Raw genomic sequence first — 127,450 nt, forward strand, 5'->3', positions numbered from 1 at the left:
AGGTTCTATCCAAAAAAGGTGCCGGAACTCCGTTCTGAGCGTTCTATGAGAAAAAAAGCCCTGTATCTATCTATCTATCTATCTATCTATCTATCTATCTATCTATCTATCTATCTATCTATCCATCCATATCTATCTATCTATCTATCTATCTATCTATCTATCTATCTATCTATCTATCTATCTATCTATCTATCTATCCAGTGCTTTTTTTGTAAAAGGTGCCAGAACTCACACACGTCATACAACCCGCCTTGCCTACCCTACAAGGTTCTATCCAAAAAAGGTGCCGGAACTCCGTTCTGAGCGTTCTATGAGAAAAAAAGCCCTGTATCTATCTATCTATCTATCTATCTATCTATCTATCTATCTATCTATCTATCTATCTATCTATCTATCTATCAATCCATATCTATCTATCTATCTATCTATCTATCTATCTATCTATCTATCTATCTATCTATCCAGTGCTTTTTTTGTAAAAGGTGCCAGAACTCACACACGTCATACAACCCGCCTTGCCTACCCTACAAGGTTCTATCCAAAAAAGGTGCCGGAAACTCCGTTCTGAGCGTTCTATGAGAAAAAAAGCCCTGTATCTATCTATCTATCTATCTATCTATCTATCTATCTATCTATCTATCTATCTATCTATCTATCCATCCATATCTATCTATCTATCTATCTATCTATCTATCTATCTATCTATCTATCTATCTATCTATCTATCCAGTGCTTTTTTTGTAAAAGGTGCCAGAACTCACACACGTCATACAACCCGCCTTGCCTACCCTACAAGGTTCTATCCAAAAAAGGTGCCGGAACCTCGTTCTGAGCGTTCTATGAGAAAAAAAAGCCCTGTATCTATCTATCTATCTATCTATCTATCTATCTATCTATCTATCTATCTATCTATCTATCTATCCATCCATATCTATCTATCTATCTATCTATCTATCTATCTATCTATCTATCTATCTATCTATCTATCTATCTATCTATCCAGTGCTTTTTTTGTAAAAGGTGCCAGAACTCACACACGTCATACAACCCGCCTTGCCTACCCTACAAGGTTCTATCCAAAAAAGGTGCCGGAACTCCGTTCTGAGCGTTCTATGAGAAAAAAAGCCCTTGGCTGAAAGGAAAGGTGTCCAAACCTGGCAACTTTAAAAGACTTGCGGACTTCTTTTAATGCTCCGAATTTTTCTGGCTGAAGAATTCTGGGAGTTGAAGTCCACAGGTCTTAAAGTTGCCAAGGTTAGACACCCCTGGACCAGAGTTTTCAAAATTCCAGCCAGCAGTTTTGGGAATTCTGGAGGGGCCCAGACTAGGCAACTAGTCTACCAACTATTAAATGCTGCCATTATTACCTCCCCAAAAATCTAGGGCAGTTTGGTATTTCCTGCATGATAATTTTAAGCACTTATAAATTCTAAGTGCCATTCTGACTCTATGTAGACTGAGGGAAAATAGCAGCAACTAATCACATCACAGCAACCCAGAACATTCTACATTGAAGTATTTGGGTCGAATGGTCTTTTCAAATACTATGTTCTATTTTTATTCAGATTTCCCATTTTGGATTATAATTCATACTGTGGCCTCTGATGTGCTTCACATCTGCAAATACATACAATTTCCCAGCAAAAGTTTTGCTCTAGTTTTCTCTCTCTCTCTCTCTCTCTCTCTCTCTCTCTCTCTCTCTCTCTCTCTCTCTCTCTCTCTCTCTCTCTCTCTCTCTCTCTCTGAGACGATGAGTTCTAGTACTGCCTTAGGCATGAAAGCTGACTGGGTGATTTTGGGCCATTCCCCCTCTCTCAGTCCAACCCACCTCACAGGGTTGTTGTGTGGAAAATAGGAGGAAGGAGTATTAAGTATGCTTGCCACTTTTGAATTATCTATAATGAATAATAAAAGTGGGATAAAAGAAATCTGATTTTTTTTACCTCAGTTCTTTAAGTAGCTGACTCCTATTGAGAAATCAGATTATTTTTAATGTTCTTGAAAGTTTATGCATTTTATTTAATAAATTTATATGCTCTCCTCATCTCATGCACATGGCTCTGGGTGGCTGACAATTAAAAACAGAATAAATACACCTACCAAAATGATAAACAGAACTAACATAAAATAGCAGACGAGGACCCTCAAGTGTATCCCACAATCAATATATGCAAGAAATCGATTCGCTCACACTATGAGGACCCCAGGCTTGATGCAAGACCAGGTTTTAAATGTCTTGTGAAAGTAGGATCAGGGCAAATCTGATGGGGAGGCGGGGAGGAATTATATTCCAAAGAGGGGCCCCACAACACAAAAGAATCTTTTCTACAATAAACAGTCTGGCAAACTCTGGTCTCATCTAATCTCCTAATGACCGATTCCAGTACCCAAAGAATAACAGGATAAACAGAGTTGGAAGGGGTCTTGGAGGTCTTCTAGTCCAACCCTCCTACTCAAGCAAGAGATTCAAGCAAGAGCAACCTTGGCTCTTTTAGGACTCGTGGACTTCAAATCCCAGAATCCCTGAACCAGCTATGCTGAGGGGAAAGGGAGAGGTTTCCAAGCATGGCTCAGCATGGCAACCTCTCCCTTCCCCTCAGCATGGCTGGCTCAGGAATTCTGGGAGTTGAAGTCCACGAGTCCTAAAAGAGCCAAGGTTGCCTACTCCTGGGTTACGCTGGCTCAGGAATTCTGGGAGTTGAAGTCCACGAGTCATAAAAGAGCCAAGGTTGCCTACTCCTGGGCTACGCTGGCTCAGGAATTCTGGGAGTTGAAGTCCACGAGTCATAAAAGAGCCAAGGTTGCCTACTCCTGGGCTACGCTGGCTCAGGAATTCTGGGAGTTGAAGTCCACGAGTCCTAAAAGAGCCAAGGTTGCCTATCCCTGTTCTATACCATTCTGGATAAATGGTTGTCCAGTCTCTTCTTAAAAACGTCCAGTATTGGAGCACCCAAAACCTCTGGAGGCAAGCCATTCCACTGATTAATTGTTCCATCTATGAGGGACTTCTAGGGTGGAGATGTGGCTTTTGCATTTGTCCTTAGCCAGAAATCCCTGGCCTCTCACATTTTTATGGACACATCTCCTATATCCCTTGCATTCTCCCCTGACCCACAGCCTTCCAGCTCTCCACCCCACAGCCAGGTCCTTCCTTTCCATACCCCTCTCTTTGCCAGCCAGTACAGCCTCTCATCCTCAGATTATCCTTGGACAGAAGTGGACGAGGGCGTCAGAAGGAGAACACTTTGGAAATCCTAATTAGAAAAGGGGGACTATTTAGCTGTTTTTCCAGCCGCTTTCTGGGATGGCATAAAAAAAAGGGGGGAAATGGGATGAAGAAAGGTCTCTCTCATTCCTGCTCCTTTTGGTCTGATGTCACGGGGCAGAAATGCGTCTAGGGAAAAACCACAGAGGGAGAGGCAGGAATGCAATGCGCTGGAAGGGAGGGTAAGACATGGAAAGGGGCGGGAGAGGAGGGAAAGAGACGGGGGGGGGCAGGGAAGCCATCAGTCAACTTCTTCGGAGCCTGGATCCGTCACCCCGATGTCCCAGTCAGAGGATCCCATTGGAAAATCCACACCAGATCAGCAACTTCGTTCTCATTTTATTTCCTACTGTAATCCTGCCCAGCTTCCTCTAGCCATCACTGCATCTCCACAACAGTCCTGCAAGGAAGGCTAGGCTGGGCTAGGAGCTAACCACCAATCCAGATCACTGGATGGCTTTCTGAGGCCACTTTGCAAGAATTTTGCAAAAGGTTAGGGCCCAGTTCAGGACCCCGAGTCTTTACCCACGAGCATGCATTACGGGATGAGGCAAGCGAGCTCCATCTGACCTCGACACCGGACTGTGAAAGTCCTCCTCCCAGCCCTATTAAATGATGGTTTGATCTCCTGCACATAAGAAGATTCCCTGGGGTGTTTGTATCACCAGCGTTTCTCAGTATCAGCCACTTGAAGATCTGTGGACCTCAACTCCCACCACCGCATAGTGGCACAGTGATTAGACTGCACTATTGTAGGCTCATTCCCTGCTTGCTGCCAGGAGTTCGAGTCTCACCGGCTCAAGGTTGACTCAACCTTCCATCCTTCCAAGGTCTGTAAAATGAGGACCCAGATTGTTGCGGGGGGGGGTGCATATGGTGACTCTGTAAACCGCTTAGAGAGGGCTGCAAAGCACTATGAAGCGGTATATAAGTCTAAGCGCTATTGTCATTGCTATTCCCAGCCAGCAAATTCTGGGCTTTCTTTGAAATCCATACATTTTCAAGTGGCCAAGTTTGCCAAACGCTAATTCAGACCAACAGGCAGAAAGTCTGCATCTCGTTCCAGATGAAAACCATTTGAGGATGCCAACGACCAAAACCAATGGAAAACTGCGAGCTTAGGTCAGGAACGGAGGGGCAGTGGGGGAAAAGAAAAACCAAACAGATGCTAAGAATCCTCTTTGAGGGTTTGGCAACTGCTGCCTTGGAATAGGCCTCCCCAGCCTTACGTTGCACAACCTCCACTAAGAAGCAGGAAGTGATGGGCTTTGTAGTCTCTGCACAGGGTCAGACTGGGTAAAATTTAGGTCTGAGCTCCAGTGGCAGCTTCCAAGGAAATTGGAAGACAATGCAAGTGGTATTTTACAGCATCAAAATACCTTTTGAAGTGATGGATCCAGGACTTAATTTTTCCCCCTGTTTTCTGCCAAGGCAAAGGTAGGTGTGTGTGTGTGTGTGTGTGTGTGTGTGTGTGTGTGTGTGTGTGTGTAAATTCTCTTGTAGGATGCACAAGGCAGGGGACGAGAATGAAGGCTGTAAAGCAAGCTGGTCTAGCAGGCTGGTTCAGCAATTCCGCAAAGCCACAGGAATACGCTGAGAAATAGCATTCCTTCCTTCTTCAGAAGGGAAGGGCTGAGGAAAGGCACCGTATCCTCTCCTCCCCCCATTCTGCCCCCCCCGCCAGCTATAAGGATGAGGTAGAGGCTGGGAGAGGCCCCGGAGAAAGGCAAAAGACCACAAGAGGCCACGGGTGTGGGAACCCGCAATCCGGCAAGTTTGCAAAGCAGGAACAGCCCCATTCACACGTGATGGTTCCCTCGAGGATGTCAGGCGAATCCTTCGACATATTAAAAACCTGGACTCTAGGGTGAAAGGCAAACCCGGGTTCGCAAACGCGCGTCCAACGCAGCAGTCCCATCCCGGCTTGCAGACACAGTCCCACGTTCTCGTTCAGCAGCTAGACAGTTCCCACCCCCGCCGCCCTTCTCTGGCAAGGGCAAAAGGGAGGTGACCCTCATGCAACGCGTGAAGAAGTCTCAGAGGAAAGGGGGATCCTGCCAGGGGGGGTTAGAGAAGGGCGTGGGATTAGGTTTTGGGAAAGGGGAAGAAAAAAAAATAGTTGAGTGCCAAAATAAAAACCGCGGCCGTCGTTGCGCGAAAGAAAAAAACACGAAGCGAGGCAGAGAGAAAAAGAAAAAAAAAGTGGAATTTGCGGGTGGGGGGGGGGAGAGAGAAGCCGTGCAGCGACGGCATTAGCCTCTCCCTCCCCCCCCACCCCCTCCCGCCCCGTTTGTAAAATAAAAGAAGGAAGAAAAGAGCGGAAAGAAAGTCGAGGGAACAGCAATAAACGAAGGCGGGAATGTTAAGGAGGGAGGGAGGGAGGGAGGGAGGGAGGGAGGGAGGGAGGGAGGGAGGGAGGGAGGGAGAAAGAAAGAAAGAAAGAAAGAAAGAAAGAAAGAAAGAAAGAAAGAAAGAAAGAAAGAAAGAAAGAAAGAAAGAAAGAGGGAGGGAGGGAGGGAGGGAGGGAAGGAAGGAAGGAAGGAAGGAAGGAAGGAAGGAAGGAAGGAAGGAAGGAAGGAAGGAGAAGAAAGAAAGAAAGAAAGAAAGAAAGAAAGAAAGAAAGAAGGAAGGAAGGAAGGAGAAGAAAGAAAGAAAGAAAGAAAGAAAGAAAGAAAGAAAGAAAGAAAGAAAGAAAGAAAGAAAGAAAGAAAGAAAGAAAGAAAGAAAGAAAGAAAGAAAGAAAGAAAGAAAGAAAGAAGAAAGAAAGAAAGAAAGAAAGAAAGAAAGAAAGAAAGAAAGAAAGAAAGAAAGAAAGAAAGAAAGAAAGAAAGAAAGAAAGAAAAGAACGAGAGCGCCGTCCGGGAAGAAAAGAGAGGGAGGAAAAAATGACGAGCGGGCATGCAAAAAAGAAGGGAAGATCGGCCGGGAACTCGCTGGAAAAGAAAAAAAGGAAAAGGAAAAAAGAAAAAAAGCAAGCCGAGTGGCGAAGGGGGAAAAGGCGGGGAAGGGGCGAGAGAAAGAGGTGGAGACCCAAAGGACGCGGCGGCGGGGGAGACGGGGGCTCCCGCCGGGCGCTTCTTACCCAGATCGTCCATCACGGGCCGGCGAGGCTGGGTCCGGACTCCGGGCCGGCAGTTGCAGGCTGGGCGGCCCCCGCCCCAGTGACGCGCCTTCCCGGAGCGAGGCTCCGCGCTCTTGCCGCGCCCGCCAAGCCGACTTGGCTGAGTTGCCGCCGCCGCCGCTGCAGTTGCGGGTGACCATTTATGGCAAAGGGGATTCGCGCTTGGGCAGGAAGGATGGACGCGCCCCCCCCCTCCACTCCACTCCACTCCGCCTCGACACGGACACAAACACACACACGCGCGCGCGCGCGTCGCGCGTCGCGGCCTCGCGTCCACTCCGGGGAAGATGGTTAAATAGGGGCAAGGGAACGTCAGCCCATCCAAGCGCCCCCTCCCGCCTCCCCAAACAGGACGCCCCGCTCCTAGGGACTTTTTGGGGGGTGATGGGGGGGGGAAAGAGGGGTTGATCTAGACTTGGGTCGTCTCTCTCTCTCTCTCTCTCTGTGTGTGTGTGTGTGTGTGTGTGTGTGTGTGTGTGTGTCTGTGTGTATCATCTCATGTTAACGTAAGCTGATTAGTGTATCTTTAAAATGACAATAAAGTTATTCTATTCTATTCTTATTCCTATTCTATTCTAATTCCTGTTCTATTCTATTCTATTCTTATTCCTATTCTAATTCCTGTTCTATTCTATTCTATTCTTATTCTATTCTTATTCCTGTTCTATTCTATTCTTATTCCTGTTCTATTCTATTCTTATTCCTATTCTATTCTAATTCCTGTTCTATTCTATTCTTATTCCTATTCTATTCTTATTCCTGTTCTATTCTTATTCCTATTCTATTCTATTCTTATTCCTATTCTATTCTATTCTTATTCCTGTTCTGTTCTATTCTTATTCCTATTCTATTCTTATTCCTATTCTATTCTTATTCCTATTCTATTCTATTCTTATTCCTATTCTATTCTATTCTTATTCCTATTCTATTCTTATTCCTATTCTATTCTTATTCCTATTCTATTCTTATTCCTATTCTATTCTTATTCCTGTTCTATTCTATTCTTATTCCTATTCTATTCTTATTCCTGTTCTATTCTATTCTTATTCCTATTCTATTCTTATTCCTATTCTATTCTTATTCCTGTTCTATTCTATTCTTATTCCTATTCTATTCTTATTCCTATTGTATTCTTATTCCTGTTCTATTCTATTCTTATTCCTATTCTATTCTATTCTTATTCCTGTTCTATTCTATTCTTATTCCTCTTCTACTCTTATTCCTGTTCTATTCTATTCTTATTCCTATTCTATTCTATTATAAATTATATTCGTTGCGGGTACTGTATCTAGTGAAGAGGCGAATTCCCATGTGCTGGCCAGGCTTGAGAAGCGAGAACCACCGGGAATTCCTTTTTTCGACTTCCTTTTGCAAAAACCTAGCTGCCTTGTGCGAGTGGAAGAAAGCGATCCTCAATGGTTAGAGAAACTAGCACCGTGTGGATGTTTTAAACAGAATCGTAGGCAGATTTGTGCCAGTGCAGAATTATGGGGTAGGAGGAGGAGGAGGAGGATTAAAATTTTGCTGGATCTTTCCTGGACGTTATTCCAATTGAACAACGCTCAATATGAAATAAATATTCCCAGCTCTGGGGGGGGGAGAGCACCCTAAGTCAAGCTCCAGGTGTTCCAACATTTGCACAGGCCTCTTTCTTTCCTTCTCACACTTTTTGAGGTTCACCTTGCAGACAGCCAGAGGGAGGTTGGGCACCCATAAGGCAGGTCCCTTTCGGCAATTCTGTGATATCACATCACAGTCAGGTATTCTGAATGCCGAATAATAAGGAAAGAAGTCTGCAGTTCTGGACTTAAGGGGTGTTTTGTGAAAGGCAATATACTCCTGGCTGGGGTGAAACTGAGAATTGCAGGGAGAATTTAGTCATTGAACACTGAAATGATTTGACTCAGAGGATTTGTTGTTGGTGGTTTTTTTTGGGGGGGGGAAGGCAAGATAGAAAGAGGGGGTGGGAATCTGAACAAAAGTTGGAGAATGAGAGAGAAAAAGTCATCAGACATGAATGTTAATGCAGCCCCGAGGAGGGATGATTTCAGCCTGAAATCTGAACACCTATTTTAAAAAAGATCTGGATTTTAACTATTTTGACTCTTCCCCAAAACTGTTTTCCGAGAGCCGGTTCTAGTCCACCAAGCCAGCTGGGCCTCACCTTGGGCCAGCCACTTCCTCTCAGCCCTAGGAAGAAGGCAATGGCAAACCGCTCCTGAAACACTCTGCCGAGAAAACTGCTGGGACTTATCGGGCACCCTCGGAGAATCGGACACCATTGACCAGTAACACAAAGAAAGTTTCAATAAAAGGAAAAGCGAGAAAAGGCAAGTGTACAAAAACATTGTGAGATCTAGTTTGGCATAGTTAGCTGTGAGAGCTCTGAGGTAGGAGGGGCCTATTCCAAGCCTTCTAAACCAAAGATAGACAGCTTTTTCCTCCTAAGGATATGTTTGTGTGTTGCTTGTGTGCTCAGAGTTTGCAGAGCTGTAGACACTAACCTCTAGTTATTAAGACCAAGAAGGGGTTTTGCAAAAACCTTTCTGTTGCCCCTCTGGCATGTACCAGATGTGATGGGACTCAAGTCTTCTGACATCTGGAAGAAGGCTAGATAGAAAAGTTAAGGTACTTTCTGCCATTCGGGTACAAGTCATGATGAATATAGAGTACTGACTCTAGAACAGGGGTACCCAACCCCCGGTCCGTGGACCAGTACCGGGATGCGGCATGCCAGCAACCGGGCCGCAGGATGCAGGCAGCACACAAAACCATGCACCCTCCGGTCCATGAAAAAAACGCTCTCCAAGGAACCGGTCCCTGGTGCCCAAAAGGTTGGGGACCTCTGCTGTCGAATGTACATGTAGCAATAGTCCTTGACTTACAACCAATCGTCTTGCAACTGTTCGAAGTTACAACGGCACTGAAAAAAGTGACTTATAACTGGTTCTCACACTTAAAGCGTTGCACCACCTTCAGGGTCACATAATCCAAAATTTGAGCACTTGGCAACCAGTTATGTATTTACAGGGATGCGGTGGCTCAGTGGGTTAGGATGCTGAGCTTGTCGATCAGAAGGTCGGCAGTTTGGCGGGTCGAATCCCGAGTGCCGCGTAGAAGAGTGAGCGCCTGTTACTCGTCCCAGCTTCTGCCAACCTAGCAGTTCAAAAGCACGTAAAAATGCAAGTAGAAAAATAGGGACCACTACGGTGGGAAGGTAACAGCGTTCCGTGCGCCTTTGGCGTCTAGTCATGCCGGCCACATGACCACGGAGACGTCCTCGGACAAGCGCTGGCTCTTCGGCTTTGAAACGGAGATGAGCACCGGCCCTTAAGAGTTGGAAACGACTAGCACGCATGTGCGGGGGAACCTTTAACCATATTAGCTTAGTGACAACTTAGCAACAGAATATCCGGTCCCAGTTGTGTTCCTAAAAGCAAGCGAAGATTTAATCTGAATAGATTTCCCAAATCTTATCCTGCATTTTTTTTTTGCAGCACCCGTTAAGTGAATCACAGGATCATTCAAACAAATCCGCTTTCCCTGATTGATTTTGCTTGTGGGAAGCTGGCTGGGAAGGCTGTGGCTGGCGATCATGTGACCCTGGGCGCCCTACAAAAATGCAAGGACCGGTTGTCACATTTTTCAGTGCCGTTGTACCTTTGGTCAGTAAATAAATGGTCATAAGTTGAGGACTACCTATCGGTATATCATGGTAACAACTTCTCGAATGTCCTTACCACACTGGTTTTGGAACCTCAGCAACTTTTTAAGATGCGTGGACTTTTTTAACTCCTAGAATTTCCTAACAGGTATGTCGGCTGGGGAATTCTGGGATTGAAGTCTACACATCTGAAAACTTGCTGACGCTGTTCTAGGGGGTAAGAATTAATCCAGAGGGAAAATGTCAGAAGGCGTTCGGCGAGCTAACATAAAAAAAACAACACTCCGGCTACTGCAAGGGCTTACGTAAGACATAAGAGCCGAGAGTACACTCAGTGCGGACTGCAGTTACCCAAGCAAAGATGTGCACCTTATCCCAATTTTGGACAAAAGAGGTGCGTTCAGAAACAAAGTAGTTATATGCCAGAACATCAGACCTGGCTTGCTTCAGCACCCAAGCTGACAGCACTGTGATAAATCAGCTGCCAGCGCTGGGGCTGACTCCCATGGCTTTCCATAACAAGCAGCCAGACGGATAATCAACAGGACCAGTTTCTCGCTTACTTTGAAGCTGGAGGAGAAGGGGGAAAAATGTAGCTAACGTAAGAATATATGCTCTCGTTATCTCAGTGGGGGGGGGGGAAGCTGCACATCTTGGCTCTTGCCGGATGTGCCCACGAACAGCAAAGAAAAAAGAGTGGAACAGTCAAATGACAGCCCACCCTCAAAAAGGGGGGGGGTGTCAAAATGTGGATCCCTTTCCCGCCCCATTCCCCAACGAATGCGGCCTATAGAAGCCAGCGGACTGCAGACCATCTGGATGCAGTTAGAAACAGGCGTTTCCTGTTCTCAGCATGGGAAGGCGGAGGGGAGGGGAGCAGGGCCGGGAGGCCTCACGATTCAATGCGGAGAGACGGAGAGACGTAACAGGCATTAAGAGGGCAGGAGGGAAACCCCGCCAACTCTCAGCTCACTCAGCCGATGGGAGAAGTGGGGTGCCCCAGGGGACTTCAGGCCGAAAGTCCCAAAGCGGTCAGCATTCAGCCCACCCACCCACCCACCCTGTCAAAAGCAGGTTTATGAAAGAGGGACGAACCCCTTGCTGGATTTGCACAGCACGACCTCTCGACCCGTTTTTTTCCATTTCGATCCTGCAGGCTATCCACGGGGGTGCGAGTGTCCCCCAGGGTGAAAGTGTGAAGAGCTGCCCTCTTAAGGAAATAAGGGCGAGCCACACAGCCCTTCTGAGCATTTCATGGCTTCTCTGTATTTCTCTATGTACAATAGTTCACACACATTATCGTTCCAACTTCACAACGAGGACTGGTCTCCTCTTCAACCCAGCTTCTCTGGGTAACTGTTTCCTGGGCCTCCTCGCGAGGAGACAAAACCTCCACCTCTGCAGGTTCCTTCAGGTGCCTGGGGGCATCCAATGGGCTCCTGCTGACTCAAGTTTCCTTCTGTTACAGTCACACCCTTTCACTGTGTCCTTCCTATGCAGGGTGGAGAAGAAACATCTCCGGATCTGGGTTCATTTCTGAACTAACTAGCACCAGAACAGAGTTGCCGCACAGGCTACATACATATTCAAAGCTGACCCTTTTCACAGCTGGCCTGGACCAAAAGGAGACTCCTCCTACTTTTGAGTTTCGGCCAATCAAAAAAAGCAAAGAGTCCCTTTCTGACAGGAAGGATTCTTGAAGCTCCCGAATAGACATTCTACGGCTTCTACCCGTGTCGGTTTGTCTAGGACGGTGTTTCTCGAACCTCTGTGGATTCCCCAGCCAGAATTCTGGGAGTTGAAGTCCAGACCTCTTAAAGTCACAGAGATTAAGAAACACTGGTGTAGCAGCTGGCAGGGCAAACCCTAGTTCTGTTATCGGGCATCTCTCTTTCCCGCTCACACACCCCCACCGCCAGCCTCACCCCCCCACACACACACCGCAACTGATCAAACAGTGCTTGGTCCCAGTGCTAGGATGAAGCCCTGACCATTATAGGACCATCCACTGACCCAGACTCCCCTTTTCTGAGCATTTTGCCGTTTATTCTCTTTGAACTCCAACCGTCCTCTCCCTCGCCCCATCCACAACGTCAGTGCTTCAGTTGTGCGTAAGAACCGGGGGAGAGGAGAGAAGGCACCCATCCGTCAGCTCAGCTGGCCCTCCGAGCCGCTGCCCCACGGAGACTCCAGCACCACTCTGAGCAGCTGGGTGGCTAAACCGCTGGGATCTGCAGCCGATCGGAGCAGCTCTGCCAGGGCAGCAGCTCGGCGGGTGGGGGTTGAGCCTTCCCGGATGAAAACGGACGCCACACAATTCTGAAGGAGACGAGGCCGTTTCTGCTGCTCAGCCAGCCGGTACACATCCCCAAGAGTCCCAGGGCAGAGAGAGTCTTGGCACAATTTCTCATCCACCAAGGCCTGGAGGTCAGGGAGGAGATACTGTTCGGCCACCACCAAGATTCCTTCGGCTAAAGCCAGGGGGAACGGCTTTCCCAAGATCCGGCAAGGCTTGCCACGACAGCCGTGGAGGAAATGGGCAACAGCCAGGAAAGGCTCTGGCAACACGTCGCGAAGCGTCACGGTGGTGTGGGACGACTCGGCGAAGCCTCCGCTCAGCATGGCCCGGAAGACCTCAGAGGCCTCGCTGACCGCCTCTCGCACGGCTGGCACCCTGCAGCCAGAGTCCAGCTGAAAGAACAGGTCAGCCCCACCGCCCTCCTCCACCACGCGAGAATAAGGACAAAGCGGTGGGGAATCCAGGCGAGGCCGCTTCGCGGCAGGAGACGAGACAGAAGCAGGAGACGGAGCTTGGGAGCTCACAAGGAGGGAAAGAACGTCTGAGGTACAGAAGACCAAATAGGGGTCAGGGTCCCGCACCAGGACCCCCAGCAAGATCCGCAGGCCAGAGAGGCCCAGCAGCAGCTTCCGGCAAGCAGAATCCTTCCTGCAGCAGAGAGAAGACACAACAATGAGCATTGCCGCTTGTTGCAAATCAACCTCATTTCCCTCTCTCCCCCACCTCCCCAGCCCCACACTCCTGGCAATATTTCTCCCCGAATTTGGGGCAACCTCAGGTGTTATGCATAGGGACACAGTGGCTCAGTGGGTGAGCTTGTCGATCAGAAGGTCGGCAGTTTGGCGGGTTGAATCCCGAGTGCCGCATAACAGAGTGAGTGCCTGTTACTTGTCCCAGCTTCTGCCAACCTAGCAGTTCGAAAGCAAGTAGAAAAATAGGGACCACTACGGTGGGAAGGTAACAGCATTCCATGCGCCTCTGGCGTCTAGTGATGCCGGCCACATGACCACGGAGACATCCTCGGACAAGCGCTGGCTCTTCGGCTTTGAAACGGAGATGAGCACCGGCCCCTAGAGTCGGAAACGACTAGCACGCATGTGCAGGGGAACCTTTACCTTTACAGGTGTTATGCACCCTTCTCCCCTCATCTTCCAGATCTGTGGGATCGTACCACCAACGTTAACCGGTTGCCTCCCGCATCACAGTCTCCCGCCGTTTAGCCATCTCATCCAGTTGAAGATAAGCAGCCTGGACATCGCTTGGAGGTTCCAGAGCCACTAACAACACCCCACCACCACCACCCAATCTTTAAATCTCTGGTTAAAATAGCAGATCTGAGACAACCGCATGCAATGGCTGCGTTCGCATGTTATTTGTGTTCCCCTCCCCCCCCCCGTTACACTGAACTACACCCTAAGTACAGCAGATTGCGTTCACACAATACTGGGACGCAAACAAGACCACCCAGGTTAAGATCTCTCTGCTGGGCCTTGAAGCGAGCCCAGGGAACGAAGACAGAGCCCTGGGTCTCGCGCCAAAAAGGTTGCTGCCGTTTCGACAGCCAGCCGAGGAATAAAATGTTTTGCCCGCCGCGTCCAGCTTCGACGGTGTGCAGAAAGGGACGCCCGACTCACCGGCAGATGAGGGGCAGCGCCAGGGCGGAGGCTGCCTGGTCCAATTCACAGCCCGACAGCAGCATGTGAGTGAGAACCCCCATGCCAAAGGGGGACTCTGCCTGCACGCAGAGGTTCATCAGCAGCGCCTCTCCTGCGGAGTGGGGGAAAAGGTAGCGGGTTAGAGGCAGCGTCGCCATGTAAAATGGTAAAGTGTGCCGGGAAGAATGGCAGCGAACCATCGCTTGGGCCAATCGGTATGTTCCTCCCGCCTTTACAGGCAATTTTCCCCATTTCTCTTCCTGCTCAAAGAGGCCTACTTTTACAGATATGCACGGGCAACCTCTTGACTTGACAAGCAACGAGGCTAACTCCCAGAATTCCCCAGCAAAGCCACCGCCTGGCTTAAAGTTGCCCAGTTTGGAGACAGTCTCTTATCAGCGGCTGCCCTGTATCCAAGACCCAGCGAGGTGGGACATGAGGGCAGAAAGCAGAGTAGGACAGCAATGGCAAACCTTTTAGAGACCGAGGGCCCAAACTGCAACCCAAAACCCACTTATGTATCGTTGGGTGCCGGGTGCGCATGGCCCATTGGGTGGGTGTGGCCAAATGGGTGGGCATGGCTACGGTGGTAACAGCAGACTGGGCGGGACTAAAAAGTTCAATCAATCAATTCCAACTTTGCGAGATCTTTTTTTTTCCAGCGAGAAGTTAAAATTGATTTATTTATTAATTTTGGATTGATTTTTTTTTTGGCACACGACAGCGGAGGCCTAAAGCGAAAAGGTTTAATAAAACCCAGCTGAGGGGCTAGGACTGGGGTGACGGCTCGTGTGCCCACAGAGAGAGCTCTGCGTGCCACCTGTGGCATGCGTGCCATAGGTTCGCCAGCACGGGATTAGGAGATTCCCCCAATGTGAGACTCGCCGACGTCAGGAGACCTCGACTTACAGCCATTCCTTTAATGACCATTCAAAGCTACAACGGCACTGGAAAAAGTGACCTAGGACCAGTTCTCACACTTATGACCGTTGCAGCATTCCCCAGGCGCGTGATCAAACTCCAGGTGCCTGGCAACCAGCATCCATTTACGATGCTCTCGGGATTGTCCCTGGTAACTTTTCTAGGCAGTTTCTGACAAGCAAAGTCAAATGGGGGGGAGGGAGCCAGATTCGCTTAACGACCACGTTTCACTTAACAAATTCAGGGATTCACTTAACAGCCACAAGCAAAAAGATACTAAAATGGACACAACTCACTTAGTAACTGTCACGCTTAGCAATCGGACCAATGTTGAGTATTCTGGACAGCCTTGGCAACCTAGAGATGTAGTCTGACACGTCCAACTCCTATACAGGTAGTCCTCAACTTACAACCATTCGTTTAATGACGGTTCAAAGTTGGAACAGCACTGGGAGAAATGACTTAGGGACTTCTGACCCTTCTGACCCCTGCAGCATCCCCACGGTCTCGTGATCAAAACTGGGGCGCTTGGCAACCGGTTCATACTTATGACGGCTGCAGTGTCCCAGGGTCACTGTGATCCTCTTTTTGTGACCTTCCGACAAACAAAGTCAATGGGGAAGCCAGATTTGCTTAATGGCCGTGTTACTAACTTGAACAACTGCAGCGGTTCGCTTAACAGCTGTGGCAAGAAAGTTTGCAAAATGGGGCAAAAAAACCATTTAACAACTGCCAAGCTTAGCAACGGAAATTTTGGGCTTCGTTCTGGTTGTTAAGCCGAGGACTTCCTGTAAACCCAAGGAAGCATGTTGGCTGGGATGAAGGGAGTCATACATCGGCCACAGGTGGGAGAAGATTGCCCTAAACTATGAGGATAATGCAACACACACACACACACACACACACACACACACACACACACCAAGTTCCTTGAATCTCCTGGGATCATCTGAACCGCTGGTCTCCCCCTCTTCTGCTTCACCGGTGATGGCGGTGGCGGCTTGCTCAGGGGATACACCCAGGATCAACCAAGCCCTGATGAGTGAGGGCCCATGGAAGCGCACGAAGGGCTCCAGGCAAGCTGGGTTGCAGGTGAGACGGTGCAGCAGCCGAAGGCAGCGAGAGGAAGGGGAAGGACTCCCGGTGATGTAACGCAACAGTCCGTGCAGCGTGTCCGGCGTCACCAAACTGCGACTAGGATCCTCAGCTTGAGAAAAACGGGAGAGGAGGAGCAGGGCTGGCGCTTCGGGCGCATGGAGGTCTGGGTCGCCCACGTGGGAAGAGAGAGAGAGCGGCAAGGTCAAGGAGAGCCAGGGAGACGAAGCTTCCGAAGCCGGGCGCAAGCCCTGGAGTGGTGGTGTGCTTTGCTCCGAGGAGGAGCGCAGCTTGGCCCGCCGTTTCCAGTAAGAGGTAGGCGTCTTGTACTCCTCCGGAGAAGTTGGGAGAGTCTGAACGTTCGGCTTCGGAGGGACCGGGACCGCTTCCTCTGTGACCGGGGATTTGGCAAGAGGCCCGGGTGACAGCTGGCTTTGGTCACCCTTGCTGGGAATCACGATCAATGGAATGGAGGTGGAGTTACTGGGCCCAGGGCTGTTCTGGCCGGCTACCAAAGCAAGCCAAGAGGATTGTTCGGCTCCACCGTCGATGTTTCCGGCATGTCGCCTTTCCTCCGAGGTGGATGAACAAGGCAACTCTGAGCCATCATCCACAGAGAGATCGCCGTCTAAATTTGCCAGCTCTGACACCATCACCGGCTCCTTTTGCGGCTTGTTGGCCCCATCTTTATTCTCCTCGTTTCCCTCTGAATGTGGGTTTCCCTCTAAGACAGCTTCTGGGCGGACATTTCCCGATTCAGCCGACAAAGGTAACGATGCAGGACTGAGGCTGTGATCCGGAAGGATTCCTCCACCTTTCGTTGCCGAGCTTAAAGTCTCCGAAAGGCCGGGCTGCCCCCCAAGAGGCAAATCCAAGAAAGGGGAATGTAAAAAATCAGGAGATTCGGCTCTGGAATGGGTTTTCATCCCAGATGTGCTGTGGCAAGGTCCCAGAGATTCATCTTGCAGTTCTTGGCCGGGACTGAGATCTCCTTGGGTCTCCAGGTCGGAAAGGGTGGCGTCAGGAGACCACTGAGGAGAAAGGTCTCCTGGGCTGGAAATATAACCTTCCGAGACAAGCCAGGATCTGCGTTGGGGACAAAGAAGAAAGAGAGAGACACGAAAGAATAAGCTTTGACGTATATACATGGGGGAAGATCTGGAGAGGAGGAATCTCAAGAACAGAACGGGAGCACGTTCGGCTAGAAACACTGGGAACAAAAACTCCGCATGGACTGCGCAGCTTGACGTCTTCCCTGCTGCAAATTTTTCAGTGATCTGAATTAGTTAAGTCAGACGATGCTCCGTCTCAGAAAGGGCCCGCAACTTGGGTGTCCTCCTGGATTCACGGCTTAATTTGGAAGATCATCAAACGGCCGTGACCAGAAGGGCCTTTGCACAGGTTCGCCTAGTGCGCCAGTTGTGCCCGTTTCTGGACCGAGATGCCCTATGCACGGTTACCCACACCCTCGTCACTTCTCGCCTGGATTACTGCAATGCTCTCTACATGGGAGTGCACCCTTGAAGTGCACCCGGAGGCTTCAGCTGGTGCAAAATGCGGCCGCGCGGGTGCTTATGGGAGTATCTCGAGACTCCCATGTTACACCACTCCTCCACGAGCTGCATTGGCTCCCGGTTGCCCTCCGGGTGCGATTCAAGGTGCTGGTAATAACCTTTAAAGCCCTATACGGCTTAGGCCCGGGTTACTTACGAGACCACCTGCTGCCATTATCAATCTCCCATCGCCCGGTTCGCTCCCACAGAGTCAATGCCGGCTGGCGGCCCCCAGGGGGAGAGCCTTCTCTGTGGGCGCGCCGACCCTCTGGAATGAACTTTTTTTAAAAAATTCCATTTATATCCCGCCCTTCTCCGAAGACTCAGGGCGGCTTACAAGCTTAGCAGTAGCCTTCATTCTATGTATATGCCTGCTTATTAGGGCTTTCACACACACCCCAAGCGGCATTATTACATTATTACATTATTACATTATTGCCCGCAACAATCTGGGTCCTCATTTTACCTACCTCAGAAGGATGGAAGGCTGAGTCAACCTTGAGCCTGGTGGGATGCAAACCTGCACTAATTGCAGGCAGCTGGTGTTACTTAAGGAGGCATTAGCCTGCCTCTGGAGCTGCGGATGGCCCCTGACCTTCGATCCTTCCGTCGTGACCTGAAGACTTGGTTATTCCAACAAGCGGGTCTGGACTGACTATGTTTTTTTAAATTTGGCTTTTATTGAGTTAAATTGTCATGTATCCATTACATTTATAGTTTAATTCTTTTTTAAATTTTGTATTCCATGTTTCTTAAATTTTTTGTTGTGAGCTGCCCTGAGTCCTTAGGGAGAAGGGCGTCATATAAATTCAATAAATCTAATCTAATCTAATCTAATCTAATCTAATCTAATCTAATCTAATCTAATCTAATCTAATCTAATCTAATCTAATCTAATCTAATCTAATCTTCAGAGCGATGCTGTCACAGGAAGCCATACCTGGTGGGAAAGCACTGCAAGATGCGCCAAGCCATGCAGGGCGCAAAGCCCCCTCGTTTATAGTAGCAGCCCATACGCTGAATTTTCCATCTTATTATAAATGTGGCGTTTTCCAAGCTTGGCAAATTTTAAGACATGAGGACTTCAGCCACCCAGCCATTTGGAACCAGACATTCCGATGCTTGTTATGCGAGTCATGCACAGTTTTACAAAAAAAAATTATTATTTTAATTTTTTTGCCACAGTCGCCAAGCAAATCATGGCAATTGTTAAAGGAATCACATGCGTTGTTAAGCAAGTCCGGCTTTCCCCCCCCACCCCACCCCGGCGGGGAAGGTTGCAGATATCAAGTCACAATATTGATTGCAGGATGCTGCAACCATCGTAAATACACAAAGGATGCCAGGTGTCCAAAATCTGATCATAGGACCCCAGGGGCATTGTGACAGTCACAATTGCGAGGACCAGTTGTTGCAAGTCACTTTTTTCAGTGCCATTACAACTCAGAAGGATGGCCAAATGTATTTGTATAATAATCCAAGGGCTACCCCCTTCAAACTGAACTCGACTGCTGGACAACTCAAGGGCTTCTGTGGGGTTTTTTTTGTGTGTGTGTGAAAATTTCCAATTACTTCTAGGCCTGGCTATTTTCTGCAGGTCTACCATCCAATTATCAAGCAGGCCTGATTCTGCTTAACTTCACCTGGTCAGCTAGGCATTTTCATCTGCTGAAGAGTTTTTAGGGCATAAATCAAATAAAGGTAAAGGTAAAGGTTCCCCCGCACATGAGTGCTAGTCGTTTCCAACTCTAGGGGCCGGTGCTCATCTCCGTTTCAAAGCCGAAGAGCCAGCGCTTGTCCGAGGATGTCTCCGTGGTCATGTGGCCGGCATGACTAGACGCCAAAGGTGCACGGAACGCTGTTACCTTCCCACCGTAGTGGTCCCTATTTTTCTACTTGCATTTTTACGTGCTTTCGAACTGCTAGGTTGGCAGAAGCTGGGACGAGTAACAGGCGCTCACTCTGCTACGCGGCACTCGGGATTCGACCTGTCAAACTGCCAACCTTCTGATCGACAAGCTCAGTGTCCTAACCCACTGAGCCACCGCGTCCCTCTATAAATCAAATAGGAGGCCCCCAAATTCGGAGAAATTCAACTTCCCATTAAAAGAAAAACGAACAGCTGAATCTTTAAACCACACGGACTTTATAGGAGGAAGGCAGAAGGGGCCGTGCAAAGCTGGCACCAATCAGAGGAGGTCAGCTGCTCCACTGTCTACCTAACTCCCCACTGTGATGTTTTTGTCTTTTTCAATTTGCCAGGTCTTTCCTAGAATTCCCAATCTAGGAAATCCCAGAATCAGACACGCAAGGTAAACAACTGTCTTCCACTTGCATATATATGCAAAGGATCGGTGCAGAGTTTTCCTTTTTTTATCGTCTACTCACATGTTCACACCATCATCCATTTCCCAACTGGGCTTTAGAATGTAAAAACACCTTTTATTTGGCAGCCTTTCAAACTTACCCCATCTTTCTCTGACGTATAAACCTACCTTTTCCACTGCAATACCCACTAACAGCATTGGAATGCAGGTAGCCCTCGACTTGCAACAGTTCATTTATTTATTTTTATTTTTATTTATTTTAATCCCATTTATATCCCGCCCTTCTCCGAAGACTCAGGGCGGCTTACAATTTAAGCACAAACCAATGTGCTTAGCAGTAGCCTTCATCCTATGTATATGCCTGCTTATTAGGGCTTTCACACACACCCCAAGCGGCATTATTACATTATTACATTATTACATTATTGCCCGCAACAATCTGGGTCCTCATTTTACCTACCTCGGAAGGATGGAAGGCTGAGTCAACCTTGAGCCTGGTGGGATGCGAACCTGCACTAATTGCAGGCAGCTGGTGTTACTTAAGGAGGCATTAGCCCACTGCTCCACCAAGGCTCCTTTAGTTACAATGGGATTGAAAAAAGTGACCATTGCAGCAGTATGACTATTGGTCATGTGATCAAAATCCAGGTGCTGGACAGCTGACTCATATTTATGACATTTCCAGTCTCCCCAGGGGGCCGTGTGATCACCCTTTGTGATCTTCTGACCAGCAAAGTCAACGGGGAAGCCAGGTTCACTTAACAATGGTGTTAAGTGAAGTAACTCAACAACTGCAGTAATTCCATTTAATGACTGTGGCAAGAAAGGTCGTAAAAATGGGGCAAAATTCACTTCAGAAATATCTCACTTAACGTTCCCCACTATCAACTAACAGAAATGTTGAGCTCTACTGCGGTCGTTAAGTTGAGGACTACCTGTACAATGCTTCTTATTGGAAGCCAAGCCCAACATGGCCAATGACCATGAGTCAGCGGACCCGACCCATCTGAATAAGTTGTAGTCCAACCCATCTGAAACTGTTGAATAGTCCCTGCACCCACCCAGATGACCCGCAGGCAAAACCAAATTTACCTCAGGCGCTGAAAACTGGAACTCTCTGCTCCGGGCAAGGCCTGTTCTCCTCGCCGCCCCTCAGCAGGGAAGTCAAACGATGCCGCATCTTTCTCGTCTTCATGTTCTTCCTCCTCCTCCTCCTCCGCTTGTTCCCGGCCGGCCCACTGGCCCTGAGCTGCCAGCCTGCTAACCAGCAAGGGCACCAGTCCTCCGGCCTGTAGCATCTCCAGGGCTTCCTCGTCGTAGAAAAAGGCCACAAAAGCCATCACCACCCGAGCGTGCGAATAGCTGTGACATTGGTCCCGCAACAGGGAGAGTAGTAACTCTAATCCTCCGGTCTTCCGCACCCGGCTCCGATTAACAGCCTCCCGGCACAGGAGGCACAAAGCTTTGACCAGTGGATGGAGGGAGGCTCCGGGTGCCCCGGCTCCCCTCCGCCGTTGGATCTCCCCCACGAGCAACTCCACCCCGCCAGCGTTGCCTATAGCTGGTCTCAGCATGCCCTGAAGACAGAGGTTGGCGAGGACCGCAAGGGCCGACTCCTGCACCACCCGTTTTTCGTGGCCGGCTAAGGTTATGAGGGGCACCACCCCACCTCCCAAGCTCAGCTGCTCCGCACAGTCACGACTGCAGCCCTTTGTCAGCTCCACAAGGGCGCGCACCACGGCTGCAATCAAGGGCCCATCCTCCACGGAGGAAACCAAGCGCTCCGCTATGGGGCGGACTGCCCCCTGTTGGGCCAGCGAAAGACGATGAGCAGGAGTATTGGCCAGGTAGCGGATGGCCCTGATCACGCTCTGCAAACATTCACTGTCCTGGGAGGTGGTGAGCACCTGGATTAGCTGGGGCACGGCTCCTGTGAGGCAAATATTCAGGAAGTGAGAATATGGCAAGAAAAGGAAGTCCGGTCACAAGATCCTACATTGGCTAAACGGTGAGTCAGCCAGATACATTTCCAGATGCCTCAATTAGCATACATCTCGGTTTATTTTTAGGGACTCAACGTTTTATTGACCCCTATAATCAAGCAGCGTTCAAAGGCACCATATTAACCCCAAGAGCTCCTTGCTCCCGTCTACCTGTCAGGCCAATTATTATTATTAATTGCACTAACTACGGATACGAAGTTTATTCTCCGCTTTAAAATAAAGCAGCAAAAAAAAAAGAAAGTCTTCCGTGACGAGATCTACTTGGGATCTGTCAGGACTCCACCATTTTAGCCTTCTGGGAGGCTCTGAAGAGCTGACGTCTCCCCAAGTGCTGGCCTTGAGCGAAGAGGCCAGCGAACACACGGGGGAAAATATCATCCATGGGGTGCCTGTGAGACGCTTTCGATTTTAGTATTCTAGTTTTATGTTTTATTGCTGCTGAGCAGCCCAGGATTACAGTACCGCAAGATGGGCAGTTACGTAAGCCTTTTAAATAAATAAATAATTTCTGCTCTGGTTTCCATTGACATCGTTCCCATCCCCCGCCCTGGGATATGGAGAATAATATGAAGGCTTGCAGTGGAACTTTGACAAGAGTAATTTGGAATTTGATGCCCAATTGTGGAAAGCCACTCAAATTCCTTCCAAGTTACCAATGAAGTGACACCACCACCAACTCCCCATCCTGCAGATTCTTATATTAGAAGAACGAAGAGCTCTGGATTCATCACAGTTAAGCAGAGATGCTTAACATATCCCCGCTTTTAATTTACAACCTGTCCGTAGAGCGTCACAGCTGACCAACCTATTATTGCAAAGGTTTTACTATATTAAATGAATTCCCCTAAGGAATTGTACGATGCCCTTCAGAGTTTGCACCAAATATTATTAAGAGAATATATGAAATGTATTTTTTTTTACTATTTCAAGCCCTCAGAATAGCCAAGCATATTATATATGCTAAAGGTATACAACAGAATTGATAATTATCTGCATATTTGTAAGGGGGAGTTGAGAATGGCGGGACATAAATTTGTCTCAGGGTGCTGATGCTGCTAACACAGAATCTTTATCCACCAGGCCATATTGACTCCAAGCAATTAATAGCTCTTAACCTCTGTGTGTGTGTGTTCATGTGTGTTCATGACGGGGAGAGGGAGGAGGAAAAAGTCCAACTAACAATGTTGGAAAATAAACTTGAGCTGCCCTTTGATGGTGAACGGAACCTTATCTGCAGCTCCCTCAAGCAGAGATCGTTTTCCCCAGGGACACGGCACTGTTTCTGCAGCTACCACTTATGTTCAGAAGGATACGTAAAGTTCTAGAAGGGGGCAACATTAGCCTCTCGGTGCCCTCTTGAAAGCAAGTCCTTGGGATTTAAAGTGTTGCACAGCCCTATGTGGTGGCGTTCCACTTTTGGGAAAAACAGTAGAAAAAGGGGGGCTGAAATGTAGTTAGAGCCCTTTTGCCATTTCTCTCCTACAAACTACATAATGGCTTAGGTGAAGTGGATGAATTGATATCGCAGGATCCAATCTGGGTCGGTCACCGGAACTAGAGGTTTGGTCTTCTGAGCTTTCAGACTTAACGCTGGAGTCCATCCTCGGAGAACTTCTCTCTACCGAAATGTAGAGAGTAGAAAAGAGAGAGAGAAAGAGTAGAACTTTACCACACATTCTAGTAGGGAGAAGTTCTCCGAGGATGGACTTCGGCGTTGGTCTGAGAGTTCAGAAGACTAAACCTGTAGTGCATCCCACCAGGCTCAAGGTTGACTCAGCCTTCCATCCTTCCGAGGTAGGTAAAATGAGGACCCAGATTGTTGGGGGCAATTAAGCTGACTTTGTAATAATGCCGCTTGGGGTGTGTGTGAAAGCCCTAATAAGCAGGCATATACATAGAATGAAGGCTACTGCTAAGTTTGTAAGCCGCCCTGAGTCTTCGGAGAAGGGCGGGATATAAATGGAATTAAAATAAAATAAAAATAAAAAAGTAAGAAAGACAGCTGTACCTCCGCACTGACCAACCACAATCAGGACCAGCAACTCTGTTACTAAGTGGCACGGTCATTAAGTATGACATTATGTGACCACATCAACTTACATCAATTTCAGCTGCAGTCACTAAGAAAATCATACCTGCAGTGATTAAACACAATTTAACAACTTCCTGATGGCTTCCCCATTGACCTTGCTTGTTGGAAGCCAGCTGTGAAGGTTGCAAAGGGTGATCACATGACTGTGAGATGTGGCAACCGTTGTAAATGTTCACCAGTTGTCAAAACACCCAAATTGCAATCATGTGACCTCAAGGAAGTGGCGATGGCCACAGCTTTGAGGACTGGCCACAAGAGTCTCCTTTTTCAACATTGTCATAACTTCAAACTCACTGAATGAGTGGCTGGTAAAAGAGGACGTGTGTGTGTGTATGTGTGTGTGTGTGTGTGTGTGTGTGTGTGAATACATACACATACTACATATCTCAGTTCTACACTTACATAGATTCTACCCTTTTGCCCACCCAACCCCTTTTCAACCTGCTTCATGGATGGCCTGACAATTTTCTAAGTCTACAGCCAAGTTGCCGAGTGCCCGTGCTGTCCGATTCAGGATACTTTCCACAGCAAGTGACTTCAGGATAATAACTAGAAAGAGAAAATGGGGAAAGGTAGCAATTTGATAATCCAGTTGTAAAACCACAACATCTTTTAAGAGAAGTAGCTGTCTTGGATAGTTGCATTGGGGGGGGGGGAGAAGGGAAGAGTTTTGTGGCACTTCAAACTACATTTAGCTTTTTTATCACTTTCTGCTAAGAGGTAGGCATTTCCAGGATAGACAACAGTTTGGTGTAGTGGCCAGATTAGAAACTGAGAGATTGTGAGGGAATCGTAGGTAAAGTAATCAGCTGGGCAACTTTTGGCCACTCCCTCGTTTCACAGGGTTGTTAATCATGGGGAACATAGGACAAAATAGCATTATGTATGCTGGCTTAAGCTGTAAAAAAAAATAAAAGCAGGCTATGCGTCTAATTTAGAGATAAATACAAGCTTCCTACATTTTACATATTACATAATTACACCATGTGATGAGAGAGATTTCTGAAAAAGTTCTGAAAAAGTTGCAAGTCCCTTGCATGCTGGGCATACATGTACTTATGAGATCTTTTCAGTGCTAGGGCATGCACTGGTATAAGCTCCAATTCACAAAACATCTATTAGCCAATTCTTCCATGCACTTAGCTATTTAAACACAAAGTACTTAGCATAGCCCCATAACTTGGCATCAAAGAGGGTCTGATAAAATCAAAAGGTAAATATTAATAGTACCTAAACTTGTTTTTGCTGGCTTGAAACCATGAATAGCTTTCCATTTCCTCCCCGTCCATCCATTTTAAAGGACGAAGCTGTGATATTCACAGTATTAACAGGCAGATGGCGTGCCAAGTAAAGCAACCGCAGACCTAAGTTACACATCTAGGCATAATTTAGCTGTGTGGTGTTTTTTATTGTTGTTTTAAGGACCGGGACAATCATTGTAGCCCAGGACACCATCACAAATCTAACATGAGATGTTCCCAGTTTTAGAAATGTTCTACAGTCGGGGCCCATGCACAAGGCTCAGACTGGCATGGTTTAAAATCCTTAAGATTGCAAGTTGTTAGCATATTCTAGCATGTTTGTAATACTATACCCTGTATTCAGCTCTGGGAAGTCGGGGAGGGGGGAGGGTTGGGTAGGGGTGGGTTGGGTTGGGGAGAGGGGAGGGAGAGGAGGGGTTTTTTCTTTTTTTTTGTTTCTTTTTTCTATTTTAAAAATGTATTTTAAAACTTTTCAATAAAAAAAAAGATTGCAAGATACAACATTTAAGAAATGAGTTACTTCTAGCTGACATTGGGAAAGCCTGAGGTTTCACCTTGACCACTTCCAACAGCCGGAAGCCCTTGTTAAGGTTATCATCCTTTTGCACTCACACCATCAGATTTAAGGGGGCATAAAACTGATTTTCCCCCCCCCTCTGCCCCCAGTGGGTGCCCTGATTTGAGAAGCCCCACCCATAAGAGGGGGGGGGTTCAGCTTGATGGGAACAGCGGTCTCCCCCTCCCCACCAAGGCTGCATCTTCACTCCTTAGCACAGGGGTCTTCAAACTTGGCCCTTTTATGACTTGGGGACTTCAACTCCCAGAATTCCTCAGCCAGCGTGGCTGGCTGAGGAATTCTGGGAGTTGAAGTCCCCAAGTCATAAAAGGGCCAAGTTTGAAGACCCTTGCCTTAGCAAGACAAGATGCCCTTCCCGGAGCCCCTGCCGATGCCGCCGACTTCAACTCCCATTATCCCGTTGCAGCTCCCCCCATCGGCCTAGCTGGCTGGGAATCATGGGAGTTGAAGTCCAAGACGTGATCAGGCATCAGGCTGGGACGGGAGGGGTGGAAACAGCCCCGCCCACTCCAGAAATACCTGGGAGGGTGTGTGTGTGTGTGAAGAGGGGCTCTTCCTTAGCCGTACCCCCATTCTGCCCCCCTCCATACACTTTTTGCACTCACCTAGCGGCGGGATCCCCCCAAGTTCGCGCACCTGGGTGCGGCTGCCCCCTTCGGTGCAGCAGTTGCCCAGGATGCTGAGGGCCAGGTCCAAAGTGCGGCGCGGTCGCGGGGAGCCGGAGAGGATCCCCAAAAGTGGCGCCAGCCCCCCGTGGGTCCGAAAACGGGCGATGCCTCCCGTCTCCTTGATGTGCTGGGTCCGGAGGGCCAACAAGGCCTTGCCCAGCCCGGGCTCGGTCCCCCTCTGCAGCTGGGCCAGGCAATAATCTAGGGAGCCAGTGGGGGTGCAGGCTCCACCCCCCGAACCCCTTGAAGCAGGAGCCGCCATCTTGGGGAGAATCCCCTTCCTAAGGGCCGAGGGGGATAAACATCAAAGGACGGGGGGCGGTGCACGCCGGGAGTTGTAGTCCTCCGCCCCCCCAAGAAAAAAAGGGGAGCGGCTACCGGTCCCGGGATAGATCACACAGTGCCAAGCGCGGCTGAAGGAGTGATGCATGACGGTAGCTGTAGTTCCTACCTCGTCCTTTGTGATAAATAGTGTTAAGAGGAAGGACCGCAACTTCCATAGGGCTATGCGCCAGCAAATGGCAAGCCTCAACGTGTACAGCAAAGGCAAAACTGGGGGTGGAGCGGAGAATTGCATTTTGGGAGTAGTAGTTTTACTGGTAGGCTAAATGGGAATAAATAAACCGTACACGGATGGATTTTCGCGTTCTGGAGAAAGATGCAAAAGTGCGTCTCAGTTTTTGGGAACCTGTTGCAAGACTCAAAAAAACCCACGAACATTAATATTTATTAATTGTATGAATAAAATTTTAATTTTAATATTATTTTATAATACGCATTTTATTTTATATTAATATTTTAATGCTGTTTTGGAACATAATACATTTCGGTACTAGGTGCTGTGTTTAAATTGCAGTTAAATTAGGCAGCATGCACAGTGATGTCGAGACCACTGTAAGCAAAATTTTAAAAGGAATGCTAAAAAAAAAGAAGACGGCCCTCCCTTCAAAAATTTAAAGCTCAGGTCAGCCAAAATTCTTCCCCTCTTCCATCCCAGACTTGTATTGGATGACCAGGGAACTGACTGATGTTGGAACTAACAAATTTGCGTGGCCTGAGACTGGGGAGAAAAAATTGAATAAAATTAAGACAGGTTACCCAAGGAGGTCCATCCATCAGATATAAGAGTAAGGAGGCACTTCAGAAAATCACCAAAAAGCGACCAAGTGTTTTGTTAGTACAACAGACTTACAAGTTGACTTACAACCGTTTGTTTAGTGACCATTTGGAGTTACAACGCCACTAAAAATAACGACATAACCGTTTTTATACTTACAACCATTGCAGGACCCCCACGGTCAAGCGATCAAAATTCATACACTTGGCAACTGCCTCGTATTAATGATAGCTTCAGTGTCTCAGGGTGGTGTGATCACCTTTTGCGACCTTCTAATAAGCAAAGTCAACAGGGAAGCCAGATTCACTTAACAACCGTGATACTAACCTAACAACTGCAGTGATTCACTTAACAATGTGGCAAGAACGGTCGTAAAATGGGTCAAAACTCACTTAACCAATGTCTCACTTAGCAACAGAAATTTTGGGCTCAATTGTAAGTCGAGGACTACTTCTATTGTTAATTTTTTCCCAGGAAGCGTGAGAAGTTGAATATATTTTCTCTCTCTCAATTCCCAATATTTACATTAGGTATTATGACCTTTGATAGGAGACGAAGGTGGGTTTTGCTTCATTTCCTCAAATTTCAGGTCTCAGAGCAAACCAGGGCAGAGGGAAGCTTAAAGAGACAGAGACAGAAACAGTAAAGAAGGAAAAAGCTTTGTGATGTGTTCCCACCTTCTTCACATGGAGGAGCCCAACCCAACCCAGCACTTTGTCAGGACAAAGATTCTTCTCTAGGGAACTCCAGCAGACTCACTTCTCTGAACATCTATAGCCCTGTTGGATTATACAAATTGGGTATGTCTAGTCTAATGAAGTCAGGGACGTGGTGGCTCAGTGGGTTAGGATGCTGAGCTTGTCGATCAGAAGGTCGGCAGTTTGGCGGGTCGAATCCCGAGTGCCGCGTAACAGAGTGAGCGCCTGTTACTCGTCCCAGCTTCTGCCAACCTAGCAGTTCGAAAGCACGTAAAAATGCAAGTAGAAAAATAGGGACCACTAGGGTGGGAAGGTAACAGTGTTCCGTGCGCCTTTGGCGTCTAGTCATGCCGGCCACATGACCACGGAGACGTCCTCGGACAAGCGCTGGCTCTTCGGCTTTGAAACAGAGATGAGCACCGGCCCCAAGAGTCGGAAACGACTAGCACGCACATGTGGGGGAACCTTTACCTTTACCTTAGTCTAATGAAGAGAAGGACGAGGGGGGACATGATAGCAATGTTCCAATATCTCAGCTGGAGATTTTGAGAATTCACAATGAACAAGCAATAATTCTCCCTCAGCCTGTTCTGCCCCACCTAGATCCTCATAGCCACAAATCACAAAACAGTAGCAATGTACACTTGGGTGTCATCAGCCTATTGATGAGATCTGAAGCCAAAACCTTCAGATGTTCTCTCTTAGGAGCTTCACATAGATGTTACAGAGGACCAAACTTTACACTGCATTACACTCAGCCGACCTCTTATTTCCACCCAGCTCCAAACGCTGATTGGACTTGTCCACTGAGGGAGAAGCAGAACCATTCGACTCAGTGCCCCTATCTTCCAACTCCTGTAGACATTCTAGAAGGACATCATGGTTGATGATCGTGAAGACTGCTAAAGTAGATCTAGGAGAGTTGCAACTCTCTATCCCGGGGTAGGCAACCTTGGCTCTTTTATGGCTCGTGGACTTCAACTCCCAGAATTGCCAATGATCATATGTGTTCCCACCTTCTTTACTTGGAGGAGCCCAACCCAGCCCAGCACTTTGTCAGGACAAAGATTCTTCTCTAGGGAACTCCAACAGACCAACTTCTCTGAACTTCCATAGCCCTGTTGGATTATAGGAATTGGGTATGTCTAGTTTAATGAAGAGAAGGACGAGGGGTGACATGATAGCAATGTTCCAATATGTCAGGGTTTGCCACAGAGGAGAGGGAGTCAAGCTATTCTCCAAAGCGCCCAAAAGTAGGACAAGAAGCAATGGATGGAAATTAATCAAGGAGAGAAGCAACCTAGAACTAAGCAGAAACTTCCTGACAGTTAGAACAATTACGGTAATCAGTGGAACAACCTGCCTCCAGAAGCTGTGAATGCTCCAACACTGGAAGTTTTTAAGAAGAGACTGGACAGCTGTTTGCCTGAAATGATATTGGGTTTCCTGCATGAGCAGGGGGTTGAACTAGATGACCTCCAACGTCCCTTCCAACTTTGTTATTCTGTTGTGTAATTCCTACTCATATCCTGCCTCAAAAGACTGCTGAGTCAAAGTAAGGATACTGGTACGTCAGGATAGTAAGAATCTCCTTGGTGGAGGCCTGTCCGTTGCTGGGATCAGCTTCCTTGCTAGAGAACTGACCTCATCTGGACATCTAGAGGCATTTTTGCTTTCTGTGTGGAAAGGATGTGGAGGACATTCAATCAACAGAAGGTTGATTGCAGTGTAAACTCACTCTGCAGCACAGGGAGGGAGCAGGGGAAGAGTGTCCCCAAGAGAGAACAACCACATATTTCCTAAAAATACATTTATCAGGTCATTTCTATCAACTGGACAATCAAAACAAGCGTTGGCTAAACACTAAAGAAGAATTTATTTATTTATTATTTAATTAATTTTTTATACCGCCCTATTCCCGAAGGACTCAGGGCGGGTTACAGGGCAACATAAAATATGATATAAAAATAGTATAAATTAAAATAGATTAAATTACATAAGCCCAACAATTAAAACAATATTAAAAGCTAAAACCCCTTCAGTCCAGGCCTGATAGATCAAAAAACCAAGTTTTCAGATCCCGGCGAAATGTACGCAGATCGGGGGCGGTCCGAAGTTCCTCCGGTAAATCATTCCAAAGGGCAGGCGCGCCCACAGAGAATGCCCTCCCCCTGGGGATCACACGCCGGCACTCCTTAACCGTCGGCACCCTGAGAAGGCCCTCCCTGTGGGAGCGCACAGGACGATGGGAAGTTGATGCCGGCAGCAGGTGTTCCCTTAGATAATCCGGACCCAAGCCATTCAGAGCTTTATAGGTCATTACCAGCACCTTGAATCTCACCCGGAGGGCAACCGGAAGCCAATGCAGCTCACGGAGAAGAGGTGTTACACGGGAGTATCGGGAAACTCCCATAACAACTCGCGCGGCTGCATTCTGCACCAGTTGAAGCCTCCGCGTGGTCCTCAAGGGCAGCCCCATGTAGAGAGCGTTGCAGTAGTCTAGCCGGGAGGTCACGAGCGCATGGGTGACTGTGCGTAGGGCATCTTGGTCCAGATAGGGCCACAACTGGCGCACCAGACGAAGCTGGGCAAAAGCCCCCCTGGTCACGGCTCCTATATGGTCTTCGAAATTGAGCCGTGAATCCGTGAATGGAGCTTAGGGGAACTGTTTTTCAAACTTCCTCCACCATTGTGTTGAGTTCAGACACACAGAGGAATGTAGCTTGAAGGACATGTTCACGTACACACCTCTTATCAAGCCACTTGCTTCCTCCCATGCTTGAATTGTCCATCATCTTTGAATTAAACCTACAGATGTGCTACAGGTCCAAAACTTTCACTCATCCCCATTCCCAACATCTGGAACCATAATGGATTGATAAGTAATCCTACGCACACTAGATTTTGTATATGCCAACTCATTCTGGATTTTACCTCTCCGGGTGACTCTTGATAAATCCCAGAATTGGATGATGCGGTATGGCATGTTGGAGCGTGCATGTTCTCACTTCCTGGATGCCCACCCCACCCTGGATTTTGTACGTATTCCCAACAGATAAAAAGAGGATAATTGTTCTTGCTTCAGATGTGATAATGTCTCAAGCCAAATGGGTCAAAGAGAAGGAAAGTGCATTTTATTAAAAGTACTTCTGCAAAAACCTACCCGGACAGACCCTGATAAGCAATGGTATTCTGGTATAGATGCTGTGGCGCACACATAGGTAGTTCTCAATTTACAACCGTTCACTTAGTGATCCTTTGAAGTTACAGTACACTGAAAAAAGTGACTTATGATGAGTCCTCGCACTTATGAGCATCCCCCAAGATCACATGATCAAAATCTGGGCACTTGGCAACTGGTACCTATTTACCACAGTTACAGTGGTACCACCATTTTGTTGTGGGACCGCCATTTTGTGACCTTCCCAGCTGGCTTCTGAGAAGCAGAATCAATGGGGGGGCAACCAGATTCACTTAATGACTGCACCGATTCACTTAAACACTATGGCAAAAAGGCTGTAAAAATGGGCGTGACTCACTTAACAACTGCCTTACTTAGCAGTAAAAGAGAGTTAAAGCGCATTATGAATTTGGTTAATTGTATATTATGCATAATTTTTATTTAGAATATGATTATTGTAACTATAATCCTGTATATAGCTCTGGGAAGTGGGGGGGGGAAGTGGGGGGGTTTGGGGTGGGAGGGATTTGGGGATATATTGTAAAATTTTGTTTTTGTAAAACTCTTTAATAAAAAAAAGAAAAAAAAGAAATACAGCTGGAGATTTTGAGAATTCACAATGAACCAGCAATAATTCTCCCTCAGCCTGTTCTGCCCCACCTAGATCCTCGTAGCCACAAAACACAAAACAGTAGCAATGTACACTCGGGTGTCATCAGCCTATTGATGAGATCTGAAGCCAAAACCTTCAGATGACGTCTCATAGGAGCTTCACATAGATGTTACAGAGGACCAAACTTTACACTGCATTACACTCAGCCGACCTCTTATTTCCACCCAGCTCCAAACACTGATTGGACTTGTCTACTGAGGGAGAAGCAGAACCATTCGACTCAGTGCTCCTATCTTCCAACTCCTGTAGGCAGTCTAGAAGGACATCATGGTTGATGATTGTGAAGACTGCTGAAGTAGATCTAGGAGAGTTGCGACTCTCTATCCCGGGGTAGGCAACCTTGGCTCTTCTATGACTCGTGGACTTCAACTCCCAGAATTCCTGAGCCAACCATCATGGCTGGCTCAGGAATTCTGGGAGTTGAAGTCCACGAGTCATAAAAGAGCCAAGATTGCCTACCCCTGCTCTATCCAGTCCATGATACAAGTCATCAATTAATGTTGCCTCAGTATTGTGCCCGGGTCTGAATCCCAACTAGAAAAGATCCAGGTAATTCCCTTCTTCTAAGGGACTCTGTAGATGAACTCTGACCAGGCTGATACATATCAAACATAGGGGGACTCAGGGGGGACCTTCTGAAGGGGAAGTCCACCCTGGCCCTCTTGTTGGTTATTGACATCAACTCATCATGCGGTGAGGTATTGATTACCTCCTAGATCCAATTGGTCACCATTCTGGACCACCTAAAAAGTCAGGGAGGGGCCAACGATCAAGGTCATGAGTAACCAACCATGAGGGCACCCTACCTACTCCGTAAGCCAGAAACGTATCCCAGATAACAAAGCCTGATGTTGCTGAGTCATCAGAAAGGACTGCACCCATGCAGAATCAATTATTTATTTATTTATTTAGTTATTTATTTAAAAGATTTATATAGCCTTCCATCTTATACGACATAATCCTGGGTGTCTGGCAACCAATAGAAACATAAAAAACAAACGCAGAAATCCCTCAGTGCCCTCAACTGCCCCACATCCATACAATACCTTTGTAGGCTCTGGTCTGACACTACCCCAGTTTTGGAGAAATTTTGGAAAAAAGAAAGGGGAAGGAAAGGGGAAGGGAAGGGGAAGAGGAAAGGAAGGGGAAGGGAAGGGAAGGGAAAGGAAAGGGAAAGGAAAGGAAAGGAAAGGAAAGGAAAGGAAAGGAAAGGAAAGGAAAGGAAAGGAAAGGAAAGGAAAGGAGGGGAGAGGAAAGGAAAGGAAAGGAAAGGAAAGGAAAGGAAAGGAAAGGAAAGGAAAGGAAAGGAAAGGAAAGGAAAGGAAAGAAGGAAAGGAAAGGAAAGGAAAGGAAAGGAAAGGAAAGGAAAGGAAAGGAAAGGAAAGGAAAGGAAAGGAAAGGAAAGGAAAGGAGGGGAGAGGAGAGGAGAGGAAAGGAAAGGAAAGGAAAGGAAAGGAAAGGAAAGGAAAGGAAAGGAAAGGAAAGGAAAGGAAAGGAAAGGAAAGGAAAGGAAAGGAAAGGAAAGGAAAGGAAAGGACCCAAGTGATAAACTCATCATAAAAGGTAAAGGTTCTCCCGCACATGCGTGCTAGTCGTTTCAGACTCTAGGGGCCGGTGCTCATCTCCATTTCAAAGCCGAAGAGCCAGCGCTTGTCCGAGGATGTCTCCGGGGTCACGTGGCCGGCATGACTAGACGCCAAAGGCGCACGGAGCGCTGTTACCTTCCCACCGTAGTGGTCCCTATTTTTCTACTTGCATTTTTACGTGCTTTCGAACTGCTAGGTTGGCAGAAGCTGGGATGAGTAACAGGCGCTCACTCTGTTACGCAGCACTCGGGATTCGACCCGCCAAACTGCCGACCTTCTGATCGACAAGCTCAGCGTCCTAACCCACTGAGCCACCGTGTCCCTTATAAACTCATTATAATGCACATCATTTCTTTGCTTTATTAGCCTTAGCATAGAAAGTAGGACACTTCTTAATTGACAGGTGTTTCCTGGACAGCTCCTAGATCCCTTGTCTGCATTTGGCAGCCAATAGTTCAGTAAGTTGGTCTGGACACCCTTCTTATCATGTCCTTCATGCAAATCGGAGGTTACAAGTCTTTGTTTCCTCATCAGGTGAAACTGGCGACTGGCAAGTTGAAGGATGACGAAAGATATGCCCTCCTCAAGTTGCATTCCATTAAGTAATATGTTCGGCTGATTCTTCTCTCCCTCTCTCCGCTTCAGGCTCTTCGGCTGACTCAACACCGTAAAACCAAAAACAAAATTACGATAAGGGGGGAAAACCTTGGTTCCCAATTTCCTGATAGGACTTCTTCCTGAATTTTGAAAGATGGCTCCTTCCTACCTACTTTGTGGGCACTCCGTTTCCACCTCTTACACCACGTCCCTGAATCACCTCGACTTGGATCAGTTTCTTAGAGCTGAACCCCTAGACCAGGGGTAGGCAACCTTGGCTCTTTTATGACTTGTGGACTTCAACTCCCAGAATTCCTGAGCCAGCATGGCTCAGCATGGAAACCTCTCCCTTCCCCTCAGCATGGCTGGCTCAGGAATTCTGGGAGTTGAAGTCCACGAGTCATAAAAGAGCCAAGGTTGCCTACCCCTGTACTTCCTAATTCCACATTAAAGATAGTCCTGGACTTAGAACCATTCATTTTGGGACTGTTCAAAGTTACCATGGCCCTGGAAAAAGTGACTTATGACCGTTTTTCACACTTACAACCATTGTAGCCTCCTCAGGATCATGTGATCAAAATTTAGGTGCTTGGCAACTGGCATGTACCTACGACAGTTGCAGTGTCTTGGGGGGTCACATAATCACCATTTGGAACCTTCCCAGCTGGTTTTCGACAAGCAAAGTCAATGGGGGGGGAGCCAGATTTGCTTTACAGCTCCATGATTCACTTAACAACTGCAATGATTAGCTTAACAACCATGGCCAAAAAGATTGTAAAATAGAGGGAAACTCACCATGCCTTACCTAGCAATGAAAATTTGGGGCTCCACTGTGGTTGTAAGTGGAGGATTATCTGTACTGCCCTGACTAAAATTTGGCCATTTCATTCTACCAATGCATTTTCCTCCTCTGAGAGATACAGGTTGTCCCTGATTTACAACCATTTGTTTCATGACCGTTCGAAGTTATAACAGCACTGGAAAAAGGGATTTACAACCAGTCCTCGCACAACCGGCATATACTTATGATGGTTGTGGCATCCTGGGGTCTTGAAACCGTTCAATTGCAACCTTCTTAATGAGCTTCAGAGAAGGAAAATCAATGGGGGAAGACACATTGTCTTAACGACTGCATGATTCACTTAACAACTGTGGCCAAAAAAAAAAGATTGTAAAATTGCAAATCATTTAACAAACTGGCTTGCTTAGAAACAGAAATTCTGGTTCCGATTGTGGTTGTAAGTTTATTTATTTTTATTTATTTATTATGGGACTTACCGTATATGCCGCCCTATCTCCCAGAGGACTCAGGGCGGCTAACAACAATAAAAAACCAGCAGTACAAAAGTTAAGAAAAAATTAAATAACAGCCCCAAATATTTATTACACAGTTAAAATTAAAACTTTTAAAAACCCATCATCAATCCAGGTCAGCCTGATGGAAAAAGAACGTCTTGAGGTCGCGGCGAAAGGACCGGAGGTCCGGGGCCATCCAAAGCTCAAGGGGGAGTTGGTTCCATAGGGCTGGCGCTCCCACAGAGAAGGCCCTCTCCCTGGGGGTCGCCAGCCGACATTGTCTGGCCGACAGTACCCTGAGGAGGCCCTCTCTGTGTGAGCGCACTGGGCGATGGGAAGTCGTTCCCGGCAGCAGACGGTCCTGCAGATATCCCGGGCCTAAGCCATGTAGGGCTTTAAAGGTAAGTACCAGCACCTTAAATCTCGCCTGGAAGACAACCGGTAACCAATGCAGCTCACGCAGGAGGGGTGTAATATGGGAGTATCGGGATGCTCCCATCACTACCCGCGCGGCCGCATTCTGCACCAGCTGGAGCCTCCGGGTGGTCTTCAAGGGCAGCCCCATGTAGAGAGCATTGCAGTAATCTATCCGAGAGGTAACGAGTGCATGAGTGACCGTACGTAGGGCATCTCGGTCCAGATAGTTGAGAACCACCTATACTTCTTTTGCTGGATCTTGTCTCCATGTCAACGTGAGAATGCAGCCAAACAGCAGATAGCCAACTTGAACTAATCTCAAAAACATAAGCCAAGTGAGATCCTGTTAATACAAGGGGAAAAATCAAAGATATAACTACATATTGGGCAAGACCTGGCTCAAAAACAGCAACTGTGTGAGGGACCTTGGAGTCCTAGTGGACAATCCCTTGACTATGAGCCAACCGTGTGCAGCAGCAACCCAAAAAGCTAATATAATCCTGGGTTGTATAAATAGAGGCATAGAATCAAGATTACACAAGATATTAGTACCGCTTTATAAAACCATAGTGCAGGGGTAGGCAACCTTGGGTCTTTTATGAGCTCTACTGGTTCAGGAATTCTGGGAGTTGAAGTCCACGAGTCATAAAAGACCCAAGGTTGCCTACCCCTGCCCTAGTGACACTACACTTGGAATACTGCAACCAATTTTGATCACCATATTACAAAAAAAAAGATGTTGAGAGTTTGGAAAAAATAATCAGAAAAGAGCAACTAAGATGATCAAAGGCTGGAGACTAAAACATATGAAGAACGGCTGCAGGACTTGGGCTTGGCTGGTAGTCTAAAGAAAAGAAGAAATAGGGGAGACATGATAGCAGTATTCCAGTATTTGAAGGACTGCCACAAAAAAGAGGGGGCCAGGTTGTTCATCAAAGCACCAGAGGGCAGGACAAGAAACAATGGTTGGAAATTGATCAAAGAGAGAAGCAACCTGGAATTTATTTATTTATTTTATTATATTTGTATACTGCCCTTCTCCCGAAGGACTCAGGGCGGCGAACAGGGCAATACATGTTAAAAACAAGAATACAAAAGTTAAAAAAGATTAAACAAGATGCCCCAAAACTATATAACAATAAGTTAAGTCAAAATACATAAAAAACAATAAAACCCAAACCCATCACCCATCAGGCCAGGCCGGCTTGTTCGAACAGGTAAGTCTTTAGATCGCACCGGAAGGAGCGAAGGTCAGGCGCCATCCGGAGCTCAACCGGAAGATGGTTCCATAAATCCGACGCGCCCACAGAGAACGCCCTCCCCCTGGGGGCCACCAGTCGACATTCTTTGACTGGTGGCACCCTGAGGAGGCCCTCTCTGTGGGAGCGTATTGGGCGGAGGGAAGTTGATGCCGGCCGCAGGTGCTCCTTAAGGAGAAACTTCCTGACAGTGAGGACAATTAACCCGTGGAATAGCTTGCCTCCAAAAATCGTGGGCGCTCCATCACTGGAGATTTTTTAAAAAGAGGCCATACGGTCACTTGTCTGAGATGGTATAGCTTCTCCTGCTTGAGCAGGGGGCTGGACTAGAAGACCTCCAAGGTCCCTTCCAGCTCTATTCTATTCTGTCTCAGCCTAGAACCATAAGGTGAAGGAAAAACACCAAACCATTTCTGTGTTGCAAGAAAACGTGGATATTCCCATTGTGAGGAGACAAGCTACACTTCTGGTATCTTTGCCTGTCCTGAAGCAATGGAGGAAGAGTCACCATTTGATCATGGACATCGGGGAAGGGGAGGAAAAAGCGTACGATGTAGGTCAAAGCTTGTCTGTCTACCTGCCCCTGTCACAACCGGTTCTCCTGAAATTGACTGTGTTTATAGTGAGGACAAAGCCATGTCCAGAAACATAACAGAGTGAACCTGCTCAGTAACCACCCAAAGGCATATTTCTATTTACCGGAAAGGGAAGAGCTGGCAGAGGCCGGATTCCTTCTTCAGAAGGAGTCTATTGGGAAATTATAGAGAGGAAAGTCCATAGAAGTACATTCTCCAACATGGAGCTCTAGGGCCCTTGGTGCTCTCTGAGTTTGGTTGTTTTCTTGCGGATGTTTCATTACCAAACTAGGTAATATCATCAGTCCTGCCTGTAATATTGACGATGTTACTTCGTTGGGTCATGAAACGTCTGCAAGAAAACAACCAAGCTCAGAGAGCATCAAGGACCCCTCAGTTCAACCCCGAGCTACAAATGTTCTATTCTACTGAAACTGTTTATCTATTATGACCCCTGCTTTGGGTGGGGAATGGCAAACCATGATCATAAAGTGGGGAAGATTAAAATTAAAATTGTAAGTCTGTAGGATGGGAAATCCTGACCGTATCTTTAGACAAGGGAACTTAGGAAAAAGCTACTGGAGGATAATCATATTAACTATATTTAATTTGAATTAAGCTTAAAGATAAGTACACGTAGTCCTTGACTTACAGCCGTTCATTTAGCGACTGTTCAAAATTACAGCAACATTGAAAAAAGTAACTTACCGCTGGCCTTCACACTTGTAACCATTGCAGTGTCTTGTAGTCCAAAATTCGGACACTTAGCAACTGACATATTGTTATGACAATTATAGCGCCCTGGGGTCATGTGATCTCCGCTTGCAGCCGTCCCAGTCAATGGGTGCAGGGGAAGTTGGATTCACTTAACAACCGTATGCTTCACTTAACATCTGGATGATTCACTTAACAGCTATGGCAAAAGGGTTTTAAAAATCAGATGTAACTTACTTAACAACCACCTTGCTTAACAACGGTAATTCCGAATCCCAGTTGTGGGCTGTAATTACAGTTGATTGGTTGTAATACGAAATATACGTACAGTGGTTGCTCAGGCAGAAACTCCCACCTCTTTTCCCTGATTTCCTGACAGCTCAAACCTCATTCTTGAAGTCTCCAAAAGCTGAAAATAATCCAGTCTGTGAACCCAAATGGATCAGGGAATAATTCCCGGGATTTTTATTCCATCCGGGGAGAAAGTGAGGTGGATTGTAGGGTTATTAGTTATTGTATGCATCCTTATTCCTTTATTTTCCTTACAAGCCAGAATTGCAGATAACATCGAACAAAACCGTGAAAAGATTTTGTTTTGTTTTTTTACTGATCCAAATACTTTAGGAAACCCCCAAACATCACTGTGCACGATCTAATATTTTTTTGTTTTAAATCATTCTGGGCAACTGGCAACCCAGCATGACTTGGCACTATTTTGGGGTCGTTTCTGAAAAGGAAGTAAGGATTTTTAAATATATAACACAGGAAGAATGGTAAATGGACTCCTAGAACCACTGAACAATAGCTGATGAAGAGTTAGCTGGAAAGCCAATGTTGGTTATTTTTGAGACTTCTGTGCTCTTAAGAGTAGCCTTCCCCTCAGCAGGACACAGAAAAGTGTGACCACACACTCTAGGTGGTTTTGCACCACATTTCTCTTCGCCAGTTCAGAGGGAAATACCCAGGCAGCCTTCTAACAAAATAAAGAAAGTTAGAGATCGTAGTTGCTAGTGGAAGTAACCACGTTAGATTAAAAGAGGGAAGCGGACAGATTTTGAATTAAAGAAAAATAGTCCACCCCTTTCTACAGTGTTGGTAGCAAGCCCCTATATATCTCTGAAAGGAAAACAGCCTAGAGGTTACATCCAGACCTGGATCCCAAGAAGACCAGGAAAGGGAAGATGAACAGATTATTTCCTTGCTTAGAAAGGCGGCTTCAGCTAAGACGATTTCCTAAGAATTGTGTAACTCTTACTTGCTCACTCATCCCTCCCTTGCATACGCATACTAGCTAGGAGTCTGTAGCCTTTTTGACCTGGTTCTCTTTCCTTTCCTTCGCTGTAATTCACCCTCCTTTGCTGGTAATTCCACCCGCCCCAGTAACAAGCTGGGTGGTGACCTTATTGCATGCCCACACACACGCACACACACACACACACACACACACACATACATACAGAAACAGAGGCACACATATAAAAAGAAGCTAGGATGCTTCTATCATCATCTCTGTCCACCTTGTCCATCAGGACAGAAAGAGACATCCACCAGACAGGTGAGCCTTCCAATGGCAGGGTTTTAAATGAGAAAAGATGGGCTAGGAACCTGGATGAGTTGAGCGACTGAGGCTGTGAGAATTATTGCTTTATTTTGTGATAGATCACGGATGACCCCGTTTCCAGTGGGGAAGATTTTGGATTTCTGGCTATTTTTTTAGTAGTGCTCAAGGCATTTTGCACACAGGAATGCTCCAACACTGGAGGTTTTTAAGAAGAGTTTGGACAACCATTTGTCTGGAATGGCATAGGGTTTCCTGCCTGAACATGGGGTTGGACTAAAAGACCTCCAAGGTCCCTTCTGACTCTGTTATTCTATGTTTTACTAGGGATCAGTCCAAGGACCCATAGCCTCTATCTTAGAATGAAATAGAGATATAAGAGCCAGTTTGGTGTAGTGGTTAAGGTGCTGACCTACAAACTAGGAGACTGGGAATTCTAGTCCTGCCTTAGACATGAAAACCAACTAGGTGACTTTGAGCCAGTCACTCTCTCTCTCTCTCTCAGTCCAACCCACCTCACAGGGTTGTTGTTATGGGGAAAATAGGAGGAGGAAGGAATATTAGAAATGTTTGCTGCCTTGACTTTATTTATTTATGTCCCACGTCTATTCTTCTTACAAATAACACAAGTAGTAAATAAATAGGATAAAAGTTAAAGAAATAAACATATCAAACCCTCCTTGATGTGTAGAAATAAAGCATGAAAGTAAGTATATAATAAATAAACAAATAAATTGTATCAAATTCTCTTTGGTGTACAGAAATAACAAAGTAACAGAACAGAATAACAGAGTTGGAGGGGACCTTGGAGGTCATCTAGTCCAACCCCCTGCACGAGCAGGAGATGCTATATCATTTCAGATAAATGGCCATCCAATCTCTTTTTAAAAACCTCCAGGGATGGAGCATCCACCACTTCTGAAGGCAAGCCGTTCCACTGATTAATGGTTCTCACCCTTAGGAAATTTCTCCTTAATTCTAGGTTGTTTCTCTCCTTGAGTAGTTTCCATCCATTGGTTCTTGTCTTGCCTTCTGGCGCTTTGGAAAATAGTTTGCCTCATCTTTGTGGCAGCCCCTCAAATACTGGAACACTGCTATCAAATAAGGCATGAAAGCAATCTCGTTTTTCCTGTGGCTTATTCTGAACATAAAAATGTTGAGAGCACAAGGATGCCAAACAGAGAAGCTTTGTTTAGCAAATTGGATCCTTGTGAATTTGTCTCATATGTTTGTCATCACATCTTGTGGTAAGGAGGTCAGTAAGTTAATTAGGCCTCAGCACTGTTATCATTCATCCTATCGTAACATTTAGCCTTGCCTTTTTTTATATAAGTGCTCACTCCTAAAGGTTTTCTGATGTTTACAGAAATTTTTCCTCTGTTGCAACAGCTTCTTATCAATGGTCTCATCATCACAGGTTCTTTGTTGTTACATAAGTGTTTGCTTTGTGCTGTGGAAGTCGGTTGTAGCTTCTGGTGCCCATGCAAATGTGTATGAGAAATCATGCGTCTAATCATAGATTATTCTTTCAAAATTTGGCAACCAAACTGCTACGCCCAAAATACCCTGCGTTTACCTGGCCATTCTGGTGTCAGAACTGAACGTTGTGTTATGACAACTGATTATGTGTACATCTTATATTGTTTGTGTACATCCTTTTTGTTTATAGCTGCATCAGCAGCCCATGAAGCCTCTTTCATATTTTAAAGGAAAACCAACAATTGCAAAAAAAAAAAAAAACCAACGTCAATCAGTTGCTGTTAATCCTGTTTTCAAAAGATTCTAGCACTCAGCATTGCTAGGGGGAGTAATTTGAAATCATTTTATTTTTAAAGGTTTAAAACAACTGCGGGAAAGAACTCAGCAGATTGTTCAGCCACTAAGTTTACCAAGTATGTGTTCACAAACCTGATATAATGTCTAATATATACGATGATTGTTATTATTAATCATACTCTAAGACTGAGACTTGATTTTTCTTTTGCACAAAGTTTCAGATCATGCTTACGTTCTCATAAATGATTTCTAATATATAAAATTCTGCTCCATTGCCACAACCGTGACAGCTCCGTGTTGATGGTCTCATGGAAATAATTATACTACTAGTACTGCTCCTACCATTTGTTTATACTACTATTATTATTACTACTGTAGAAGCGCTACTATAGTACATATCAGAATTTCTCAACCTTGGCTACTTGAAGATGTGTGGGCTTCAATTCTGGGGGGCTGGGGAATTCTGGGATTTGAAATCCACACATCTTCAACCTGACGGGATAAGAAACACTGGTTCATATGCCTTTAGTATTAATTATAAAAATATAATAGCATTTACACTTATATGCTGCCCCACCCCCCGGGGCTTTACAGCACTCTCTGGGCAGTTTACCAGGTTTACAATATTGCCCTCAACCATCTGTGTCCTCATTTTACTGACCTTGGAAGGATAGAAGGCCTAAGTCAATCTTGAGCCTGTAAGTATCAAACTCCAAGTTGTGGGTGGAGTTAGCCTGCCATTTTGCATTCTAACCATTGCGCCACCAGGGCTCCTGTTAACTATTATTTGCCTTATGGATTAACCAATCAGCCTACATTTTTTCCTCATAGCTGGACAAAATCCCATCCCATGGATTCTCTCAAGATACTCACAACCCTCATGGTGGTCTTTTGGCTTCCAGGCGGATGCTACGCCAATTCTGATGGTAATGCCACCCTAAAGTGCCTTGTTGGGGGGGGGAGGCAATGAAAGGCCAGAAACCCCCTTCCAAGGTGCAATGAAAAGCCAGAAACCCCTTCCAGGGTACAACTAAACCCACTTTGGATGGATTTGGCTCACCAGCTTCTGAAAGCTAACAAGATTGAGCCTGGTTTGGACTCAGATGGGAAACGTAGGCTGGGGATGAACTGGGGGAAAACTGGGAAAAGCTAGCGACTAATCAAGGTTAGTTTTGGTAATGAGGGTGGGGGTTTGTCAAGAAAAATGCATGGAAGTTAGAAGGATTATAGCTGGACTCAAGACATCCCGGCAGGTGCAAAGAATCAGGAGCATGCATTAAGTTGCAGTTCAGAAGATTTCACGCTCAAGCCTGTTCACAAGAATCTGGTCCACTAAAATTCAGCCCTAGGTTGGCACCAGAACGGAATTCAAGAGGGGTTGGACTTAAGCTTGATTTTGAATTGTCCGCAATTGCGCATAGGTGTCAACACCTACCTAGGCTGTGAAAGGGTTGACAGACAAGCTGCACACGTACATCTCCCAAATGTCAGCTGCTGTGGAAATGCACAGCCTGCATGCTGAAAGGTAGAACTGACTTCCTGTTGAGAGGAAGGTGGAAGGCAGGCAAATTCCACCGACGTTAAAATTCGCAGGAGTACAGGTAGTCCGCCGGTGAGAGATTGCCGGCGGGTGACACCCAGGGATAGGGCCTTCTCAGTGGGAGCGCCTGCCCTCTGGAACCAGCTGCCGGTAGAGCTGAGGACTGCTCCCGACCTCCGATCATTCCGCCGGGGCCTGAAGACCTGGCTCTTTGAGCTCTCGGGCCCAGGCTGAGGAGAAAATTTTAACTGGGGTTTTAATCTACAGGGTGAATTTAATGCTTTTTTAATTGGTTTTAACTTTTGTATGTCTCGATTTTAATTCCCTGTAAACCGCCCTGAGTCCTCAGGGAAAGGGCGGTATACAAATGCAAATATTAATTAATTAATTAATTAACTTACAATAGTTCATTTACTGAACAAAAGTGACTAAGGACTAAGTTTCCCAGACTTAGGATTTTGCAGCATTCCCATGGCCACATGATTAAAATTCAGACGCTTGGCAACTGACTCATATTTATGATGGTTGCTGTCCCAAGGTTTTCCGATCTTCTGACAAGCAAAGTCAAAGGGGAAGGCAGATTCCCTTAAACAACCGTGTTACAGCTTCAGTGATTCACTTAACAACTGAGGCAAGGAATCAGTCAAAACTCACTTAACAATTGTCTCACTTAACAACAGAAATTTCGGACTCAGTTGTGGTCATAAAGTCAGGGGCTACCTGCATAAATGCAACAGTTATGCAGCCATCTCTGAACGACAGATGCCTACGTCCCCTTATGTGCCCTGATGCAGAAGTCTAACCAAAGCTTTAGAACAGTGGTGGCGAACCTATGGCACACGTGCCGGAGGTGGCACTCAGAGCCCTCTCTGTTGGCACACGCGCCACCGCCACCAGCAGCAAGTCCATCAGGCCTTCTGGAGCAGAAGCCCCACCCAACACAAAGAAGGCGGAGCGGACCACTAGCAAGCTCTAGTAGAGGTGGTAGAGCAGAGGTCACCAACCATTGTCGATTGGTGGACTGGAAGAAAAGGGAGGGGGAAGCATTTTACATGCGTGCATGCGTGCCCAGGGCCACAAGCACACATGTGCTGCAAATGGGGCGGGGCTAGTTCCTGAGTGATACTCACTAGCCCTGCCCTGTTCTTGTGTGGTGCAGCGCCTTGTATCTGCACCCAGTGGCGTGGCGGTGGCCATTTTTGCGCCTTGCAGCACAGTGGCCCATTTTTGCACCCCCGGTTTTTGCATGCCAGAGGCGGCACTCAGAGATGCCTCCCTGCCCGCCCCCCACGGCTCTACAATGCTGATGCGGCCCTGGCACTTTGCAATAAATAAGTGGGGTTGGGGTTGTGGTTTGGGCACTCGGTCTCTAAAAGGTTTGCCATCACTGCTTTAGAATGTTTTTAAGAACATAAGTGTTGTGAGTTCTTCGCGCAGGAAAGGAGACGAGGCAAGTGGGTTCAGCAAAGCTCATGGTTTATTGCTTGCAGGATCTGAACTGAGAATTGGGCTGCAGCTTGCAGCAACTGATAGCCTGGCCCCTAGGCGGCAGCCAATAGATTTAAAGTAACCCATTGCCGCCTAGGGGCAGCCAATAGCAGCACTGGAGACCTGGAGGCTGGGTTGCTGGAGAGCCGTTAGCTGCTCCAGCTTACCAGGTGGCGTTACAATTGAGCCCAATACATAACAATAAGGACCCTAGCCTAGGCTAATGCCTCATTTAACTCTGCCCTTCAGCTCTGCCTGCTCTTACCCTACACATCCTTCCTGTTAGCTACTCAGAGGTATCTGCAAGTGTGGTCCAAAACAAAGCAAAGCTTTGATTATGGTGGCCATTTTGACTTTTTTGCTATATTTAAAGACACCCTACTTCCAAAAATTATTTTGGGATTGAGGTAGAAGCCTGGCTCACTCTATTTCTTTCTTTTACAGGTTCCTGGTGTTACACGGAGCCACACTGTGGTAAGAAAAACAGACACTTTTCCTTTTGACCCCCAGATCACAAGTCATATTGAGTCTCAGCCAGGGATCGTCCAATGCATTTAAATTCCAAAACTCAGCTTTGCAAATGTATCTCATCCCATGGCTTTACCCTGTAGTAAAAAGAAAGAGAAAATCCTGTTCATATAATTTGCTAATTGTGAGCAGGATGCCCAGAAAAGATAGTAGCTTTTAGGAAAACTAGATTCCAGCTGCTTTTTAAAAAATGTATTTCTTTGGCACTTCAAGTCTAATGACTATCCCTTTTGGGGGGGGATTGTTGGGAAGGTCCTAAAACCTGGATATCCCTTGGTCATTGCAACAGCAAGAGACAGTCACCCATCAACATTATTCAGAGAGACGCTTCCCACAATCCCAGTCTGGGTCCTGTGGATCTTGTTGGTTATGACAACCGCACAAAACTGCTGGAAATCAGAAATACTGGAAAAACAGGTGAGTTAAAATATTGTTTTTTTCAGCAATTTTATTAAGATTAAAGGTAAAGGTTCCCCCGCACATGCGTGCTAGTTGTTTCCGACTCTAGGGGCCGGTGCTCATCTCCGTTTCAAAGCCGAAGAGCCAGTGCTTGTCCGAGGACGTCTCCGTGGTCATGTGGCTGGCATGACTAGATGCCAAAGGCGCACGGAACGCTGTTACCTTCCCACCGTGGTGGTCCCTGTTTTTCTACTTGCATTTTTACGTGCTTTCGAACTGCTAGGTGGGCAGAAGCTGGGACGAGTCACAGGCGCTCACTCTGTTACGCGGCACTCGGGATTCGACCCGCCAAAGTGCCGACCTTCTGATCGACAAGCTCAGCGTCCTAACCCACTGAGCCACCGCGTCCCTTCTTTATTAAGATTATCCTGATATAAAATACAAATGAAAATAAAGAGCGTAGGAAAAGGGGAAAGGGGAAGAAAGGAGAAGTGTAGAGTCAAGGGGAAAAGAAAAAAGAAGCATTGATTTTCAATTGTTTTCAGGACAGTAAAATGCAAAATAGAATTACTATATAGTCTCAACTTTTATTTTACCCATATAACAAGCACTAGAGAGCCAGTTTGGTCCAATGGTTAAGACACCAGGCTAGAAACTCTGGGATTATGAGTTCGAATCCCACGTTAGGCATGAAAGCCAGCTGGGTCATCTTGGCCAAGCACTAAAAGATTGTGAGTTCTACTCCTGCCTTAGCCATGAAAGCCAGCTGTGTGATTTTGGCCCAACCCATCTTACAGGGTTGTTGTTATGGGGAAAATAGGAGAAGGAAGACATATTAGGTATGTTCTCTGCCTTAAGTCATTTGTATAAATAAAGGCAATAAAGGATGGAAGTCTCTGAAGTGTGAAAAAAAAAAATCTAAATTGTTGCCAAGAAAACTGTGTGCAGGGGCCTGAATTTAATTTGAAGGGGTGTTGACTTTACTCAGTGGATTTACTCCTACAGCATTGTGCAAAGGAGCGTTGATTATGAAGGGATGCAACTACTAGCAATACAGCGATTATCTTTTGATGTTTGTTTTTGCACAGTTGTTGTAATTTGCAAGCATATTACTCAAGGCGGGGGAGGAACAGAGCATTTCTCCCATCAGGTTGAGTAATGATGCTCTTTGCCGATGCATTAGAAATTCTCAAGAAAAGGCATATTTCCACAAATGAGACCTCAAACACCAAGTAGAAATAAACGTAAGACTCCAATCTTTGCTTTGAAAGTTAATCCCATTGAACCCAGTATTCCTGGATAAGAAAATGAATGTAAAATGCATGGTCATTTTACTTTCAAATAGGTAAGGATCATAATCCCTCAAACACATTTAAATCATTCTCTGTGTGCAAAATTACATAGCCCCTTTCTGTGACTCAGTGGTCCCTGATGTACTTAGATGCCTATAAGTTCTATAATTCTTGGCTTGGAATTTTGAGAGTTGTGGTTGCAGCCTCTGGTAAATGTAGGATGGGGAAAACAGGCAAATCAGATCAGATGAAAGCCTCAGAAGTTGTACAGTTCTTACAGGTAATCCTTGACTTATGACTGTTCATTTAATGACGGGCTGTAGTTACGATGGCCTTAGGAAAAAATGACTTACAACTTGTCCTTGAAGTGACAACTGTTGCACCATCCCCGCGGATCATGTCATCACAATTTGAGCATTGGCAACTGGCTCACAATTATAACAGTTGTTGCATCTGGTGGTCACATGATTGTGATTTGCGATCTTCCTAGCTACTCTTCCAACAAGAAAAATCAGTTGGGGAAGCTGGATTCTCTTAACACCCCCGTGCTTTGCTTAACAACTGCAGCAAAAATGATTGTACGATCAGGGCCAGCCACGTGATGACTTGCTTAATAATGGCTTTGTTTAATGCCTGAAATTCCCATTTCAATCCCATGGACTGAAAAGTCCCATTTGTGGTCATAAATCAGGGACCAATTGTACTTCAACCACACTGGCTGGCGTAATTGATTCTCATCATAGCAGGAGTGGGCAACTTTATTTGACCGGTGGACTTCAACTCCCAGAATTCCTGAGCCAGCATGGCTGGCTCAGGAATTCTGGGAGTTGAAGTCCACCAGTCGTAAAGCTGCCATAGTTGGCCACCCCTAATTTAGCTCAAAGGAAAGCAAATTTGGACTCTTGAAATGCTTTGGACTAAAGTCCCACACTCAAAAACCTCCAAAGGTTGAAGACCTGATCTAGAACGCTGGATTTTTCGTCTCTCTTTTATTGGCAGTTGACGTATCCCTGGACGATGGTCTTCACCTCGCTGGTTTTGGCCTTCCTGCCCGATATACAGCCAAATCCTTCCACTTCCATTGGGGAGACGGTGCCTCACAACCCGGTTCAGAGCATCAGCTTGATGGCAAACAATACTCAATGGAGGTGAGCTCAGATATTCCAGCCGATTTACACAATGTTCACTTTTTTCTTGTGCCCCCAAAAGAGTCTTCCGGTCCTGCTTTATTATAGCGTAAGCAATTGCTTTAGCTCTGCGGTGGCGAACCTATGTGACGCGTGCTACAGGTGGGCACGTGTGCCGTCGCCCCAGTCCTAGGCCTTCAGCTGGGTTTTACAAAACCTTTTTGCTTTAGGCCTCCACCGCCATGGCAAAAAAAAAAGGTTCAATCAATCAATTTCAACTTCTCGCGTGAAAAAAAAAGATCTCGCAAATTTGGAATTGATTGATTGAACTTGGTGCAGCAGTGGGCTAATGCCTCCTTAAGTAACACCAGCTGCCTGCAATTAGTGCAGGTTGGCATCCCACCAGGCTCAAGGTTGACTCAGCCTTCCATCCTTCCCAGGTAGGTAAAATGAGGACCCAGATTGTTGGGGGCAATTAAGCTGACTTTGTAATAATGCCGCTTGGGGTGTGTGTGTGAAAGCCCTAATAAGCAGGCATATACATTGAATGAAGGCTACTGCTAAGCTTGTAAGCCGCCCGGAGTCTTTGGAGAAGGGCGGGATATAAATGGAATGAAAATAAAATAAATAAAATATATACATAGAATGAAGGCTACTGCTAAGCTTGTAAGCCGCCCTGAGTCTTCGGAGAAGGGAGGGATATAAATGGAATTAAAATAAAAAATAAAAAACTTTTTAGTCCCATCCAATCTGCTGTTACCACTGCAGCCATGCCCACCCAATGGGCCACGCCCACCCAGCACCCGACGATACATAAGTGGATTTTGGGTTGCAGTTTGGGCACTCGGTCTCTAAAAGGATCGCCATCACTGCTTTAGCTGCTGCAGATTACAAGTAGTCCTCAACTTACAAGTTACAACCGTTTATTTAGTGATGGTTTGAAGTTACGGCACTGCAAAAAATGGACTCATGTCCGTTTTTCACACTTACGACCTTTGTAACATCCCCACGGTCCCGTGATCAAAATTTGGACACTTGACATGTATTTATGATGGTAGTGGTGTCCCAGGGTCATTTGATCCCCTTTTGTGACCTTACACCACTTCATTTAGTGGCCGTTCAAAGTTACAACAGCGCTGAAAAAAGTGACTTATGACCGTTTTTCATACGACAGTGGCAGCATCCCCAGGGTCACACGATCAGAATTCAGGCACCTGGCAACTGACTCGTATTTATGACGGTTGCAGTGTCTTGGGGTCATGTGATCCCCTTTTGTGACCTTCTGACCAGCAAAGTCTATGGGGAAGCCAGATTCACTTAACAACCACGTTACTAACATAACAACTGCCGTGATTCACTTAATAATTTGGGCAAAAATGATTGTAAAATGGGGCAAAGCTCAAAGTCTTGCTTAGCAACAGAGATTTTGGGCTCAGTGGTGGTCGTAAGTTGAGGATTATCTCTAAAAGGATCAATCCTCTGGAAATTTGTCCAAGGCTTGGGAAAGTCAATAGCTTTCAGGGCTGAGTTTGCTGTGCTGCGCTTTCTGAAATCCACTGTCCCTCTTCCAATTAGAGCTTTTCCACAGAATATAGGAATTTGCAATATTTTAGGGACTGAAGCCAGATCTGGAATACAACCAAAGGCACATTTCCCAAATTAAATGGAGTTAGTTGAAAGATTCAGTTAAATGTATAGTTTAAAATCACATTAATTGCACTGCATTGGTGCAGTTCAGTTCCATGGGTTGGAAGTTTCTATTGCATTCAAAATAGCAACTTTACTGGCAGCTTCTGGAACTGTGTTGGGGACTGTATCTTAGATTCCTGAGGGCCACATGGGGCCACAACTTTCACATCTCCAAAGTAAAGCAGTTAGAGCCAATCACAGCTTGGTTGCATATATAGCCATTTTTCACAATGTGCTGTCCCTCGTGTTGAATAGACTTCAAGTGTCCGTGCTTAAGACGCCAAGTTAGAAAATGGGAGATTGTAAATTCTAGTCATTCTTTAGCCATGGAAAGCCAGCCAGGTAACATTAGGCCAATCACACTGTCTCTCAGCCCAATCTGCCTCACAAATTGTTGTTATGGGGAAAACAGGAGGCAGGAGGGTTAATTGCCAAGAGTTGGTGGGATAAAAATGTAATAATAAATAAATCTTGAGGGGGAATTATGGGCGTTATAATCCAGGACACCTAGAGCAGAGGTAGGCAACCTCGGCTCTTTTATGACTCATGGACTTCAACTCCCAAAATTCCTGAGGCTCAGGAATTCTGGGAGTTGAAGTCCATGAGTCATGAAAGAGCCGAGGTTGCCTACCCCTGACCTAGAGGGCAAATTGAGAGTCTGTCTGGTCTACTGGTTAAGGCACCAGGCTAGAAAGCAAAAGTCTGTGAGTTCAAGTCCCACCTTAGCCATGAAAGTCACCAGTGGTTTTCTCTCAGCCTAACTCATCTCATGGGGTTGTTGTTGTTGTTGTTGTTGTTGTTGTGGGGGAAGGTGTGTTGGATATGTTTGCCGCCTTGAATTATTTGTAAAAATCATAAAGGCAGGATACAAATAAAGAAAGTAAATAAAAATAAGGCTCTGGAGCTTGAACGGTATCTCTGACCCTGAGGTTCCAAGGAGAAACACAGATCTCACAAAACCTTTGTGTTCTCTCTTCAGTTGCACATCGTACATACCAAAAACAACATGAAGATGGAGGATGCTGTGAAGGATCCAAAGGGCATCGCCGTGCTGGCATTTTTCATCGAGGTGAGACCCCAATCCAAACCAGATACATTGACCAAATATGCCAATCTATAACAAGTCATGTGGTAAGATAAGGAAAATATTTACACAAATGTACAGAAAGGCTGAAATCACAGAGGAACATTTTTCCCCAACAGAAAAATATACAGTTAGAAAATGCCCTGGCCAGGCCAAATGCCTACAGTTAGTCCTCGACTTATGACTGATTCAAAATTATTATTATTATTATTATTATTATTATTATTATTATTATTATTATTATTATTATTGTTATTGTTATTGTTATTATTCCCATTTATATCCCGCCCTTCTCCGAAGACTCAGGGCGGCTTATAATCTAAGAAGCACAAATCAATGTGCTTAGCAATAGCCTTCATTCTATGTATATACCTGCTTATTAGGGCTTTCGCGCCCCCCCAGTGGCATTTTTACAAAGTCAGCTTATTGCCCCCAACAATCTGGGTCCTCATTTTACCTACCTCAGAAGGATGGAAGGCTGAGTCAACCTTGAGCCTGGTGGGACTCGAACCTGCACTAATTGCAGGCAGCTGGTGTTATGACGGACACCCGCCCCCCAAAAGCTGTTTACAACACTGATCTGAACTTCAGATCTCCACCACTATCCTATAGTCATGTGATCACATTCTGAGCATTCATCAACCAGCCTGCATTTATAGCCATCTGCAGTGCCCCTTGATCACATGACCATTATGTATAATCTTTTTGCCAAACAGCATTTACTACTTGTTTCCACAAAAACCACCCTATAGCAAACAAAGAGTTCATTTAATAATTGTTGCATTTAATGACTGCCACAAAACGATTTGTAAAATCAGGTCTGGTGATGTAGTAACCTGCTTTATACTACAATTTATGGCCAAAATTACTTGCTTAATTACAGTCATAACTCAAGAACTACCTGTAAAGAAATTCATCCTGTCAGAGAAATGGGTATGAAAATCTTTGTATTTTTCCCATGGATTAATTGAGCCGAAGTGAGGGAAATCAATAGTTTTGCAATTTTGAAGAAGAAACTAAAAGAAAATTTAAAAAAAGACAAAAGCAATTAATCTGATTCTCAAGATATGCTTTGATTCCATGATTCTTTTTTTTTCTCTCTGCTCCCAACCGCCACTTGTCCGTGGTGTAAATAAAAGAGATGAGGGAAATTTATTTCCCCTACAAACTATAGATCATTTTCCCAATTGGTGTGAAATATCATCTTAAGGAGCACTTTTAGCGTTGATGGGTGGCTGTTGTATACTGTCAACATTTCAGTTACAATAAGTTGCATTTAAAGCTCTTAGATTGGCATTGCAAAACTAAAGACCACTGCTAGGTGGCAGCAAACAGATACCAAAAACTAGCTTTGCCAATCCAGTATTTTTTTACTGTAAATTTCATAATATAGCAGTATGCTATCAGCAATGCCAGTCAAGAATGCCTCCCTGTGTTTATGGTTTTGAATCTAAACCTGCTGAAGGACGGAAGACAGAGGTAGGCAAGCTTGGCTCTTTTGTGACTGGCTCAGGAATTCTGGGAGTTGAAGTCCACGAGACATAGAAGAGCAAGCTTGCCTACCCCTGGGTTAGGGGAAGAGAATATTCAATGTCTAAATTTGTTTCATCACCAAATTCTTGACTGTATGGAGGTGAAACACTGGCAGGGGCAGGGGAGGAGTGAAAAGAGGGGTCAGTCTAGAATTGTGGTGGCAAACTTATGGCACCGGTGCCAAAGGTGGCACGCAGAGCCCTCTCTGTGGGCACGTGCACCGTCGCCTAGTCCTAGTCCTTCAGCTGGGTTTTATAAAACCTTTTTGCTTTAGGCCTCCACCACCGTGTACCAAAAAAAAAAGGTTCAATCAATCAATCAATTTCAACTTCTCGCAGGGAAAAAAAAGTTCTCGCAAAGTTGGAATTGATTGATTGAACTTTTTAGACCCACCCAGTCTGCTGTTACCACTGCAGCCACGCCCACCCAAAGGGCCACACCCACCCAAAGGGCCACGCCCACCCAGCACCTGATGATACATAAGTGGGTTTTGGGTTGCAGTTTGGGCACTCGGTCTCTAAAAGTTTCACCATCACTGGTCTAGAATCTTTTATGTGGCTACAAATGAACTAAGTCTAACTGCCCTTCACTGTCATTAATCCTTATCTAACCTAAAAGGGACGTGGTGGCTCAGTGGGTTAGGACGCTGAGCTTTTGTCGATCAGAAGATCGGCAGTTTGGCGGGTCGAATCCCGAGTGCCGTGTAACAGAGTGAGCGCCTGTTATTCGTCCCAGCTTCTGCCAACCTAGCAGTTCGAAAGCATGTAAAAATGGAAGTAGAAAAATAGGGACCACTCCGGTGGGAAGGTAACAGCGTTCCGTGTGCCTTTGGCGTCTAGTCATGCCAGCCACATGACCACGGAGACGTCCTCGGACAAGCGCTGGCTCTTCGGCTTTGAAACGGAGATGAGCACCGGCCCCTAGAGTTGGAAACGACTAGCACGCATGTGCGGGGGAAGCTTTACCTTTTAACTCTAAGCTGGTGTCAAAAAGATTCTTGTGCATAGGCTTTTAGCAATAAAAAAATCAGTTAATTTCAACCTTCATGCCTGACCTGGTCTTTCATGCCTGACATGTCCCCTCCTATTCTTTCCTCCTTTTTTTCAGGGATCTGAGAAGGCTAAGAACAAAACTGCAAAGCCATGGGAATTGTTTGCCAAGAACCTCAAAAACGTTTCCAAAAAAGGTAAGTTTGTCGGATTTTTGGAGAGATATTTGGATCTTCTTGTATCTCTTTAAGACTCCATAGTGGCTTCCATAATGAGCTGGAAAATGGATGCTTCCACTTTGCAACTGGCATCTTCCAATGGGCTGGTTGCTCCAACCATTTCCCCACCTTGTCCTGACATGCCGTTCTAATGACTTGCTAATCTTAAAAAAAAATCAAAGTAGATAAAATAAGCAAGCTAGATGACCCAACCTACATAAGCAGGGATTAATACAATCAAGCAGAATACAATACCCTAATCAAGGAGCTACCAAGGAGAAAAGGCACACCCCATCAACATTGATAGGGCAAGTATATAAACAGGGAACAAATTCAAATTCACTGTTGAGGTTACCAAGTTGGGTAATGAAAGGTCTGCAAACAAACAACCAAGCTCAGAGAGCATCAGGGACAAAATTTAAAGTCCCAGTCATAGAAGAATACTTTGTTTCTCTATCTGCTGATTTAGTACAGTTATCGATCCTGTCTTTCCTCTAAGGCAGGGGTCTCCAAATGCGGCAACTTTTAAGACGTGTAGACTTCAACTCCCGAGAATTCCTCAGCCAGTCATGCTAGCGGAGGAATTCTGGGAGTTGAAGTCCACAAGTCTTAAAAATGCCACATTTGGGCACCCCTGGTCTAGGGACATCAATGATGATACGTATTTCCTGCCCCCTCCATATTATCCTCATAGCAGCCTTGTGAGGATGGATGGGCTACAAACTATTAATGGATAGATAAAAACCTAAATCACGCTTCTAGATTGGGCTCCATCTAGTCCAGGATATTGTTCTCCCAGTGGTTAACCAACTGCAGAAGAAAACCCATCGGTCTCCCAGCAGATGGCCTTCAGAGGCTGTTCTCCTGTCCTGAAGGCTAATAGACATTGGTCTCCATCGCTTCCATGAACTTGACCGACCTTTTTTTAGAGCGCTTGAGGAATTGAGGCAGAAGGTGCCTCTGGAGAGCTTGCTCAGGAAGTTGGTAGCTAGAAAGAGACGTCAGCATGAGTCAGCAGGGATGTGCAACATCTCCCAACACGTTTCAGGGCTGGTGGGATTTGATCCCACATCTCTTCAGTCCTAATGCAACGTTTCACAATTACTACTGCAGGGATCTGTACCTCTCTCAGGCTATAGATGCCAACACAGGTGTGATTCGATACATGGAACTCTTCCAATTCCCACATTTGTATCACCACCAGCACCGAATTCAGACAACCTCAGCAAAACGGCAAGCTGACTTGAGGGGCTTGTGGCTTGTTTGTTTATTTTGCAAGATCTTCCAAATTTCAGGTTGATCACATGAAATTCAAAACTTTATTTTTTTTAAAAAATAAAGCGTTTGGCATTTTACTGGAATTTGGATAGCGTTAGGAACTATCTTCAACACAGAGACTGTGACAAGGTTCTCAGTTCTAATCAACCTTCCTTTTTTTTTCTTTCACCATTAGTGTGAAAACAGACTTGAAAATAATTCGGTCGGGCAAGTAAGGCATAACTAATTTTCCTCTGATTCCTGAACAGGGGAAAGCGTGCGTCTGGAAAGCTCTTATTCTCTGCTGGATTTGATGGGTTCCACTAACCTGACCCGTTATTACCGCTACCCTGGATCCCTCACCACCCCTGGCTGTGATGAGGCTGTGATATGGACCGTCTTTGCTGACCCAATTGTGGTACCTCCTAAAGTGGTAAGACTACAGCTGCGACAGAGCATGAACAAGCAGATCCACATCTGAAGAGTTCAATTAGCTATTTTATTGCTCAAGCCTATAGCACAAGAATCTTCTCAGACGGTTTGCACCTAAGACTAGACGAGGTTTAATGGCATTCAAGAGTCAGACTTTGCACTGTTATGTCCGCATAGGGATTCCAGACTAATTCCCTGTTTGACGCCTTCCCCTGACTCAACCAATCTCTCTCCAGCAGAAAAATTCATAAATTAATGAAAAAGTATGTGCAAGTATGCAACTTACAACCACAATTCAGCCCAAAATGTCCATTGCTAAGCAAGGCAGTTGTTAAGGACTTTTTGCCCCATTTTACCATCTCTCTTGGCATAGTTGTTAAATGAATTGGTGCAGTTGTTAAGTTAGTAACATGATTGTGAAGTGAATGTGGCTTCCCCATTGACTTTGTTGGTTAGAAGGTTGCAAAAGGTGATCACATGACCCCGGGGCACTGAAACCATAATCATAAATCATAAATACATGCCAGTTGCCAAGCCTCCACATTTTGATCACATGGCCAGAGGGGATGCTGCAACAGACATATGTCTGAAACACTGTGCCATTGTAACTTCACACAATCATTAAACAAATGGTTGTAAGTCAAGGACTACTTGTAAATAAAAAATGTGGATCTTTCATCATAGGCTTGTGGGCACCATTTTGACTTTTTTGACCTCCCCAAAGGACCACCACCCCGCGCCATGTTTTTCCCCTCTGAACTTCTCTCAAAATGGGTATTTGTCTTTGCCCTCCTGACTCAGCCAAATACAAATCTGTCATGAAATTGGTCCTTCCTGGGGCTAATCCATTTCCTGTTGCTTTTTTTTGGCTTTGTTTTAAGTCACTGCGCACCTGACTTTTCTCTGACATAATTTTACAAATTTTACATGACTTATATGGTGTCAGGATATAGTAAGAAACATATTTCGACACGGAGCAACTAAGGTTGACAAGTCCACATTGCTCATGGCCTGGAGATGAAGTAAAAGCAACATGGCTGTATGAGCAGTCAAAGGATGTTGACAAAGGATGCTGTGGTTGCATGCAAGACGGAAGCAATGTTTGTGGTTTTGACATTAAATTGGACTCTTTGCTCCACCAAAAAATTACAGGTAGTCCTTGACTTATGACCACAACAGAGCTCAAAATTTCCATTGCTAAATGAGGCAGTTGTTCAGTGAATTGTGCCCCATTTTACAACCTTTCTGGCCACAGTTTATTTATTTATTTATTTAATTTTATTTATATACTGCCCTTCTCCCGAAGGACTCAGGGCGGTGAGTTGTTGTTAAGCAAATCACTGCAAATGTTAAGCTAGTAACACAATTGTTAAACGAATCTAGCTTCCTCATTGACTTTGCTTGTCAGAAAGTCGCAAAAGGTGATCACGTGGCCCTGGGACACTGCAACCATCATAAATATGAGCCAGTCACCAGCTTCTGAATTTTGATTATCTGATCATGGGGATGCTGCAATGGCGATAAGTGTGAAAAACAATCATAAGGCAGTTTTTTCAGAGCCTTTGTAACTTCGAACAGCCACTAAATAAATGGTTGTAAGTCAAGGACTACCTCTATAGTAGGCAATTCCATTCAGTTCCGTTCACTATTAAAAATAATTGTTTTTGCCAGGTTTTAGGAAGACAGTCTCCAAAACATTCTTTCCTCTCCATCTGTCTGATAGTCTTTTCTGTTTTCCTACAAATTAATTTCCATTGTGCTCAGCCCTGCAGTTGAAGACCGAGCTTCTTTAAAAAAACCAAGGATGCACATGAAGAGGATATTGTAATGCTTTGTTGGGATGCAAAGTTGTATATTGGCCTTTTGATTTGTCTTGATGCATTTTAGTGATCAGAAACCCTGCACCTTAACAGAATAACAGTTGGAAGGGACCTTGGAGGTCTTCTAGTCCCAACCCCAGCTAAAGTAGGAAACCCTATACCTGTGGTGGCGAACCTCTGGCACGCGTGCCACATATGGCACACAGAGCCCTATCTGTGGGCACGCGTGCCGTTGCCCAAGTCCTAGGCCTTTAGCTGGGTTTTATAAAACCTTTTTGCTTTAGGCCTCCTCTGCTGTGTGCAAAAAAAAAGGTTCAATCAGTCAATCAATTTCAACTTCTCGCGGGAAAAATAAGATCTCGCAAAGTTGGAATTGATTGATTGAACTTTTTAGTCCCACCCAGTCTGCCGTTACCATCGCAGCCACGCCCACCCAATGGACCATGCCTACCCAATGGGCCACACCCACCCAATGGGCCACGCTCACCCGGCACCCGATGACACATAAGTGGGTTTGGGGTTGGAGTTTGGGCACTCGGTCTCTAAAAGGTTTGCCATCACTGCCCTAGACCATTTCAAACAAATGTTTGTCCAATCTCTTCTTTAAACCCCTCAGTGTTGCAGCACCCACAACTTCCAGAGGCAAGTTGTTCCACTGGGTGATTGTTCTGTCAGGAAAGTTCTCCTTAGTTCTAGATTGCTTCTCTCCTTGATAACTTTCCACCCATTCCTTCTTGTCCTGCCTTTGGGCGCTTTGGAGAGTAGGTTGAGCTGCTCTTCTGCAGCCCCCCAAATATCGTGTCTTTCTTGCTTATCAACTCCACTCCTCTTTCTTTCAATAGGTCAAGAAATTTGCTTCAGAGCTCTCGTCTACGGAGCCTTCAAAGGAACCCCAGTTACCGCTAATCAACAACTTCCGGCCCCTGCAGAAGATTGGAGATCGGAAAGTGGAGGCATCTGATGATTTGAAGTCTTCAGCTGCCTGTTTTGTTTCCCCTCCAACTGTATTCATCTTCTTCCTTTCTATCACCACATTTCTACAATTCTTCTCCGTATAAGGGAGAACGGCAGGAGCGAACCATGTGGGCTTGCAGTTCCCGAGAGGTCACAGCACGACTACTACTTTTCTGCCCTCCACAAGTTCCATTTTTGCCTCCTCTTAACCCTCAAGCAGCTTATTCAGGGGCAGAGGCCCAGAAAAATAAAGTCCAAATTCAGGAGGTGGCTAAGAATCCCATCAGTCAAGGAATTTCGGCTGGCAAGGTCCAGGAGAAGAACCTTTTGTGCTGTGGTCCCCACCTTCTGGAATATTCTCCCCTTGGAAGTGAGATCTGCCCCCAGACTCTTGGCCTTCCGGAAGAATCTGAAAATTTGGCTCTTGACGCTTGACCTGGGGCCACGACTGGGGCCTGCTATGCTGGGGGGTGGCTGACTGAGTCGCCCACCCTCTTGTTTTTTTAGCTATTTAATTCTCCTAATTTTAATTGCTTTGTATTGTCTTTTTTTATTGTACTTTTTGTTCTAAGGTAAGTTGCCCAGAATCACTGTATCAGTGAGATGGCTGGCATATTAAACAAGCAAACAGGTAAATAAATAAATAAATAAATAAATAAATAAATAAATGAATGAATAAATAAATAAATAAAAAGAAAAATAGAAATACAGAAAAACTGGAAGGAAGCTAATGTTGCTTGACCCAATCACTGGGATAAGGTGATGTTTGCCACGTTAAAGCCAAAGCTGAAGTGAAGTGCTCCATGTAAAACCAGGTATTATGACATCGAAACCAGTAGATCCATCATTTTGCAAAAAGATGTTAGTTTTTCTAAGATCAGAGAGATAAAAATACACGGTAGAAAGATGATGAGGGAGAATAAGAGAGAGGGAGGGCGGAGGAGGTAAGAGATTCAGATATGAGTTTTTGGGTGGCTATCGTTTCAGTTTTTTAAAACAATGAAGATCAGTTTTAGCTCTAGCTGCATTAAAATACTCAGCTAAGAACATTCACAATTTTGGTGACTTTGGCTCCGTCCGTCCCACACGTCATGAGCGCCACAGAGAAACTGCCATCTTCTCCTTGTTGCAAATGCCACACCTTTGTCTTCTTCCACAGAGCCAAGCCTGGGTGGTACATTCAGCTGATGTTGAGGCAGTTCTGCAAGGCAGCTTAAGCTGCTTATCTCGTTGGCAAATGCCAGCTGGAAATGAATCAACTTTTTGTGATTGCTCCACAGGTTTCAATCATTTGACAGGTTTGGCAATGATGCTGGCCAGGAGTTTGCCTCAGGCCCATCCCAATTGGAGGCTCTCCTGTTTCTTTATAATGACCAATCCTTGCTGGAATAGGAAGTCCAGACACTCATTTTTTGGAATGGGGAGGGGGAAAGGGGCTATGTTTGAGAATGGGTGATTTCTATGAACTTTCCCATGATCCTTGATTCCTGCTTGGACCGAACCTCCTCTCAACGAAGCAATGGTTAGCCATAAGCATTGGAAAGATCCGTTAGCCCAGTGTGCCTTGCCCAAATGGTATTTGAGATGGAAATATAAATTAATACAGATAGTCCAGTGTTCCAGTATCTGAGGGGCTGCCACAAGGCAGAGCGGGGTGGGGGGCAAGTTGTTCACCAAAGCACCAAAGGGAAGGATGAGAAACAATGGTTGGAAACTGACCAAAGAGAGAAGCAACCTGGAACTAAGGAGAAACTTCCTGACAGTGAGGACAATCAACCAGCGGAACAGCTTACCCCCAGAAATCGTGGACGCTCCTTCACTGGAGATTTTTAAAAAGAGGCTAGACAGTCACCTGTCTGAGATGGTATAGGTTCTCCTGCTCAAACGGGGCTGGACTAGAAGACCTCCAAGGTCCCTTCCAGCTTCTATTCTATTCTAATCTATTCTATTCTATTCTATTCTATTCTATTCTATTCTATTCTATTCTATTCTATTCTTACCACAAAATTTCCATTGATAAGCAAAACACTTGCTAAATGAATTTTGCCCATTTTATTTATTTATTTTTATTTATTTATTTTAATTCCATTTACATCCCGCCCTTCCCCGAAGACTCAGGGCGGCTTACAAGCTTAGCAGTAGCCTTCATTCTATGTATATGCCTGCTTATTAGGGCTTTCACACACCCCCCAAGCGGCATTATTACAAAGTCAGCTTAATTGCCCCCAACAATCTGGGTCCTCATTTTACCTACCTCGGAAGGATGGAAGGCTGAGTCAACCTTGAGCCTGGTGGGATGCGAACCTGCACTAATTGCAGGCAGCTGGTGTTACTTAAGGAGGCATTAGCCCACTGCTCCATCAAGGCTCAAGGTTGGCCTTATGACCTTTTTTGCCACAGTTATTAAAGTTAGTACACAGCCGTTAAGAGAATCTGGGTTCCCCGTTGACTTTGCTTGTCAGAAGGTCTCAAAAAGTGATCCCATGACCCCAGGACACTGCAAATAAATGCCAGTTGCCAAACATCCAAATTTTGATCACGTGGCTGCAAAGGTGCTGCCACAGTCTTTCAGTGTGAAAAATTGTCACAATAAGTCACTTTTTTACAGCGTCACTGTAGCTTCAAACGGTCACTATATGAATGGCCATAGATGGAGGACAATCTGTATTTCTTTGTTTAAGTACACAAGGAGAGGCATCTCACCCAAAGAGAGGGAAAGAGAGCAAATTAGAAAATTAGAGAATCATTTTATTCAATTTCAGACATACAGTGGTATCTTGCTACTCGTCCTTCATTGGTTCCGGGAGTACAAAAAACAATGAGTACCAAACAAATTTTTCCCATAAGGAATAAGGTAGTGAGTCACAAGGAAGCCGACATCAACAAGTTCTAGCTTGCGTGTTGAGTACCAAACAAACGATAAGTACAGGGACAAAAAATGCATTGAGTACTAAATTTGATCAGTTTGAGAGCTGCTGAGTACCGAGGTACGACTGTATTGGGTTGGAATGAGGTTGTTTTTTTTCCTTTGGTTGACATCATCTGACTCATTTATAATATAGGACGCGTGCTCAGACACTTTATATGTGCCATGTAACATTTCATTGCCTCCCATAAAACTTTGAGTATGATCTTGTTAATGCTCATCATATTCAGGAGGTTGTGGCTGTTACGTTAGGATGAATTTGCAAGTCACTGGAGTTCAGATTCACATCCGAACTAGATACATCAATCAAAGGAACTCCTAACAACTGAAAACATTACTCAGAGAGCCCCACCCCTCTTCCTGCTACCATCACACTCTTTTCACCTTTCTTTGGGTTAAAAAAGGAAATGAGCAAACTCCTTACGAATTTCACCTGGGTGCAGATAGAAAGTTTGCCCGTCATCCTTTTATCAGGGAAATAGAAGAAAGTAACAGAAAGTTAGATGAATCTGGTATTTTTTTTAAAAAAAGAAAGATGTTCAGCCCTGGAGGAGATGGACATAGAGTTAGAACAATTAACCAGTGGAACAACCTGCCTCCAGAAGTGGTGAATGCTCCAACACTGGAAGTTTTTAAGAAGAGACTGGCCAGCCATTTGTCTGAAATGGTATAGGGTTTCCTGCCTGAGCAGGGGGTTGGACTAGATGACCTCCAAGGTCCCTTCCAACATCATCATCATCATCATCATCATCATCATCATCATCATTATTATTATTATTATTATTATTATTATTATTATTATTATTATTATTATTATTATTATTATTATTAAAGATGTGACCAGAAGGAAGGATCTGTTCCTGCCGTAATGAAGAACTGAGATGTTTGCCAGCAAGGCAGGGTGGCTCAAGTGGCAGACCACATTGTACCAAGTTTGTGCTGGCAAAGGTAGCAAAACCTGCTTTTGGTCTAGAGCAAGAGAAGTTAGGCAGAAATTGCCTTCACCGGAGGCTGGAGTCGGATGCAGGATATATGCTTGCATGTCACCTCTAGACATGGTTAGTGGAGGACCTTCTCCTTAGGCAAGCAGGATGTATGGATGAGCCCCAACGTGTAGAGAGTAATCAAAACACCTATGATAAAGCCCCCAGCTTGATTCTCCTGTTATTGGACAATAGACAATAACAGTCTTGCAGAACAGCAGACCAAGATCTTTGTTGAATAAAAAGGGAAGGGAATTATCACCCCATAACTAACTTCCCATCTTGATGGGAACTGGTTTCTTTTTGCCGTAAAGCTGAATTTGTGAACTGCAGAAAATATAACTAAAGCTGAAGCCAATGTAATTTTCTGCTACCAGTTGTTCCTCAGAGGTGTGTGGGGGAGGGGAAAAAACAACCCTTTTTATGTGGAAATTTTAAAGAATGTTACTCTCCTTGGGGATTCACAAAATGAAAACAGCTTTGTCAGGATCTTGTGACTAAAATGTGACCATGCCAAGCCAGATGGTGATTGTCACGTAGGGACAATTTTTACTGTTGTTTTGAAATAATTAAATGCAGGAGAAGGCAGTAATTCAGATCGGGACAGTGATGGGAACAAAGAAATGAGGTTTTCTCCCTCTGAATACCACAATCATAACCTATGGCCCTTCATGCCACAGGCGATTTTTTTTAACAAAAGAAAACAAAACAATACAGCAACAAGCTTTTAACAAATATACAATTAGTCCTTCATTAATTACCATAGTTGGCACCAGAATTTCCATTGCTAAGCAAATTGGTCGTTAAGGGAGACATGCTTGATATTAGTACAATCTTTTTTGCTATGGTTGTTAAGCAAATCAATGCCAATTGTTAAGTGACTTTGCTTGTCAGACGCCAGCTGGGAAGGTTGCAAGTGGTGATCACGTGACCCGGGGACCTTGTGACCATCAAAAATTCATGCCAGTTATCAAGGGCCTGAATTTTGACCACTGACCCTGGGGATGCTACGACAGTCGTAAGTACGAGGAATGGTCATACGTCCCTTTTTTCAGTGCCACCCTAACTTAGAACCATTGCTAAATGAAGGGCTGTAAGTTGAGGACTTCTCATAGTGTCCAATTGGGTCCTTAGAAGATGAACGTATTCAGCAATCAGCTCGTCAGGATGGGTCTGTGAATGTATGTAGCTTGTCTGGTTGTGTATAGCTTACGATGAACGTATTTGGGACAACAGCTCAGGGAAGATATCTCAAGACAGACACAGATTTCAATGGATAGTTAGAACCACAGAAAAAACAACTTACTTATTTTATTTATTTAATGGGACTTATATGCCGCCCGATCTCCCGAAGGACTCAGGGCGGCTAACAACAGTAAAATACAAGTAAAAATACAAATATTAAAAATTAAACTATATCTATAGCCCCAACTACAACCAATAAAACCTTAAAACCATGTTAAAACCCCCTTATCATCAGTCCAGGTCGGCCTGTTGGAAAAGAAATGTCTTAAGGTCACAACGAAAGGACCGGAGGTCTGGGGTCATCCGGAGCTTCAGGGGAAGCTGATTCCACAGGGCAGGTGCCCCCACAGAGAAGGTCCTCCCCCTGGGGGTCACCAGCCGACATTGTCTGGCCGACGGCATCCTGAGGAGGCCCTCTCTGTGTGAGCGCACAGGGCGATGGGAAGTCGTTCCTGGCAGCGGACGGTCCTGCAGGTATCCCGGGCCTAAGCCATGTAGGGCTTTATAGGTAAGAACCAGCACCTTAAATCTCACCCAGAGGGCAACTGGTAACCAATGCAGCTCACGCCGGAGGGGTGTAATATGGGAGTATCGGGATGCTCCCATCACAACCCGCGCGGCCGCATTCTGCACCAGCTGAAGTCTTCGGATGGTCTTCAAGGGCAGCCCCATGTAGAGAGCATTGCAGTAATCAACACAGGAGGTAACGAGCAAATAAGTGACCGTACGTAAAGCATCTCGGTCCAGATAGGGGCGCAACTGGCACACCAGGCGAACCTGGGAAAATGCCCCCCTGGCCACGACTCCTATATGATCTTCTAAACTGAGTCGTGCATCCAGGATGACGCCTAAGTTGCGCGCCCTATCAACGGGAGGTAACACCTCTCCCCCCATAACCATAGATGGAATATCCTGGACTACACGAGATGCCGATACGTAAAGCCACTTGGTCTTGGCCGGGTTAAGTTGGAGCCTGTTCTTTCCCATCCAGATTCGTATCGCTTCCAGGCAACGGGACATCATGTCGAGGGCATCACTGGGTTGGTTCAGGGTAGAGATGAAAAGCTGAGTATCATCAGCATATTGATGATACCTTACCCCCAAACCACGGATGATCTCACCCAGTGGCTTCATATAACTGCTACCAACCTGCCTTCTATTCAGGGCATGTATACTGCACGATCCAGAAAGAGGACTGAGAAAATATCTACAGACCCCTCATATCCTGGACATAAACTGTTAAAAGTTCTCCCCTCAAGGCGATGCTACAGGGCATTGCATGCCAGTACAACTAGACACAAAACAGGTTTTCCCCCATGCCATCACTCTGCTAAATAACTACACTGTCAAACTACCTAGTAAGTCTGTATTACTATTATTCTTCTCATCTTTCCTATTACCTATCTCCTTATCGTCTTATGACTATAACTTTGTTGCTTATGTCTTACGATTTATATTAATTGTTTTATTTACTATCCTAGTATGCTTTACGTTGACTGCTTATGTAGTATACTGTGTGACTATCACTGAGTGTTGTACCTTATGATTTATGATGAATCTATTTTATGATTATTATGATCACGATTTATCATTTGTTGCTTGTATTACGCTGAGGGGTTATGGACCGGAGACAAATTCCTTGTGTGTCCAGTCACACTTGGCCAATAAAGAATTCTAATTCTATTCTATTCTAAAAAGATATGTCCTTTCAGTCGATCATATTTTCTTACTATAATTCAATCTTTTTTAATATCCCCTGAAGCTGTTGGGATGGCTATTGTCTTTAGAGATTGTATATTTATCTCATCTTTTTTTTCCAGCAAGATCAGCATTTTGTACCGTATCTGTTTCCATTCCAACCTCTGTGTCCTCATGATTAACTTTGTGAGGTAAGTTAGGTGTGGATAGTCAGCAACCTGTAATTATCTAATAAACCTTGTGACTGAGTGGTGATTTGAACCTGGTCTTGACCTGAACTTAGGTCAACCTGTTAATTGTGTCGCCATAAGGGTGTCTCGCTGGAATACTGTACAGGAAGTCCTCATTTAGCAACCACAATCGAGATCAACATCGGAGCCAATAAGCTAAGCGGCCTTTAATTAAAACGGCAAATGTGCTTATGATCTTATTTCTGCTTTCCTTTGCTTTACAGATCTGTGAAGGTCATAAATGAGGAGTCACAAAGTTACATTTTTTATCACCATCCTAACTGTGAAGTTGCTATATGAGACAGTCGCTATATGAGGACTATCTGTACTGTACATATCCCCTAATTTCTAGATTAGAAGGACCTGGAAGACACTCTCAGAAGAATCTTATGGCATCTTACCTTATATTTGAATTAATGGCCTTTTTTATTAGAAAACACTATATTTTAGATGCCTTTGAAGCCAGAGTAGGTAAAGTTCTACTACATCCTAAACCTCTTTTCAAAAATATTTATTGTTGTATAGTGGGTTCTGGAGAGCAGGAAGGACGCCGAGACGATGAGTACAACATAACAGCTCTTTATTTGGTAGAAGTGACTGTACTGGGGAATAGGGGCTAACTGCACTCTTATATATACCTGGCCAGTACCTGGCCAGGTACTCAACCAACCAATCGGATTGAACCTCTGTTTCCCGCCAAAAATGCTTCCCGCCAAAACAGTTACAATTCAACGCCTCCTGGTGGTGACTCTTATACAAGCTTTAGGTGTTCCAATAAAGCCTAATACATAACATTTATGTTCAGTTCCTACTAAGTCTCATGGTAGAGTCTCGAGATGGAGATAGGCTGACATGGTGCGAGTTCATATCTACCAAATATATAGAGTAATAAATGCACATTTTCTTGAAAAACCACAACAAACATTTTGTGGATATTACTGCATTCATTTAATGTTGTGCAAAATTAGACTCACAACATTCAAGATGTGAAGACCAGGTCTTCTTCAGGGGGATCTGAAGTCCTCTTCAAAATATTATGCTAAAGCACCTTTTCATGCAATAACTCAAGTGTTTTATGTTCCTGGTAGTAATAGACATTTCGACCGTTCAACGGCTGCACAGGGCGGAAATTGTTTTGCATACGCCTTTTCTCCTCAGCGGTGGTAAAATATAGTGAATTTGTCATTATTTTAATCTGGAAAAAAGAGAGGGGGAAAAAACCAATGGCAGGAGAGGAGAAGAAGAAGAAGGGAGAAGACAGCAAAAAGTGAAAAGTTACTTCATCTACCTGGCTCTGGAATTCTGGGAGTTGAAGTCCACAAGTCATAAAAGAGCCAAGGTTCCCCACCCCTGGTACTCTGTGAAGCATTTTGCGCTGCACAACCCCATTACTTCCCTGCTTCAGATGTACAGAGAGTCCTCAACTTACAGCCTTTTGTTTACTGACTGAAGTTATAACAGCCCTGAAAAAAGGTTATAAATGTTTTTCACATTTACAACCGTGGCAGCATCCCCCAGGGTCACGTGATCAGAATTCAGCTGCTCGGCAACTGGCTCCCATTTATGACGGTTGCAGTCTCCCAGGGTCATGTGTGATCCCCTTTTGTGACCTTGTGACAAGCAAAGTCAACAGGGAAGCCAGATTCACTTAACAACCATGTTACTAACTCAACAACTGCAGTGAGTCAGTTAACAACTGTGGCAAAATTCACTTAGCAACAGTCTTACTTTTACTTTGCAATGGAAGTTTGAGGCTCTGTTGTGGTTGTAACTCAAGGACTACCTGTATTTCTTCTAGCAGACACTCTAGCACAAGTGTCTGCTAGACCTGAAAATCTAATTATCTGAGATAGCTGGAGAAGCATTTTAGTATCTGAGGTAAAGGAGAACCAGATTCCCCCGTTTTTACAGGGCTGATTTAAACGAATCCCTAGGATCATTAAGCAAATCCATTCTCCCGAAACTGGCAAAAACATCCAAAAATAATGGACATGTGCCCGCGGGATGCTGCAACCAGTCATAAGTGTGAGCAGTTGCCAAGCGTCTGACATGCAGTCACGTGACCCTGACGGTGGTTGTTTTGCAACCATTTTTACCACGCTCGGAAGTGCTTCACAAGCCATAAGCACCTTTCAGAGGCCCTCACAGCTTTGAACAGTCATAAAATAACCTGTTATAAGTTTAAGGCTTATAATGCTTTTAATGCTTCTCTTGCCCCCCCCCCCCCCATCATTATCTGCCTCATCAGTATCTGCCACTTCTTTGCCTTCTGACAGGGCCAGCTCTAAATGCAAAACTAGATCTACAGTATTTGCTTATAGCAACGCTGTCCTAATCTATAGCGGTTTTGCGACCAACTCAGGAATCTGAGCATTTGAGGATCAGCTGACTCTAATAAGGGCCAGTCTATTTCCAGAGAATCCATTGCTGAAAGCTGAGATGAATCAGACCTTATCCACTCACCACGCGGTAAGAAACCCAAAGGGGTTCTAGAAACACAATCCAGATCACAACCTCTTCACAGTCTGGAGAAGTGAGAGAACCTCTGTAGCGGATATACGTGCTTAAATCTGCCGTCTTCAATAAGCCACCCATAGAGAATTCCCCATTCAGATCCCAAGTATTACCTGAAAAACCAGAAAAAAGAGACAAGTACAACATCACCTCATTTTTATTTTAGGGAAGTGGGTGGGACTGGGGGGGGTTGGGGGAGGGGAGATCCAGAGACTCACCTTTCTCTGGGATTTTTCGGAGAAGATTGCCTACAGTGGTCCATGGGGTGATATAATTACACTTTTCGGATATCTGTAGCAAATTGAAAGAAAACAGTACAGTATATATTAGTTGGTGGGATGCAGGGAATAGTCGCTTAGCGTGCAAAATAGTCTCTAAATTACCATAAATTACATCTTAAATTAGAGATGCCAGCTTGCAGAGAATAGCATGAATGTGCCTGGTGCAAAAGTGGGTTACAGTTGCATTTATGTCTATAGATAGTCTCTGACTTACAACTATTCATTTAGTGACCAATCAATCAGAATAGAGCTGAAAGGGACCTTGGAGGTCTTCTAGTCCAGGGCTTTTCAACCTTTTCACCCATTGTACCACTTTTAGGATATGGCAACATCCGAGTACCACCAGTCACCTAGCAAGGTGTCAAAAACTTGATGACCAAAAAAAGGGGAAAAAATTAACGAAGTACAGGTAGTCCTCGACTTACAACAGTTCGCTTGGTGACTGTTCAAAGTTACAATGGCACTGAAAAAAGTCCCCCCCCCAAGCCACAGCTGAGCAAGACCCCTGCCTGCCCGCCTGGCAGCGCTCTTCCTCCTGTCCGAGGTTTTCATTGTTGTGGGCATTTCTGTTGAGGATTGGCAGCGGGGGTGGGGTGGGGGTGTTTGGTTTTTATTTCCCCCATCTGCTGGGTGGTTGCAGCAGGTTTTGGTCACTTCACATGACCTTGGGACACTGTGACCGTCATAAATATGAATCAGTTGCCAAGCATCTGAATGTAAATCACAAGAGATGCTGCAACATTCTAGCTGATCGGCGCTTCTTCTGGGCTCAGCAGAAGCGCCAGGATCAGCGCTGAGCTCCAGGTGGAGCCTGGAGCTGATCCTGGCGCTTCCGCTGAGCCCTGACAGCCCTGCAGCTCCAGCCATCTTTTGCTCAGGCTTGTGCAGTGCTGCCACCGGTTCAGCTTATTCCCCTCCCCCGCTACCCCTTTTCTAGGATGGCTGCATACCACCTGCCAGGTGCCAATGTACCACAGGTGGTACCCGTACCACTGGCTGAAAAGCCCTGTTCTAGTCCAACCCCCCACTCAAGCAGGACACCCTATACACTGTACACCCTATACAGCGACAATGGGACTGAAAAAAAGTGACATATGACCGATTCTCACATTTACAACTATTGCAGAGTGCCCATGGTCATGTCATCAAAATTTGGTTGCTTAGCAACTGGCATGTATTTATGATGCTTGCACTGTCCCAGGGTCATGTGATTGCCATCTGCAATCTTCCCAGCTGCCTTCTGACAGGCAAAGTCAAAGGGGGAAGCCAGGCTTGTTTAATAACCACATGATTCATTTAACGACGGCAGTGATTTGCTCAGCAACTGTGGCCAAGATCATAAACTGAGGTATGACTCACTTAACCACTGCCTTGCTTAGCGATGGAAATTTTGGGCTCTGTTGTGGTCGTAAGTTGAGGACTACCCGGAGTGTGAAAATGAACTTGGGAAACAGAAGAGAGCGCCACAGATTGGGCAAGCATCATGTAAAAAAAATATCTCAGCCCTTGGGAGGAGAGAGGGCATAGGAAGCTTTTTGAAAAAGACCCTCTCTAGTTTTCCAGAGAGTAAAAAGGGGAGGAGGGGAGCCATGTTTTCAGCCTTGCAAGATTCTGTTAATGTAATCTTGCAATAAATATAGAGGTTGTACTCATTTTTTATTTATTGTTTATTTTATTTAGAACATTTGTATTGCCGCCTACTTGCACACAGAGACTCAGTGTGGCTTACATCAATTAAAAAAACACCCCATAAAAAAAATAAAATGTTGTTAGCTGCGAAGTCGTGTCCGACCCATCGCAACCCCATGGACAACGTTCCTCCAGGCCTTCCTGTCCTCTACCACCTTCTAAAGAGCAGTCAGGGTTGATCTCCTCTAGGACTGACCGGTTTGATCGCCTTGCAGTCCAAGGGACTCGCAGGAGTCTTCCCCAGCTCCATAGTTCAAAGGCCTCCATTCTTTGGCGCTTAGCTTTTCTTATGGTCCAACTTTCACTGCCATACATTGCAACTGGGAAGACCATAGCCTTGAATATACACACTTTTGTTGACAGGGTGATGTCTCTGCTTTTTAGTGTGCTGTCTAGATTTGCCATGGCTTTCCTTCCCAGGAGCAAGCGTCTTTTAATTTCTTGGCTACAGTCCCCATCTGCAGTGATCTTGGAGCCCAGGAAAATAAAATCTGTCACTACCTCCATTACTTCCCCATCTGTTTCCCAGGAATTGAGAGGGACAGATGCCATGATCTTGGTTTTCTTAAAATAAAATAACAAGAGGAAAAATAAAATAATGCCCTGCCCCCCACCCCAGCCACAACTCACATTAAACTAGCCATTTGTGCTTCTTCTCCGGACTAGCTCAAAGGGTTGACAGACACATGTATTATAATTGTCAACATGTGTCCAAACTAACCAACGCAATTCTTTCTATTAGTAGGGAATGTGACATGAGGACAACTAAAGCTGATGTCCTGGTCTATCCAGGGTTTATCTAACCCAAACCAGTTCTATGAAAGCTTTTAACTCATGATGGGCAGTGGACCTCAGTAACTAGGAGTCCATACAAATTAACCCAGAGAATAAATGGTAGGTGTGGTATATGGAATTCTCTCTGAATGTATCAAATCCCCATCCTATTTGGAAGGTGCCCACCCTAGGCTGCCCGAGGGACAGATACTCTTGGACCAATGCAGTGTTGGATTGGCATTCCTCCTGGCCAACCATTTGCGCTGCTTACCTCTATTAAAAATGCCAGGACAACCAATCCGTCAGGCTCCTTCTTCGCATCTTCTAAACTCATGTTGTTTTTAGTGTGAACCAGGTGCATCTGGTGCAAGGATGGAGAATGAGCATCAGCACCAACATTTTAAACAGAGTGTTAACAATGCAGGTAGCCCTCGACTCACAACCGTTTGCTTAGTGACCATTAGAAGTCACAAGGGCACTGACAAAAGTGACTCGTGACCGTTTTTCACATTTACGACCTTTGCAGCGTTCCCCACGGTCACATTCAGACGCTTGGCAACTGGCTCCTGTTTGTGACGGTTGCCGTGTCCCGGGGTCATGTGATCACATTTTGCAACCTTCTGACAAGCAAAATCAATGGGGAAGCCAGATTGACTTAACAACCCCCTGCTACTAGCTCAACAAATGCAGTGAGTCAATTAACAGCAGTGGCAAGAAAGGTCATAAAATTGGGCAAAACTCACCTAGCAACTGTGTCGCTTAGCAGTGAAAATGTTGGGCTCAGTTGTGGTCATAAACTGAGGACTGTCTGTATAAAACAGTTTTCCTCAACCCGGGCAATTTTAAGAGATGTGGATTTTAGCTCCCAGAATTCCCCAGCCAATCATTCCATCCTATCCTACACACACAGAGAGAATCTATAAAGCTCAGTGGTTGGCTACTTGTAGTTCCCACTTGTTCTCTTAAGATAGTTGTGATGAGGAGAGTAGTTGTATTCTCTTTTTAACAAGTAATCTATTCTGAAAGGACTTTGCACCTCCCGTTACTGATTTTTTCATCCTTCCCCTGAGGACTATCAGCAACAAACATAATAGCTTATTTTAAAAAAAGCTGCCAAAGTAGAAATGCAGAAAGCAAAGTTAAAGATTCTGGTGGCAGAAGAGTAAGTTGATCTTAACTGGTCAAGTAATCAGCACTACAGATTGTCCCAAAGGTGCTTCTTCAAGAGGCAACTGGGTTTTTCTTCGTTTTTCCTTGAAGATGTTTCGCTTCTCATCCAAGAAGCTTGTTCAGTTCTGACTGAATGGTAGAGAATGGAAGGATTTATATTCCTTGCAGGCATCTGGTCATTAGCACTCTTTCTGGGAGTCATTAAGGCAGGGGTGTCAAACTCAATTTCATTGAGGGCTGCATCAGCATTGTGGTTGCCCTCAGGGGGCCGGGTGGGCATGGCCAGGGTGGGCGTGGCCTACTGGATGGGCGTGGCTAGAGTGCATATGGCCTACTGGATGGGCATGGCCAGCTCTACATCATTCGCATCAAGGGTGCCTATGGGGGCCTGGGCAGGAGTGGGACAGATCTGAGGGTCTCTGGCAGAAGGAGGGTCTCTGGGCCAGGGCCAAGGCAGTGGGGGCCGTTCCCTCACCGTTTCCAGGATGGCTTCGCGGGCCGCATGAAACCACTTCGCGGGCCGGATCCGGCCCCCGGGCCTTGTGTTTGACATGTCTGCATTAAGGCTTCTTCCCCACCATTCTGACAGACATGAAGAAGCTGCTTAGATGAAAAGCGAAACATCTTCAAAGAGAAACAAGAACGTCCAGTTACCTCTGGAAAAAGCATCTTTGAAACAACCAAGACTTGGATGACTGATAATCTCCATAGACATTCAGGTAGCCCTTGACTTACAACCATTTTCTTTGTGACCATTCAAAGTGACAACAAAGTCACTGAAAAAATGTAACTTGCAACTGGTCCTCGCACCTACAATCATTACCCACACAGTCACCTGATCAAAATTTGGGCACTTGACAACCAGCATGTATTTACAGTATAACAGCTGCAACATCCTGAGGTCCTGTGATCTCCATTTGTGACCTTCCCAATTGGCTTCTGGCAAGCAAAGTCAATGCAGGAAGCTGGATTCACTTAAAGACTGAAAGAGTCACTTAACTGCAGCGAACTACTTGAGCCGTGGTGGTGCAATGGTTAGAATGCAGTACTGCAGGGCTACGACTGCTGGCTGGCAGCAGTTCGAATCTCACCAGGCTTCTACCTTTCCAAGGTCAATAAAAGGAGGACCCAGATTGTTGGGGGCAATATGCTGTCACTGCAAACTGTAAAGAACTGTAAGGTAAAATGTAAAAGTTTCCCCCACACATGTGTACTAGTCGTTTCGAACTCTAGGGGCCGGTGCTCATCTCCGTTTCAAAGCCGAAGAGCCAGCGCTTGTCCGAGGACGTCTCTGTGGTCATGTGGCCGGCATGACTGGTGCAGAATGCAGCTGCACGGGTTGTGATGGGAGCTCCCCGATACTCCCATATTACACCCCTCCTGCGTGAGCTGCATTGGCTACCAGTTGCCCTCCGGGTGAGATTTAAGGTGCTGGTACTTACCTTTAAAGCCCTACATGGCTTAGGTCCGGGATACTTGCAGGACCATCTGCTGCCGGGAACAAATTCCCATCGGCCAGTACGCTCACACAGAGAAGGCCTCCTCAGGGTACCATTAGCTAGGCAATGTCGGCTGGCGACCCCCAGGGGGAGGGCCTTCTCTGTGGGAGCACCAGCCCTATGGAATCAGCTCCCCCCTGAGCTTCGGATGGCCCAAAACCTCCAATCCTTTCGCCGCAGCCTCAAAACACTCCTGTTCCACCAGGCTGACCTGGACTGACAGGCATTTTAATTAATTTATATTTAGAATTTTTAATTTATTTTTTAAATTCTCTAATTTTAATTTATTGCACAGATGTTCTCAATTTTATTTTTATCTTGATTTCTGTACTTATTATATGTTTTGTTGTTAGCCGCCCTGAGTCCTTCGGGAGATAGGGCGGGATATAAATCCCATCAATAAATAAAATAAATAAATAAATGACTAGACGCCAAAGGCGCACGGAACGCTGTTACCTTCCCACCGTAGTGGTCCCTATTTTTCTACTTGCATTTTTACGTGCTTTCGAACTGCTAGGTTGGCAGAAGCTGGGATGAGTAACAGGCGCTCACTCTGTTACGCGGCACTCGGGATTCGACCCGCCAAACTGCCGACCTTCTGATCGACAAGCTCAGCGTCCTAACCCACTGAGCCACCGCGTCCCTGTAAAGAACTGTGAAGCGGTATATAAGCCTAAGTGCTATTGCTATCACTTAATGAAAGGTCAAAAAAGGTCATCACATTAGGTGAGATCCACTTAACAATCGCTTTGCTAAGCAACAGAAATTCTGGTCTCAGATTGTGGTCATAACTTGAGAATTACCTGTATTCTCCTACCATCAAGCCAAACATTCATCTCTTAGTAATGTTATTTTTGCCAGCACCCTGAATTGATTACCTCCATGGCACAGCGGTAGCCATTGATTGTGTGCTCTGCGCCACTGGTATTTTGGGTGCCCCAATGCCAGTGGGCGCTGACCAGGAAATACACTGCTGGTAAGCTGGGACTAGAGATTGTTGCATTGGGATGAAAAGTTATCTGAGCTGCAACAGAATGAAAACAAAATTAAGAAAAAATGTCTTGATGGGTCCTTGACTAACAAGCAATCAGGCATTATTCCAACAGATTCGTCAATCCACAATCCCCCAAAAATCCCACTCTTAAAACTGTAAGGATGATAGTAGATTTTAGGAGAAGCTCTCCTATTCTACTACCACCTCTTACGATATTGGACAACACAGTATCAACAGCAGAGATCTTCAGCTTTCTGGGTTCTATAATCTCTCAGGACTTAAAATGGACACCTCACATTAAAGGTAAAGGTAAAGGTTCCCCCGCACATGCGTGCTAGTCGTTTTCATCTCCGTTTCAAAGCCGAAGAGCCAGCGCTTGTCCGAGGACGTCTCCATGGTCACGTGGCCGGCATGACTATTTATTTATTTATTTATTTTTTATTACATTTATATCCCGCCCCTTTGACTAGACGTCAAAGGCGCATGGAACGCTCTTACCTTCCCACCGTAGTGGTCCCTATTTTTCTACTTGCATTTTTACGTGCTTTCGAACTGCTAGGTTGGCAGAAGCTGGGACGAGTAACAGGCGCTCACTCTGCTACGCGGCACTCGGGATTCGACCCGCCAAACTGCCGACCATCTGATCGACAAGCTCAGTGTCCTAACCCACTGAGCCACCGCGTCCCTCACCTCACATTGGAACCATTATTTAAAAAGGCACAACAAAGAATGTTCTTCCTGCATCAACTCAGAAAACTCAGATTGCCCAAGGATCTGCTGATACAGGTCTACAGAGGAATTATTGAGTCTGTCATTGTACCTCAGCAGCTGTCTGGTTTTGTACAGCAACCAAACAGGATTGGTACAAACTTGAACAGATAATTAGGGACTGCAGAAAAAACAACTGCCATCAGCTTGCCTTCCACTGAGGATTTGTATACCGCATGAAGCAGAAAGAGGGCTAAGAAAATATCTACAGACCTCTCACATTTTGGACATAAACTGTTTCAACTTCTCCCCTCAGGATGCCACTATAGGGAATTGCATGCCAAAATAATTAGACACAAAGATAGTTTCCCCCACCCCCATGCCATCACTCTGCTAAACACCTAACTCCCACAGCATTGTCTTACACCAGACATGTCATACTTGCGACGTCACGTACGTCGTGCAACGTATCGGGACAGTTTTGCCATTGCCGGCAATGGGGTGGGCGCGGCTTCCACGTGACGCGTCTGGCCCGCGGGCCGGCAGTTTGACACCCCTCTCTTAGACCTAAAGATATTTACCCATACAGTAGGCCAGGGATCTTCAAACCTGGCCCGTTTATGACTTGTGGACTTCAACTCCCAGAATTCCTCAGCCAGGCACGCTGGGTGAAGAATTCTGGGAGTTGGTCCACAAGGCATAAAAGGGTCAAGTTTGAAGACCCATGCAATAGGCTGTAGTGCTTCTCATCTACTCATCTTTCTCATCTTCTCATCCTTTCTCACCTTCTCATCTTTCCTACAACCTTCTCCCATTGGTATACTATGATTTATCACTTGTTATATCTTATGATTCATGATCTATGACAGGGGTCTTCAAACTTGGCCCTTTTATGACTTGTGGACTTCAACTCCCAGAATTCCTCAGCCAGCTATAAATGAATGAATGAATGAATGAATGAATGAATGAATGAATGAATGAATGAATGAATGTTAACTCTCAAACTTAGCTGTTTTGGATCTCATCTGGAGCCCTTTTTGCAATTCCTACATTTGTAACAGTTAACAAGCAGGTTCTAACCAATGGAGAATTGCAACCTGATACCCATATCAGCACCTAGTTTCACAAGCCTTCCATTACGCACATCCAATTAACTGGATTGCCCCAAGACAGGAGAAATAATATGTCATTCACAAGTGTCAAAGTCTCTCTCTCTCTCACACACACCCTCCCTGTCACATCTGAGTAGCACCTGCTAACATGACTGCAAGAAATGGAATCCAAATCATGCAGATGAAGAGGTGGAATTATGCAAGATGGGATCCATCAGTGACCTTTGTTTTCTACAGAGCAGAACGGAAGATTGCAATCAGCAAGGGAAAAGAGGATTACTGCCCTATGAGCTTCTGCTCCTCCTGTCTCCAAACTTGAATCAAAAGGGGTAGGAAGATTTCGGTGCCATCCATAGGATGTCCCTCAGGATGTCCCCCGACTTACTTTTCTTCTCCTTAGAGCAGAAACAGAATTGGAAGGGATCTTGAGGTCTTCTAGTCCAATCCCCTGCTCAGGCAGGAGACCCTCAACCTTGGTGATGTTAAGATGTGTGGACTTCAGCTCCCAGAATTCCCCAGCCTTTGTTAACCTTTTTAACATACTTTTGGCCTGGATGATTGAGTCTTCATTTACACGTTGCATTTCATTTGGGGGAGAAACCCCTACAAGAGTTAGTACATTCCAAAGATTCTCTGACTCTATGGCTAACCAATTTTTTTTTTCTTCTGACTGAAAAAGTTACTTGGATGAGTAACGAAACATCTCGGTTTAATAAACAGTCCAGTTGCCATGATTTAATCTTTTTACATACTTTTGGCTTGGATGATTGAGCCTTCATTTACATATATTTTCCCAGCCAGAAAGTAATGTGTTCTCCAATTCCCATGCTGGCTGGGGAATTCTGGGAATTGAAGTCCACACATCTTAACGTTGCCAAGGTTGACAAATTCCGACTTAGTGAGATCCAATTGAATGTTGTCAAGGTCATCTCAGCGAATGAGACACTTACAGTGTAATTCTTTCAGGCCACAAATGTGCAGATCATATCATTCCTTCAGCCCAAATCTGGGCAACATCTGAGACAGTACTCCATATTTTAGGAAGACTGGAATCACAGCCAAATCATGGATTTGAATGAAAGGACAGATGTGGCAGCCTTTCAGGGGAGGGGTACCCAGGGAGAGGGCAGATGTTGGGGCTGATTCTATTCCACTTCATGTGAATCTAGAGTTCACGTGACAATAAGGAGGCACTACATGACTATTTCCCCAAAACAAAAATTAGGGTCTGCGTGGAATTGAATCAGGCTGCATGATTTATTGAATTTGTAGCATAATTGAATTTGTAGCATAGATCTCAGTGAATGAACTGCAGCTTATTGCTGCCTACCTAAAACTTTTTTTATTATTACCTTCATGAATCACATCACATCTCATAACACAACTATCAAGCCTGGTGGAAAGGAGACCACACAGTAAGCTTAGCCTAAATAGAAGCAATTATTCCAATTGAAAAACCAAGCTGGTTTCCCGAGCTTTACAGGATCATGTAGCCATTGCAACCCAGCTGAATTGCTATTACTAGGAATATACCACTGGGATGCAGCACAAAGTTTTTCAACCTTGGCAACTACCAGAGTGCCACAGCCAGGAGGGCCACTGCTGAGAATTTTGGGAGTTGAAGTCCACCAATCTGGAAATTGCCAAGGCTGGGAACCCTTGGTGTCGAAAATATTCCTCTAGGTGGAGGAACTTCTTATACATTTAGCAATGGATGGTAATCCATGAATACGTACCCTGATACCCTGTATTCTTCATTTGTTTGATGAATTTACGATTTTCATAGCCGGTGAAACGTATAGGTCCAAGCCTAGAATCATAAATTGCTTCACTGGTGTCAATGTTGATGGGAGATTGTCTCGTGCCACCACAGGAGCCAATAGTTCCCCAAGTGCTAGGTCCTAGCAGAAAAAGAATAAAAAGATGATCATATTAGATAATAATATAATAATGTAGCCCTTCCATTTTTTTGGTCTTTTTTCCTTTTTGCAATTAGAACATTTTTCTAGAATTTGGCAAACAGGTATGTGTATGCACGCATGTATTTACCGAGTCAGTTTCCAGGTAAAATTCAAGGTGTCGGCTATCAATTTTAATGGCCTACATGGTTTGGGGTCAGGTTATTTGAAGGACCACTGCTCTCTTATTAAACCTACCCGGCCCACCAGGCCAGGAAGACAAGGCAGGTTGTGGGTCCCATCGATAAGGCATTGTCATCTGGTGGGACCACAAAAAGGGCCTTGAGCCTGGTGGGATGCGAACCTGCACTAATTGCAGGCAGCTGGTGTTACTTAAGGAGGCACTAGCCCACTGCTCCACCAAGGCTCATTTATGACTCATGGACTTCAACCTCTGCTTTTCTCAAAGTCCCTAAAAACATAGTTTTGTCAGTGGGCCTGGGGACCACAAATGGAAATGGAGCTGTTGAAATGGCTGATTTGTTTGTGTTGTTTCTGCCATGGTGAGTGTGGTGGGGGTGATTTATGGGTATTCATTATGTGGTGGAGTTTTTAAATTTTGTAAACCAGAGTTCCCCAATGTTTCCAGCTTTGCGGACCGGCCTGGTGGGGAGGTGAGAGTTTGCAAAAACAGCCAACAAACACGGGCAGCATTATTTGCATGAGGGGAGTGCATGGGCACCTGCCGCTCATGTAAACGGAGCACGCACACATGTGCTCACCCACTGCTCCCACATGTGAGGATGTGTGCAAGCGCTCTCTGGCTGTTTCCATGGCCCAGTTGCAAAACCCTCACGGCCCACTAGTAGGCCGTGGCCCACAGGTTGCGGACCCCGCTTGTAAACCTCCAAGAGTCACCGATCTATGAGTTGGGCAGCTATACAGGTAGTCCTCGACTTATGACCAAAATGTTTGTTGTTAAGCAACACAGTTATTAAGTGAGTTTGCCCCATTATACGACCTTTCTTGCCACAGTTGTTAAGTAAATTGCTGCAGTTGTTAAGTTAATAACAAGGTTGTTAAGTGAATCTGGATTCCTCCCTGACTCTGTTTGTCAGAAAGTCACAAAAGGGGATCACATGACCCCGGGGACACTGCAACTGTCATAAATATGAGACAGTTGCCAAGCATCCAAATTTTGATCGACTTACAGCAGTTCAGTTAGTGACCATTCAAAGTTACAACAGCATTGGAAAAAGGGACTTATGACCATTTTTCACACTCAACAACTGTTGCAGGGTCCCCATGGTCATGTGATCAAAATTCAGACATTTGGCAACTGACTCATACTTTTGACAGATGCAGTGTCCAGGGTCATGTGATCACCTTTTGTGACCTTTTGGCAAGGAAAGTCAATGGGGAAATCACGTTCACTTAACAACCTTACAACTAACAGTTAACTTAAAAACTGTGGCAAAAAAGTCATAAAATAGGGCAAAACTCTTAGCAGCAGAAATTTTGGGATACACACACACACACACACACACACACACACACACACACACACAAATGACCTGAAAGGAAAAACATTTAGAAATTCTTCCTCATGTTTCAGCATACTTTAACCTCAAGATTGCTAAGGGTATATTGGCAGATACCACACTTGTGATTGCTACATATGGAATTACAGAGATTTTCAAACTTAAAACAGTGTGAGGGTGGGTGGGTATGTTCATTCCTTTAAACCCCTTGTTACCTTTTCCTTCCCATGTTAATATTTTTATAAAGATCTGTTGTTTTAATTATCACTACCTTTATACCATTAGACATATAACATATTGCTATTGCTAACGTATGCTAACGCTAGCCTTTAACAAAAACTGTGATGTAGACTTCTTCAAGGTGTCATCAGTTGAGGAAATAAACAGTAAATTAATTATAATAACAGCCAATATTAAACTCAAGGTGGTCACTGATTCAATTAAAAAAATCCCTAGATCGGGATGTCCAACCTTGGCAACTTTAAGACCTGTGGATTTCAATTCCCAGAATTCCCCAGCCAGTTGGGGAATTCTGGGAGTTGAAGTCCACCGGTCTTAAAGTTGCCAAGATTGGACATCCCTGCCCTAAATGGATTGCTGAATTTAGGTGTGCCTAAATCACATTGGCTCTCCAACAACAAGGCTTGTGGTTACCACAATGAGAAGGTTTCTGGAATCAGGGGGGGGGGGGAAACCATGGCTTACCACACTCTGGTTTGTCATAACACCAGTGATCTGCAAGAAAGAAAAAGAAAAGGGAAATTTAATGGCTTTTAAAGAAAACATTGAAAGGAACAAATGCCCAGAGCATCCCAAGGTATTTCTTCCATTCAAGGGTGTTCGCAGGAGCGTCCATAAAAGCAAGATGGCAACCCAGCCAGGTGATGAAAGCCCCGCCCCCTTTTTATGTGTGGGTGTCATGTGTATGATTATGGACACCATCTTGACTTTTTTGACCCCCTCCTGCAGACACTCCTGCTTCCATTCAATACCTAAACCAGGGTTAGGCAACCTCGGCTCTTTTATTTTTTATTTTTATTTTAATCCCATTTATATCCCGCCCTTCTCCGAAGACTCAGGGCGGCTTACAAGCTTAGCAGTAGCCTTCATTCTATGTATATGCCTGCTTGTTAGGGCTTTCACACACACACACACCAAGCGGCATTATTACAAAGTCAGCTTAATTGCCCCCAACAATCTGGGTCCTCATTTTACCTACCTCGGAAGGATGGAAGGCTGAGTCAACCTTGAGCCTGGTGGGACTCGAACCTGCACTAATTGCAGGCAGCTGGTGTTACTTAAGGAGGCATTAGCCCACTGCTCCACCAAGGCTCTTTTATGACTCATGGACGTCAACTCCCAGAATTCCTGAGCCAGCATTGCTCAGCTTGGAAACTCTCCCTTTCCCCTCAGCATGGCTGGCTCAGGAATTCTGGGAGTTGAAGTCCATGAGTCATAAAAGAGCCGAGGTTGCCTAACCCTGACCTAAACCATATTTCTGGCATGCAAAGGGGTTTTTCTAATTCTCTTCCTCACCAGCTTTCCCAACCCTTCACATATAAGAACTGAAGATATGGAGAAAACTCCTTTCCTCAAGATAAAACACAGATGTTCAAAATGAATCCACCCCCACCCCCACACAAAGAAGCATTGTCTTTGTTTAAATTTTCATTTCGTGGATCACCATAAAAAGAGAGAATTCAATATTGCTACCCGTTCCCGAGGACAGGATCCTTTGAAGGACTGACTCCTTCAAAGTACAGGCAGTCCTAGACTTACAACCATTCATTTAGTGACCATTTGAAATTACAGAGGCACTAAAAAAAAGAAACGACTAATGACTGTTTTTCACACTGAAATTTATGACGGTTGCAACCTTCTGACAAGCAGAGTCAATGGGGAAGCCAGATTCCCTTTACAACCGTGTTACTAACTTAACAACTGCAGTGATTCACTTAACAATTGTTGCAAGAAATAGGGCAAAACTCACTTAAGACCTGTCTTGCTTAGCAACAGAAATGTTGGGCTCAGTTGTGGTCGTACGTTGAGGACCACCTTTAGTCTAGCTTTGGCAAATGTAAGCTTTTAATTTACAACTAGGAGCAACTGACACCAAATTGCAGATGACGGAGTCCAGATAATTTTCTAATTTTTAATCAGTTAAGGAGAGTGTCTCCCACTGAAAACTGAAATTGCAAATCCACATTCTAGGAAGGTCACATGGTAGAAAACCCGAGACTTACTATCACAAGCAACGTAGGAATTTTCCAGGATCAGGAAAAACAGGATGCATGCTGATAATTTCAGTGGAAAACCAACACTTCCCATTGTACCTGCATAGAGGAAGCACATCGTTAACAGACTACAGAGCCCATCTCTTTCTCCCACACGTAGTTTGTACAAACTTGAGTAGGGGTTTGGACTAAAAGATCTCTGAGGTCCCGTCCAGTCCTATGATTTTATGTTCTACAGGTTACTGAAGCAGGTCAACTGAGGAGGCTGGCCTTCTGGGATCTAGCAACTCCTGAGTTTCTCCCTACTACTTACCAGCCCAAACAATATCTTGCATGCTAACTATGCTAAACATTAATTAATTCCCTTTCCAAGGAGGTAGAGTAGACTTGTTCAACGTGTCGCTCTCCTAACATCTTCAGTTCTAATTTGCCTAAAGGTTAAGATCCAACAATGGCAGTCCTCGACTTAAGACCACAACTGGCCCCTAAATTTCCGTTGCTGAGCAAGACGGCTAAGTGAGTTTTGCTCAGTTTTTGCGACCTTCCTTGCCGCCGTTGTTGAGTGAATCCGTGCAGTTGTTAAGTCAATCTGGCTAGTGACCGTGTTGCTAGTTTAACCACTGCAGCGACTCACTTACCAACGGGAGAAAGAATGGTTGCAAAATTGAGCCAAACTCGCTTAAACACCGTCTTGCTTGGCAACGGAAATTTTGGGCTCCATTGGGGGTGTGTAAGATGAGGGATGCCTGCACTGGATTTTAACCTTCGGGCAAATTGCCTTCTGACTTTGCTTGTCAGAAGGTCGCAAAAGGGGGATCACATAACCCCGGGACACTGAAACTGTCACAAATAGGAGTCAGTTGCCAAGTGTCCGAATTTGATCACGTGACCCTGGGGATGCCGCAGTGGGAGGGAAAAACGGTCATCAGTCACTTTTTTCAGTGCTGTCGTAACTTCGAACAGTCACTAAATGAACGATTGTAAGCCGAGGACTGCCTGTACTACAAGACCACAGGTTGGGAAACATTGCTATGTACGTGTTATGTATCTCATTAGCAGGATAGATCTGAGCATGATGACTCCCTAAGGTTAATGAAACTGCAGAAGCTGCACTTGGCAAGTGGAAAGAGTGAATAAAGCCGTCTAAGAGCTGACGCTGGCAATGGTGCTGCCAGGATGCATAACAAATCTTGATGGGTGGGGAAGAGCCTTCCCAAACAGAAGGTGTGGATGCCTGCAGAAACATGGCCTATTTTAAACCATCAATGGAGGGGGGGGTGTCATGTGACCTCCTGCAGGCATGCAGTGGGCTGTACTGGAAAGCTTAGTTTCCGGAAGCTTCCATATATATATATGACATTATAATGAAACTGCAGCGCCTTAAAAACACTGACATTTTGAGATGTCCTTTCAAATGGAGAGTTCTAGACCAGGGGTCCCCAACCCCTGGGCCACGGGCCACTACCAGGCCGTAACCTGTTCAAAACCAGGCTGCGGCAGAACTGGGCAAGCGCATGTGCACAAAGCTCCACTTGCACGAGCGGAGGGCACTTGATCTCGCGCATAAAACTCCATTCGCATGAATGGAGCTTTGTGGGCGAGCACAGGGGCCCTCTGCGCAAGTGGCCTCCGCTCGCTGAGTGAAGCTTCGTGCATGAGCACAAAGTGTCCGTCAGAGCTTTGCGTGCGAGCTCAAGCAGCCTCCGCTCGTGTGCATGACTGGATGGTGCGCGCACACACCGCTTGCACAAATGGAGCTGTGCACGAGTGCGTATGAACCTGCCATTCACACATACACACCTGGACTGCCAAGCTGGAAAGGTTAGGGACTGCTGCTCTAGACTGCCGCTTGTTTAGCTTACTCCTAACTCTGACTTTGCTCAGGGGTAAATAGTAAAGATTATAATGTACAGAACCGGATTTACCCAATGGAGATAAAACCTCCTAAGGCTGCTAATCTTATAAGAAGCTTGGAAGAGACCACAGGCTCCCCAGATCGACCTCCTGGACAAGGGCAGTGCTACATATTGATTGACTGATTATAAATTTGATTTATAACCTGGCTTTCAGACAGGAGCTCAACACTGTGGCAGTGATGCTCTTTCCACCTGTTTTCCTACATAACCACAACCTGGTTAGGTCAAGAGAGAGGGACTAGAATCTACATCCCCATATTCCTGATCCAGCACTTCACCACTACCTCACTTTCGGTTTCGGGCTGACAAAGAGTGGCTAGGGCCAGGGGTAGGCAACCTTGGCTCTTTTATGACTCGTGGACTTCAACTCCCAGAATTCCTGAGCCAGCATGGTTCAGGAGGGAAACCTCTCCATTTCTCCTCAGCGTGGCTGGCTCAGGAATTCTGGGAGTTGAAGTCCACGAGTCGTAAAAGAGCCAAGGTTGCCTACCCCTGGGCTAGGCTAACCCAAAGTCATGTAGTGAGTTGTCAAGGCTGAGACTAAACCAAAATCGGGGTCTCTCTGCTCCTAATCCAATATCTGAACCCCTACACTACACATCTGCTTCAGAAAATCAGCGGGAATCTGCCAATCTCTATGACTCCTGACCTAGCATGCAACAAGGATGTTCTGTGAAGTCCTTGAAAACAAGGCAGACAAAGAACAGTTGGAAATGTGTGGGACTTCACATCCAAGCTGTAAAAAAACGTGTGGCTTCCCTTGGGTTCAAACTCTACCACTGGTAGGATTTCTCCGTGTTTTGCTTACCTGCTCTGCTTGGCTCTTTCTGGCGTTGAAGTTTTGGGGAACTGCTTCTTTTCGGGAGTGTCTGTTGGACTTAGGAAACACGGCTTTTATTATAGGCTTGCTCCTCCCAGAAGGAAGCAGTGGGTAGGCAGGAAAATTGGACACACCTTCAAAGACAAGAGGCATTGGGCCATGCACACAGGGACTTGTCTATTGCTGACTTGTTTACCTATTTTTCATACCAGGAGGAACTCATCTGCATAGCCAACCAATTAAGTAGAATTAGTTGGCTGATAGATCATCGGGCTTTGTAAGGAGAAGGCCAGTGGCCCGATCTTGAATTACGTTTGATTAAACAAATAACAGAGTTGAAAGGGCCTACGGAGGGCTTCTAGTCCAACCTCCCTGTTCAACTGCTTTGTCTTCGCCCATCTAAAGACCCTGAACACAGGCGGCCCTCGACTTACAACAGTTCCTTCAGTGACCGTTCAAAGTTACAAGGGCACGGAAAAATGTGACTTGTGACCGTTTTTCACACTTACGACCATTGTAGCATCCCCACGATCACGTGATCCAAATTCGGACGCCTGGCAACTGGTTCATACTTATGACAGCTGCTGTGTCCCAGGATCATGTGAGTCATTTTTTTTTTTGCAACCTTCTGGCAAGCAAAGTCAACGGGGAAGCCAGATCCACTTGCCAGTTGGGTTACTAACTTATCAACTGCAGTGATTCACTTAACAACTGTGGCAAGAAAGGTTGTAAAATGGAGCAAAACTCACTAACAAATGTCTCACTTAACAACAGAAATTTGGGGTTCAGTTGTGGTCATAAGTCGAGGATTACCTGTAACAGTTGGAAGGGACTTCACCCATCTAAGGACCCTAAATACAGGTAGTTCTCAACTTAAGACTTAAGGACAGCCAAGAAGATCATAGGAAGCTGTCTCCCTGGTATTCAGGATGCTGCTTAGAAGCGCTTATATGTGCTTAGAGCTCAAAGCATTGTTAGAGACCCCACACATCCACTTTACGGTCTGTTTCTGTTGCTCCCCTCTGGGAGGAGGTTTCGAAGTATTTATAGCAGGACTACCCGATTCTGTAATAGCTTTGTTCCCTATGCCATCCGTCCGGTAAACTCGCAAGATTCGTTTTTCTCGCCATGCAGACGTATACATAACCTGAACTAGACTGTGTTATCTCTCTGTATCATATAATATATGTGGGTATATGCATAATTCTGTATTTATTTATTTTTGTCATATTTATGTAGTGTATATCGGAGGTGGTGACCTTTGAGAGCTGAATGCAATGAAATTTAATTTTAATATATGCCGATTAGTGTACATTCAAAGTGACAATAAAGTTATTATTCTATTCTATTCTTTTCTGTTCTGTTCTGTTCTGTTCAATTACAACAGTTCATTTAGTGACAGTTCAAAGTTACAGCGGCAATGCAAAAAGTGACTGATGACCATTTTTCACACTTATGACCGTTGCAGTATCTCTGCAGTCATGTGATTTACATTTGGATGTTTGACAACTGGTTCATATTTATGACGATTGCAGTGACCCAGGGTCATGCGATCACCTTTTGCGACCTTCTGACAAGCAAAGTCAATGAGGAAGCCAGATTCACCTAACATCCGCGTTACTAATTTAACAACTGCAGGGATTCACTTAACAAAGGTGGCAAGGAAAGTCATAAAATGGAGCAAATGTTGCTGAACAAATTTCTCAGCTAGCAAGGTAAGTTCTGGGCTCAGTTGTGGTTGTTAAGTCGAGGACTACTTGTAAAGAAGTGAGGCCAGCAGGGGATGCTGGAAGCTGTGGAACTGACACATTTGCAGAGTTTCTGCTTGGACAATTCCAGTATTTGCTGATCAAGGAACTAAGGAGAGGGTGTAAAAATCTCCTGTCATTCCTTTTTCTTCCCTGATCTTTATTTCTACTTAAAAGCCAGGGGTAGGGGTGCTATTCGGGTTTTATTTTTCTTTGATAATAATAATAATAATAATAATAATAATAATAATAATAATAATAATAATAATAATAATAATAATAATAATAAAGTTGGAAGGGACCTTGAAGGTCATCTAGTCCAACCCCCTGCTCAGGCAGGAAACCCTATACCATTTCAGATAAATGGCTGTCCAGTCTCTTCTTAAAAACTTCCAGTGTTGGAGCATTCACCACTTCTGGAGGCAGGTTGTTCCACTGGTTAATTATTCTAACTGTCCGAAAATTTCTCCTTAGTTCTAGGTTGCTTCTCTCCTTGACTAGTTTCCATCCATTGCTTCTTGTCCTGCCCTCAGGTGCTTTGAAGAATAGCTTGCTTCCCTCTTCTTTGGGGCAGCCCCTGAGATATTGGAAGACTGCTGTCATGTCACCCCTCGTCCTTCTCTTCATTAAACTAAAGGTAAAGGTAAAGGTTCCCCCGCACATACATGCTAATCGTTTCCGACTCTAGGGGCCGGTGCTCATCTCCGTTTCAAAGCCGAAGAGCCAGCGCTTGTCCGAGGACGTCTCTGTGGTCACGTGGCCGGCATGACTAGACGCCAAAGGCGCACGGAACGCTGTTACCTTCCCACCAGAGTGGTCCCTATTTTTCTACTTGCCTTTTTACGTGCTTTTGAACTGCTAGGTTGGCAGAAGCTGGGACGAGTAACAGGCGCTCACTCTGCTACGCGGTACTCGGGATTCGACCAGCCAAACTGCCGACCTTCTGATCGACAAGCTCAGCGTCCTAATCCACTGAGCCACCGCGTCCCTTCTTCATTAGACTAGACATACCCAATTCCAGCAGCCGTTCCTTATATGTTTTAGCCTCCAGTCCCCTAATCATAAAAGGTAAAGGTGTCCCCTTTCCAGTCATGTCCAACTCTAGCGGGCTGTGCTCATCTCTGTTTTTTTTAAACAAGGGAGCCAACATTGTCTGAAGACGTTACCATGCTCACGGGGCCGGCATGGTTATTCACCGAGGCACACAGAACACTGTGACTTTCCCACCAAAGTGGTACCTATTTATCTATTCACATTTGCATGCTTTCAAATTGCTTAGGAGGGCAGGAGCTGAGGCAAGTAATGGGGGCTCACCCCATCAAGCAGTGCTCAAGTCTCAAACCCAGACTGTTAGCTTTCCAGCTGACAAGCTCAGTGTCACGCTGGGCCATCGTTCCCCTTCTTTTCTTTGATATGCAGGAATTTGACACTCGTGAGCAGTGGAACAGGTTCTTAGGCCAGTGTTGCTCTACCTTGGCACCTTGAAGATGAGCGGACTTCAACTCCCAGAATTCACCAGACTTTTCCCCAGATTAAGCGGTTACAGAAAGCAGAAAGCTGGCCAGACAGGCTGATCAGATTTCCAAGAAAACATTTGAGGGACAAAATCCAAATGCTCCTCTTCTTCCGATTAAAGGCAGTCCTCAACTTAAAACCGGTCACTTAGCAATTGTTCAAAGTTATGACAGACCTTGAAAAAGGAACTTAAGGCCCGGATTTGTAGTTGCAATATTTGCTGCCTTCATGACTGCATTTTTGGCTCTCAGCAACCAGACCGCATTTACGGGTTTTTGCAATGCCCCGTGGTTATGTGGCAGCAATTTCCATTTTTCCTAGAAAAGTGTACACTTTTTTCTGGTTTCCTAGTTTACTTCAGTTTCTGGCCCAAAATGCTCCAAAATGATTAATGGGTTCAGTTAATGACCGTGGCATTTGCTTAACGACCACAGTGTTCGCTTTAAAACTGCCATGTTCACTTAGCAACTGCCACAAAAATAATAATAATAATAATAATAATAATAATAATAATAATAATAATAATAATAATAATAATAATAATAATAATTTTATTTATATACCGCCCTTCTCCCGAAGGACTCACAGCGGTGAACAGGGCAGATATATAAAAATACAAAAATACAAAAGTTAAAAAAGAATTAAACATGTGCCCAGCTAAAAACAATAAATACATATAATAAAATGAGGATAAAAAACCCAAACCATCCCCCATCAGGCCAGGCCGGCTTGTTCAAATAAGAATGTCTTCAGATCGCGACGGAAGGAGCAAAGATCAGGCGCCATCCGGAGCTCAACCGGCAACCGATTCCATAGCTCCGGGGCGCCCACAGAGAAGGACCTCTGTCATAACATAAAGGTCGTAACATCAGGCACAGGCACATGATGACCTGCTTTATGACTTACAAAGGAAATAGCAAGCTCAACTACAGTAATAATTTGAGGACTATGTATATTTAATAAGAGTGCAGTCCAGGGAAGTTTGCACAGCCAAATATTGCTTATAATACAACTATAATTGTATAGATGATTGGGGGACTGGAGGCTAAAACATATAGGGAACGGTTGCTGGAATTGGGTATGTCTAGTTTAATGAAGAGAAGGGTGAGGGGTGACATGATAGCAGTGTTCCAATATCTCAGGGGCTGCCACAAAGAAGAGGGAGCCAAGCTATTCTCCAAAGCACCTGAAAGCAGGACAAGAAGCAACGGATGGAAACTAGTCAAGGAGAGAAGCAACCTAGAACTAAGGAGAAACTTCCTGACAGTTAGAACAATTAACCAGTGGAACTACCTGCCTCCAGAAGCGGTGAATGCTCCAACACTGGAAGTTTTGAAGAAGAGACTGGCCAGCCATTTGTCTGAAATGGTATAGGGTTTCCTGCCTGAGCAGGGGGTTGGACTAGATGACCTCCAAGGTCCCTTCCAACTTATTATTATTATTATTATTATTATTATTATTATTATTATTATTATTATTATTATTATTATTATTATATTCTGGCATAATTCCTTGAATTTCCTATCCGTTCAACCCCTGTTAATTGAGGGCCTAGTTTGGGACTTTCTGGATTCCCCCGAAATTTAAAGGGCTTCACTAAATTTCAGGTGCAGCCTCCTTCCCTTGCTTTTTTGAGCATTTGAGAATCAACAGAAATTCTAATATTGTTTATTTAAATAAAGAATGGAACAGAGAAACCTCAGGGCATCCACCACAAAGCGTACTGACTACTACTCTTCTTTAATTTCTTGGAATTTATGAGAAGAAACCTGCAACTCCTGCCTTTGTTTCTCACACAACAATCATGGGTGGGAGAGCAGCTTGCTTCTGATGTGAAACGGAGGTGAAGTTCTTGGCAAACAGCCAGACCTATGATCAATGATAATAATAATAATAATAATAATAATAATAATAATAATAATAATAATAATAATAATAATAATAATAACAACAATAATAACAATAACAATAACAATAATAATAAAGTTGGAAGGGATCTTGGAGGTCATCTAGTCCAACCCTCTGCTCAGGCAGGAAACCCTACACCGTTTCAGACAAATGGCTGTCCAGTCTCTTCTTAAAAACCTCCAGTGTTGGAGCATTCACCACTTCTGGAGGTAGGTTGTTCCACTGGTTAATCGTTCTATCAGGAAATTTCTCCTTAGTTCTAGGTTGATTCTCTCCTTGACTAGTTTCCATCCGTTGCTTCTTGTCCTGCTTTCAGGTGCTTTGGAGAATAGCTTGACTCCCTCTTCTTGAGATATTGGAACACTGCTATCATGTCACCCCTCATCCTTCTCTTCATTAAACTAGACATACCCAATTCCAGCAACCGTTCCCTATATGTTTTAGCCTCCAGCCCCCTAATCATCTTTGTTGCTCTTCTCTGTACCCTTTCTAGAGTCTCGACATCTTTTTTACATTGTGGTGACCAAAACTGGATGCAGTATTACAGGGACCAGTTTTTAGTGCTAAGATGTAGATGCTGGAACTAGTTTTGTGTGCCTCAATTCACTCTGGCATCTTACAAAGAAGGTGCCCTCTCTGCAATGTCTTTCCACATATTCCACGGAAAGCAAACTTCCAGGTTAGGTAACACAGCCTCTTCCGAAATCGAATCATATTACTCATCCGTCTCCTAATTAAAGCGATTAAACTGAAGCTATGTTCTCACTTGCACTGAACCTGGAAATGTTATTTTTTTTCTGTCAAGTATCCATGATGTGGCCATCACCTTGTTCCTATCCAGGAAGGAGATAAGCTGAAAGCTGCCCTTCGATCAAAGTGGTGTACAGGTCGTCCTGAAATGGCAACAGTTCACTTAGCGACCGTTTGAAGTTACGACGACATTGAAAAAGAAGACTGTTCTTCACACTTATGACTGTGGCAGCACCCCCGTGGTCACATGGTCAGTGTCCCCATGTGAGAACCTATCGCAACCTTCTGACAAAACAAAGTCAGCGGGGAAGCCAGGTTCAGCGAACAACCATGTTACAAGCTTAACAATTGCAGTGACCCGCTTAACAACTCTGGCAAGAAAGATCGCAAAAGGAGGCAAAGATCACGTAACAACCGTCTCGCTTAGCAACAGAAATTTTGGTCTCAACGGTGGTCAGAAATTGAGGAGTTCCTGTGCTCCCCCTTAAACCAGCAGCATCCAAAGGCAGTTGTGAAAAATGTGAAAAATATATTAAGCGGTACCAGCTATTATACCAGAGTTATGTCAAGGGATTAGTAATAGTTTAGGGTTGAGGGAGCATTCCCTGATATCCCCAATTCCCAGTTAGCCTTGATTTCCACCTTTTTGCTGTCATCTTCCTAAACTGGAGGACACTTATTTATTTATTTATCATGTATTTATTACATTATTGCATTTATTGGCTGCCCACCTTACCACAGGACAACTCTGGGCAGCCTACAATGTTAAAAAAGATACAAAAACGGAGGAGCAATACAAAGATACAAATATTATTTATTTAAAGCCTTTACAGGGAGTCCTTGACTTACGACCAGCAGTTTAATGACCACTTGGGAGTTGCCGCTGCCTTGAAAAGGGTGCCTCATGACTCGTAAAACATTTCCAGATGTCATAAAATATCACAGCCCAGCCACATTCACGTGACCACATTTCAGTCACTTGGCATCCGGCTCACAATTACCACAATTACCTGTGGTCGCATGCTCACGGTTTGCAACTTCTTTTGCTGCTTTCTGGCAAAAATGCCCATTCGGAAGAACGGGGTCCGACTTACACATCCATGTGATTTGCTTATCCATCACCATAAAAACGGTTGTAAAACTGGATCCAGTCACGTGGATGCATCAAATATACACCGCCCCGAGTCCTTCGGGAGAAGGGTGGTATATAAATCAAATAAATATAAATATAAATTTGTGACCATCATAACTTACATTTGAAATTCTGTCCCAATTGCCATCATAGGTGGACTGCAATATATATACGTGTGTGTGTGTGTGTGTGTCTGTGTGTAGTCTTTGATTTACAATAGTTCATTTAGTGACCATTCAAAGTTGTAATGGCACTGAAAAAAGGGCTTATGACCGTTTTTCACACTTGCAACCATTCACAGCATCCCTGTGGTCACATGATCAAAATTCAGCCACTTGGCAACTGACTCATATTTATGACGGTTGCAGTGTCCTGGGGTCATGCAATCCCCTTTTGCGACCTTCTGACGAGCAAAGCCCATGGGGAAACCAGCTTCACTTAACAACCGTGTTACTGACTTAACAACTGCAGCGATTGACTTAACAACTGTAGCAAGAAAGGTCCTAAAATGGGGCAAAATTCTCTTGACAACTCTTGCTGAGCAACAGAAACTTCGGGCTCAGTTGTGTCATACGTGGAGCATATAAATTATATAAATTCAATATCTGACATCCTTTTATCATGAGCAATCAATCGCCATTGCTTTGCTGAGAGCAAGGTCTGTCACATAATGAAGATTGTCCTTGTTTGTGGCCCTCAGGGATTGGAGCTGGCAAGTGTTTGCCACTACGGCAAACAGCCAAAGAAAGCTACATAAATCAGCCTGAGATCCCGAGAAAGCCACTGTCACAGGCCCAGGAGATACAAATAGATTTGCTAAGCTAAGCCATTCTAGTAGCCCCACAGCTGTATTTGCACAACAGATTGTCTGCTTCCTGAAGTTTTCAATTTTTCACGGACTCCTTGACAAGCTAGGTTCTCAAACATGCTGAGTCTCGAAACGCAATCTAAATGCTGAAGTGGCCAAGCTTAACAACCCTGACTTGCAAATGCAACTTTTAAATCCAAAAGGTTGGAATTGGATCGGTCAGTACCCTTGCTGATGCAACAAAACAGCGAAAAGGAAGACAAGTGAAATAAATTAACTTGGGTTGGACTCTTAATGCAGAGAGTCAAGATTTGCTTAGCTTAATTTCGGATTTGTTCCACCAGCCAAAGATTTGGCAAGCTTTCCTCTGGAACAGGCAATATTTAAACTCAGTTATGGTAGCTGAATGTTCATTTGCACTGTAAACAGCCACAGGTGGTTTAACTTTGGCAACACAGAGAAGATTAGGAATTGAATAAATAAATGGGAAGATTCTTGTTTGCGTCTGAAGAAAACTAAGGAGGAACTAATTGTTCTAATAATCACAGAACATCCACTTTTTAATCCACTTAGGCATTATAAAACAGGAATAAATATGCAATAGTTAGAATATATCTTCCTTATAATAATGTTGCTGAGAAAAAACAGTGTCCAAAATAAGCAAATAATGCAATTCTTTCACTACTTTTCTACTGAATCAACTAGATTTACCCAACCAAGCATTCTCCAGATGTGGACAACCATCCTTATAATTCCGAATCAGTGGCCCTAGGCTGGTTCTTATGGTCATTATAAGTCTACCATGTAGCTTTTGCAGACCCCACAGATGGGAAGGAAGGAAGGAAGGAAGGAAGGAAGGAAGGAAGGAAGGAAGGAAGGAAGGAAGGAAGGAAGGAAGGAAGAAAAATTGGCCATTAGTTGAAGCCTAAGAGTTGCCCATCTTTTTGCTATCCTTCAGTGACTTTCAGATCACCTATTTTCATTGCCACATAGCTCTGTTTAGAGCTGCCTACAAAACCATCTACGACAGGGGTCTTCAAACTTGGCCCATTTATGACTTGTGGACTTCAAACTCCCAGAATTCCTCAGCCAGACCCCTGATCTACGAAGACACCACATTTAGACACCGGTAGCTGGAGAAAAAAGAGAATAAATACGGAAAGATGGCCTGAACATTTGAATTTGAATTTGAATTTTATTGAATTTATACACCGCCCTTTCCCGTAGGACTCAGGGCGGTTTACAGGGTATATAAAACATCGATACAAAAATTAAGAACAATTTAAAAAGATTAAATTAAATCCCTAAAAAATATAAAACCCCAATTAAAACTCAGCCTGGGCCGGAAAGCTCGAAGAGCCAGGTCTTCAGGTCTCGGCGAAATGATCCTAAGCTCCACGGGCAGCTGGTTCCAAAGGGCAGGCGCCCCCACAGAGAAGGCCCTCCCCCTGGGTGTTATCCGGCGGCATTCTTTTACCGGTGGCACCCTGAGAAGGCCCTCCCTGTGGGAGCGCACAGGACGAAGGGAACTTGATGCCAGCAGCAGGTGTTCCCTCAGATATCCCGGACCCAAGCCATTTAGGGCTTTATAGGTCATCACCAGCACCTTGAATCTGGACAAGATGGGTTTGTTCTCCTGTGTTGATGAAGTGGTTGTTTTGTTTCCCCAATGTACAGATCTGCACACGGCTCACTGCATTGCATTGCGTACACCCCGTTGCTCAGTTTGTGTCTGGGTGTTTTATCCTTGGGGTTGGCAAGCTCCTACCTTAGTGTATTCGTAGGTTTGAAGTGTGCATGTATGTTGTGTTGACTGAAAATCCTTCCTGAGCTTTTTTGATATTTCTGCAACGTATGGAATGACAACGTTGCTTTATTATTTTCTTCCTTGTCTGTCACGGAGGAACTCCTGCTGGGTGGCTTTTTTTTGGCATTTGATGAAGGCCCACTTGGGATAGCCACACTGCAATGTCGCGTGGTCGCACAGAGAGACAGACACTTCAGCTGGGTAGTACTTCTTTATTTGATCAGGAATGAAGCTGAGGCAAAGGGGTTACCTGGCGTCTCTTTATACCTGCCCAGGTGAATCGCAGCCAATAGATTCAAACCTGGGCTTCCCGCCAGTGCAGGTGACCAATGGATTTAAACCCTGGCTTCCCGCCAGAGCTGACCATGCCCCGGGGCTGTCAACGACTTGCTCTATTCAGGCTTTCCCGCCAAAAGCGGTTATAGCCTGGAGCTGTCCAGCCCCCTGCTGTGCTGACATTCCGTGTATGCTTTAAGAGCATAGACTACACACACGTTCTGAGGGCTTCCTCGATGTGTTTTAGTGTTGTTGTTGTTGTTTTCTTTCCCATCTTTGTTGGTAAGTTGCCTCGTGAAAAAGCACCTTTGCTATTACTATGACCTGGATGACTGAGGATCTCCATAGACATCTAAGGAGCTTCTTCAGTTCTGACTGAAGTCAGAAGCTTCTTGGACGAGAAGTGAAACGCCTTCAAGGAAAAACAAAGTCTATATATATATATATATATATATATATATATATATATATATATATATATATATATATATATGCTTCATAGCAGTGGGGATGGTGGTGGGGGGTGGTGACACAGACTTTAAATTTCACATTATCTTTTGCACATTATCTTCTTACTTCTGTTGTCACCTCTCATTTCCAGAATGCTGTGCGGTGCAGCACAAATGCTAGCTGACAGGGAGGGAGTCTCTGTGTCTACCCACAAGGCCAAGTTGCTTCGTGCATTATTAATTTCTGTGGTAAGTTGAGCTCCTCATAATTTATCTGTATGTTAATTACATTCGTGGGAAAGAGCCAACATACGAAAGTCGCTATGGGGCAAAGCTGACAACGTGGATTTTCTGTAGGTTAGCAATCTGCTGTCATTCTTGGAAGGGAAGTTTTTAAATTAGATAGAAAGATGAGCTGTTGGCAGGAATCCATCAACCAGGTAGGAGCAGAGAGGAACCTTTTACCATACTGAGCATGTCCATCTTTTATCATCTCTGAAAGACAATCAGCCTTTTAGAACAAGGCTAAATACAATTCTCGGAAACTAATTCCTCTTCCGATAGACACGGACACCCAAAACAAAACAATGCCAGTCTCCTGATGCTGTGTCCCAGCACACAAAAGAGTACAAAACACAAGAGTTGGGGTAAATCAATAAGAAACATTACCTAATGCACTGATGATGTTCCCTATTTAGATACTGAAAGGTCTGCAAGCAAAACAATTAAGCTCAGAGAGCCCCAAATGACTCCACAATCCATCATTTTCCTGTCTACCTCCATGACGGATCTTCTGAGCAATCACAACTCTATGCAGAGCTGATATAGTTTTTATTTATTTGTATCCTGCCTTTATTGTTGTTGTTGTTGTTGTTGTTATTATTATTATTATTATTATTATTATTATTATTATTATTATTATTATTATTATTACAAATAACTCAAGGCAACAAACATATCCAACACTCCTTCCCCCTCCTATTTTCCCCACAACGACAACTCTATGAGGTGACTTGGGCTGAAAGAGAATGACAGGCCCAAGGTCACCCAGCTGGCTTTAATGGCTAAGGCAGGACTAGAACTCACAATCTTCTTGGTGATTAGCCCAAAGTCACTCAGGCAGTTTTCATGCCTAAGGGAGGAGTAGAATTCACTGTCTCCCAGTGATTGGCCCAAAGTCACCCAGCTGGCTTTTATGGCTAAGGCAGAACTAGAACTCACAATCTCCTGGTGATTGACCCAAAGTCACTCAGCTGGTTTTCATGCCTAAGGGAACTCACTGTCTCCTGCTCTCTAGCCTGACGCTTTAACCACAAGACCAAACTGATTCATAGTATGTTTCAGAGTTCTAGCACAATCACTGACTTGTGAGGTTCTGTTGATGGATGATGCAAAGTATTCATGATGTCTACTGTTCTGAGGTGAATTCCTTCCAAAACTGCTCCAGAAGACAGTCCTGTTATCACACAGCAACTTGGAATGAAATAGCTGCTTTAGGAAAGTATCCAAACCCTGGCAAAATGTTTTTAAACTATGGCAACTTCAACTCCCAGAATCCCCCAGCCAGCAGGTCCTCATTTTGCATGCATTAGCTATGGGAAAGCTTGTTGTTTTGTTGTTAGCTGCGAAGTCGTGTCCGACCCATTGCGACCCTATGGACAACGTTCCTCCAGGCCTTCCTGTCCTCTACCATCTTCTGGAGTCCATTTAAGCTCACGCCTACTGCTTCAGTGCCCAGTGGGAAAGCTTAGGAACTGGCAGATGTGAACTCAGAACCACTGAACTATATCTTTCAAAGATCCTGGAGCACTGGGGAACTACCAGAGGACTGGAAAAGAGCTGATATATTTCCCATCTTCAAAAAAGGAAAACAAATGGATCCAGGAAACTACAGACCTATCAGCCTGACCTCAATACCTGGGAAGATCTTGGAAAAGATAAGCAATGAATCAGTGAGCACCTAGAGGCAAACAAAGTCATTACCAAAAGCCAACATGGGTTTGTCAAAAACAGATCATGCCAGACAAATCTTATTGCGTTCTTTGACCAGGTGACAAAATTAGTGGACCAGAGGAATGCTGTGGATGTAATTTGCCTGGACTTCAGTAAGGCGTTTGATAAAGTAGACCACAACCTACTACTTGATAAGATAGAAAAATGTGGGTTAGACAGCATCACCACCAGATGGATTCGTAGCTGGCTGACAGGCCGTACTCAGCGTGTGGTCCTCAATGGAACCGCATCTACAGGGAGGGAAGTGTGTAAGTGGGGTGCCCCAGGGCTCTGTTCTGGGCCCAGTGCTCTTCAACATCTTCATCAATTATTTGGATGAGGGGATAGATGGGGAACTCATCAAATTTGCAGGCGACACCAAGCTGGCAGGTATAGCCAACACTCCAGAAGATAGGCTTAAGATACAGAAGGATCTTGACAGACTTGAACATTGAGCACTATCTAACAAAAGAAATTCAATGGTGAAAAAAGTAAGGTTCTACATTTAGGCAAGAAAAACCAAATGCACAGGTATAGTATAGGTGGTACCTTGCTCAATAGTAGAAACTGTGAGAGGGATCCTAGTAGACAATCACTTAAATATAAGCCAGCAGGGTGCTGCAGCTGCCAAAAAGCCAACACAGTTCTAGGCTGCATTAACAGAGGGACAAAATCAAGATCACGAGAAGTGTTAATACCACTTTACAATGCCTTGGTAAGGCCACACTTGGAATACTGCATCCAGTTTTGGTCACCACAATGTAAAAAAGTTGTTGAGACTTTTGAAAGAGTACAGAGAAGAGCAACAAAGATGATTAAGGGGCTGGAGGCTAAAAGATATAAGGAATGGTTGCTGGAATTGGGTATGTCTAGTTTAATGAAGAGAAGGACGAGGGGGTGACATAATAGCAGTGTTCCAATATCTCAGGGGCTGCCACAAAGAAGAGGGAGTCAAGCTATTTTCCAAAGCACCTGAAGGCAGGACAAGAAGCAATGGATGGAAACTAACCAAAGAGAGAAGCAACCTAGAACTAAGGAGAAATTTCTTGACAGAAATTTAAATTTAAATTTAAACAGAGGAACAACCTGCCTCCAGAAGCTGTGAATGCTCCAGCACTGGAAGATTTAAGAAGAAATTGGACAGCCATTTGTCTGAAATAATATAGGGTTTCCTGCCTGAGCAGGGGGTTGGACTAGATGACCTCTAAGGTCCCTTCCAACTTTATTATTGTTATTGTTATATGAGCCAGAGAACTTACAGGTCTCAATTTTCATTCAGTAAATAAATCGCCTGAATCACACGAACCTTCCTAGTCAATAGCTCCCCCTGCTGGTGAAAGCGTTGTGGTGCAAGCTTTTGCACACAATTTCCCAAAACACAATTTCCCAAAATTTCCCTGGCTGCAGTTCTTTGCATCTCAGCCAAAGATGCAAAAATAAAGATGTGTAGTTATGCTGTTCTGTGACCATAATAAAAATTGATTGAGTGAAGATGTTTAGCTGGCTGGGTGGGGTTCACTGACCGTAGAATTGTGTTAGTTGAAGTCTACACACCTTGCCGAGGTCGTGTGGGAGAAAATTAGTTCTTAGATGAGTGGAATTGATTAAATCAAGTTGATATATAGAGATATAAAGCCGTCGTTTGCTACCTTCTTAGAACAATTCCATAGATTTGCAATGGGAAATGCTTTTCTTTTTTGGCATTCCCGAGCTGCCCCCTCCTCTTGAGTTATGGGGGACGCTTTGATCTCTGTTGTATTGTTTTATTGCTTTAATCTCCCTTTTATGGGTAGTCCAAGACTTGCAATCACAATTAAGCCCAAAATTGCTAAGCAAGGCAGGTGTTAAGTGAGTTAGGGTTAGGGTTGTTAAATTGTTACGCCAATCTGGCTTCAGAGGATCACAGGACTCTGGCAGCTGTCATAAATACATTACCAGGTGTCCAAATTTTGATCATGTGACTATGGGGATGCTGCAACTGTCATAAGTGTAAAAAACAGTCATATTTTTTTTTTAGTGCTGCTGCATCTTCGGTCACTAAACGAATGGTTGTAAGTCAAGGACTACCTGTATAAATTGGTTGAACAAACAAAGCAACTCTGAAGGAAGACATACCTGTAAAGTAACCCGAGTTCCATTACCTTTAGTAACCTGAGATCTTTTATCTATGAATATGCACGTTTATGCCATCTGTTGCTTATGCCTCTTCCATCTTTCTGGAATATGAGTGGATCTCTTTGTTGGTTGGGGGGGGTGTCTCTCTCGATATTCTTTGAGGGAATCCCACCAGCATGTGCTGCCTAATAAACACTGCAAAAGGCCTTATTTGCTTTGGGTCCCATGTTCGATTCCACAGATGCGAATCGTTGCTTTGGGGTATATTCAGAGGATTGTATACAGGTCGTCCTCAACTTACACCAGTTCGTTTAGTGACTGAAGGAGGAAAAAGTTGACTTATGGCTGTTTTTCACACTTAAGGAAGACAGCTGTAGCATCCCTGTGCTCATGGGATCAAAATTCAGACGCTTGGTAACTGGCACGTATTTATGAGCGTTGTGGTGTCTCTGGGTCTTGCGATTGCCTTTGGAGACCCTCTGACAGGCAAAGTCAACGGGCAAGTCAATTCACATTACTAAATTAACAACTATGTGGTCCCTAAGAGTTGAAAACAATTTTAGAGAGGATTCCAGATATGGCTAACCGATAGGTCCCATCTCCGTCACTATGGACAGTCCTAGCTGGAGGCACGGAAAGTCAACATTTTCCATCCCTGCTCTTGGTCCTCTAAAGGGAGTGAACTAAACTTGATTAACTTTTGCCTGAAATTTATCAGAACAAACTGGTATTTAGAAAATATTTTGCCAGAAAGTTCTAATGCACTAAGCCACGGCTGGCTGGGGAATTCTGGGAGCTGAAGTCCACACATCTTCAAATTCCCCAGATTGAAAAACAATGCACTAAGCCAGGAGCCCCCAACCTTTCGGGCACCAGGGACCGGTTTCATGGACAGAGGTTTTTCCGAGGACCGGAGGGGGTGTGGTTTTGGGTGCTGCCTTCATCCCGCAGATGAGGCTTTGCTTGCTTCCATGGCCCAGTTTCTGACATGCTATGGCCTGGTGCTGATCCATGGACTGGGGGGGGGAGTTGGGGACCCCTGCACTAAGCATTTGTTTTTGATGTCAAGGACACAATACATGTCAAACAGTGGTGGGATTCAAATGTGTGAACAACCGGTTGTCTGTGTGGATGCCGCCTCTGGAAGTCCATTCTGGGCCTGGGCAACAAAAAATTAGCTACCGGTTCTGCCGAAGTGGTGTGAACCGGCTGAATCCCACCACTGATGTCAAACTAGTACTTGCGTATCCAAACCAAGACATGAAGATATGCGTCAACAAATGCTCTGCCCGTTGACATCTGCCTACTAGGCATCTTCTGGCTACGTAAGGTTGGGGGAGGCCAGCTAAAGCAAGATAGTAGAAGTTGCCCTTTCTCACATCATTTCCCCCCACTCCGGTCACATACGTTCCAAGTTAATGACCCATCCAACCCATGACTAAGTTGGTTATTAACTACTCATGAACGTTCTTCAGAAGAACGGTCCAAAAAGGTTATTTCACTTTATTCCTCCATCTGGGGTACGTCTGGAGCTTATACGGCGTCATGGAGGCAAAATCACCAACCTTCACGTCTAAAAAGGCGGCCATCAGCAATGCGGCAGACATTTTGGTCATCTGTTTTTACTTCCTTGCGGTCATTGGCACTGGCCTTTGGGTACGTAGAAGTCCCTTTCTTCCTGGGATGTGACGCTGGGCTGAAATTGCTCTGCAAGTAGTGGGGCATTTAGTTTGCAAAAAGTGCAGGTGGTGCTCCATTCATTTAGGGACCACTCAAAGCTACGGTGTCACTGAAAAAGAGACTGAAGACCAGTTTTCGCGCTTTTGACCCTTGCAGCATTCCCGCGGTCACATGATCAACATTTAAATGCTTGGCAACTGGCATGTACTTATGACAGTTGCACTATCACCATTTGTAACCTTCCCAGCTGGCTTCTGACAAGCAAAGTCAGTTTTGCTTAACAACTGCATGATTCACTTAACAACTTGTTAAGCGATTCGCTTAACAAGTGTGGCAAAACAAAGTTGTAAATTGGGACAAACTTAACAACTGTTAAGCCATGCAAATTTCGGTCTCAGTTGGGGTCGTAAGTCAAGGACTACTTTACTTGTACTACTGGGGTTCCTTGCTAGGCAAAATTTCAGATGAGGTTCAAAGGGTCTCTTAATTTCCCTAAAAATGAATTGTTTTAGACTCACAATACTGGAAACAGTAAGATTTTCTTCCAGGGTGTGGATTCCCTCCAGATTGAAAACCGGATCCAAATTTGCTGATAGATAGGAAGGGAAATCTAAATCAAGATCAACTGCTTTCAGGGAAGTATGAAAAAGATTTTGAGATTCTCTATTTTATCTCAGTATCTTTAATTTTTTTGCAAGGGTTTATAGGCCAAGGAAGTCTGTATACCCTGGTATCCTTTATTTCTTAGAAGGGGTGAATCCATTTATATCATATTCATAAATGTATGTTTAAAACATTATTCCATGGATTCTGCCATCTCCCAAGGAGGAGGGAACGAATGTGTATTGAGCCTGTATTAGGCATTTCAAAGGAAAAGAGAAGCCTTTTGAACTGGGGGAACAAAAGGGGGGGTTAGGGTAGGAGCATCTGGCTTGTGTCACGGAAGAGAGCAATAAACATAAAAGGTCCTAAGTTCCTTTTTCCCACCAGAGGGATGATACGAGGTAAATGATGGGGGACTGACCAAATGGGGTTAAGGGGGGGTTGAACCGGGAACTCTTTATAAGGGTTTAGTTTGTAGAACAATATTAAGTCCTGTCTTGTATTCCTACAACCAAGCATGTCATAGTAAAGATTCCTTTTGGACTAAAATTTGGCTCCAAGGGTTTTGTCTTCCTAAGACGTGGTTTGGGGTGGGTCCTGACATTAATCATCGAATAAAATAGCACTCCTGCTGCTTATTTAGACAGGAGAAGGGGAAAAAAAGCTTCAATATGGCTTCCTCTTCTCACCAGAATCAGGTGAAGTCTGACAGCACCCTTCCCTACTGATAAATCTTATTAAAAAGCATACATATTTCTTTTGTGAGCTGTAACTCAGAAAATGCAGGTGCATCTTGATTCATACCAACTTTTCAAAAGCTCCTTTGATTCTAAGGTACTAATTATCTTGACCCGTACCAATTGGGTTTCAGGCCCGGGTACAGCACGGAGACGGCATTGGTCGCACTGATGAATGATCTCTGGCGGGCTCGGGACAGGGGTTGTTCCTCTGTCCTAGTCCTATTAGATCTCTCAGCGGCTTTTGATACCATTGACTATGGTATCCTACTGCGACGTCTCAGGGGGTTGGGAGTGGGGGGCACTGTTCTACGGTGGTTCTCCTCCTACCTCTTGGGCCATTTGCAGTCGGTGTTGACGGGAGGGCAGAGGTCCGCCCCGAGGTCTCTCGTTTGTGGAGTTCCTCAGGGGTCGGTCCTCTCTCCCCTCCTGTTCAATATCTATATGAAGCCGCTGGGTAAGATCATTCGTGGGTTTGGAGTTGGGTATCATCAGTACGCCGATGATATCCAACTTTTTCTTTCCACCCCAAACCAGCTCAGTGATGCCCTCGACGTGATGTCCCGTTGCCTGGAGGCGGTTCGGGTTTGGATGGGGAGAAACAGGCTCCGACTCAATCCTGCCAAGACTGAGTGGCTGTGCATACAGGCATCTTGAGTGAATCATCCTTTTCCACCTTTAATGATGGGGGGTGAGGTGTTACCCCCCGTCGATAGGGCTCGCAACTTGGGTGTCCTCCTGGATTCGCGGCTCAGTTTTGAAGATCATATAGGAGCCGTGACCAGGGGGGCTTTTGCCCAGGTTCGCCTGGTGCGCCAGTTGCGGCCCTATCTGGACCGGGATGCCTTGCGCACAGTTACTCATGCGCTCGTGACCTCCCGGGTAGACTACTGTAACGCTCTCTACATGGGGCTGCCCCTGAGGACCACTTGGAGGCTTCAATTGGTGCAGAATGCGGCCGCGCGAGTTGTGATGGGGGCTCCCCGATACTCCCATGTAATACCTCTGCTCCGCGAGCTGCATTGGCTTCCGGTTGCCCTCCGGGTGAGATTCAAGGTGCTGGTGATGACCTATAAAGCCCTAAATGGCTTGGGTCCGGGATATCTGAGGGAACACCTGCTGCTGGCATCAAGTTCCCTTCGTCCTGTGCGCTCCCACAGGGAAGGCCTTCTCAGGGTGCCGCCGGCAAAGGATTGTCGGAGGGCGACACCCAGGGGGAAGGCCTTCTCTGTGGGCGCACCTGGCCTTTGGAACCAGTTACCCGTAGAGCTCAGGACTGCCCCGGATTTTCGTTCCTTCCGCCGGGACCTGAAGACCTGGCTCTTTGAGCTTTCCGGCCAGGACTGAGAACTTTTAATTTTTAACCTATTGCTATTGGGTTTTTATTTAGAGTTAAGGGTTTTAGATTTTAATTAAGGATAATTTAATTTATTTTAATTTGTTATTAACTTTTATATTGTTATATTGTTTTAATCGCCTTGTGAACCGCCCTGGGTCCTACGGGAGAAGGGCGGTATATAAGTTTAAATAATAAATAATAAATAAATAAATAAATAAATAAATATTTCAATCTGTTTCTATTATAATGGTACGAATGTATTTTTTCCCCTAATACTGCCATTCCCTTTTTATTTTTATTCGTTGGAATAATGTTCCGTTTATAAATTGGAAGAAATAAACTTTTTAAACTACCCAGGGAATCATCTTTTATTTGGGCAACTTAATCAAGTGCACCAGAATTTAGAAATCAAATATTGTTTAACAAGGGCATTTTTAATTAGCAAAACGACTGAGTTACCAAAATTACCATCCAGTGCAAATAAAAGTGCATATAATCTGTTCAAGGGGCAAGGTGTCTAACCCAAATCCCTTGGATTTATATAACATTAAGTCAGTTGTGAAAAGACAGACAAAGCACTTAAACACAGACAGTGCTGGGTACAAATGAGACATGGCCACTGCTTGTGCAGTCCTTTTCCACAAAATCCTCCGCCCAAATGCAAGCTGGCAGGCTGACTCAAATGCATGTTTATTAGGCTTTTTTAATCCAGGCTGTTAGTGTCTTGTCTTTTTAAATTTCTGACCTTATTGCTTTAGGGGGTTAATTATTCTCCTCAGTTACACAGTTCAGGAATGTACTGGGAACTGGGAATGAGTAAAATTGAAAAAATGAGTGACTGAACTGTCTGTTCTTTAAAGAATTACATTCTGCTCCCAGGCACTTTCTTCTAGTTTAGTCTAGAAATTACCTCTTTTGATACAGATTAAATGGGATTAAATGATTATGTACCTCATATGTGTCAAGCTGAATCATATTAGCATCTTTTACCTGGCTTTATTTCAGGGCATGGGTTAAAAAAAAGTCAAGGTAGCAGCGCAACAGTGCAATTAAAGCTCGACCTGCACTGCATGTAAAAAAAAGAAGAAGCTTTGATCACACTGTCACACCCGCCATCTTGACTTTTTTGACCGTGCCCCTCAACATACCCTTCCTTTACTGTATTTAGAGCCATGTTTTTCTTCAGCCTTGGCCCTTTTAAGATCGCTGGCTGGGGAATTCTGGGAGTTGAAGTCCACAGGTCTTAAAGTTGACTCCCGATTTGGAGTGTTTTGTCAACCTTCCTATTGTAAACAGGGAAGTGGGGCAGAAAGGATCTGCAAGGAGCTTCAACATGGAGGGATGCTGACCTCAGAGGGCAGGTCTGGATTCAGCTAGAGCAGGGCTTTTCAACCAGTGGTACGGGTACCACCTGTGGTACATTGGCACCTGGCAGGTGGTACGCGGCCATCCTAGAAAAGTGGTAGTGGGGGAGGGGAATGAGCTGAACTGGTGGCAGCACCGCACAAGCCTGAGCGAGAGATGGCTGGAGCTGCAGGGCTGTCAGGGCTCAGCAGAAGCGCCAGGATCAGCACCAGGCTCCAGCTGGACTTTGGCGCTGATCTTGGCGCTTCTGCTGAGCCCAGAAGAAGCGCCGATCAGCTGGAATGTTGCAGCATCTCCAGGGTCTTGTGATTTACATTCAGATGCTTGGCAACTGATTCATATTTATGGCGGTCACAGTGTCCCAGGGTGACCAAAACCTGCTGCAACCACCCAGCAGATGGGAGGGGGGGAATAAAAACCAAACACCCACCCACCCCATCCCCGCTGCCAATCCTCAACAAAGGTCACAACTATGAAAACCTCAGACAGGAGGAAGAGTGCCGCCGGGCGGGCAGGCAGGTGTCTTGCTTGGCTGCGGCTTGGGGGGCACTTTTTTCAGTGCCATTGTAACTTTGAGCAGTCACTAAGCAAACTGTTGTAAGTCGAGGACTACCTGTACTTCATCACTTTTTTCCTTTTTTTGGTCATCAAGTTTTTGACCCCTTGCTAGGCAACTGGTGGTACTCGGATGTTGCCATATCCTAAAAGTGGTACAATGGGTGAAAAGGTTGAAAGGCTCTGAGCTAGAGGACCATTTGGGGACTTGATTTTGCTTTCTTCACTGTGATACCCCTATTATAGCACTCAAATGACTTCTGTCAGTCCTTAGAGATTAGAGGTTCTAAGGATGACAGAAAGAAAAGCAGGGCTGCACAGGGAAACCGTGATGCAGGAAACCCAGATACTTGTGGTTTATTCCATAAACGATGCTTAAGACAACTGCAGTAGGTTGTGTTATGTGACTGAGATCATAAATCCTCATCTCTTTCTCTTTCTCTTGTGGTTCGCAGTCCATGCGCCGGATCAATCGAGGGACAGTGGGGGGATATTTCTTGGCTGGAAAGCAGATGTTGTGGTGGCCGGTGAGTGACCAAAACAGAGAGGGGGGAGAGAAGACAAGAGACCCCAATCAACTGAGGGATGGAACGGAGGGGCACTCAAGAAGATTTTAGAATAAGCAGTGATGGCAAACCTTTTAGAGACCGAGTGCCCAAACTGCAACCCAAAACCCATTTATGTATCATCGGGTGCTGGGTGGGCGTGGCCCATTGGGTGGGTGTGGCCAATTGGGTAGGTGTGGCTGCAGTGGTAACGGCAGACTGGGTGGGACTAAAAAGTTCAATCAATCAATTCCAACTTTGTGAGATCTTTTTGAAATGGATTGATTGATTGAACCTTTTTTTTTTTTTGCCACGGCAGCGGAGGCCTAAAGCAAAAAAGTTTTGTAAAACCCAGCTGAAGGCCTAGGACTGGGGTGACGGCACGCGTGCCATAGGTTCGCCACCACGGGAATAGGGGATGCAGCAAAGTAAAGTTATAGGAGGGAGAAGGAAAATCAAGTGGCTTATTTGGGACGGAGAGCGATATGAAAGAGCACGGCGATTGGACTAGATGACCTCTATGGTCACCCAATCATAGGATACTATGATAGTGCGACAGGGGTAGGAGTGGAAGAAAAGCGACCTAAGTTACTGGATGAATTGGGAGACAAGAGTCAAGACGACAGGACCAGGTAGATTTGGAAAGTCAATATGCTTTTTTTTAAAAAAAAAAAGAAAAGAAAATTTGGTGGCTGTGTTCACAGATTGGAGCCTCTCTCTTTGCCAGCAACATTGGCAGCGGGCATTTTGTAGGACTGGCAGGCACCGGAGCAGCGAATGGCCTGGCCGTGGCAGGATTTGAGTGGAATGTAAGTAGCAGAGAGATAAGATTGGGGGGGGGGGGTTTCCCAGTGCGAGGGTGGGCAACTATGGCCCCTTTACAACTTGTGGGTTTCAACTCCCAGCATGCTGGCTCAGGAATTCTGGGAATTGAAGTGTACAGGTCATAAAAGGGACACAGTTGCTCAGCCTTGCCAAAGGGGTAGAGCAAGATCACCATCATTTGCTGAGCAGAAAGCACCGGAGCAGTTTGATTAGTAGTCCCTGATTTCCCCCTCCCCACCAGCAGAGAAAAAAGGAGTATCTGCAGGGTGGGGGGGGATCAACAACGGCAAGATGCCCCCCCCACAATTGTGCAATGATGCACACTAAGAAGAAGCAGGAGTTTGATAATACAATATGAACGACATCTTGTCTTTTTTTGACTCCCTCCCCCACCCACAGCTCTGCTGCTGTGGGAGCAATTTTTATTTTGTCCATCTACACAGATAATCAGATAATCACCAGTTCCATTTCTGCCTGTCACTAGCTGCAGATTAATCATTCAGAAGCTTTGATGAGGATTGTGGGAGGGGAAAGAAAAAAAAATGGAATCTTGACCTATCCTAATTCTCACTCCATTTTTCTTTTCTTTCTTTTTTAGGCTATATTTTTTGTTCTTCTCCTTGGATGGTTCTTTGTTCCAGTTTACCTCTCTGCTGAGGTACTGATTTCTCCTCTCAATCGCACATTTATTCGTTTCCTTGCCTGTGGCATTTTTAATCTTCCCAAAGAATTCAGGGCAGCTCCATCATTCTCTCCACCCTCCCTACTTTTTCTTCACATCAGCCTTGCGAGGTAGGTTAAGCTGAGAGAAACGGTGCAGCCACATTTCCAGAGTCAGCTTGCCGAACGCCAGTCTCCTCCTTGATTCTTAATTGAAGCAAACAGGATCCATTCCTATTCTTTTTTGTGCAACACAAAAAATAAAGGGCTGGGGAAAATTTGCACTGCTCCCTGATCCATTAGCTGAGGAAGGGGCCTGGCCTTTAGTACCTTTCAAAGGAGAGGCAAGCCTGGTGACAGAGAAGGCAGGTCTCTTGTCACCCTGACTGTGCCAATCCGAGCATGCCAACCTTGTCAAATCGTCTTGAAATACAGAAGGTCCCTGAGGATGGGCTCCAGCACAAGTCTGAAAGCTTGGAAGACAAAATCTCTGGGCCCAGTGACCGACCCAGATTGGATCCTGCAAAAATTCTTATGCTTTGAAAGCCTTGCCCAACACTTGAGTTGTGGATTAAACACTCCGACCTTTGGGGGAATCTTCTGTTATTATGGAAAGAAAAGAACCAGCTGGGTGTAATGATCAAGGCTGGCCTAGAAAGCAGGAGATAGTGAATACTAGTTCCACCATAGCCATGAAAGTTGGCTGGGTGACTTTGGGCCTATCGCCAGGAGATGAGTTCTAGTCCCACCTTAGGCATGAAAGCCATCTGGGTGACTTTGGGCCAATCATTCTCTCTCAGCCCAATCTACCTTACAGGGTTGTTGTTGTGAGAAAAATGGGAGGAAGAAGTAGTATTAGGTATGTTTGCTGCCTTGAGTTACTTTATAGTAACTTTATATTACCTATGAAGTAATAATGGTGGAATAAAAGTCTAATCAACAAATAATAAGTAACCGTAACATGCCCTCTGCTTTCTCCCCCCCCCCTTTTTGCAGGTCATCACAATGCCCCAGTACCTGAAGAAACGTTTTGGAGGCCAACGAATCCGTCTCTACCTCTCCATCCTCTCTCTTTTCATGTACATCTTCACCAAAATATCAGTAGGTCCTTTCTCCAAACATCCGGGATACAGTGATGGGGAGAGGGAACATTTGGAAATAAAAATCTGCTGCTTTCGCCTATTTAGGAAGGCTGGTATAAATGCTCTTGTGGCTTTTAAACTCTAGCTCGGGGGTCCTCAAACGTGGCCCTTTTATGCCTTGTGGACTTCAACTCCCAGAATTCCTCAGCCAGTGTGCCTGGCTGAGGAATTCTGGGAGTTGAAGTCCACAAGGCATAAAAGGGCCACGTTTGTAGATCCTTGTTCCAGCTAATCTGCGCCTCTTCCTGGTAACCTTTCTGCTTCTCTCACCTGCAGGTGGACATGTTTTCTGGGGCTGTGTTCATCCAGCAGGCCTTGGGCTGGAATATTTATCTAGCTGTCATAGCGCTTCTGATCATAACCACCATTTATACCATGACAGGTGACTGGGCTCTTGGGCTAGGAATGAATTGGGTACATTGATAATAATGTAGGCAGGGCCACGTACTGGCCACTTCCAAGCGATGGTGCATTTCTTCATTCCTCACAAAGGGTGATACCTCCCCAGCATGCGCCGAGGTGGCAGTGCCGACATGGCATGGGCCGGTCCCTCGCTGTTTCCAGATGGCCTTGTGGAGCTAAGACTGAATGTATTTCAGCATAGATGACCACCACGAAATTGTACATTGGCTCCTGGCCAGCCTGGGCCGGGGCCAAGACAGCGGGGGCCGTTCCCTTACTGTTTCCAGGATGGCTTCGCGGGCCACATGAAACCACTTCGCGGGCCGCATCCGGCCCCCGGGCCTTGTGTTTGAGTGGTGGCGAGAAGTTTGCATCTTAGATTTAGAATTCTGGGAGTTGAAGTCCACAAGTCATAAAAGGGCCAAGTTTGAAGAGCCCTGCTTTAAAGGGTGCTCACTTGCCTAAACCAGGCGCAGATAACGCAGAGCCAGTTGTATAAGGAACCAAAGCATCATCATCATCATCCTACCTGCATATGTGTCTCCATCTTACTTTCAGGAGGATTGGCAGCCTTGATGTACACTGACACAGTCCAGACTTTTGTCATGATTGGAGGCGCTTTCGTCCTGATGGGGTTTGGTGAGTAGGATGTTGAGGATACAAAGACTGGGTTTCTTCTGTCATCTCAAACTGCAGAAGGCGGATTCCAGTAGCCCACAAATACAAGAAAGCCCAATGGAAGTAGCTGTAGGTAGTCCTTACTTACAACCAGTTGCATAGCCACTGCTCAAGGAAGGGCGGGGGGACGGGTTCAACCTATTCTCCAAAGCACCTGAAGGCAGGACAAGAAGCAACGGATGGAAACTAATCAAGGAGAGGAGCAACCTAGAATTAAGGAGAAATTTCCTGATAGTGAGAACAATTAATCAGTGAATGGCCTCCTTCAGAAGTTGTTTGTGCTCCAACACTAGAGGTTTCTAAGCAGGGACTGGACAACCATTTGTCCAAAATAGTCTAGGGTCCCTTGCTCAAGCAGGGGTAGGCAACCTTGGCTCTTTTATGACTCGTGGACGTCAACTCCCAGAATTCCTGAGCCAGGCATGCTGAGGAGAAATGGAGAGATTTCCAACCTGAGCCATGCTGGTTCAGGAATTCTGGGAGTTGAAGTCCACGAGTCATAAAAGAGCCAAGGTTGCCTACCCCTGGACTAGCAGATTCCAATGTCCCTTCCAACTCTATATTATTATTATTATTATTATTATTATTATTATTATTATTATTATTATTATTATTATTATTATTATTATTATTAAATTCCATTTATATCCCGCCCTTCTCTGAAGACTCAGGGCGGCTTACAAGCTTAGCAGTAGCCTTCATTCTATGTATATGCCTGCTTATTAGGGCTTTTTCACACACACCCCCAAGCGGCATTATTACAAAGTCAGCTTAATTGCCCCCAACATTAAAAGTTAAAAGGGACTCTGAAAAACCAACCCAGCTTCAGAGTTCCAACATCCAGGCGCCCTCCCCTTGCAATCACATGACTGCATTGAGGGCTGTATGCAGCACTCCACGGTCATGTGACTGCGATTTACAACATTTTTACCAGGAACCAGGATTTACTTCTGGCTCCTGGCAAAACCACCCCACAGCAAGTAATGGGTTTGCTTAATGACTGCAACATTCACTTAACAGTCACACTCTACAACCGCTGTGTTCAAACCCGGCTGAGTCTCTGTTTTACAACCGCCATGACTTGCGAACATAATTGCAGGTTCAGTTATAGCTATACCTCGAGAACTACTTGCATAGGCCAAACTGAAGTCCTGATCCATCCCAATTTATAATGTCTACTCTATAATATAAAGCCCAGCAGTCAATAGGAGAAGCAAATTGCTCTGCTAAAAATCCGATTCTAACTTTTTGAGCGAATGTTAGAATAATTAGCCCTTTGAGATACAGTATATTGCATTGATTGGGCAAAAGATTAGAATGGAAGCAGCTCAGCCTCAAATCCCAGAAAGAAAAAATGAAGAGCAAAAGCCTCCATCTTTAAAGTCTTCTGAAGGAATTCATCTCACAACAGAACAAAAAATAGAGAAATAATAGCTGGATCCCAAAGACCCAAGGAAAAAGTGGAACCAGAGTTACCTTTTGCAGTAGCCATTTAATCCAGAATCACATAATTTTACTCACTAATTCTCTGTAGAGGGAGTTCACATTACATTATAGCAGCCATTTGTGATGCTCTGGCATTTTTATTAAATGTGACGCTCTGAAATTTTTGTCATTACAGGGCAGCGATGGTGGGAATCCTCATAAAGCAAATCCCAATTTTTTAAGGACAAAAAAATAATGCCATTTCCACATTCTATCTTTTGTGTATTTTTTTTTAAAAAGAGGCATGATTTGAACCAGAGATAAATCAGATCAGTAAACTTTTTACAACTGACCCTTATTTACCTTGTGATGAACATAGTTATATAAGCCTTTTGATTTTGCACCTGTAATGACATTCTGGCCACTGCCATTTTTTTGCAATTACATATTCATTAGTTAAATTATTCAGGTTCAACTGATCCTATAAATCTAAAACAGGGGCCTTCAAACTTGGCTCTTTTATGACTTGTGGACTTCAATTCCCAGAATTCCTCAGCCAGGCACGCTGGCTGAGGAATTCTGGGAGTTGAAGTCCACAAGTCATAAAAGGGCCAGGTTTGAAGGCCCCTGATCTAAAACAAAGGTTAACTTTCCAAAAATTGTAACAAAAAAAAACTCCTGCTACCCTGGTTTGCAATTTCATTGCACAGCGAAAAAATCAGAGGGAGGGAAGAGATCTCCAAACTGGGAAACAGGAAGTATAATGTAGGATGCAAACATCTTGAATAAAAATGCAACTTCAGTTCCAGCGTGACTGTGACTCTTCCCATACAGCCTTCAGTGAAGTCGGAGGTTATCAAGGATTATTTGACAAATATATGGAGGCTATTCCCAAGCGGACACTTTCGCCCAGCCCTGCCTTTTACAACATCTCATCTTCCTGCTACCTGCCCCGTGAAGACTCCTTCCACATGATCAGAGATGCCACCACTAGTGATCTGCCCTGGCCAGCTCTCATCTTTGGCCTTTCCATCAACTCCATCCGGTATTGGTGCAGTGACCAGGTACAGAATGATTCCTAGGGAAGGATAATAGGAATAAAAACAGTGCGTTAATTTCTGAAGAATCACAACCCTTTACTCTGGATTAAACTCACAGTTCCCTACTTACAAAGAAACAGTCCTGCCTAGAAGCCTGACACCAACTACCCATGATAGTAAATCCTGCTGTTATGCCAAAAAGGTTGAAGTTTTCCTATGGCTTTCAATTGAGAGTAATTAAATCTAACCTTTCATTGTGCACGCTGATTGTTTGTTGGTGTGGAAGAAAAATTACATATACTTAAGGCCAAGTCTTTGTTAAGCTGAATTCAACTTCTAACTTTATTTCCATCTTGCCAACACTACAGAGCCTTTGCTTCTTTCAGATTTACTTATTTTTGCTTCTCTGGTCTAATGTACAAAATTTCATGGAGGACTCTTGTCAAAGCGCTACCCAAATTCAGCCCTGTGTAGCTCTTTCAAGCTCAGCCACATTTGGCTAGGTATTCTCACTTACAGTGAGAGACACACTTAGAAATATTCGTGCCTTGAATTCTATATAACCCCCCAACTTTATATATAGATAGTCCTCAACTTAAAACTGAAATGTGGCCTGCTGGTCATGCTGGTCATTAAATGGGTCCACACAAGAATGTCCCTGACTTTACAACCTTTATTGCAGCAGTCATTAAGTGAATCACTCCCTTTTTCACGTCCCTATTCAGGGTATCACTGCGGTCATTAAGAAAACAAGGTGGGCCTTAAGCAAATCTATCATCCGCAGTGGGCGTTTTTCGCCAGAAACCAGAAATAAATGCCTGTTTCCTACAAAGAAGATTTTGTCAATTACAGTCATGTGACTGTGAGACACTGCTACACATAGACAAGCACCTAAAAAGGGATCCCGTGTTCATGGGGTTTGGAGTGGGGAGCGGCTGTCAGAACTACACATTCAGATTGTAAGTAGTCCTGGGAAGGTTTGTCATAGCTTCGAATAGTCACTAAGCGACCGGGCATAAGTTGAGGACTACTTATATACTCAACCTATGTTTTGCAAGGCCAAGCATGTTGAGAGGGATAGTTTTCCTTGACTGTTAGGGTGCTCTTCCATGAAGAAAAAACACAGCTGCTTTAAAAATCATTGAATAATAGGAATGTACTTCTATGCTTCTCTTTTCTTGGTTGATCCTGAAAACTTAAGTGACAGGTGTCTGAAAGTCAAGTCAAGGCAATTGGACTGATTTTCTTGTTGGTTTGAGACTTTTCACTGCTCATCGAAGCAGCTTCATCAGTCAGAGCAAGTTAGTTAGGCAGAGAGCAGTGCGGGGATTCAGCCAGTTCACACCAGTTCAGCAAAACCAGTAGCTAATTTTTGGTTGCCCAGGCCCAGAATGGATTTCCGGAAGAGGCATCCAGACGGAGAACCGGTTGTTTACCTATTTGAATCCCACCTCGGGCAGAGAGTCGTTGGAATGTACCAACTCCACCTGCACCAACCTCAGGGGTTTGTTCCCCCAAAGTGTGTGGCAATATGTTGATGACAATAAGTCCAGTTGCCAAGACTCAACTTTCAGGCAACTTTACCTGGATGACTGAGAATCTTCACGACTTAAGTGATAGGTGTTAACTCTAGAAAGAGTACAGAGAAGAGCAACAAAGATGATTGGGGGACTGGAGGCTAAAACATATAGGGAATGGTTGCTGGAATTGGGTATGTGTAGTTTAATGAAGAGAAGGGTGAGGGGTGACATGATAGCAGTGTTCCAGTATCTCAGGGGCTGCCACAAAGAAGAGGGAGTCAAGCTATTCTCCAAAGCACCTGAAAGCAGGACAAGAAGCAACGGATGGAAACTAGTCAAGGAGAGAAGCAACCTAGAACTAAGGAGAAACTTCCTGACAGTTAGAACAATTAACCAGTGGAACAACCTGCCTCCAGAAGTGGTGAATGCTCCAACACTGGAAGTTTTTAAGAAGAGACTGGACAGTCATTTGTCTGAAATGGTGTAGGGTTTCCTGCCTTAGCAGGGGGTTGGACTAGATCAGGGGTGTCAAACTCAATTTCATTGAGGGCCGCATCAGCATTGCGGTTGCCCTCAGGGGGCCGGGTGGGTGTGGCCTGGGTGGGCGTGGCCTACTGGGTGGGCGTGGCTAGAGTGCGTATGGCCTACTGGGTGGGCGTGGCCAGCTCTACCTCGTTCGCATTAAGGGTGCCTATGGGGGCCTGGGCAGGAGTGGGACAGATCTGAGGGTCTCTGGCAGGAGGAGGGTCTCTGGGCCAGGGCCAAGGCAGTGGGGGCCGTTCCCTCACTGTTTCCAGGATGGCTTCGGGGGCCGCATGAAACCACTTCGCGGGCCGGATCTGGCCCCCGGGCCTTGTGTTTGACATGTCTGGACTAGATGACCTCCAAGGTCCCTTCCAAATTATTATTATTATTATTATTATTATTATTATTATTATTATTATTATTATTATTATTATTATTATTATTATCTTTAAGAGGATGATCAGATCACAGAATGAAGGTACCAAACAAAGGAAACCTCCCTATGTACCTAAACTACAACTTCCAGCACAACTGATGGAAAATAACATTGGGAGTTGTAATTTAGCAACTTTCTACCTCTGATATGATTCTGAGGCTACGCACCCTCAAATGAGGGCTTTAAACTAGTGTAAAGAACTACAAGTTTTCTTCTCTTTCTTCCAAGTTCCATCCAGAAGTTAGACAAACATACTGCAGCCCATATGTTTTCAGTTCAGAAGAGCCGATGGGAAATAAAAATATTTCCTTCCGTACCATTTATCAGAATCGAATCCTGCCCATGGAAAAATTCTTCCACAGATGCCTGGTGGAAAAGGGAAGCTCCTATTTAATGTAGTGAGATTCAAAGAGAATTCTCTGTAGTGGCATCCAGGGGTGTCCATCTAAGTCTCAACCATTCTTAAAGAATTGTCCATATGCCATCTAGTGCAATCCTGTGCTAAGGCCAACTTTGTAATCAAAATATCCCATTGAAGAACGTACTTTGTGACCATCTAGTTGTTCAACCTCATAAATCGTACCTGAAGAGTACGAGGATACCCCCCCCCCTGCAGAGCAGAAATGAAGATGACATCGATGTTTTATAGCAAACCTTCCCATTTGCATCCCATGTAGGTCATAGTACAGAGGTGCCTGGCTGGGAAGAACCTGACCCATGTCAAAGCTGGCTGCATCCTTTGTGGGTACCTCAAACTACTACCCATGTTCCTCATGGTTATGCCTGGCATGATTAGCCGGATCCTGTATCCAGGTAAACCTCTGAGACGGTGTGGTTGGAATGCAGATATCAGAAGGAAAATGTGAAATGGCTGATCTACGTGAACCAAAGAACAATCTCAGACGTTATTGGAGGGAACTAAATTAAAGGGGTGGATTTAAAGATCTTTGGCCCCCAACTCAACCAAGAGAATCCTTCTCCAATTTTGGCAGAGTCCAGGTAGCTGTGAATGCAACCTCTTGTAACCAAGTTGATCTAGATGCTGCAAAAAAAAATCATCTGTAACATGTATTAATTTAATTTCAAGTAAGGAAACTTATCTAGTTACTTATCTAGTTACATTAGAGGCAGTACGGATTTTTGTGATGTTCTCAGTCCTGGTATGCTTATTGCTTACGAGCACTACTTTTTTCCCTCCCAGCCTGCTTGTAGAAGAGACTTGAAAGACATTCCAATTAAAGTTCAACGGGTGCTTTATTCTCAGCGGCTTTAATCCAAAAATAATCTTCTTAAACTTTTGCAAAGAAAAAAAAATCTGATCTAGAGACACTCTCTCTTCATTTAAGTAAAAACGGGTCTAATAAAATCTAGGAGCCTCCGCAGTATAAATATTCACAACTGAACGGCCATTCCCTCAGATGGAGACAGTTATAGTTTATATCTTTACCATACCAAAGTATGTAGCGCGAGAATAATGATTACTGTATTAACAGTATTGTGCGGAGAAGTATTATGAAGAAAGTAGAGTTTCCTGCTTGGGCGGGGCGGGGCGGGGCGGGGGGGTTAGACTAGATGGCCCACAAGGTCCCTTCCAACTCTGTTATTCTAATTCTCATTTTAAAAAAAGTTATGGTACCACCAGCCAGAGTGATTTGCTGTATGTGCAGGATTCTTAGAAGAGGCTATGAAAGAACTCAGCTCAAGCGTAAGAACCAAACATAAGTTTAACGCTAACCAATTTTGCAATTTAGCAGTATTCTCTGTTGATCTGCATATACAACGGGTCGGCAACCCGCGGCTCCGGAGCCGCATGCGGCTCTTTGAGCCGTCTCCTGTGGTTCCCAGTCGCCCGGTGCGCGCGCACCTCTTCGAACGGGCAGTGGTGCGCGCGCACCTCTCCAAATGGAGAGTGGCACCGCCCGTTCCGAGAGGTGCGCACGCACCTTTCCGAAGGGCGGAGGTGCGCCTGCACCTCTCCCAAGCCGCCGCCATCCCGTTTGCACAGCTGCCGCGTTCGTCCATGTTTGACGAACGCGGCAGGTCTCCAAACAGGACGGCGCGCACCTCTCCAAAGGGGAGACCCGTTGCCGCACAGGTGCCTCCCATTTTGCATATGCACAAAATGTTTTTTGCGCATGCGTGTGAGTGGACGCACGTGCGTGCACTTTTTGCGGCTCCCACTTTTTTGTTTGTGTGATGGAACCGGTTCTGAGTGCCTCTTTTCCTTTTTCCAGTTGCCAACCCCTGGCATATACAGTCAATCCACATTATGGAGGCTTTCTTCAGAAATAACTAGGATTAGTCAGCTAGCACTCTAGGGCTCAGTCAACACCCTCAAATTTCCCTCTGCTCTGGATGAATCAGATTCTACCTCTGTGACCCCCCCCTCCCCAAAGTATAAATCAGGAGGGCTTTGGGAGGTCCTGGGAATCGATGAGACAGTCAGCACGGTCAGGACCTCCCTGTGAATTTGCTCTTTGTTTTATTAGCAAGGCACGTGATTTGTTTAATTTCCAAGCGTGTAAAGAGATTCTGGCAATACAGCACTTAACACAGCAAGTAAACAGGCTGGATTCCTTTTCCTGTTGCCCTCTAGCCTTGTGATAAGTGGTAGTCAGGGCTTTTTTTCTCATAAAACGCTCAGAACGGAGTTCCGGCACCTTTTTTGGATGAAACCTTGTAGGGTAGGCAAGGCGGGTTATATGACGTGTGTGAGTTCCGGCACCTTTTTCTTTTACAAAAAAAAGCACTGGTGGTAGTGAAGTGACAATCACTGAAGTCTGGGCAGCTAACCAGCCCATGGACACTAGACCAGGGGTAGGCAACCTCGGCTCTTTTATGACTCGTGGACTTCAACTCCCAGAATTCCTGAGTCGGCATATTCTGGGAGTTGAAGTCTACGAGTCATAAAAGAGCCGAGGTTGCCTACCCCTGGTCTAGACTCTAGTGATTAAGACAGCAGGCTAGAAATCAGGAGACGGTGAGTTCTAGTCAGTGGTGGGATTCAAATATGTGAGCAAGCGGTTCTCTCTGTGGATGCCACTTCCGGAAGTCCATTCTGGGCCTGGGCAACAAAAAATTAGCTACCGGCTCTGCCGAAGTGGTGCGAACCGGCAGACTCCCACCCCTGGTTCTGCTCGTGCCTTAGCCATGAAAGCCAGCCAAAGCCCCCAATTCAGCCCAACCCACCTCTCAGGGTTGTTGTTGTTGTGGGGAAAATCAAAGGAGGAAGGTGTGCGTTGGATATGTTTGCTGCCTTGAGTTTTTTTTTGTATAAAAAGAATAAACAAATCAAATAAAACCATCTGGCCATGCCCAATTTTACAATCTTTTCTTTTCTTTTCTTTTTAATGGCAAATTATAAAGCAATTGCCAGGGTTGTTTAGTCTAGCCATTGTTTGCTGTGGGGTAGTTTTTGCCAGAACCCGGAAGTAAAGGCCAGTTTTTCTTCTAAGCAAAAATGTCGTGTGACTATGGGCCGCTGGTTGCCGAGTGCCCGAAATGCGGTCGTGTGATTGGGTGATGAGAGGAGTGGATATCAGAATTTCAAATCTGGTTTGGAAGTCCTATTTTCAAGGTCTGTCATAACGTCAAACAGCTGCTATGAGTTACCTGTCATAAGTTGAGGACTACCTGTAGGGCACTGGTGGATATCCAGACAGCCTTTCTCTATCTGTCTAGATTGAACTTCAACCAGTTCTAGTCCTCTCTTCCCCTTTTCCAGCATGGCTGCAGCCCTTCCTTTCCCCTAAGCAAGGTTACTGTCCTTCAGAAAAAGAGCTCGCTCTCATCCACCTCTCTCAGCTTCTCTTGTCAAAAGAGGGGGGGAAAACAGCTTATGCCTTTGATTGTCGCAAGTGAAATGTTGAAAACCTTTCCTCCCTTCATTTGAAATTAAAAGTGCCACAGAAATTAAATCCTTTGAAAAACTACAGGTTGTCCTTTGAACTTCTTTCCCTGTTATTCTATTGAAGGTAAAGGTAAAGGTTCCCCCGCACATGCGTGCTAGTCGTTTCCGACTCTAGGGGCCGGTGCTCATCTCCGTTTCATAGCCGAAGAGCCAGGGCTTGTCCGAGGACGTCTCCGTGATCATGTGGCCGGCATGACTAGACGCCAAAGGCGCACGGAACGCTGTTACCTTCCCACCATAGTGGTCCCTATTTTTCTACTTGCATTTTTACGTGCTTTCGAACTGCTAGGTTGGCAGAAGCTGGGACGAGTAACAGGCGCTCACTCTGCTACGCGGCACTCGGGATTCGACCCGCCAAACTGCCAACCTTCCGATCGACAAGTTCAGCGTCCTAACCCACTGAGCCACCGCGTCCCTATTCTATTGAAAGGGAGACAAAAATCAGCCAGTTGAATGAGAGAGCGGGGGGGGGGGAGAGAAAGGGGGAGAGAAAGAGAGAGAAAACCAGATTGAATAGAATAGGATAGAGCTGGAAGGGACCAGCCTCCTGCTCAAGCAGGAGAACCATCTCAGATAAGTGACTGTCTAGTCTCTTCTTTAAAATCTCCAGTGATGGAGCGCCCATGATTTCTGGAGGAAAAGCTTTTCCACTGGTTAGTTGTCCTCACTGTTAGGAGGTTTCTCCTTGATTCCAGGTTGCTTCTCTCTTTGGTCAGTTTCCAACCACTGTTTCTCGTCCTTCCCTCTGGTGCTCTGGAGAACAACGTGACCCCCTCTTCTTTGTGGCAGCCCCTCAGACACTGGAATACTGCTATCATATCTCCCCTATTTCTTCTTTACTTTTAGACTAGCCAAAGCCAAGTCCCGCAGCCGTTCTTTGTATGTTTTAGTCTCCAGGCCTTTTTGATCATCTTAGTTGCTCTTCTCTGAATTTTTCCCAAACTCTCTTTTTTGTGATATGGTGACCAAAATTTGGCTACAGCATTCCAGGTGTGGTCTTACTAGGGTTTTATAAAGCGGTACGAATACTTCACGTGATCTTGATTCTGTGCCTCTGTTTATACCACCCAGGATTGTATTAGCGTTTTTGGCTGCTGCTGCACACGGCTGGCTCATAGTCAAGTGATCGTCCACTAGGACTCCAAGGTCCCTCTCACAGTTACTGTTTTTAAACCTGGTCTTGCCCAGGCTTGTACCTTTGATTTTTCCTGCCTAAATGTAAAACTTTGCTTTTCTCCATACTGAAATTCATTTTGTTGGATGGGGCCCATTGTTCAAGTTGGTCAAGATTTTTTTTGGGATTCTGAGTTTGTCTTCTGCGGTGTTGGCTACTCCTGTCAGTTTGGTGTCATCTGCAAATTTGATGAGTTCCCCTTCAATTTGCTCATCTAAGTCATTGATGAAGATATTGAAGAGTCCTGGGCCTAAGACGGAACCTTGTGGTGCCCCACTGCTTACTTCTCTCCATGTAGTGCCGTTGAGGACTACTTATTGAGTACAGTTTGCCAGCCAGCTACAGATCCATCTGGTGGTGATGTTGTCTATTCCACCTTTTTCTACCTTACCAAGGAGTAGGTTTTGGTCTACTTTATCAGATGCCTTACTGAAATCTTGATTGATGATAAATAAAGATGAGAAAGATTATCATACATCCCTTGATTGATGATTGGTAAAAGATATTAATCTTGATAGACAGACAGACTGATTCTTCTTAAAACAGAAATTTCTTTAATGTACAATATTTATATCAAAAGAGTCCAAATTGCTATTGTTTTTCTACTATGAAAATAGTATTACTTCTGTAAGGACCCAAGGAGTAATTGCTTCCTGCCTGAGCAGGGGGTTGGACTAGATGACCTCCAATTATTATTATTATTATTATTATTTATTATTATTATTATTATTATTATTATTGTTGTTGTTGTTGTTGTTGTTGTTGTTGTTATTGTTATTAATCTCCTACAGAAAAGATCCCAAAACCTTCCTCCCTTCTCCTCCCCAGTTAATTTAAGAACCTAAGGTAAAGGGTAAAGGTTCCCCCGCACGTGCGTGCTAGTCGTTTCCAACTCTAGGGGCCGGTGCTCATCTCCGTTTCAAAGCCGAAGAGCCAGCGCTCATCCGAGGATGTCTCCGTGGTCATGTGGCCGGCATGACTAGACGCCAAAGGCGCACGGAACGCTGTTGCCTTCCCACCGTAGTGGTCCCTATTTTTCTACTTGCATTTTTATGTGCTTTCAAACTGCTAGGTTGGCAGAAGCTGGGACGAGTAGCAGGCGCTCACTCTGCTACGCGGCACTCGGGATTCGACCCGCCAAACTGCCGACCTTCTGATCGACAAGCTCAGCGTCCTAACCCACTGAGCCACCGTGTCCCTATTTTAAGAACCTAGCACCTCACAAATTTAGAAGTGAGTTATTTAGATGGTGAAAACAAACACTTCTTGGCACCCAGCAGAAACAGTATATGGCGTACACATCCTTTGTCATACACATGTATGTGCACATGTATATGTTAATGCAGTGTTGTTACCTGCAAAAGAATCATTCTTCTTCTTCTTCTTCTTCTTCTTCTTCTTCTTCTTCTTCTTCTTCTTCTTCTTCTTCTTCTTCTTCTTCTTCTTCTTCTTCTTCTTCTTCTTCTTCTTCTTCTTCTTCTCAGATGAAGTAGCCTGCGTCGTTCCAGATGAATGCAAGCAAATATGTGGTACAGAGGTTGGGTGTTCTAACATTGCCTATCCAAAACTGGTTGTGTCTCTCATGCCAAATGGTAAGAAGGAGATTATTTCCTTCCTGACCCCCAATGCACTCACTTTAGCCAAAGTTGGTGGGGGTGGCAAGGTCTTGTAACAACTCCATGGTTCGAGGGTTACCTGCAGAATCAACGGCTTGGCCATCTAGTTGGGACCATCAACAATAATGGAGAGGTTTGACCAGTCCTACTACAGATAGCAGGGATTGGATTTGGGACTCTACCATTAAATTAGGGGTCCCAGCTCTATTGTGAATTTAGCCAGCTGTATGACCCAAGTGATGCTGGATGCTGGAATTCATCCCTTCTTCCTCCCCATTATGTTTTATTACGACAGGCCTTCGGGGCTTGATGCTAGCAGTGATGCTGGCAGCCCTCATGAGCTCCCTGGCATCCATCTTCAACAGCAGTGGCACCCTCTTCACCATGGACATCTACAAACGCTTGAGGCCACAAGCCAATGAGAGGGAGCTGTTGATTGTGGGCCGGTGAGAAAGAGATCTGGGACACCCCAAATCCATGTACACTCTTCCCTTGCTATGAAAAACCAAACTCTGGCATCTTGTTAGTCTTCCTCCATTTGGTGCCCTACAGATGTGTTGTGACTCTACTGTCATTCTAGCCAGATGGGGGAAGATTGGTGATACCAACACAAGGGATGGCAACATTTTCAAAGAGTGAGGGGAGTTGTACACTGATGTGGGCACCAAAACACTATTCATTGTTCATTCATTCATTCATTCTATTAATATTTTCATCCATCCATTCATTTTCATTCAATCATTCATTGCAAGAAGTTAATATTCTCACTTGGAATCTACAAGACGTAATGCACAGCCCTTGAAATCTTGCAAGGTCTGGCAAATTCGTGAGATCTTAGCCATTATTTTGTGAATGATGCACACTGGCACCATACCACTGCAAAACAATACAAGGTTCCCAAAATTTGTCCACTTCTTTGCTATTTTTGCCATCCTGCAGGCCATGTCAACTGCATTAGAAACGTGAATCTTAGAACTCACTTGAACCATGAGATAAGTAAATGTTATGTGGCAGTGAGTACACCCGTGAAAATCCTCTCCCACCCTCAATTAAACCCCACTTTGTAAGCCGGTCCCTGTATCCCAGCCAAGGGATAGATTTCCTCTTTGCTGTTTCTCTCTACAGGGTGTGGATCTTGCTGCTTGTGGGCATCAGCATTGCGTGGATCCCTGTGGTACAGGTTGCCCAAGGTGGACAGCTCTTTGACTACATCCAGTCCATCAGCAGCTATCTGGCCCCACCCATTTCTGTCATTTTTCTCCTTGGAGTCTTTGTCAAAAGGCTTAATGAGCAGGTGAGCAGGTTAAAAGAAAAAGACACAACCACCCACATTGACAAACGTACTCCACATAAGGAGTGGGATCCACGGAGGGGAACCACAGATACTCCAAACAGAGGAAATAAGAGTACCAGAATTTTAAGCCCAGTTAGAATGGTGGCATCTAGACCACCTAAGCCAATTTGGACTTCCTAGAAGATAGTCAAATAAGACACCATTCAGAGGTTTCAGATACTGGGAAGTTGAAAAATATTATATCCCTAAGAAGGCAGAAGAAAACCACTTCTGTCAAGTGCCAAAGTCATCATGACATGGGCTGAATAGAAAAGAATAGAGCTGGAAGGGACCTTGGAGGTCTTCTAGTCCAGCCCCCTGCTCAAGCAGGAGAACCTATACCATCTCAGATAAGTGACTGTCTAGCTAGCCTCTTCTTAAAAACCTCCAGTGATGGAGCGCCCATGATTTCTGGGGGTAAGCTGTTCCACTGGTTAATTGTCCTCACTGTTAGGCAGTTTCTCCTTAATTCCAGGTTGCTTCTCTCTTTGGTCAGTTTCCAACCATTGTTTCTTGTCCTGCCCTCTGATGCTTTGGAGAATAGTTTGAGGCCCTCTTCTTTGTGGCAGCCCCTCAAATACTGGAAAACTGCTGTCATGTCCCCCTTGTTTCTTCTTTTCTTTAGACTAGTCCATGGGTAGGCAACTTCGGCTCTTTTATGACTCATGGACTTCAACTCCCAGAATTCCTGAGCCAGCTATGCTGACTCAGGAATTCTGGGAGTTGAAGTCCATGAGTCATAAAAGAGCTGAGGTTGCCTACCCCTGGACTAGCCGAACCCAAGTCCTCCAGTCGTTTTTCATACATTTTAGTCTCCAGGCCTTTGATCATCTTAGTTGCTCTTCTCTGAATTTTTTCCAAGCTCTCAACATCCTTTTTGTGGTACGGTGACCAAAATTGGCTGCAGTATTCCAGGTGTGGTCTCACTAGGGTTTCATAAAGCGGTACTAATGCTTTGCGTGATCTTGATTCTATGCCTCTTGTTTATACAACCCAGGATTGTATTAGCTTTTTTGGCGGCTGCTGCACACGGCTGGCTCGTGGTCAAGGGATCATCCACTAGGACTCCACGGCCAACTGTTGAAGTCAACTGTCTCATGATATATACAGCCTTGGGGATGGGAAAACCTTGGCCTGCTAACGGGGAGAACCAGAGATGAAGGAAGTCAGTGTCGCACACACGTCTAAACCTTTTAACAGTCAGGCTTTCCCCAAATTTCGCAACGGTCTCTCAGTTTTAGGGGACAGGGAAGGCACCTGTGCAGGAGTGAAGTGTCCCTGATACAAGGGGAAAGCTCTTTCTTGTTCGTTCCTCATCCTCCCTGTTCCTCTTCAGGGTGCCTTCTGGGGCATGATGGGAGGACTAGCCATAGGCATGGCCCGAATGATCCCAGAATTCGTCCACGGAACAGGGAGCTGTCTCTTTCCAAGCACCTGCCCTCACCTGATCTGTGGCGTCCACTACCTTTACTTCGCCATGATCCTATTCTTGGCTACAGCTGCCATTGCAGTGGGGGTCTCGCTCTGCACTTCTCCGATTCCTGACAAACATGTAAGTACAGGGGGAGTTGGGGGAAGGGGGAGGAGGAGGAAAATAATGCCAGTGCATTGAAATGCAGGTAGTCCTCGACGTTTTTTATTATTATTTAAAAGTTTTTTTATTTTTTCCAACTCTCCCCCATATATCTCAAGAAATATAGCGTAATATTTTATCAAGTATTAAGGTACATTGTTTTTACATTCTAATCTACCAAATACTCTTTTTTTTAATTGAAAAGTTTTACAAAATTTAATAATAAAAGCCCTCCCCTCAACCCTCCCCACTTCCCTCCCCCACCCAGACTTCCCAAAGCAGAATACAGGGTGTTATATATAACAATCTTATGCAAACATATGCTAAATATCTATTAAAACGTTAACAAACCTTCCACTCTTTAACTCCCTTATAACAAAACTAAAATAATTATAATAACACATCTATAATTGTTAAGAATTATTCATAAGCTATTTGAAATAATACCAAATACTCTTAACAACATAAATACCTACACGTAAATTTTGTTTTGTTTTTATATATATATATATATATTCAATTTTATTTTCCCATTTCTTCCACAAACAAGTCAACAAATATATCGCCATACATAAATACATACACGTAAGTTTGGGTGCTGCTCGTCCATTTCCCCTTTCACTGTATCCACCCTCCTTCTCTCTCTTTTCTCTTCTCTCCTTTCTTTTTCCCTTTCTCCTTTCTTTCCTACTTCCCTCTTCTTCCTCTCCTCTTTCCTTCACCACTCCCCTCCCGTTTCTCCCCACTTCTCCTCCTCTTTCCCTCTAACCTTCCTACTTCCTTCCCCCCTCCTCTAGTCTGTTCCCTCTAGTCCTCGACTTACGACCACGATTGGCACCAAAATTTCCACTGCTAAGCAAGTCGGTTGTTAAGTGACTCAGGTCAGATTATTTTACAATCTTTTTTTTTTGCCACGGTTGCTAAGCGAATCCCCCCAGTTGTTCTCATGTGGTTGTTAAGCGAATCTGGCTTCCCCCATTGACTTCGCTTGTTGGAAGTCGGTCGGGAAGGTTGCAAATGGCGATGGCAGGAGACTTCAATTGTCATAAAAATGCAGGCTTGGTTGTCAAGAGCCAGAATTACATGGCTGTGGGTGTTGGACACAAAAATAGACACAAATTGAAATCCACTCTGTTTTGAGTTGCAAATAGAAAAGAAGTTTATTAGACTTCACAATAAAGTCTAAAAAGTAACGGTTTGCAAAAGTGGGCCCTGGTTTTCTGGGACACACCTTCTTTCAGGGCCCTAAGCTGGTCCACAAACCTCTTTACTGGCAACTGAATTATTTACCAGTTGTTCTTCATAGGGACTAACAGGGATGCCAAAGAAAATTAGAGATGGAGATTATCAGGGAACAGACGCGGAATCGCTCACCTCCCTCACTCAGAAATGGATCGCTTGACAATTGAATGCAGTCACTTACAGAGCCAAACTAATCTTTTCCAGTTGGTTGCCCATCTTGAGTTGGGCAACAGTTCCCTGGATCCCCTTCCCCACCCAGGGTCATTCTGTTTCACCATTTGTGCATCTCAAAACTTCCGTTCTGCCAACCCAGCTGCATCGCCTGGTATTCAGCCTGAGGCACAGTAGGGAGATACGGGTCGACCTGGATACGGAAGAGGAGGAAGCAAAACAACGACAGCGGCAAGCAGAGAATGCAGCCACCAAGAACGGAAGACCAGAGTTGGTCCTAGAAATGGATGGTGAGGGGACGTTGTGTGTTTATTTATTTGGCTTATATTTCTCCTTCATTCAGGAGCTCAAAGCAGAGCCCTTTTGGTGTAGTGGTTGAAGTGTGCTGGCCTAGAATCCAGGAGAGGGATGCATTCTAGTCCTGCCTTAGGCAGGAAAGCCAGCCGGGTGAGTTTGGCCAATCACCAGGAGACTGAGAGTTCTAGTCCCGCCTTAGACATCAAAGCTGGCTGGGTGCCTTTGGGCCAATCACTCTTTATCAGTTCAACCCACCTCACAGGGTTGTTGTTGTTGTGGGGGGAGGGAAGAGGAAGGAGAAGTATTATTGCCAAATTGAGTTACTTACAAAGTACTTTTATTACTTTTTAAAGTACCTTTATTACTTATATGGTAAAGGCAGGATAAAAATTAAATAAATAAAATAGGAGTCCTTTTTCCTTTGAGGTAGGCTAGGTGGGAGAGCATGACCGGTGCAAAAATCACCTACTGAGGGTAGACCTGAATTTGGGTCTCCCCAATGCCAGCCCAACCCCTTAAACACTACACCACACTAGTTCTTACATGGTATTATTTGGGAAGCAAGATGCAGCCTTTCTAAAATACACATCCAAACAATTCTAGCGTGTCCCCAAATCATCCAATTTTCTTCGTGTGTATGTGTATGAGAGAGACTTTCCTTTTGAGTTTGCCCTTGTCACAATTTCACAATCATCACAATGTTTTGAGAGAACTCTAAGCTCAGACGCCTGTTCCCTCTCCACCCAGATCCCAAAACAATGACCTCCTGTGGCCGGCTACGTCAAGGCCTGGCCTGGTTTTGTGGAATGAATTCCGGTAGCCCAAAGGAGCCAGAACTGAACCCAGAAGAGAAGGACAAGGATCTCCAGCCTCTGGCAGGCATCGCAAAGCACACGCTGTGGAAACAGGTGGTCAACACCAATGCTATGATCATGATGGCTCTGGCCATATTCATGTGGGGCTACTATGCCTGAGGATCCTCAACAGCTCAATAGAATACATTACTCACCAACCCCTCCAGCTACATCCCATCAACCCATCAGCCCATCAGCCCCAGAGGAACAACAGGAGCAAAAAGATGGAATCAGAAATAGGAGGCACTTCACAACTGTCTTCTGAGTCACCTGCCATCATCCAAGTCCCAAAGATCTAACTACGGCATCCAAGTCAACATTCATCAAAACTCATCACAACTAACTCTTTGGAAGATCATTTTAAGTTGTATTACATCGTGAAAGAGACAAGCCACTCAAAACTGTTGACAGCTGGAATTGAGGAGAAACTCATCCTTCTTCTTAAGTGTCGAGATGACTAGGAATGTTCAGTTTTCACAGACTTAGAAACCACGTCAGGCAGGAAACACCAAGGCCACATACTAAATTCCTATTAAACTGATTTATTGGTTGTGCCTATCCATGGGAATCTAGTCAACTACTGGTTAGCACCATTTTGGTGCTAGATAAAGGTTAACGGATTCAAGAAGGGTTAAACTCACTCTTCAACATTGCTTCATATTCCATCTCATCCCTTACAAACTTTTGGAAAAGGGAGAGAGAGAGAGGGAGAGACAGAAAAAAACCCTGTATATTCAGAATAGGGAAGAAATTAAACGAATCATAACAT

At 45.1% G+C, this 127,450-nt stretch overlaps 5 protein-coding genes across 5 annotated transcripts in view; 2 read left to right on the forward strand and 3 right to left on the reverse strand.

Moving 5' to 3' along the window:
- Positions 1-6,529, reverse strand: part of LOC310649980 (paxillin-like) — a gene marked incomplete at its 5' end in the record, with an annotated part of 14,784 nt that extends 8,255 nt beyond the window's left edge. Inside the window, 2 exons of the mRNA XM_083378813.1 lie at positions 5,163-5,281; positions 6,351-6,529. Coding sequence (XP_083234939.1) covers positions 5,163-5,281; positions 6,351-6,529 — 298 coding nt within the window. The remainder of the gene's footprint in view (positions 1-5,162; positions 5,282-6,350) is intronic.
- A 5,548-nt stretch (positions 6,530-12,077) lies between these two features.
- Positions 12,078-26,834, reverse strand: ARMC5 (armadillo repeat containing 5). Its single transcript, XM_083377219.1, has 6 exons — positions 26,443-26,834; positions 24,440-24,547; positions 20,996-21,833; positions 15,851-17,109; positions 13,987-14,119; positions 12,078-13,000 (listed from the first exon to the last, which is right to left on the reverse strand). Exons 1-6 carry the CDS (start codon positions 26,765-26,767, stop codon positions 12,202-12,204), a joined length of 3,462 nt encoding a protein of 1,153 aa, XP_083233345.1. The 5' UTR covers positions 26,768-26,834; the 3' UTR covers positions 12,078-12,201.
- A 15,852-nt stretch (positions 26,835-42,686) lies between these two features.
- Positions 42,687-58,406, forward strand: LOC310648740 (carbonic anhydrase 4-like; the record flags this gene model as incomplete). The annotated part of the gene is made up of 8 exons (XM_083376759.1): positions 42,687-42,878; positions 45,425-45,454; positions 45,761-45,925; positions 48,199-48,347; positions 50,995-51,084; positions 53,740-53,818; positions 55,366-55,529; positions 58,191-58,406. Exons 1-8 carry the CDS (start codon positions 42,803-42,805, stop codon positions 58,404-58,406), a joined length of 969 nt encoding a protein of 322 aa, XP_083232885.1. The 5' UTR covers positions 42,687-42,802.
- Positions 58,407-67,835: 9,429 nt separating this feature from the next.
- LOC310649981 (carbonic anhydrase 4-like) lies at positions 67,836-83,454 on the reverse strand (the record flags this gene model as incomplete). Its single annotated transcript, XM_083378814.1, has 8 exons — positions 67,836-68,011; positions 68,117-68,189; positions 70,914-71,003; positions 74,190-74,335; positions 77,862-78,026; positions 80,270-80,299; positions 81,808-81,897; positions 83,331-83,454. The coding sequence occupies 8 exons, from the start codon at positions 83,452-83,454 to the stop codon at positions 67,836-67,838; spliced, it is 894 nt and encodes a 297-aa protein (XP_083234940.1).
- A 17,125-nt stretch (positions 83,455-100,579) lies between these two features.
- SLC5A2 (solute carrier family 5 member 2) lies at positions 100,580-127,174 on the forward strand (the record flags this gene model as incomplete). Its single annotated transcript, XM_083378815.1, has 15 exons — positions 100,580-100,690; positions 105,769-105,840; positions 106,563-106,667; positions 107,282-107,341; positions 108,340-108,444; positions 108,762-108,867; positions 109,446-109,526; positions 111,825-112,054; positions 115,189-115,324; positions 121,080-121,187; positions 121,507-121,657; positions 122,337-122,505; positions 123,881-124,096; positions 125,673-125,904; positions 126,536-127,174. The coding sequence occupies 15 exons, from the start codon at positions 100,580-100,582 to the stop codon at positions 126,799-126,801; spliced, it is 2,148 nt and encodes a 715-aa protein (XP_083234941.1). The 3' UTR covers positions 126,802-127,174.
- Positions 127,175-127,450: the final 276 nt, after the last annotated feature.

Source organism: Vipera ursinii (genome assembly GCF_947247035.1).
Source record: "Vipera ursinii genome assembly, chromosome: Z".
In the NCBI taxonomy this organism is placed as follows: domain Eukaryota; kingdom Metazoa; phylum Chordata; class Lepidosauria; order Squamata; family Viperidae; genus Vipera; species Vipera ursinii.

What these genes read in the sequence shown, in the direction of transcription:
- ARMC5 (XM_083377219.1), bottom strand. Translation starts at nt 26,767, where the DNA reads ATGGCGGCTCCTGCTTCAAGGGGTTCGGGGGGTGGAGCCTGCACCCCC. An exon ending in TCCAGTTTTCAGCGCCTGAG is followed by an intron (nt 17,110 to 20,995) that starts GTAAATTTGGTT and finishes TCCCCAACGCAG; the next exon opens with ATCCTGGCTTGTCTCGGAAG. An exon ending in GCGCTGCCCCTCATCTGCCG is followed by an intron (nt 13,001 to 13,986) that starts GTGAGTCGGGCG and finishes TCTCTGCTGCAG; the next exon opens with GAAGGATTCTGCTTGCCGGA.